The 116,415-nt window shown below is 42.1% G+C and overlaps 2 protein-coding genes across 8 annotated transcripts; both read left to right on the top strand.

The window, feature by feature from the left end:
• Window positions 12,889-51,160, top strand: ADGRF2 (adhesion G protein-coupled receptor F2). 6 transcript variants are annotated; one of them, XM_005696384.3, is made up of 10 exons: window positions 12,889-13,101; window positions 22,665-22,766; window positions 26,301-26,343; window positions 27,797-27,948; window positions 29,692-29,922; window positions 31,693-33,054; window positions 39,896-39,937; window positions 41,863-41,922; window positions 46,499-46,575; window positions 47,751-51,160. In XM_005696384.3, exons 2-9 carry the CDS (start codon window positions 22,689-22,691, stop codon window positions 46,544-46,546), a joined length of 2,016 nt encoding a protein of 671 aa, XP_005696441.2. In that variant the 5' UTR covers window positions 12,889-13,101; window positions 22,665-22,688; the 3' UTR covers window positions 46,547-46,575; window positions 47,751-51,160. The 6 variants fall into 6 exon arrangements, with proteins under 6 accessions (XP_005696441.2, XP_005696442.2, XP_005696440.2 ...); XM_005696385.3 differs by lacking the exon at window positions 12,889-13,101 and adding an exon at window positions 20,766-20,816; XM_005696383.3 differs by lacking the exon at window positions 12,889-13,101 and adding an exon at window positions 21,464-22,508.
• Window positions 51,932-81,817, top strand: ADGRF4 (adhesion G protein-coupled receptor F4). 2 transcript variants are annotated; one of them, XM_005696389.3, is made up of 11 exons: window positions 51,932-52,125; window positions 58,554-58,651; window positions 64,074-64,182; window positions 65,406-65,460; window positions 68,270-68,418; window positions 69,388-69,639; window positions 71,116-72,495; window positions 75,122-75,163; window positions 75,566-75,625; window positions 76,795-76,851; window positions 80,987-81,817. In XM_005696389.3, exons 3-10 carry the CDS (start codon window positions 64,096-64,098, stop codon window positions 76,840-76,842), a joined length of 2,073 nt encoding a protein of 690 aa, XP_005696446.2. In that variant the 5' UTR covers window positions 51,932-52,125; window positions 58,554-58,651; window positions 64,074-64,095; the 3' UTR covers window positions 76,843-76,851; window positions 80,987-81,817. The 2 variants fall into 2 exon arrangements, with proteins under 2 accessions (XP_005696446.2, XP_005696445.2); XM_005696388.3 differs by lacking the exon at window positions 58,554-58,651.

Raw genomic sequence — 116,415 nt, 5'->3', positions numbered from 1 at the left:
AATCACTGCAGATGGTGACTGCAGCCATGAAATTAAGACACTTACTCCTTGAAAGGAAAGTTATGACCAATCTGGATAGCATATTCAAAAGCAGAGACATTACTTTGCCAACTAAGGTCCGTCTAGTCAAGGCTATGGTTTTTCCAGTGGTCATGTATGGATGTGAGAGTTGGACTGTGAAGAAAGCTGAGCACCAAAGAACTGATGCTTTTGAACTGTGGTGTTGGAGAAGACTCTTGAGAGTCCCTTGGACTGCAAGGAGATCCAACCAGTCCATTCTACAGGAGATCAGTCTTGGGTGTTCATTGGAAGGACTGAAGCTGAAGCTGAAACTCCAATACTTTGGCCACCTCATGTGAAGAGTTGACTCATTGGAAAAGACCCTGATGCTGGGAGGGATTGGGGGCAGGAGGAGAAGGGGATGACAGAGGATGAAGTGGCTGGATGTCATCACCGACTCGATGAGTTTGAGTAGACTCCAGCGGTTGGTGATGGACAGGGTGGCCTGGCGTGCTGCAATTCATGGGGTTGCATTGAATCGGACACGACTGAGTGACTGAACTGAACTGAGGGGGTTTACCCACCCAGGGATTGAACCTGCGTCTCCTGAATCGGCAAGCGGATTATTTACCGCTGAGCCTCCAGGAAAGCCCTACAGGGCACTCTGGGGAAAAGCAAAGCCTTCCACATGGGCTGGTATCAGCTGGGAAAGCCTCAGGGCTTATTTTGAGCAAGTAAGAACTACCGATTATGATTCTTAATGGAAACAAAGGTCCTAAAGAATGAGAAACACAGCTTTCTGAGGGCTTTGATGGCACAACATTTAGTAAGAACTGTCTTCTTTTTCTTGTAAAATAAAGTTTTGCAAGCAAGCATCTACAGGCAATACAAAGACAAAGGAAAGGTTGCATTTCAGTGTTTTTATTCACTACTGATTATTTCCCCCCCCAATTCCTCCCTCCCCCCGCCCCCCATTCTTGAATGAAGAGATAGGAGTTGAAATTTGGATTCTAATCCGAGCTTGCATTCTCCATCTCAAGGAACTTAAGTAGATGTCATCACATCTTTGGATCCATTTTTTTTAACAAAAAATTAACAACTTGAATTTTAAGAGCTGTTCTAATGTGTATTTGATCTTATCCCTTCCTGTCCTTGGTGCTACGTACATGAACAGATGGTGATTTCTCCTCTTTAGAGGGTTACTGTTGTCTAAGCTTGGAGAAGACTTCCAGTCAATAGTGTCCACCTGCAAGGTCACCAACTCTTTAAAGCAGGGAAGTAGGTGTGTCTAGAGGTTTCCAGCTGAGACCAAAACCCACGGAACCCCAGCAGAACAACAGCATCACACTGAATAAGAGTGCTGGGGTCTGCATCTGTAAGTGAAATGAATTGGAGTGACCAGTAAATATTAAGCCACACGTGAAGAAAGAAATATTCACATATGGAGGTACGGGGAAGTCATTCTGGCTCAGCCATGATTTGACTTGAATTTTATGTTAAGTAGAACAGCCTGTCACACGGCCTGTCAGATATGCATCGTACATCAACTTTAACCAGTCAAGAAGAGAACACACTGAGAAATCAAAATGGACTAACTGGTTCAGGCAAAATGGAGCCGCATGGCCATTGTGCATATGATTTCAGACACATTCCTGCATCACTGAGAACTTAAATTTTCTGAACTGTATCAGACTCAAGGACACCACCAGCCGTTTTCAAAACAATGTCCGCTAGCAGCTGTCAGTTGCAAACCTGTGGTCTCAAGGTGAAGTGAAAGTGAAAGCCGCTCAGTTGTGTCGGACTCTTTACAACCCCATGGACTATACAGTCCATGGAATTCTCCAGGCTAGAATACTGGAGTGGGTAGCCGTTCCCTTCTCTGGAGGATCTTCTCAATCCAGGGATCGAACCTAGGTCTCCTGCATTGCAGGTGGATTCTTTACCAGCTGAACCACCAGGGAAGCCTCATGGTTCTCAAGGTCTTTTCTTGTAACTATGCAACCATTCTGGACACCAACAACCCTTACTTAACAAGCACCTAGCTGGCTCCCATCATAATTCTTGACAAACTATTTATATAACTTTGAGGGTTTTTTGCCTATGCATACCTCCTATCCCCATCGCCACCTTTTTTGGAACACAATTCAAGTGGGACACAATTCAAGTGTTTCTTGAATCTGTGTCTCCTGGACTATAGTCTTCAGTTTGGCTCAAATAAAATTCTTCTCTATTCCTATTATAGATTGTTTATTAGTTATTTTCGTCAAAGACAGGAACACAGCTGAAAGGACAGTCCTTCAAAAAAGAAAGCAGGGAAGTGGCTTGAGGTAAATAGATGAATACAATGAAAAGGAAACACTTTGCCCCTGGGAGACATTCAACATCACAGTCTCTTCCGGCAACGAGACTCTTAGGGTTAGCCAGCTGGCTAATTCTGGGATAGAGAATAACACTGGAAGAGCACTACAAGGTCGCCTGCCGACCAAATTTGAGCCTAAAAGCCTATTTAATGATTAAGATCGGAAATGAGAATATTGACTACTTAAATAATGGAGTTGAGGAAAGATGAGGGGTGGGCAAAGAAGAGGGCTTGTAAGTGAAAAGTGGGAGGGTGGGTATTAGAAATTTACAAGTAAGATTTTGTGATGGCTGAGAATTCAGTGTATTTTCCTGTGTTAAACAATACTGGAAAGGAGCATTCTTTCCTGTCCCAGTGTGAAATAACTCAGAAAATACGGAAAAATAGATTGAGACCTTGCTCTCCAGGAAATGTTAATTCCTGGAAGATAAGCTCTGGACTATGTAAAAGAGCTTATTATCAACAGTAACTCCTTGCTCTTTGAGACTTGCTGAAGACCTTGGTCTTAAACACCTAGCCAAGCCATCAGACACAAACTCTGCCCAACCCACCAGTTCCCCAGTGTTTTGAAAGACCTAACAACCCTTTACATATTCTCCCCTGACTCCTTCTTTTGAAACTTATGAAGGCCATCACGGTGGTATACTCTTACTATGTATAAAAGGTGTAATGGACTTAGAGTTGCTTGACCAATGGATTTTTCTAGTGGTGTTTTGAGCAGTTGTCAAAAGTGAAATGATGCTCTAAGCTATGAAACAAAAGTGTTATTGTAACATGTCAGAAATGAGGCCACTTTTCCATACCAATTTACCTTTACATTTTGTTCAGTTCAGTTCAGTTCAGCTCAGTTGCTCAGTCGTGTCCGACTCTTTGCAACCCCATGAATCGCAGCACGCCAGGCCTTCCTATCCATCACCATCTCCCAGAGTTCACTCAGACTGACGTCCACTGAGTCCTTGATGCCATCCAGCCATCTCATCCTTGGTCATCCCTTTCTCCTCCTGCCCCCAATCCCTCCCAGCATGAGTCTTTTCCAATGAGTCAACTCTTCCCATGAGGTGGCCAAAGTACTGGAGCTTCAGCTTTAGCATCATTCCTTCCAAAGAAATCCCAGGGCTGATCTCCTTCAGAATGGACTGGCTGGATCTCCTTGAAGTCCAAGGGACTCCCAACAGTCTTCTCCAACACCACAGTTCAAAAGCATCAGTTCTTCTGCACTCAGCCTTCTTCACAGTCCAAATCTCACATCCATACATGACCACTGGAAAAACCGTAGCCTTGACTAGACGGACCTTAGTCAGCAAAGTAATGTCTCTGCTTTTCAATATACTATCTAGGTTGGTCATCACTTTTCTTCCAAGGAGTAAGCGTCTTTTAATTTCGTGGCTGCAGTCACCATCTGCAGTGATTTTGGAGCCCCAAAAAATAAAGTCAGACTGTTTCCATTGTATCCCCATCTATTTCCCATGAAGTGATGGGACCAGATGCCATGATCTTCATTTTCTGAATGTTGAGCTTTAAGCCAACTTTTTCGCTCTCCTCTTTCACTTTCATCAAGAGGCTTTTTAGTTCCTCTTCACTTTCTGCCATAAGGGTGGTGTCATCTGCATATCTGAGGTTATTGATATTTCTCCCGGCAATCTTGATTCCAGCTTGTGTTTCTTCCAGTCCAGAGTTTCTCATGATGTACTCTGCATGCAAGTTAAATAAGCAGGGTGACAATATGCAGCCTTGATGTACTCCTTTTCCTATTTGGAACCAGTCTGCTGTTCCATGTCCACATCTAACTGTTGCTTCTTGACCTGCCTACAGATTTCTGAAGAGGCAGGTCAGGTGGTCTGGTATTCACATCTCTTTCAGAATTTCCCACACTTTATTGTGATCCACACAGTCAAAGGCTTTGGCATAGTCAATAAAGCAGAAATAGATGTTTTTCTGGAACTCTCTTGCTTTTTCCATCATCCAGCAGATGTTGGCAATTTGATCTCTGGCCCCTCTGCCTTTTCTAAAACCAGCTTGAACATCAGGGAGTTCACGGTTCAGGTATTACTGAAGCCTGGCTTGGAGAATTTTGAGCATTACTTTACTAGCATGTGAGATGAGTGCAATTGTGCAGTAGTTTGAGCATTCTTTGGCATTGCTTTTCTTTGGGACTGGAATGAAAACTGACATTTTCCAGTCCTGTGGCCACTGCTGAGTTTTCCAAATCTGCTGGCATATTGAGTGCAGCACTTTCACAGCATCATCTTTCAGGATTTGAAATAGCTCAACTGGAATTCCATCACCTCCACTAGCTTTGTTCGTAGTAATGCTTTCTAGGGTCCACTTGACTTCACATTCCAAGATGTCTGGCTCTAGATTAGTGATCACATCATCATGATTATCTGGGTCGTGAAGATCTTTTTTGTACAGTTCTTCCTTGTATTCTTGCCACCTCTTCTTAATATCTTCTGCTTCTGTTAGGTCCATACCATTTCTGTCCTTTATCGAGCCCATCTTTGCATGAAATGTTCCCTTGGTATCTCTAATTTTCTTAAAGAGATCTCTAGTCCTTCCCATTCTGTTTTGTTCCTCTATTTCTTTGCATTGATCGATGAAGAAGGCTTTCTTATCTCTTCTTGCTATTCTTTGGAACTCTGTGTTCAGATGGGAATATCTTTCCTTTTCTCCTTTGCTTTTCGCCTCTTTTCTTTTCACAGCTATTTGTAAGGCCTCCCCAGACAGCCATTTTGCTTTTTTGCATTTCTTTTCCATGGGGATGGTCTTGATCCCTGTCTCCTGTACAATGTCACAAACCTCATTCCATAGTTCATCAGGCACTCTATCTATCAGATCTAGTCCCTTAAATCTATTTCTCACTTCCACTGTATAATCATAAGGGATTTGATTTAGGTCATACCTGAATGGTCTAGCAGTTTTCCCTATTTTCTTCAATTTGAGTCTGAATCTGGTAATAAAGAGTTCATGATCTGAGCCACAGTCACCTCCTGGTCTTGTTTTTGTTGACTGTATAGAGCTTCTCCATCTTTGGCTGCAAAGAACATAATCAATCTGATTTCGGTGTTGACCATCTGGTGATGTCCATGTGTAGAGTCTTCTCTTGTGTTGTTGGAAGAGGGTGTTTGCTATGACCAGTGCATTTTCTTGGCAAAACTCTATTAGTCTTTGCCCTGCTTCATTCTGCATTCCAAGGCCAAATTTGCCTGTTACTCCAGGTGTTTTCTGACTTCCTACTTTTGCATTCCAGTCCCCTATAATGAAAAGGATATCTTTTTTGAGTGTTAGTTTTAAAAGGTCTTGTAGGTTTTCATAAACATGTTCAACTTCAGTTTCTTCAGCATTACTGTTTGGGGCATAGACTTGGGTAACTGTGATATTGAATGGTTTGCCTTGGAGACGAACAGAGATCATTCTGTCGTTTTGAGATTGCATCCAAGTTCTGCATTTCAGACTCTTTAGTTGACCATGATGGCTACTCTATTTCTTCTGAGGGATTCCTGCCCGCAGTAATAGATATAATGGTCATCTGAGTTAAATTCACCCATTCCAGTCCATTTTAGTTCACTGATTCCTAGAATGTCGACAGTCACTCTTGCCGTCTCTTGTTTGACCACTTCCAATTTGCCTTGATTCATGGACCTGACAATCCAGGTTCCTATGCAATATTGCTCTTTACAGCATCGGATCTTGCTTCTATCACCAGTCCCATCCACAACTGGGTATTGTTTTTGCTTTGGCTCCATCCCTTCATTCTTTCTGGATTTATTTCTCCGCTGATCTCCAGTAGCATATTGGGCACCTAATGACCTGGGGAGTTCCTCTTTCAGTATCCTATCATTTTGCCTTTTCCTCCTGTTCATGGGGTTCTCAAGGCAAGAATACTGAAGTGGTTTGCCATTCCCTTCTCCAGTGGACCGCATTCTGTCAGACCTCTCCACCATGACCCACCTGTTTTGGGTTGCCCTGCAGCGCAGGCATGGCTTGGTTTCATTGAGTTAGACAAGGCTGTGGTCCTAGTGTGATTAGATTGACTAGTTTTCTGTGAGTATGGTTTCAGTGTGTCTGCCCTCTGATGCCCTATTGCAGCACCTACCATCTTACTTGAGTTTCTCTTACCTTGGGCGTGGGGTATCTCCTTACCACCGCCATTCCTGACCTTCAACGTGGGAGAGCTCCTCTAGGCCCTCCTGTGCCTGCTCAGCCACCGCTCCTCGGGTTGCTCCTCCCGGCCGCAGGCCCTGGCCTCGGGCTTGGGGTGGCTCCTCAGGGTCACCACCCCTGGCCTCGGGCGCGAGGTGGCTTCTCTCTGCTGCCCCTGACCTCGGACGCGGGGTGTCTCCTCCCAGCCGCTACTGACCTCGGACGCGGGGTGGCTCCTTCCGGCCGTTCCTGTGCCATCGCAGCCTGGCACTCTCGGCCGCTGTCCCTGACTTCGGACGTGGGGTAGCTCTCGGCCGCGCTTAGTGCGCCAGCCCGCTGCCGCCGCCTGCGCTTCAGATTTCTATCTTTCTAAGAATCTTGGATCTAGTAATGCTTAAGTTCTTTTCATTTTGAAAAATTAAAAAATCTCAGAAGCTTTACTTCAAGTGTCAGTCCTGTGGCAACTCTTATCCCCCTTCCCTCTTCCCTCTCCTTCCACCCCCCAAAGGGAGAAGAAAGTTACCAGGGATTGATATGAATGCGAAGCCCTGTACTTTCAAGGATGGTTGCAGTAACTGTGGCTATCAAATGTATTCAAAACCAAACACTTACTGTGTGTGCCCAGCTCTTGTTTTCCTGAGGAGGAGGGAAAGACAGACAACTTCCAAATAAATAAATATGTAGATAATTATGCGACTTCCTAGGTGACGCAGGTAAAGAATCCGCCTGCCAATCGAGAAGATGCAAGAGATGTGAGTTCAATCCCTGGGTGGGGAAGATCCCCTGGAGTAGCAAATGGCTACCCAGACTGGTATTCATGCCTGGAAAATTCCACGGACAGAGGAGCCTGGCAGGCTACAGTCTATGGGGTCACTAAGAACCTGATAGGACTGAGCACACAGTAGGCATGCATGCAGATGATTGCACACTGGAACACATGAACCAAGAGAAAGAAGAAAGGTGCAACAATGTAAGACTAAAGGGTTGGTGGGTGGAAGCACGAAGGGACTTGTTTGGAGACAATGGTCAAAGAAATGAATAACTGAATCACTTTGCTGTGCACCAGAATCTAACACAATATTATGCCAACTATACTCAAATGAAAGAAAATAAAATAAAGATTAGCTACAAAACAAAAATAATGGTGTTTCATTGGACTTAAAAATGTGTGGCTTATTTTCAAATATTTTTTGATTGATTTCTAAACAATTCTACAGTGATAAGAGAACAGACCCTGTATGATTTCAATACCTTTAGATCATGAAGGTTTTGCACCTTGTTTTATGGCCCTGGATATTTTCCAGTGTCTCCTAGTTTACAGTCTATGGGAACGTGAAAATAATTTGTACCCTACTGTTGTGTGAAGGTTGTGTAAATCTTAATTATGTTGAATTGGTTTATGATACTGTTCGGGTCGACTATTTCCTTCTACTTTTCTGATATTCATTCTATTGGTTTTTGAGAGTTTGATATTGAAACTCCAACTAAAAATCTTCATTTATTTGCTTAAAAAGGGGTAAAATATAGTAGAACTATGTAAATCTGTTCTGTGTTTTCCAAGTCTCTTGTAAATGCATTAACATACTTTCAAAATTTAAAAAGTAAAAAAAAAGAGGAAAAAAAAAATGATGTTTCTATCAAGGGAGAAGTGGTCCCCTGAGTTGAGAGCTACCAAGAGAGCAAGTGGGAGAAGGCAATGGCACCCCACTCCAGTACTCTTGCCTGGAAACTCCCATGGATGGAGGAGCCTGGTGGGCTGCAGTCCATGGGGTCATGGAGAGTCAGACAGGACTGAGTGACTTCACTTTCACTTTTCACTTTCATGCATTGGAGAAGGAAATGGCAACCCACTCCAGTGTTCTTGCCTGGAGAATCCCAGGGATGGAGGAGCCTGGTAGGCTGCTGTCTATGGGGTTGCACAGAGTCGGACACGACTGAAGCGACTTAGCAGCAGCAGCAGCAGCGAGAGAGCAAGCGAGAAGAGAGCAGAGAGTTAGCACGCAGGTCTCGAAGGTGGAGAGCAAGCACTGGTGGCCCGTGTACAGCTGGCTGCAGAGGCCTGAAGGAGCAAACAGGACTGAAAGAGAACTGAGTACGAGGAAGGAGACACAGCTAGCTGTGGAAAGTTCACAGGAGAAACTTGGCTAAGAAGGAAGTGGTGGGGCGGAGTGAGTAGCAGAATGGGAAACTAGTTTTTGGTTTTTTAGGAAAGAAGAAACTTGTTATATGTGAAGGTTAATGGGATGATCCATCACAGAGGGAGAGCTTGATGAGGCAGGAAATAGGAAATCTAACAGAATGTCACCCTGGAGAAGAGCTGAAGAGACAGGACAGAGCTCCTGGGAAGAGACAAGTGTTGACAGGAAGACAGGGGCTTCTTCTAACAAGACAGGAGGCAAGGAAGAGCAGCTGGGGGGTGTGCGATGGTGGGTTTGAGGGTTTGCAAGTGAGAGGTGGATGGAGTCTCATCTCCTGGTTTTACTTTCTCTGTAAAATGTGAGATGAGGTTGGTAATGTGAGGACTGGCGGGGGAAATTACCTCCATGGTTTGAAGAGAACGAATATATATCATTAAGTTTCAGGAGGAATCATAGAAAAATTGATCAACCTCTGGAGGGGCTGTGGAATTCTGTGTACATTACTCTAAAGTTATAAATACATTTTGTATTTTACCAACTCTAAGATGCACTTCTGAAATTGAAATACCCTCTGGTATTTTTCCATGGTTTCCTGGCACTGATTTAGAGTTTAGTTACCTGTATTATTTCTGAGCTGTCCATAAAGTCACCGCATCTTTCAATCAATAGCATCTTAGAGTCACTGAAATATGGTAATTCCATTTCTGCCAGGTTCAGCTGCTTGCATGCAGGTGTTCAGGGTTTCAAAGACAAGACAATAGTTGTCAGTCACAAAGAGACCTATTTGAGTCCACTCGGGGAATAATATAATTGCAATGTGATTGTAAGCACTGCCTTCTGAGGGGATCAGCTCTTGATTACTGGAAGTACTTCATCAGAAGTTTGGTCTATGAGTCCAATCTCAAGGATTTTATGCCAGGTTAAGACTCTCATAAAATTCTCTTGTAAGCGAAACTGTCCTGAGATGACAGTTCAGAATTCCTTCACCAAGGTGTCCAATATGAGATTCTCAGGAGCTGTGTCCTAAATGGAGGCATGGTTATTGAAGGAAGGTCCTAGAGTGCATATTCTCCATCCATCAGATATTTATTAATTACCTACTGTATGCCAAGCAGTCTATTAGTTTGGGGGTGGGGGGATAAAAATAATTAAATCTAGGTCTCTGATCTAACGGAGCTCACAATCTGCCATGAGAGATAGTTAAGTATCAAAGAGTTGTCACCAGAGGTATTTATTCATCCAATCACTTGAGTAACACATTTATTGAGCTCCTACAAGACACCAGCTACTGTTCTATGTGCTGAAAATACAGCAGTGATAAAACTGGACAGACTCCTGCCTCCATGGTGTTTACTTTCTAGTGGGGGAAGAAAACCAACCAATATTTCGATAAGCATGATAATTTGCATTGATGATATGTATGAAGACAATACATGGAATATCATAGACAATGACTGGGGTGCTGCTTTGGGGAGGGTACTAGAGTATCAGTCAAGCTACTCTGACAACATATAGTAGAAAATCTTATGATCATATCAATCCTGGGAGCACTAATTATTTATTGGAAATGTCCAGAAGTTATCAATCCCAGGGTGGGTTCAGTAAGTTAGTGGTATCATTAAGGACCAAGGCTTTTTCAATTTTTCTATTTCCCCATCTTCAATATATTGACATTTTCCTTTCAGTTGCAAGATGACTTCTATAGCTGCAGATGTTACATCCTCTTGCAGCTGCCAAAGCCAGAAGGGAGAAAAGGGTAGATGAAGAGGGGCAAGATAAATTCCCCCCCTAGTGTAGCTCTCTCATTTTATCAGGAGAAATCCTTCCTAGAAGTTCCCTTATCCCCCAGCAGACTTCCCACTAAACCTCACTGAATACAAATGGCATCCATCTACATCTAATTCAGTGATCAGTAAGAGGACTTGTACCGTCACCTGTTGGTTCAAAATAATGATGAGTCATCAAGTCTAGATTTTTGGCAAGAAAGAAGACAGAATGACCTTGGCTAGGTAAATAATGGCTACCAAATCAGAGGATGCCTCTCTGAAATGGCATTTGAGCCAAAACCTAAATGAAGAAGTGGTGCCAATCTTGTGTACCACATATCTTGGTGGTGCAGAGGGGGACCTGGGCCAGGTTCGTTGGTGGTGGATGGTCTAAAAGCTGAGTAGACACTTGAGGATAAGAATGAGTCACCAGGTGAAGCTCTGGGTGGAGATGGGTGGAGGCCTTTCAGGTGGCAGGAGAGACCAATGGAAAGGAAGAGGAATGTGACACAGTTTGTAAGCAAGAGCGGAACGAACAAGACAGGCTAGGTCGCAACCCTGGTGAAGATGACTTCAGATGGGAAGATTCCAATCCGAACATTACAAAAGCCATGATAAGGTAATTATATGCAAAAGGAGGGCACTCAGTTTCACTTTAAGCTGTGGAGACTTCCTCAAGAAAGAGACAGTGGGTTTGGCATTTTGGAGACTTGGAACAACATGATGAAAAGCTTCAACCAGTGTGCCATGTATGAGTCAGGGAGAAACTGGTGATGAGATTCAAGCCATGCTGGAGAGCTCTGCTTTATTTAGTTTAGGCCAAGACTTGCCTTTTCCAAAGTTGAGAGTCCCTGGTAAAAATAGCTGAACTGGTTTTCTCCTGTGGGCAGTATGAGGTTGGGCTTGGATGATCCCCAAGAACACCTCTATCTTTCATAGTCTATGTCTCTAGTAGATGCTCAAGAAAAGTTAACCCAGCATATGAACTATGAGCTTCAGTTTCTCCTGTTGCCACAACTTTGCCATCACTATAAACTGGAGGTGCCCTTCCAGGCCTGCAGGCTGCATCAAGCGACCCTGGACCAGTCTTCATCAACCCATCCTTGCTTTGGTCTTATGCATTTTCTACATTTATGTTTCTCTTATTGATTGATTGATTAAGGGTGCTGGGTCTTAGTTGCTGTGCTTAGTTGCTTTCTCTAGTTGCGGCGAGCAGGTGCTACTCCCTAACTGCGGTGCACAGGCTTCTCATTGCAGTGGCTTCTCTTGTCGTGGAGCACAGCTCTAGGGCACTCAGGCTCAGTAGCTGTGGCACACAGCATTAGTTGCTCCAAGGTATGTGGGATCTAGTTCCCCAACTAGGAATCGAACCTGTATCCCCTGTATTGGCAAGTGGATTCTTAGCCACTGGATGACCAGGGAAGTCTCACATCTATGTTTCTGTTTTTTCCCCAACAAGACGGTGAGCTCTGAGAGGTCAGCAGTGAAATTTACATAATTTACATATCCACTAATATAGGGGACACTCGGGTGTATGGTACATATACAATGAAAATACTGAATTTTCCCATCTGCTGGTGGAACTTCAGTGGGTTTTGGCCCCAAAGAGGATTCTCAGACTTCTTTCCCTAGAAGATCCAGAGCAAAAGAAGATCCAGGAAGCAAAATTAGGATGAGGGATCTCTGGGATTAAAAATGAGTGCCTTTTTCTGTGTTACAAGAACCCTTTAATACAGATTTTGAAAAAAGCCACATCTTAGATAAATGTGAGTGTGGTTTTTGAACATGGACTTGGGAGAGCTAGAAAGTCCATAAATGCTAAAAAATATTGAAAAAGATTTGTGAGGGTTTCAAAGTTAGAAAGATGTATAACTATCTATGTCATCTTCCAAGAGCCTTGGTCCTTGTATCTATCAGTAGAGGCTAAGTTATGCTGAAGTAACAAATAGCCCACAAATTTTAGCAACTAGAAATAATTGTCAACTTTTACTCATGCCCATCACAGGTCAGCAGGCCCCATACTTGTTACTCAGGATGGAGTGGCTACCATTTTAAATTGCTGGTCCCCATGGCAGAACAACTTGTATGACCCCATCCAACTACAAGGAGGTTGGGAATGGCAGTGCCACCTTGTACCTGAACTAGGGACATCCAGAGACAATTAGTGAACCATACAACCATAATCTTTGTGACCAGAAAGCCAACCCAAGACAGAGTTCCAAGCACAGACATTTGTGTTTCCTGTATCCCATTTTCAGGCTTAGGCAGATGCATGAGGATGTTAGTAGCTGTGGCCTAATACTACAAATCTTGTGCCATCTCTATAGTCCCGGATCATTTGCCAGAAAGAGAAGCCTTGGCCTTTTGTGAGAGTCTGTGTGTGTTCACCTAGTGTGTGACTCATCCATTTTCCTCCACGCTGCCCCTCCCACAGCAAGGGCTACTCCCAAGCAGGACTTGCCTGTCGGGCTGCAGGGCATATGGGGCTGGCTGCCTGTCAGGCAGAGCCCAGCCTGACTGTGTCAGCCAGGGGAGCCACAATTCAGGGCTAAATTGACTGCTCAGAGATATAGGAGCCCAGCTTGCTGGTTTGCTGTGAGATATGGCAAAGGGAAGTCTTTGACACCTGCGTCTCCAGCTGCCGGGAGTAGGTCGAATTTGCCAGTGACAAATTCGCCCGTGTCGTTGGCTAGCCACAGTGAGTAGCCCCATGACTTCTCAGTCCAAGACCTTCCTTTGGAGAATTTCAGAGATGAGCAACCTATGAGGCTGTGTAGTGTGGACTTTCATTATTAATGTATACAGGGAGTTAGTCTTAAAAAGGAATTTGGTAACCTAGGGGCACTTGGCATAATTCAATAAGAGCACTAATCTGGTAGGAAAATATTTTTGTTTTAATGTATTACTCTCCACTTCTCTGATCCCATGCAAATAGAGTCCAGGAAACTAGAAACTTGAAAGAAAGTTTTCTTTGATGACTTGACAGTGATTAAGTACAGATACAGAAGCTAATTAACTTTTTTAAAATCATGATTTTCCCCCATCACACTTTGTAATGTTTTGTCTATAATTTTGGCTTATTATCAAGTCATCACCAGCCTTAAAGTCTCCTTGAATACAGAGAAATCCTTTTACACCCTTACACACAAAAATCCTGCACTTCTAATGACTAACCTATGGCATTAAGAATTCCTGATCCTAAACACTGTTTTCCTGAGATCAGACTTTCTCAGAAGGAATACAAAGTTTGGGTAGAATTCTCTTGCCTTATGTTCTTTGCATGGCGGGTCGAGGAGAGGTGGTAGACACCCAAACATCTCCATGTCCATTGATTTTCATGTTCCTCCTTAAAATATTGTTGAACTTGGTGCTTAATTTGATTCTTTCCTTTTTCTGAAGGATTCTTTGTATTTGTTGAGTGTGAATTTTGAACGTTTAGTTCTGCTTAAAAACTTTTTCCCTTTGAATTTTGACAAAATGAGTTTTCCCCTCTAAAGTAAACTTGCCGATAAAGAATGAAGCTTGACTAGACCTCACGTTATTTGAGTTTATTAAATTTTCTCCCAGAAAGTTCATTCATATTTTTACAGTTTGGAAAAATCTGCTTATTTGTAGCTTACAGGAATGATTTCAGGTACATTTCTGGGCAAATGTTTAACTTTAAAAACTGTAAAACTGGGACTTCCCTGGTGATCCAGTGGTTAAAACTTTGCCTTCCAATGCAGGGGGTGAAGGTTATCCCTGGTCAGGGAACTAAGATTGCACAGGTCTGAGGCCAAAAAACCAAAACATAAATCAGAAGCAATATTGTAACAAATTCAATAAAGATAAAAAAAAAAAAACCTGCAAAACTTAAAAGACAGCAAAAACTATTTTCTGTCTTTAGAGATATCTTAAGGTCATACAGACCTAAACCCCTTTCCAACAGTATTTGCATGATATCGAGTTACAGCTTCATTGTCTTTTTGCAAAATAAATGATATTTTGTAAACAGAAACCAAGGCTGTCATTCGAATATGAGGTGATCAGGGGACAGCTCCAAGCTTGGTGACCGCCTGATCTTTCTAAAATTGGACGTGGGTGCAGAGGCACAGGGGTTGGGAATAGAAGTGGTTGGCCCAGGTCCAGCCAATAATGGGATGCAGTATCCATAGACAATCATATTTTTAAATATGTCTGAAAAGAATAATAGAACTAACTTAGATTCAGTCTCCTTTTATTATCAGGTTTTGGTGATTCTAAACCACATCAATGATATGATATAATACTTGTCACCTCGGGGACACACCATTCCCCTCCCTCTCCTCCTCCTCCCCACACCTCCCCTTTCAGATGGAGCCTGGTATGTGAAAAGTTTGACTTGATTCACCAACTGGCTACTTTAGTGGTTGCTGCTTCCACAAAACCATAGCCTGTGGTCTAATTATCTTTAATCCCACTCTCTTGGGAATACACAGCTTCTGGTTTTTAAAAGGTCTTTCTCTGATGGCTCCAATGGTATAGGATCTGCCTGCCATGCAGGAGACCCTTGTTCAATTCTTGGGTTGGTAAGAAAAAAGTACATTCCTCTTAATGTAATCTTGATCTTTCAAGTCAATAAACCCGCTGTTGTTGTTGCTAATTTAGGGATGAGGTTATAGAATTTTATTGCCTCTGAATATTATTCCTGACTCTTTTGATAGCAATAAACAAACTCCTACATCATGCTACTTTAAGCCCTGAAGGTGATTTTATGATGATGATACTAAGGTGGCTCATAGAACCCCAGGTATGAAATACAGGATCTTGAGTGTCGCCAGGATGCCATTTTTAATCTTTATCTTTCTTGGTGTATCTACTTCATTTTGTGCTCTTTTTGTTTTATAGTTAGGGGTGTTCTCCATCCCATCACACTAACATCAGCTGGGGAGTTAAAAAAAACCCACACACCCCTAAATGTTAATAATTAGTGCAATCTAAGTGAAGGATATGTAGGTTTTCACTGTACTATTCTTTCAACTTTTCAGTACTAATGAAATTATTCAAAATAAAAAGTTTTGGGGAAAATATTAGTGTTTGAGCCTTACTGTCAGAAATTCTGATTCAGTGGTTCTGGGGTAGGATCCAGATGCTGGCAATTAAAATAAATAAATAAAGCTTCTCTGGGAATCCTAATGTGTAAAGTTGAAAATTACTGGCGTAGGCTGCTGTCTCTTTCAGCTTCTGTAGAAGAGAGTGAGTGTTTTGAAAACAACGACACAATTTGAAAAATAGCTAAAATAGGAAATAATGGCTTTGGCTTATCAACAGATATTCTCAGGTGCATCAGTTGAGGACTCAATTTGCATTTCTGTTGGAGGAATACATTGGACACCTATTATTATTATTACATTATTAATCATTTTGCCTAGATAAACCCTCACCCCACCCACACTTTTCTAGAAACTGCCTACGTCTTCCGTGTTTACTGCACATGGAGCTGAAAGATGGGCCTGGCCACAGCTGATTGGATTAGGGAAAGGCAGCTGACCCAAGCTGGGCAGACCAGTCCCCACCCCAGGAATCTTCAGGAAGGAAAGATTAAGACGATTCACCACTCAAAGATCTTCATTACAGAAGTTTGAGAAGATACATTCCAGCAAGACCTAAGTGAACATAGAGAAAAGGCACAGAGAACAAGAAAGAATGTGTCAGCTAAGGGACCACAGGAGGAGCAGTGTCTCTTTTCTGGAACTCAGAGCTGAACAGGACGGACATATCGTTTCAGGTTTAGGAGTTAGGTGATGCTTGTTTCCATATTGGGTGTTTTTTTTTTTTTTTTTAAACTCCTCACTAATTAAAAAAATAGTTTTATATATCTTTAATTTAATTTTTGGCTGTGCTGGGTCTTCATTGCTGCGAGGGCTACTCTGTTGCAGTGCTCAGGCTTCTCAGTGCTGGTGGTTTCTCTTGTTGAGGGGCGCCAGCTCCAGGGCGAGAGGACGTCAGTAACTGCAGCTCATGGGCTCAGAGGTTGCAGCTCCCCCGGCTCTAGAGCACAGGCTCAATGGCTGTGGCGCACAGGCTGAGCTTCTCTGCAGCATGCGGAATCTTCCCAGGTCAGGGAGCAAGCTCGTGTCTCCTGCATTGGCAGGCGGACTCTTTCCCACTGAACCACCAGGGAAGCCCCTCCATATATATATATATATATATTTTGAGTTTCTGAAGATCTATTTGGAAACATTCTCCTCTTTCTATTTATATTAGAAAATATTCATGATTTCCATATGTGTGAGCTGTGAACAACTATTTTCATATATACACAGTAGAAATAAGAGAATACCAAATGTCAAATAAGATGGAGCTAAAGTTCACAAAGAAGATAACTCATGAGACTGTTGCACCCTATTGACTGACGTTCCCATTACTATTATAAAATTATATATGTATATAGACAAAACACTGTTGCCTCATACTAATATATTATCAAAGCTCTTCATAAACATTTTTAATATTTGTGCAATATTCCCTTATATAGATTTATCAGAATTTACTATGCACTGTATTATAATTTTTTACGTGTGCAGTCGCTCAGTCGTGTCTGACTCTTTGTGACCCCGTGGATGTAGCCTGCTGGGCTCCTTTGTCCATGTAACTTTCCAGGGAAGAATACTGGAGTGGGTTGCTACTTCTTACTCCAGGGGATCTCCCCAACCCAGGGATGGGACCCCGGTCTCTCTCGTCTCCTGCACTGGCAGCTGGATTCTTTACCATGAGCTCCACCTACTGTATATTATCCAAGCATGATCAGCAAACTTACATAATCATGCTTTTTTCTGTACTTCAAGTTACTTCTATATGATGGAGTCCCAGAAGTGCTTCAGTGCCACAATAGTTTGTGTTTACCTAGTTACTTAGACTTCCTTTCCAAATTTTGTGTATGTTTATGATCTCTTGAATTTATCTCAGCTGCCTCTGTCAGAGTAAATTCCCTCTTTGGTTTTGTGGTGACTCATGAGGCCGGCGGTTCTTGGGGTACACTTTTACCAAGTGCCTGCATAGACGCCATCAACCCATGTTCGTGCCTGTTTGCTGTTTACCTTTCAGTGTGAGTCATTCATGACTCACCATGGCCTGAAATCTGCATGCATAAAGAGAAAAACATGCAATTCAAAAGGAGGTTCATGAAGCTTGCCAAGGCTCAGAGGAACCAATGAAATTGATGGAAAGTTTAAAAAACTGGGCATCTGGAGAAAACAGAGGACTGACTTACATAAACATATCAGAGGAGGTAGTTCTGCGGGTATGGTTGGGATCATAGAGTATCCTAGTGCCCAAGAATTTGGCCCATTGACCAGGGTTAGTGCCTTTACTTCATACTATTGGAGAGGTTCAGTCACTCAGTTGTGTCTGACTCTTTTCGACCCCATGGACTGCAGGGCATCCCTATCCATCACCAACTCCTGGAACTTGCTCAAACTCACGTCCATTGAGTTGGAGATGCCATCCAACCATCTCATCCTCTGTCGTCCCCGTTTCCTCCTGCCTTCAATCTTTCCCAGGATCAGGGTCTTTTCCAGTGAGTCAGTTCTTTGTATCAGGTGGCCAAAGTTGGAGAGGTTGCCTCTGGGAAATTCCTGTTAGAATGTACACTTACCTGGGATGATTAAATCACAAGCCATTAATATTCACTTTCGCATTATTGGTAGTCAGCCTATCTGACTGAAGGTAGTTCCTTCTTGGCAGTCAGAAGAATTCCAAATGGCTAAGATTCGAGAAAGCAGGTTATTGGTGTGGCAAAGTTTGCTTCAGAGTAAGGAAGGAGCTTTGTCCAAGGACAGAGATTTTAGACTGGAGTCAAAATGAGATCCTGAACATCTGGGCACAGCATGGAGATGACTCAGGATGAAGACTGAAGGAGTTCTGAGGGCAATTCTACTTAGTTTGTATATTTCTAAAAGATTATTTAAACCTAGATCTCTCTATCTATCATCTGTCTCTGAAATCACTGTTTCTGTCTGTCTCTCTATATCTATGTGTATAATTTTTTTTTTACTGAGAGATAGAGATAGTGATCAGTTCTTTTACATCTCCAATGAGGACAGGGACAGATCGCTGTAGTTTAAAAAGCCCTTAATCAGGAGTCAAATGAATCTGGTTCTTCCAATAACTTGATGTATGACCTTGGAAAAGCCGCCTGCTATCTCGACAATTTCCTCTTTGATAAAAAAGGGGAAATGGTAACTTTTTTGTTTACCGCATAAAATTTTATGAGGTCAAGGTGAAAGTTATGTGTGAAATGTTCTGAAGGAATTAACTCCATACAAAGATCAGCTCTTTCTTATACCAGAAACGATACTGAAAAAAAAATTGCAGATCTGGGTTTAAATCTTAGCTATGCCACTTAGTCGGAGAAGGCAATGGCGACCCACTCCAGTATTCTCGCCTGGAAAATCCCAGGGGCAGAGGAGCCTAGTGGGCTGCCGTCTATGGGGTCGCACAGAGTCGGACACGACTGAAGCGACTTAGCAGCAGCAGCAGCAGCATGCCACTTAGTAACTATGAGGTTAGCCAGGGTCAACTTTTAGCCCCTTAATTAAAAAAAAAAAAATTGTGGCAATCACTCAGTTACTTAGAACTAACCAAAGGCATTACAAGAGTGAATGTAAATATAGTGTCAGACATATAGTAATAGACAGTATCTATTTTACCAATCTCTTGCCTTTCATAGTGTCTACATTTAGGTAGGAGGAGGGGATTGGTCATCCGCTAGGGGTGAGAGTACGATGTCTACAGGATAGACGCTATGGAATCTTCCACCCCTGAGATCATCTGAAATGTGTTCCCACAGTCTGTCTGGGAACTTACATAGTGTTTTGTGGAGCTCACTAGAAGCCTCAGCAATTCACCTCGAAACCTAATTATGCAAGTAGGAGCCGCAGACTCAGCTGACCAGGCTGGTGACTGAAATACTCCTGGGTGTCTGATCTAAATATGTCTGGAGTTTTCTTGACTCTTGTTTGTGTTTGCCATGATTGCTATTCCAATACTTTCTTTTTTTGCTAGTCAAGATTTAAGGGTTAAAGTTGTAGAGTTTTTCCCCCTCAAATCATTCTATAGAACTGCTCTGGTCTCTATCACTTGTGTGTGTGCTGCTGCTGCTAAGTCACTTCATTCGTGTCCGACTCTGTGCGACCCCATAGACGGGAGCCCACTAGGCTCCTCTGTCTCTGGGATTTTCCAGGCACGAATACTGGAGTGGGTTGCCATTTCCTTCTCCAGTGCATGAAAGTGAAAAGCCAGAGTGAAGTCGCTCAGTTGTGCCCGACTCTTAGTGACCCCATGGACTGCAGCCTAGCAGGCTCCTCTATCCATGGGATTTTCCAGGCAAGAGTACTGGAGTGGGGGTGCCATTGCCTTCTCCTGTTTGTGTGAATGTGTTTAAATTAAATAGATGTTTGTTTCCGATGGAGCCATATGCAAAACACATGCCAGGGTGTGTTTTGCAGCACGTGTGCTTTCTTTCTGCCTGTTTAGTCTTTGTCACTCAACCTATGGCTTTGGGGATGGAGGAATTTGACATAAAGATAGGAAGAAATATTTCAGAATTGAATTGCTAACAAATTTAGGAATTGCTTTGCGGAATCTGAAACTTGGGGACACTTCCTTTCATGTCTACTTGCCTTGCTTTGACTTCAAGAGTCCGGAGATCTTCAGGGAGCAAACCCCAGCCAAGTTGCCACCCAGTGGGTGGTGCTTCAAGGGTGCCATTAGACTGCGACTTCCCGAGATCTTGAAGGGACCCGGAAAGTAGTCATTCTTGCTGTCATTGTTTAATTTCTATTTAGGACACCATTGTTTAATTTCTGTTAGGGCATTGCTTGGAGATGGGAAGCTCATCTTATGTTTGTTGAGAAAAGACATAAATGAAATTGTAAGCACTTTTGTCATATTTAGAAAGTGGCCAGCAGAGGATGAGAAAACATTCTACGCTGAAACGTTATCTCTGTAGATCTAGCTATTGTAATCATTCACGTTGCTGAGTTTTTTGTTTTATTTTTTTATTTTGGATAAAGGAAAGGGGAGCCATTTCTTAATAAAAAGCATTCCGGCATGCTTTTGTATTTGGCATGTTTCACTGTGTGAAATTTCAGAGCTGAGGTGATTGCTTCATGAAATTTTTTTTGGTGAGAATCTCAAGAAGTGACTTTTCTCATGTTGTACATTCTGGAGAGATAAACCTTTTCTGAAATAAATGTCTTTAATAATCTTTTTTTGGCTTGAGCTGCATGGAATAAACACTTGTTTAAATTAATTAATTAGTTTAGCGGAGCCAGACCTTAGTTGCAGCACTCAGGACCTTCAGCTGCGGCAGGTGGGATCTAGTTCCCCAACCAGGGATCAAAACTGGGCCTCCTGCATCGCGAGTGTGAGCCTTAGCCACTGGAGCACCAGGTAAGTCCCTGGAATCGACATTTTTAAACATCTGTTTGAGAGGAAAGCATTCCTCTCCAGCTGTTCCTGACTTTCAGAAAGGTGTGGAGCAAACCTGGGAAGGCAGGTCTGGACCATCAGAAAGCTTGACTCTTTGAAAATAGGGAAGAAGGAGGCCGGGTGGGGGGAGCGGGTAGTCAAAGATCGGATTCCTGTTACCGTTTTGCCACTATACTTTTACTTCTAAGTTTTCTGCCTGCACAGAACTAGAGGAAGAGCTCATGACTTTGGCTAACTGTCAACAAATCTGGAAGAAAAAGGATTTTCCTTAAGTCCAGATTAAAATATATCACTTTTAGTAACTCAGACAGGGAAAGACAGATAATAGTATGATATCACTAATATGTGGAATCTAAAAAAAAACTGATACAAATGAACTTGTTTACAAAACAATAGACTCACAGACTTGGAGAACAAATATAGGAGGAAGCAGGAGCGGGGGTGCCTGGGGGAAGGGATATTTAGGGAGTTTGGATTGACATGTACACACTGTTGAATTTAAGATGGATAACCAACAAGGACCTACTGGATAGCACAGGGAACTACTATGTAACAATTTAAATAGGAAAAGAATTTGAAAAAAGAATATATATATACATATGTGTGTGTGTGTTTAACTGACTCATTTTGCTGCACATCTGAAACTAACACAATATTGTAAACCAACTACAGTTCAATTAAAAGAATTCTTTTTAATTAAAGGAGAATAAAATACTACAAGACCTTCGGAAAACTGTTAATGATAGTCTGAAACAGGCACTGCAAAATATTTTAAATAATCATTAGATTTCAGTGAACTTCAGCTAGACAATTATTTCAATGCAGCAAACATGATTTTAAAATGTAATTTGCCTAGTCTTTAAAATAATGGCATTGTTTTTTATAGAATTATGCATGGTTGAGATAAAGACTATTTCTTTTTCACCAAAAAAATGATCAAATAGTTAGTATTAACCATTGCAAAAGCTCCTGGCCTTTGTTGATGACATCCAAGTCTTCTCCTTCCATCTAAAAGCAAAGAAACAGTCAACACCTCTCAAAGAATATCTTACTCAGGGATGAAAAATATTGAAGTTATTAGAATTTATATCTATAAAGCATGGACTCTGATGCAAATTATCAGTTCTTCCAGTCTCCCTTCTCTCCCTCCCACCTTTACTCTTTCTTACGGAATTTTCTATGTCCCCATCATGCATCCAGCACGGTTCCAGATGCTAAGAAATCATTTTAGTTTTGACATCAGTTTTGGCAGAAATAACAATACCAGGGCATGTCTAAGATCAGTTTTGAAGAAGCTGCTACCTACCTATGAAAATACAGCTCCAGAGTTAGGTGGAAGTGAGGGACCATAGGTCAAGCCTGGTGCTTACTCTCCTTTAAAAGCTATTTCTAATCTGAGCTTGCATGTGGAAATGCCAGCTCACCTTCTACCCTAGCCACCCACAGGTTTCTCAGCCCTGCCTAACCCAGAGAGTGTACCATCCTTCCTGCTCCCCAAATATGGGCTGGTATGTCACACCCCAGTAGGCAGATGCCTTTGGAGGGATTCCCATGCTAGGTGTTACATGCAAGACAACAGCAGAACTTGAAGGTTATCACAGCGATTGCCTGCACCTCCCAGGGCCAGCTGGTGTGCACACCTGCGGCATCCTGGTAAGGTCTAGGGAGACCAGGGGCCCCCACCTCTGGAGCAGGGGGACCCAAGCAGACAGCACTAAGGACAGAACCCAGTCTCAGACTGACTGGTTCTGCATGGAACATCGAAATCTTCCAATTGGAGACATTTTGCCTTTTTGTTTGTTCTAATAGCCAGAAAGGCAACTGCCGAAGACGATGACTCAGATGCTTTTGCTCTTGCTGTACGGCTTCGTGTTTCTTTTGGCCACAGAGTCCTGCAGGACGTTATGCCAGGTGAGAAGAGGGAGGTGGGAGGATGAACCGGTGGGGAGACCAAATGGAAACTAGAACCCATGAGTTAGCCAGCCCATTTGAGCTGAAGGGTATGTAGAAGAAGGGGTGAAAGTGAAAGCCGCTCAGTTGTCTCTGACTCTTTGCGACCCCAGGGATTGAACCCAGGTCTCCCACATTGCCGGCGGATTCTTTACCCGCTGAGCCACAAGGGAAGCCCAAGGACACTGGAGTGGGTAGCCTATCTCTTCTCCAGGGGATCTTCCCGACCCAGGAATCGAACTGGGGTCTCCTGCATTGCAGGCGGATTCTTTACCAGTTGAGCCATGAGGGAAGCCTGAAGATGGGGTAGAATACTCCAACCAGAAGAAACTGCAACTGCAGGCCACCAAAACCCATTTTAGCCAATAGCTGCCAGTTATTTTCCCGTCTGCTTTTTCCATAATTTCCTGAGATGCAAAGGGCTTTGAATGAGGTAAGGGTAATCCACTCTTCTTCCCTATCCTTTGATGGTGAATCTTTCAGCGGCTGGTAAACAGGGTACTGCCTCTTCCTTAAAGGCACCTGAGAATGTGGAGGCTGGGAGGAATGTGACCTTGACTGTGTGTGTGTTAGTTAAGTCGTGTCCGACTCTTTGCGACCCCATGGTAGCTTGCTAAGCTCTTCTGTCCATGGAGTTCTCCAGGCAAGAATACTGGAGTGGGTTGTCATTTCCTTCTCCAGGGGATTTTCTTGACCCAGGGATTGAACTCGGGTCTCCTGCGTTGCAGGCAGATTCTTTACCATCTGAACTATAGGGAAGTCTCCAAGCTTGACTGGGAGATGGCTAATGACATTGAGTGAGCTGGACTTAGGAATGGTCCTGGCACCGTGAAACACTGTCCCACCCAAAATGGCATCTCCTTCGAGAAGCCTGATGGTGAACACCACCAATAGGCAGGAAGGAGCAGTGAGCACCTTGGTCAGGTGGCAGCCTGGATGGGAGGGGGTTTGGGGGAGAATGGACACATGTGTATGTATGGCTGAGCCCCTTTGCTATTTACCTGAAACTATGGCAACATGGTTAATCAGTTATAATCCAATATAAACTAAAAAGTTAAATAAAGAATTCTTTCTAGAAGTTTCCAAACAATATTCACCCTGAGTAACGTGCCCCTGGATGGGAAATTTCTCCATGACTCCCCTCCCTCTAATACTGAGTTACAGGCCAGTTTCTGGCAAAGATTAGAGACCCCCTCATAAAGGCCTTTTCTAGGAGGCACGCAACTCCACTGCTCTGTACTATTTCCTCTTCATGTCCTCATCCATACTCTTTCACAAGACAGAACTTGGAGGCTGAGCATGGGAGGCTGGCTTTGTTTTCTTGATTATCAGGGACTCACCTTACCAGAGATGTTCCATCCTTTTCTTCTCAATTTACAAGTTGCTGGGGGCTGAGCTTTTTGGGGGGCACTGTCTGTCTTCCAACCTCTCTCAGGCAATTCTGAGGGTTTAGCGGGTGATGGGTTTACAAGTGTCTTGTTCACAGTATTAGTCTGAGGATTGTTGTTATGTGTGCGCGTGTTAGTCGCTCAGTTGTGTCTGACTCTTTGCGACCCCGTGGACTGTAGCGTGCCAAGCTGCTCTGTCCGTGGATTGTTACTAGCTGAAGCTTAAGCGGCCCAGATCGGATACCACCCCAGAAATGAAGAGATCAGGTGGGTTTGTGTACGTGGACTTTGGCAGATTAACTGGAAGTGAATCAGTTCCTTCACTTAAGAAGACAGTTTCCAGAATATTTGTAAATAGCATACTACTGCCTTCTGCTCTCCTATCTGACTAGCAGGATGTGACCTCACTGGAGTCTGTTTAATGGGCCAAGTGTTATCCAGAATTGTTCATTTTGAAGTGCTTTATTATGGTGCATTGGAGATCATGATCCACTCAAGATGGGCTAAGGGCATCTTGAAATGCTTGCACTTCCATGCATCTATTTATTTATTTATTTGGTTGGCACCGAGTGATGTGTGAGATCTCGGTTCCCTGACCAGAGGTCAAACCTGTGTCCCCCATATTGGAAGCATGGAGTCTTCACCGCTGGACCCTCAGGGCAGTCCCTCCAGTAATAAATTAATAACAATATTTTAATAAATAAACTGCCAAAATTTCCTTCCTACATTTTTTGGCTGCATACTTACATGTCAATAATTTTGCAGTTTTTTTCTATAACAAAAATAGAAAGATGATTCAGTTTACCTCTAAAATTGATGATCAGATTTTTTTTCGTTCTTATGGCTAGTCAAAAAAAAACCAACCTTTCAGCTTCTCAATTCATTGTTAATAATATCATGTAAACATGTAAGAAAGACTGTTTTCAAATTTGCTGCTGCTGCTGCTGCTGCTAAGTCACTTCAGTCGTGTCCGACTCTGTGTGACCCCATAGACAGCAGCCTACCAGGCTCCCCCGTCCCTGGGATTCTCCAGGCAAGAACACTGGAGTGGGTTGCCATTTCCTTTTCCAATGCATGAAAGTGAAAAGGGAAAGTGAAGTCACTCAGTCATGTCCGACCCTCAGTGACTCCATGGACTGCAGCCTTCCACGCTTCTCTGTCCATGGGATTTTCCAGGCAAGAGTACTGGAGTGGGGTGCCATTGCCTTGGGGAAATCAAATTTTTTTCATATGTTAGTTGCAAGATATCTTGAACACTTAGGATTTTCTTGTTCTATGACTAATTGTAAATACTCTGAGAATGAATGCCTCTTATATGTTGATGTCCTCTTTGTAATGCAAGCATGACTGCAAAATTCATAAATATATGCTATTGAATCCAAACTAAACATATACCCAACTCAACTTCTACCCAAAATGGCTATATCCTTCGAGTGCTCTCCAAAATAAGGGAGAATGTAAAGGAGGGGGAGTTGGGAAAAAAAAAAAAAAAAGAACTGAACAGATGATGGCTAAACTATTATGCTTCTGAAAATTTAATGAAACATATGATAATGATGGAGCTTCCGTGGTGCCTCAGTGGTAAATAATCTGCCTGCCATTGAAGGAGACGTGGGTTTGATCCCTGGGTTAGGAAGATCCCCTGGAGAAGGAAATGGCAACCCACTCCAATATGCTTGCCTGGGGAATCCCATGGCCAGAGGAGCCTGGCGGGCTACAGTCCATGGAGTTGTGAAGAGTTGGACATGAATTAGCAGCTAAACAACCACAATGATCACGTGAACATGTTGCTGGACTCTTTCAGCACATAGAAGGGGCCCATGCAAGCAAGGGGTTCTGCAGCTTAACCTTCATTAATTTCCAGTAAGTCCACATCTGCCCAGGGTGTATTTCCTAGATAGAAAGCAGATCATTCTTCCTGGAGTGGAAGGAATTCTCCTGCTGAATAGCCATGGAAAGACATTTGTTCAGGCTGAGGGGAAATGGGACCACGGTGACAAATTCATGGTCTTAGATTTAGTGGCATGCTGGCGTCAGAGCTGATTCAGATGTGGTGAAAGTGAATCACTGGGTGCTTTTGACCTGAATTTTAATTTTCCCTTCCTAGGCTGCCAACAAGAGCAAGGAGCAGGTGTCTACCAGGCCACACGGTACGTTGGCTGCAGTTACTAACAGCTGGGTGTGTTCCTATTCATCTGTTGTAACCCAGAGCTCTTCTCAGCCCTCTGTCTCGTGGCATGGTAGATGGCACACCTCAATGGCGTGTATCTGGACTTTTTTTTTTTACTCTTCTCATCTTAAATTGTACCTTTGACCCCTGCTCCCTTCTTGCTCCATCCTGGTCTGAGAGTTCTTTGCCATAAATCCTTTGGATTGAACTAACTCAAAATAGAGCAGTGGCTATGGCGGGGGGGGTGTCTATGAGACCCCATTGATGATATAACTCCTTGTAAAGTTCTGGAGCTAAGAAATTTATTTTTTTGTATAATACTTTTTAAAAGTTATTATTCTTTTTAAATTGAAGGATAATTACTTTACAGAATTTTGTGGTTTTCTGTCATACATCAACACGAATCAGCCATAGGTACACACATGTCCCCTCCCTTCTGAACCTTCCTCCCATCTCCCTCCCCATCCTACCCTTTTAGATTGTCACAGAGCCCCGGTTTAAGTTCCCTGAGTCATACAGCAAATCCCCACTGGCTGTCTGTTTCACGTATGGTATTGCAAGTTTCCATGTTACCCTCTCCATGCATCTCATCCTCTCCCTCCTCCCCTCCCCCCATGTCCATAGGTTGGTTCTCTATCTCTGTTTCTCCATTGCTGCCCTGAAGATAAATTCATCAGTACCATCTTTTTAGAATCCATATATATGTGTCAGTATATGATATTTATATTTCTCTTTCTGACTTTGTATAATAGGCTCTAGGTTCTCCCACCTCATTAGCACTGACTCAAATGTGTTCCTTTTTATGGCTGTGTAATATTCCATTGTGTATATGTACCATAGCTTCTTTATCCACTCATCTGTTGAGGGATATCTAGGTTGCTTCCATGTTCTAGCTATTGTAAATAGCGCTGCAATGAACATTGGGGAACATGTGTCTTTTTCAGTTTTGGTTTCCTCAGGGTATATGTCTAGAAGTGGGATTGCTGGGTCATTTGTGGTTTTATTCCTAGCTTTTTAAAGGAATTGGAGCTGAGAAATTTCTTAGAGAATATCAGGCATGCTAGCTTCCAAACTGTGTTCTTGGGGAGCTGCAGGCATGAGGCCTGTTTAGGGGGTTCCTATGGGTAAGAGAGGGAGCTAGTGGACTGAACCATGGGCTCTTCTCTCTTACTCACTTCAGCTGGGATGGTATCATTTTTATCTATTTTAAGCCTTAGAGTTCAGGATACTAGTTTGTTGGAAATAATAGGAGGTTGTCACTGAAATAGATGATGACCTCTGATCTATTTCAATCGTCCTGCGCTTTACAAAGAAAAGACACCTGATGTCCATAGGGCTGATGCGCCTTCACTGTGTGGACACCGTGGTAACTGGCCCACGTGGTCCAGAGCCCAGACCTCTCCATGCAATGCTGACACCTTTTCTTTCCTCAGGTGAATGCCATGGCACTTGTGTGGACAATTCCTACTGCAGCCAACCTTGCCCTCCAGACACTCCCGGGGATATGGGGTTTTTATGCAGGCAAAAGAAATGGCGCAAAGTCACTGACACCTGCCGTACTCTCACTGCCTTCAACATCTTCGAGGTAACATCCTTTCTCCCACCTGCAAAGTGGGGCCCCACACTGGCAGCACAGCACAATTCATAATAGTCAGGGCATGGATGCAACCTAAACGACCATCAGCAGTGAGATGGATAAAGAAGTTGTGGTATACATATACAATGGGATATTGTGTGTGTATATATATATATATGTATATTCAGCCATAAAATATATATATATATATTCAGCCATAAAAATGAATGAAATTGGATCATTTGTAGTTATGTGGCTGGACCTAGAATCTGTCATACAGAGTGAAGTAAGCCCAAAAGAGAAAAGCAAATATTGTATATTAAGGTATATATATGGAATCTAAAAAAATGTTACAGATGAACCTATTAGTAGGGCAGGAATAAGAGACGCAGACATAGAGAATGGACTTGTGGCTGTGGCAGGGGAGGGGAGGGTGGAATGAACTGGGAGAGCAGCATTGACATATATGCACTGCATGTAGAAAACAGCCAGCCAGTGGGGAGCTGTTGCGGAGCGCAGGGAGCTCAGCACACTGCTCTGTGATACCTGGAGGGGTGGGATTGGGGTGGGAGGGAAGGAGACTCAAGAGGGTAGGGATATATGTATACATATAGCCGATTCATTTTGTTGTGCAGCAAAAACTAATACAACAATGTAAAGCAATTATACTTCAATTAAAAAAATAAGAAATCAGCAATGCATGTAGCACTCACTGAGGGGCAAGTGGATGTGACGCTGTGTGGTTGGTGTGTTTGTACCTGTCCAATAAATCTATCAGTTCCCATAAAACTATATTTACTAAAATACAGGCCATTTTTGGCAATAAGGAGAAGGTAATGGCACCCCACTCCAATACTCTTGCCTGGAAAATCCCATGGACGGAGGAGCCTGGTAGGCTGCAGTCCATGGGGTCGCTGAGGGTCGGACATGACTGAGTGACTTCACTTTCACTTTTTACTCTCATGTATTGGAGAAGGAAATGGCAACCCACTCCAGTATTCTTGCCTGGAGAATCCCAGGGACGGGAGAGCCTGGTGGGCTGCTGTCTATGCGGTCTCACAGAGTCGGACACGACTGAAGTGACTTAGCAGCAGCAGCAACCTGGTGACTGTCGCCATAACCTGGTGATCCAGTGGTTAAGACTCTGCATTCTTACTGCTGAGAGCCTGGGTTTGATTCCTTGTTATGTAACTAAGATCCCACAAGCCATGCAGCATGCCCTGCCCCCGCTCCCACCCCAAATCAGGTGATTATCCTGGGGCCATAGTTTGCCCTGCTTGCTCTCAAGGGTGAGACTCAAGCTGAATCCATGGGAGATCCTTCTCTATGGATGCTCCAATGGATTCATCCAAATTCAGCTCAGAATTTCTATTTTAAAAATATGCTCATATCTCAGGCTTTGCCCCTCAGGAATAGTAGAAATAAGCTTAGAGGGTACTAGAAATCTACCTACAGAATGAATGTGCAGCATACATACACAGAAGAAGTCAGAAGAGGTGTGCTAAAGACCGCAGCTGCTATTTTGGGCAGGAAGCAGGTGGCTGGCAAGGCAGGGCTTTCCTTTTCTGTTGAAACTCTCTGGTATTGGGCAGGTAATTCACAGCGAGTATGATCTTGAGAACGTAAAATACGAAAACATTATGCAGTATACCATCGTGTAATCAGACTGTCCTAAATTTTAGTAAAACTCTTTTTCTATTTAAAACAAAAGGAACATTAAGAAACTTTTTGTTGTTTTTTGCCGTTTCTTAGGCAGATTTAAATTCGGTTCAAACATTTGGAGGATCAAAAATAAGCGAATATACCAACAAGCCTGAGACTATTACAGATTTGTTAATGGAAAAGTGTCCGCAGGATCTGTCCTGCGTGATTAGGAACATTCAGAAGTCTCCCCGGATTCCGGGAAACATTGCTGTGATTGTGCAACTCTTACACAACATCTCCACTGTGCCAATGACGGATGTTGATGAGGCAAAGATGCAGGTGAGTGGCGGTGAGGAAGTGGTAGAGAATCATCTTGATGGAAAAGGAATGCAGGTGAGCTGGATACTCTGTGAGCTTTTGGGGGTCTGAGAACCGTGTTTTTCCTCTCAGTATCTCCAGTGCTTAGCACAGCAAGTGTTCAATAAATTGTCATTGAAAAGTGAGTGAAGAGCTAATGACTAGAAGAGTGAAAAAGTGAAAACATGCAATCAACAAACATTTAGAGAGACCACTTATGGGGTGTGGATCGAACCCCGGTGTCTATTTGGCTACTGGAAACTGAGAACCATGGTAGATCTGCAGAGAGAAAGACTTTTCTTACTTTCATTTGGAGTCAGAACAGGTTACAAAAAAGGAAAATAACTGAGTGCAAAGAAAACAATCATACATATCTGCCTCAGGAATATAAAATGGAACCGGATCCTTTTTTTTTTTTTTTTTGCTTTGATCTTCAAAGCAGAGGATATTAAAAAGTAAGTTTAGCCTCTAGGATTGATTCCCAGTTTGGTATGTTCCTATACGTGGGGTCCCCTGATGGCTCAGCGGTAAAGAATCCACCTGTCAATGCTGGAGCCACTGGTTCGATCTCTGGGTCAGGAAGATTCCCTGGAGAAGGAAATGGCAACCCACTCCAGCATTCTTGCCTGGGGAAAACCCATGGACAGAGGAGTCTGGCAGGCTACTGTCCATGGGGTCAAAAGAGAGTCGGACATGACTTAGCAACTAAGCAACAACAAATGTTGCTATACAGGGTGCTGCACACAAGTGGGATGCATTAGATGCTAATTATGTAATAGGTGCTCTGACCAGAGTAAACAAATGTTAGTGTCGCTAAGGTATGAAAAAGAATTGATGACCGCAATGGGCGTGGGGGAGGAAGGCATTGCACAAAATGGGAGGAAGGCAATTCCCTTGCAGCACTAACCTCCTCTGGGAGTCTCATTAAGATACTGGTTCTACATAGACATAGAAAATAGACTGGTGCCAAGGGGGAAGGTGGCGACGGAGGGATGGATTGGGAGGTTGGAATTAGCAGATGCAAACTAGTATATAGAGAATGGATAAACAACAAGGTCGTACTGTATAGCACAGGGAACTGTATTCAATATCCTGGGATAAACCATAATGGAAAAGAAATGCAAAAGAATGTGTATTTATATACGTGTGTGTAACTGAGTCTGTTGCTGGACAACAGTACTTAATACAACCCTGTAAATCAACAATACTTCAGTTTTAAAAAAGGATGCTGATTCTGATTGACTAGGTCTGGGGTGGGGCCTGAGATTCTGGATCTCCAGGCAGTTCCAGGGGATGCCTTTGCTGCCAGCTGGAGGATCACTTTTTTATGTATAATGTTAATTATTTATTCATCTATTTATGTATTCTTGGCTGTGCCGGGTCTTTGTTGCCGCTCAGGCTTTGCTCTCGTTGCGGCGAGCAGGGACTACTCTCTAGTTACAGGGCAAGGGCTTCTGACTGCGGTGACTTCTATTGCGGAGCCCGGGCTCTAGAGTGTGTGGGCTTCAGTAGTTGTGGCTCCCGGGCCCTACAGCACAGTCTCAACAGTTGCAGTGCACGGGCTTAATGCTCCATGACACGTGGGATCTTCTTGGTTCAGGGATCCAACCCGTGTCTCCTGCATTGGCAGGTGGATTCTTTACCACTGAGCCACCAGGAACGTCCCAGGACCACACATTTAAAAAGTAAATGTTGATTGTTCTGGCAGATTCAGAGAGTGGCTCAGTACTAATCCCGGTTCTTCATTGACAGAGTTACAGCATCATAGCCAACCACATTCTAAATAGCAAAAGCATCTCAAACTGGACCTTCATCCCCGAAAGAAACAGCAGCTGTGTCCTGCTACATTCAATCAATTCCTTCGCAAGAAAGCTATTTGTCAATAAGCATCCCATTGACATAGCAGATACTTTCATTCACACGGTGGGCACCATCCTCTCTAGAGACAATGCCGGAAAGAATTTCACCTTTTCAATGAGAGTTAACGACACCAGCGACATGGTCACGGGGAAGGTGTTGATCAGTAGAGAGGAACTTCAGGAGGTGCCTTCTCCTTCTCAGGCCGTCAGCATCGCATTTCCAACTCTGGGGGCCATCTTAGAAGCCAGTGTTTTGGAAAGCATCACCGTGAATGGGCTTGTCCTGTCTGTCATTCTGCCCAAGGAGCTTGAAAAAATCTCACTGATTTTTGAAAAGATCAGCAAGTCAGAGGACAGGACGGCACAGTGTGTAGGCTGGCACTCCTTAGAGGGCAGATGGGATCGCAAGGTCTGCCAGATGATTGAGGAGAACTCCCAGCAGGCGGTCTGCAATTGTAGCCCGAGCAAGGCGTTTACCTCTTTCTCGATTCTGATGGCACCCCACGTCTTGCAGAGCCCCATCCTGATTTACATCACGTACATAGGCCTGGGTGTTTCTATTTGCAGCTTGATCCTCTGCTTGTCCATCGAGGCCTTGGTCTGGGGCCAGGTGACGAAGACAGAGATCTCATACTTACGCCACGTGTGCATTGCTAACATTGCGACCACCTTACTGATGGCTGATGTGTGGTTCGTCGTGGCTTCCTTTCTCAGCGGTCCAACGAAGCACCACAGCGCATGCGTGGCAGCAACCTTTTTTGTTCACTTCTTTTACCTTTCTGTGTTTTTCTGGATGCTCGCCAAGGCACTCCTCATCCTCTACGGAATCCTGATAGTCTTCCATACATTGCCCAAGTCCGTCCTGGTGGCAGCTCTCTTTGCAGTGGGCTACGGGGGCCCTTTGCTCATCGCTGCTATCACGGTCGCTGCCACTGAGCCTGGCAACGGTTATCTCCGGCCTGAGGCCTGTTGGCTCAACTGGGACATGACCAAGGCCCTTCTGGCTTTTGTGGTTCCGGCTCTGGCCATAGTGGTTGTCAACCTGGTCACAGTCACACTGGTGATTGTCAAGACCCGGCGAGCGGCCATGGGCAGTTCCATGTTCCAGGAAGTGAGGGCCATCGTGAGGATCAGTAAAAACATTGCCATCCTCACGCCACTGCTGGGACTGACCTGGGGATTCGGCATAGCCACGGTCCTCAATGACGGCTCGCTGGCGTGCCACATCATCTTCTCCCTGCTCAACGCCTTCCAGGTAAGTCCGGGGCCTTCTGACTGAGTCCACAGTGAGAGAATTCAGGAGAAAGTTTTGTGATCAGGAGCTCGTAGCATCGTATTTCTTTATAAAAGACAAAGGATTTGAAATAGCATATTGAGTCAGGAGGGCTTCCCAGGTGGTGCTAGTGGTAAAGAATCTGCCTGCCAGCGCAGGAGCCGCAGGGGATTCAGGTTTGATCCTTGGGTAGGAAGATCCTCTAGAGGAGGAAATGGCAACCCACTCCAGTATGCTTGCCTGGAGAATCCCACGGACAAAAGAACCTGGCGGGTCACAATCCACGCGTGGCAAAGAGTAGGAAATGACTGATTTGACTGAGTGTGTTTGTGGAGGGGAAATTGAGGCAGGAAGTAAGCTTTTGTTCCAGAAAGGCCTGGATTAAAATCTAGACTCTCTGATTTATGAATGTGTAACACTCTCTTGGGATATTTGCTTAACTTTGCCAAGTCATGTTTTCCTCACTTACGAAATAGGTAGAAGAATTCCCGTTTTATAGGACTGTTTAAAAATGAAAGACAGCAGTAAATGGGGGACTCCCCTGGTGGTCCAGGGGCTAAGACTCTGCGCTCCCAGTGCTGAGGGCCAGGTTCGTTCTCTGATCAGGGAACTAGATCCCACTTGCTGTAACCAAAGATTCCTCAAGTCCCAACTGAAAGATCCTGCATACTGCAACTAAGACTTGTTGCAACCCAAATAAATAAATGAAATATTAAAAGCTGAGCTGTTGCTGTTTAGAAACTAAATAATACTACTTCCCCCAAAATCTGGGTATGTAAGTAGAGATATTAAAATGTGCCCACATATTATATTTCTTTCTATTTAAAATTTAAAAATTTTTAAATTTATTTTTACTTTTTTCATAAAATTGTTTTCTTGGAGAATAATTGCTTCACAATGTTGTGTTGGTTTCTGCTGTACAACAATGTGAATCAGCCATGAGTACATATATGTTCCCTCCCTCCTGGATCTCCCTCCCACCCTCCTCACCATTTTAGAATTTCTAGTGACCTTTGGAAACCATCTTATTTTAATGAGGCAAGCTATCCAGAGTGGTATTAAAGACAGTCTCTCTTCTTGTGGATTAAGTGATATTCCCAGTTTTATATATATCTTTACCAAGTTTTCTATGCTTATATACAAATATGTTTTTACATAGCATAGGGGTTAAAAAACAATGTATGTTTTCACTTAAAAATACATCCGAGCATTTTACCAGGTGACTCTGTATGTACCTTTAATGATTCCCTACTTGACTGAAAATGTTTTTTCATTTTTTCAGCTATGGTATATAAAAGAGCCAAAGTTTCTTATATTGAATGTTAAATGTAGGTAGTAACTAACTGAAAAGAGAGCTTTTAGTTTTCTAAAGCCCTCTGAAATATTGCTTTTGTTCCTAATTGTGTACTTATAAGAAAATAAGACTATTTCAAATAAATGTTTTATTTATAATAGAAATTTTAAGTCAAATGTTTTCTCGTTTTGCTCTTTTAGAATTTAAGTGTACATGATTTCATTCCACAGCAAGTGTTTTGATGTCTTGGGGACAACCTTGTGGGATGAGATGGGGAATGTGGGAGGGAGACTCAAGAAGGAGGGGATATACGTGTATTTATGGCTGATTTACCTTGTTGTACAGCAGAAACCAATATAACACTGTAAAGCAATATCCTCCAGTTTTAAAAAAACACAAAAATAGAGCTGTTTCACCTTTTGATTTTTTTTAAATTTGTATGAAAAATATTAATTGCACCATACATTTTTTTGTATCACTCTTCAGTTCAGTTCAGTTCAGTCGCTCAGTCATGTCCGACTCTTTGCGATCCCATGAATCGCAGCACGCCAGGCCTCCCTGTCCATCACCAACTCCCAGAGTTCACTCAGACTCACGTCCATCGAGCCAGTGATACCATCCAGCCATCTCATCCTCTGTCATCCCCTTCTCCTCCTGCCCCCAATCCCTCCCAGCATCAAAGTCTTTTCCAATGAGTCAACTCTTCGCATGAGGTGGCCAAAGTATTGGAGTTTCAGCTTTAGCATCATTCCTTCCAAGGAAATCCCAGGGCTGATCTTCTTCAGAATGGACTGGTTGGATCTCCTTGCAGTCCAAGGGACTCTCAAGAGTCTTCTCCAACACCACAGTTCAAAAGCATCAATTCTTCAGCGCTCAGCCTTCTTCACAGTCCAACTCTCACATCCATACATGACTACTGGAAAAACCATAGCCTTGACTAGACGGACCTTAGTCAGCAAAGTAATGTCTCTGCTTTTCAATATGCTGTCTAGGTTGCTCATCACTTTTCTTCCAAGGAGTAAGCGTCTGTTAATTTTGGTAATTATCAATTGCCTTACCCACATTTATGCAGCTAGTCACTGGTAGAACTGGGTTCAAAATGTAGTGTTCCTAGGGACTTTCCTGGAACTCCAGTGATTCAGACTCCATGCTTCTACTGCTAGGGGCATGGGTTGGGAAACTAAGATCCCATATGGTTTGCAGAAAGACCCTCAAAATAAAAAATATTTTAAAAAATGTAATGTTCCTAAAATTTCTCTTCTGGGTACCCCATGGCCATTCATCCTGAATGCTGAATGAATTCATATTTCACTTTTAAGCATATTTTTTTTTCCCCTTGTCTTCCTTGGGGCCACTTTCTTGTGACTTTTGTTTTAAACCAGGCTGTGAGCATTTATTTTGATACCATGAACTCCTTTACCTATTATTACAGGGTCAACCTGTAATTTCAGCTGTTTCTGCCTTGACTCCTGACAAGGAGGAGGGTGGGGCCATCCAGCTAAATGCCAGGACCCTTGGGACAGTGAGAAACTGAGCGCAGAGTCAGGGTGAAGGTTAGACACTGGGGCAGGCATGAGGCAGTGCTGGGCTGGAACTGGCTTGTACTGGCTCAAGAGTGCTGACTGTTACCTTTCAGGAATTTGGGGAGCTGATTGTAAACATAGACATCCTTACAAATTAAATAAGTTAGATTGAAAACAAAGGTCATACAGCCTCAAAATGCATCACTATACAAACTATACAAAATATAGTTGTATTTATATTTCACCGTACTTTTGAGGTTATTGGCAACTAGTATGTTTGGGTGGTGGGAACACTGTGTAATGATGTGCCCATCTCTTCCTGACTCCATGTTCAGTGATGCCAGCTTGCTGGATTGATTGATGGATTGATATTATTTTCATTTTTTATCTTTTTTTAATTGAAGTATAATTGCTTTACAATATTGTGTTAGTTTCTGCTGTACGAGGAAGTGAATCAGCTGTATGTATACATATATCCCCTCCCTCTTGGGCCTGCCTCCCACCTTCCCTCATCATCCCCCACCCATCGTTACATAGCACTGAGCTGAGCCCCTTGTGCTATACAGCAGCTGTCTATTCCACTAGCTATCTATTTTACACATGGTAGTGTTGCTAGATTTAAATCACCTGTGGTGGAAGTATTTAACCATGGAGAATGGCAAGTGCTACAAAGTAGGCGAGTTGGTTATTGCTGTTTACCAGCAAGTCTGTGGATCAGAGTATCCTGAGGATGCCTAGTGCCGGATGAGAGAAAGGACAGTCATCAGCCCTCACTGATGGAGGAGACAGAATCAACTAAGCAAGAAGAAGCAGGACACGCAGGGATTAAGGAGGAACCGAGATGTGAGGCAGCTGAGGCTGATGGGGCAGATGGAGAAAAGAGACTCCTACACATGCAGGAGGTCAACAGGATGTAGGAGAAAGACCTTCTTAAAGATTTCATGGTTCCTTCTCCACGGATTTTAAAGCTCAAGCTGTGTGTGTGCTAAGTCCAACTCTTTGTGACCCCACGGAAGCATCACCACGGATTTTAAAGCTCAAGCTGTGTGTGGGCTAAGTCCAACTATTTGCGACCCCACGCACTGTGGTCCACCAGGCTCCTCTGTCAGTGGGATTCTCAAGGCAAGAATACTGAGGTGGGTTGCCATTTCCTCCTCCAGGGGATCTTCTCAACCCAGGGATTGAACCTGCATCTCCTGTGGCTCCTGCATTGCAAGCGAATTCTTTACCTCTGAGCCACTGGGGAAGCCCCACCGTTTAGCTAGGGAAGTGTTATTATGTAGTCAAGAGCTACCTTGACTGTTCATTTGTCAATCCATAACTTCTGACCCTTGTCTTCCTTCGTATTTACTGAGAATAACTGGCTGGGTAGGAGGTTTGAGGACCCCCTCTAGCTGTTTTGGTGGGAGAAAAGTAAATGTTTCAGTCCATTTGGGCTGCTATGACAGAAAATACTATAGACTGGGTGGCTTATAAACAACAGGTATTTCTTTCTTATAGTTCTGGAGGCTGGGAAGTCCAAGATGGAGGCACACACAGATAGACTGAGTTATCTGGTGAGAGCCCACTTCCTGGTTTACAGATGGACAGTTTTATTCTCGCCATAACCCTGCCTGGTGAAAGGGGCCAAGAGCTCCCTGGGACCTCTTTTATTTGGACCCTAAATCCCTTTCATGAGATTCTGCCCTCATGACTAATCACCTCTCAAAGGCCCCACCTCCAAATATCTTCACATTCAGCACTAGGATTTGACGTATGAATTTTTGGAGGACACAAATATTCAGTCTACAGCAGTTAAAGCACGTACTTTAAAACCCTGGGAGAACATCTTGAGATTTACCTGCTCAAACCGTGCTTTTTCTAGTAAAGGAAATTCAAAGAAGCTGCTACCAGTGAATTCTTCTCACTCAGAGATAAAACTGTGACTAAAATCTTATCTGAATTTTTTGAAGGATATTTTTTCTAACTTTTCCCAAGGTGGCATGGACCAATGACAAGTGATCCTTGTGGAATGTTTTCCTGTTACATATTTATTGCTATACATGCAGGTTGTATAATAAAGCAATTAAATGCACACATGCACATACAGAAATACACAGAGACATAACTTTATTATTTCTTTTGTGCTGAGCATTATGGTAAATGTTCAGATACAAATATAATTCATCCAAATTCAAGAAATTAAAGATCTTTCAAAGAGAGAGCTTCGTCCTTTAGCCTTCAGGAAACAGGCTAGAACTGTGGTTCCCTGATCTTTTAAAATTTAATTCCTGGGTAAAACTCGTGAAGATTTTGGATTAAAATGTATTCCTAGTACCAAAACCCGACTGGGATGTATTTGGCCCAAGCATCTTTATACAAGTGATACTTTATAACTGAATGGTTCACAAAATCAGTGACATTTTCTTAATAGACACAATGACAGATTTCAGTGGTTGTCTTGTAGGTTAAGAGAAACAATAAAAAGAGTAATGTGATAGAGTCATTCCATGCTTTGGAGCGCTCGACGGACTGGGTGAACAGGGAGGTGTATTTTAGCGTGTCTGGGGGAATAGCTGAGCTGGGCGGCCATACACTGGTCCCTGTGAAGTCCTCTATCCTTCAGCCAGGTTTTTACAGATCATGATTGCAGGGGGTTTTATACTGTTTCTGCTGATGGTCACTTGGTTGTAACCAAGTGTAATGTTTATGGTGCCGTTTGTCTTAAATTATGTACATTAGCAGGCCTCAGCCTGGGTAAGGATCACATTTGATTATGAAATAGGAGCAGCTTAACAAGGATGCCTAAATCGAAGGTCATTATCTTACGTCTCTTGTCTGGTGAGTCAAAACCTGAGTAACCTCATCTCCAAGAGAGATTTTGTCTAATGTATTTTGTTGTTGCCTTTCACATTTTGAAAGTTGAATCTCTGAACTTCCTTAGGTGAAAAATGGGACAAACACATTTCCTTCCTTCTTCCAGAGTGGTTTTGTGCAAAAAAAAAAAAAAAAAAAGTGGAAAACTCAAATGAACTATAATGATAGAACAGCCACTGTGTGACTTTAATGGGATCTATCTTTGTATGAATCATAAGAGATCTTGTTGTTGTTCAATCTCTAAGTCATGTCCAACTCTTTGCAACCCCCTGGACTACAGCACTCCAGGCTCCCCTGTCCTCTTTTATCTCCCGGAGTTTTCTCAAACTCATATTCATTGAGTCGGTGATGCCATTCAACTGTCTTATCCTCTGTCACTCCCTTCTCCTCCTGCCCTCAATCTTTCCAAGCATCAGGGTCTTTTCCAATGAATTGGTTCTTTGCGTCAGATAGCCAAAGTATTGATAGGAGATAAGAGATATGAGAACTAATAAATTCTCTCTATAGTATAATATCTGGAGCACCCATTTCTGAACACCTATTAGTGAACTTAGAAACTCTAGAGTTTTTATGAGTATCCGTGGCCTTAATTTTTCTTCACAAGTTTTATAGCAGTTTTTAGTTGTGGATGGGGGAAGGAGGTTGGAGGTGTTCATAAAAGCTGAACACAGCTGCTTTTGTTATTGTCCGTGGAAGTTTCTTTCATTACTGATTGTTCAAGAACGGTGAGGTGGCCATGTATAGCCTGTCTCCTTGGACTTTCTTGGGCTATTATATTCTGATGAGATGCGCAACTCCTGATAAACATAAAACAGTTTATTTTGCCCAAATAAAAAATCCCTATAGTGTTCTTGCATGCCTCAGGGACCTCAGTCTGCTTAGTTTACTGAAGTATTCTAAGTGTCGAGAGCAGTGGCTGGTGCGTGAAAAATTCGATATCCATATTTGTTGAATGGATCAGTCTAGGTGTTGTGACTTTAAAATGAGTAAGTCGAAGATTTAATGAAATGGTTTTTATTTTTCTATTTAAGGATTTAAGAAAATTATTCTTATTTACCTTCTACCAGAATAAGAACTGATAAGTACTGGTATTTATTATTATCATTTTATTTTGTTTAATGGCTCTTCCTCCCTCTTCCATCTTTCTCAGGGCTTCTTCATCCTGGTGTTTGGAACAATCCTGGATCCGAAGGTACAATAAATTCTTCTAAAAAAAATAGATAAAAAATAAATTCTTCTGCTGTTTTCAGCATTATCAGTATTTGGCCCTGAAATGCTTACTTGTAAATTCCACTTATTGGGAGTCTTTCACCTCAATCATTTGTGCAGACACTTGAACAGGACATCGAGGTCTCAATGATGCAAGTAATACTACCAGCTTTCAAGCTTTTATGGGGCTAAGCTCTTATAGTCATTAGCTCTCACCCTGAAAGCAATCCTGGTTATTCCTATTTTTAGTTCTACAGATGAGGAAATTGAAACTCAGAGTGATGAAGTAGCTTGCTCGCAATTTCTCAGAAACCCACTCTAGCTAGCTAAAGCAGAAAAAGTTATTACATCTCACAATAACATCTTTGGGAAGGTCTCTCTGTGGCTGGGAGGCATGGAGGCTATGCATAAAGAATAGTTTCTGATTCACAGCACGGATGACTCCACATGAGGCTCCCCTGCCCCTTCCCACTTTGCTGGGCACAGAGAGCACAGCTCAGCAGGGCAACATCAGAGAGTGTGTGCTAAGCTAGAGTTCCTGCTACTGCAGCCCCTCCACGCTGCCTGGGGAGGATCACTGATACCTGCATCTTGCATTATCATGTCTGATTGGCTGAGCCCAGGTCACGCGGCTACATCTTAGCTGCAAGAGAGTCAAGTGAGGTCCTGGCTTCTACCTTAAAGAGCAGTGGCCTTAAGGAAATTCTCCAAATACAGATGAGTGTGTGCAGGTGGTATGATGAAAATAAGTGGAAAAAAGGAACAAAACATCATAGTTATTCAGGCTTTTAAGATCACCCTCTTTCTATTTTATTACATTGCCTCTTGGATTGAGAAAAGCAAACCTTCTAAATCACAGATGCAAACACTCACACTGCAGGGCTTATTTTTTATTTTTAAAATTTTATGTTTGTATTTATTGTACCATCAATGCTGTTTTACTCTTAAGTTAATCTGCAAGGTCTGTAAAAGACATTTCACAGAGGTTCTTTTGTTTTCCCATGAGAATACAATACCAACCTAAAAGTAAAAGAGGTAAGGGTTAAGAAATGAGCCCTTTAATCCTGATATTTCTATGGAATAGCTGTGTGCTGCTGGATAGCCCTTAACTCATGAGCCTTAGATTTTTCAAATGGATCATAGACATAATAATGCTTTTCCTGCCTTCTGTGCTACTCCGTCACTTCAGTTGTGTCTGATTTTGTGATCTTATGGACTGCAGTGCACCAGACTCCTCTGTCCTTGGAATTATCCAGGCAAGAATACTGGAGTGAGTTGCTGTGACCTTCTGCAGGGGCTCTTCCTGACCCAGGGATGGAACCCACATCTTCTCACTGCAATTGCATTGCAGGGGCATTCTTTAGCTACTGAGCCACCTGGGATGCCCTGCCTTCTCTGCTGCTGCTGCTGCTGCTAAGTCGCTTCAGTCGTGTTCTACTCTGTGCGACCCCATAGACGGCAGCCCACCAGGCTCCGCCGTCCCTGGGATTCTCCAGGCAAAAACACTGGAGTGGGTTGCCATTTCCTTCTCCAATGCATGAAGGTGAAAAGTGAAAGTGAAGTCACTGAGTCGTGTCCAACTCTCAGCGACCCCATGGACTGCAGCCCGCCAGGCTCCTCCGTCCATGGCTAGATTAGGGTGAAGAACAAATGCAGTTTTGCAAGTGAAACTGCATAAAAAGCACTTAAAGGTTTTATGTAGTTATAGACCATATGATTACTTTTTAAGTGAATCGAATACCACAGCTAATATTTGTAGTCAAAGTATCAACAAGAGCAATATTACTGTTGGTCCCGCCAACAGTACTTGCTGGAAACACACTCTCACCATAGTGTTTGCCGGTCTCAAGCATATGCATTAGTTCCTCATAATCTTCTAATCCTTAATTGCTTTTGTTAACCCCCCAGATAAGAGATGCCTTAAAGGATCGAATAAACTCTGCACAGTGGATCTCCAGGATATCAGAGGTAAAGCCTTCACGTTCATTTTTGCATTTAAAAGTTTGACGAGGTAACAGCCACATTGGAGTTTCTGGCACCTGGAGTGTTGCTCAAAGCATCACCTAACACTTTTGTGGTATGGATTTTTCAGAAGAGCTTTGTGAGTGCCTCTGTGAGCTGTTCAGATTCTAGGTGGAGCACTGGGACCACAGCCACAGAGAGAAAGTAGACTTCAATGCATTAGAGGAGAGTGACAAGGCAGCAGGACCTGGAGGGGCGACCCTCAAACTATGGAGCTGGAGAGCAGGTGATGAAATAGAGAAATGAGAGCAGATGGAAAGTCTTGGGTCCCCATGACAACTCACTCATTCATTGGGACTCTCATCAGTTGAACCATATTCAAGGTGTGACAATTCCAGAAGAACAAATTCTGACCCTACAAAGATTTTCCTAATATCAATAGCTTGATGTTCAGGAGGGCTTGTTTCCATGGTTATTGGAGTTGTAAAAGGTAAGGGACCTGGAGGAGGCGTGGCAACCCTCTCCAGTATTCCTGCCTTAGAAATCCTGTGAACAGAGAAACCTGGTGGGCTACCGTCCATGGGGTCCCAAAGAGTTGGACATGACTTAGAAATGAAACAACAATAGAGCTGATTAACAATATTGTGTTGGTTTCAGGTGGAGAGCAAAGTTAATCAGTTATAGACACCAGTTTCAGTTCAGTCACTCAGTCATGTCTGACTCTTCGTGACCCCATGGAGTGCAGTACGCCAGGCCTCCCTGTCCATCACCAACTCCTGGAGTTTACTCACGCTCAAGCCCATTGAGTCAGTGATGCCATCCAACCACCTCATCCTCTGTTGTCCCCTTCTCCTCCCACCTTTAATCTTTCCCAGCATCAGGGTCTTTACAAATGAGTCAGCTCTTGGCGTCTGGTGGCCAAAGTATTGGAGTTTCAGCTTCAATGTCAGTCCTTCCAATGAAGTCAATTTCCTTTAGGATGGACTGCAGTCCAAGGGACTCTCAAGAGTCTTCTCCAACACCACAGTTCAAAAGAGTCAATTCTTCAGCTCTCAGCTTTCTTTATAGTCCAACTCTCACATCCACACATGACTACTGGAAAAACCGTAGCTTTGACTAGACAGACCTTTGTTGGCAAAATAATGTCTCTGCCTTGTCTAACTCAATGAAACTATGAGCCATGCCGTGTAGGGACACCCAAGACAGATGGGTCATGGTGGAGAGTTCTGACACAATGTGGTCCACTGGAGAAGGGAATGGCAAACCATTTCAGTACTCTTGCCTTGAGAACCCCATGAACAATATGAAAAGTTATAGATATAGATGTATTTATTCTTTTTTCAAATTGTTTCCCTATTTAGGTTATTACAGACTATTGAGCAGAGGTCCCTGTACTATACAGTATGTCCTTGTTGGTTATCTATTTTAAATATAGTAGTGTGTATCTGCAGAGAAGGCAATGGCACCCCACTCCAGTACTCTTGCCTGGAAAATCCCGTGGACGAAGGAGCCTGGTAGGCTGCAGTCCATGGGGTCGCCAAGAGTCGGGCACGACTGAGCCACTTTATTTTCACTTTTCACTTTCATGCATTGGAGAAGGAAATGGCAACCCACTCCAGTGCTCTTGCCTGGAGAATCCCAGGGATGAGGGAGCCTGGTGGGCTGCCATCTATGGGGTCACACAGAGTCGGACACAACTGAAGCGACTTAGCAGCAGTAACAGCAGCAGTGTGTATCTGTCAATTTCAAGCTTCCAATTTATCCCTCCCTCCCACCTTTCCCCTTTGGTAATCATAGTTTATGTTCTATGTCTGGGAGTCTGTTTTGTAAATATGTCCATATGTATCATTTTAAGATTCTGCATATAAGTGATATATGACATTTGTCTTTCTCTGCCTAACTTACTTCATGTAGTATGCTAATCTCCAGGTCCATCCACATTGTTGCAAATACCTTTCGCCTTACTCTTCCTGAAGCTTTGGTCTCCTTCCCAGTCCTTGGTCTGCATACCTGGAAGATGGCTGATACTTTTACATGCTTTCCAGATTGGAAAAAAAAAAAAAGCCAATTTTTTACTGAGAAGAAACATTAATAATTATCTAAAGCAATGATTTTCAATGTTGGCTGGATATCAGAAGTAACTGGGAAGTTTACAAAAAAATGTTGCTCCACCACTGCCATCCCCCGAGGTTTTAATTGGATTGTCTGCACTGTGACTTGGATTTGGGAAGATGCATAAGCTCCCTAGGTGGTTCTAGTGTAGTCAGGGTTGAGACACACTCATCTAAGCCTTCCTGAAGTATCTCAGCAATGTAAATGTTTGCCTCCAGCTAGCCTATCTGATGTATTCCCATCTCTTCCCTGGGGTCTGCCTGGATGCTCTCAGGAGAGAGGTCTGACTCTTCCAATCTCTTTCAGCTTGGTGTCACTCCTTTCCATGTGTCTGGTACTTATCCATTCGGCTACCACAGGGAAGCTCTGCTCTTTGGTGTTACAGAAAATTGTTGTTTCCCCCCCTCCTTCTCTTTGTGTGTTTATATGCAAGGTAAGGCAGGATAATACCCAGAATTTCATTATTAGCTTGTTGATTGTCTGAATCAGTGGTTTTCCAGGCTGGCTGCACCTCAGAAACACCCAGAGAGCTTGTAAACAATACCACTGTCCAGGTTCCACCGAAGAAATCAAACTAGAAAGTCTTAGAGTAGAGCTGAGTCATTATTATTATTTTTAAGCTCCCCAGTGATTCCAGTGTACTCTTAGGGTTGAGAATCACTGGTCTGTTGAACTTCCCTGATGGCCCAGTGGCTAAGACTCCACATTTCCAATGAAAGGGGCCTGCGTTTGATCCCTGGTTAGGGAACTAGATCCCACATGCTGCATTTAAGACCTGGCACAGCTAAATAAAATCATAATAAGTGTTAAAAAAAGAGAATCACTTTTCTGGGTCCTAGGCTAATTTGTTCTTACCTTTTTATGTCCTTCCTTCTCTCTGCCACCAGCTGTAGCCACTGTAAGTTGGTGTTTTAGCCCTACTCAGAGGAAGTACTCTTGCCTGGAATATCCCATGGATGGAGGAGCCGGGTAGGCTACAGTCCATGGGGTCACTAAGAGTCAGACATGACTGAGCGACTTCACGTTCCCTTTTCACTTTCATGCACTGGAGAAGGAGATGGCAACCCACTCTAGTGTTCTTGCCTGGAGAATCCCAGGGACGGGGGAGCCTGGTGGGCTGCCATCTATGGGGTCACACAGAGTCGGACACGACTGAAGTGACTTAGCAGCGGCAGCAGCAGGGGAAGTATGCTATCACCTGTCTCCTCCTCTCCTGTCTGTAGGTCTCTGACTTCTGGGTCACCATATCCTACAGTCCAGATTTAAGTCTTTCTCCTTGGGCTACCTGCCTGGGGAGTGTCAGTCCCAGCTCCCCTAAACTGCAATAATAAACGTACCTGTGTGCATTCATTTTCTATCCTATGTGATGAATTAATCTATGTTCACGTAGTGATAATTCCACCAGCGAGACGATATTTCCAATCCACAACATGTACCTGAAGCACAAGGATAATTTAGACCCAGGTACATTGAAAGGTGGTGATGGTCCTGTTGAGAATGTCAGTAGCTGAGAAGGAGCTGTTTGAAAATAAGGTCATCTGTACCATTTTTTAGATTCCACATACGTGTGTTCATATCTGACATTTGTTTTTCTCTTTCTGACTTACTTCACTCTGTGTGACAGCCTCTAGGGATATAGCTCAGGGAGCTCTCTACTCAGTGCTCTGTGATGAACGAAATGGGAAGGAAATCCAAAAAAGAGGGGATAGATACACGTGCAGTTGCTTCACTGTCCTCTACAGTAGAAGCTAATATAATATTGTAAAGCAATACTCCAATAAAAGTTAATTTAAAAAGTGGAGTTGTTTGAAGACTAGGGATTTCCTGTTTCACTCTCTCCACGCCAGTCAACTGCCTTCTCCCCACCTCCGTCTCAAACTAGAGGCTTCAGGAGAAGCATCCAAGCCAGGAAGGAGGAGAATCTCTCATACTAGCCTATTTGCATGTTGTCAATGGCTCTGAAATAAAAAAGGACAGGGATGAGGTGAAGGCAAGAAATAAACTGCTGTCCATGTGCTTTAACAAAAAAATTGAGATGGAATCAATTTACGATATTATGTTAGTTTCAGGTGTACAACATAGTGATTTAATGTTTTTATAGATTAGACTCCATTTAAAATTATTACAAAATAATGGCTCTATTCCCCCATGCTGTACAGTATATCTTGGCAGCTTATTTATTTTATACCTAGTAGTTTGTGCCTCTTACCCCTCTCCCCACTGGTATCTACTCGTTTGTTCTCTATATCTGTGAGTTGGCTTCTTTTTCTGTTCACCGGTTTATTTTTCTTAGATTCCACATATAAGTGATAACATACAGTGTTTGTCTTTGTCTGACATGTTTCACTGAGCACAATACTGTGCTTAATGAAATAATTCTCCATGTGCTTTGAATAATTGTGATCATATTAATGACTGAATAATTGAACAGACTGCTGGTGACAAGTCCACTATCCTTTGTCTTCCTCAGAACGTCTCTTCTGATTTCTCTCGTCACCCCACCAAAGTGCCACGCTAGTAAGCCAGGCTATACTCCTAACTTGGGAGGTGAGTACACACCACAGGGGACTCCATATACATGGCCTGTATGTGACATTTCTTGGGAAAAAAAAATCTCAATTGGATTCATTCTAATCAGAAATGATGTTTTCTTGATTGCAATGATTCTTCTCAGGCAATCTACTCTCACCTAGCTCTGGTTGGAGATATATTCACACTTCTAATTCTTGGACGTCTGAAATTGTTACTGTCCCTGTAAAACAGTCAGGCTTGTCCTGCAGGAGTGCCTGTAAATCGGCCTGAGTCTTTGAGAGGGGAGTGAGCAGAGGGATCTGTGGTCCCAGCTGCTCTTTCTTCCCCTCCTTTTTATTCCCCATCCCCAGGACATCCTCCATTACATCAACAACATCCCCACACTTCCTACGGTCACCCTCTGTCTTCTCTAGTGTTAAAAGATCAAGGAATTATGATACACACTGTCTCTGGGAGGCCTTGGAGATAATGCAGAAGTTAGTTTTCATTTGCAGGAGGGTCAGAGACAGAGAGAAAGAAAGGGAAGGGAGGCACAGGGGGAGACGGACAGACAGGGACACTTAGTGACATGGGGTGGCAACTCAGAGATGGAAGAGCAATCAGACATGTGCAGTCAGGACTTCCAATCCTCTGTCTCTGTGTCCCTCTAGATCTAGAGACAGAAGACCAGGCAGGGAGATGGAGACATCTACAGCAGGACCCCTACTTTCACAGTGAGACAGAGAGGTACAGAGAGAGGCTGAGGGATGCAGAGAGAGACATAGAGAAATACAGAAACAGAGAGAGCAACACACACACAGACTCACACAGACACATGTACAGTGCCAGAGAAAGAATTATAGAAAGAGCCTTCCTCCCTGATCCCAGTACCTCAGGGCTCTAGTAGCCAGTGTGGCTGAGATCTTCTGCAGCAACCCAGGGCCTTGGTCAAAAGCGAGGTCTTTTCCAAGAGGAAAGGGCATGGTCCAACTTGGAGGCAGACACGTCCTGTAACAGCTTTTGCAGACAAAAGAACAAAGCTGATTCCTGGATTCCCAAGGGACTTAAAGGGAAGCGAATCTTCATTTGCCAAGGGGGCTCTACCCAAAGGGGCTTCTTGTTCAAGAAAGAGTCAATCCGTGACAGTTGTCATGATGCTTTTAGATGTTGCTGCTTGTATGTTAAAGATGTCATTGTCTGTTCTTGACCAGGTCATACATTTCAGGAGTGGCAGAGACCCCGGGAGAAACGTCCTGATTCGTGTCTTCTTGCCTCCGAAGAGTATGAAGGACGCCTCCCTCTTGGTGGTGCTGACAGAGGAGGGCATGAAGAGAGGATGGAAAGTCCCTCTGTCTAAGCTGTTCTGTGTTGCTGACGTTTTCCCCATCCCCTGTCTACATATATATGCCATGTTGGGTATCCAACAGCGGACACCAGAATCCTGGTCTTGCCAGGGTCTCCAGCCTCATGTTGTTGGAATCAGGAAGAGAACTCTGGCTTGTCTTGGCAGTGGTGGCCAGGGATGTCACCCAGCTAGATTCTATAGGTGGCTGAGGGAGGGCCCTCATGCATAGTCACCAACATTGGGCCGACTCTAAGTAGGTCATTGTTCTTTGGACAAAAAGAATTCAAGGGCCAATATGTTCTACTCCTCCACATTTAAATTGATTGCATGGTCAGCCTAGCATGGGCTTAGATACAACTTTTTTGGCCGTGAACCAAGCAAAAAGCGTTGAGCTTTTGAACCAGAAAGGTGTTTAAGTTAAGGAGACTGAAGGCTGGAGTGATAAGTAACAGCTAATAGAGATTTGAGCCAGAGGTAAAAACCCAAGTCTGTTGGTTCCTAGCCCTGGACTTTCTCCTCAAGACTATGGAGCCACCGAGGGTCTCTCTGTCTACTCTGACTATGTAAGAGGTGCTTGCGTGCTAAGTTGCTTCAGTGGTGTCTGACTCTTTGTCACCCTGTGGGATGTAGACCGCCAGGCCTCTCTGTCCATGGGCTTCTCCAGGCAAGAATACTGGAGAGGGTTTCCATGCCCTTCTCCAGGGGATCTTCAAGATCCAGGAATCGAACGCATGTCTCCTGTCTCCTGCATTGGCAGGCGGGTTCTTCACCACTAGCACCACCTGGGAAGCCCATGTAAGATGAACCCCCACCAATAATATGGTGTTTTGAAACCTGGGATGAGAAAGGAGAAATATTATATTTCAAGTAGAGAGCTACTGATTTTCTTACCTTGTATGTAAACCAATTCAACATTCAAATCAGGAGCCACCTGATAATAGAACAGTATTACAAATAAAAATCCTTCTGGAAAAAAAAAAGGTCCTTTTTAAAGCAAGCACACAATGAGATGCAGAAGAAAAAAAAAATAGTGGATAAAGGGCAAGGGGCAATGAGTAGCCCTTAGTTATCTCCCCATGAAGTCAGTACTGGGACTTTCCTGGTGGTCCAGTGGTTAAGAGTCCAAGCTCTTGATGCAGGGGGGCTGAAGTTTGATCCCTGGTCAGAGAACTAGATCCCACATGCTGCAACTAAGAGCCCACATCCTGCAACTGAGACCCTGCCCAGCCAAATAAATAAATAAGTTTTTAAAGTTATATACAAAAGAAGCCAGTATTAATGATGTCACATTACAAATGGAAAAGGGCAACTCACTTTGTGAATCAGGGGTGTCATTTTTTTTGTTTTAAACACAGAAAACTGTAGTAAAACTTTTTTATTCTCTCTCTCTCCTTTTTACTATAGAAAATTTCCTCTAAGTAGGAACGTTTAAGAAAGCAAAAATATAATAATCAGAAGGTAGGAAAATATACCAACCGGGAGAATGAGTCATCTTCTAAGTGGTATTGTTCATCTTGGGACAACAATTGCACCCTTTGCAAATGAAGTCAGAAAGAAGCTTTAATTTGACATTTCCCAGTATCTCTGTAGGGTCTCTTCAAGGGAACAGGATGGAGCAGACACAGTCCTGGTTTTCCCAATGCAGAGATTTCCATATGAAGAAAGGTCACTTACCCCAAATCAACATATTGAAGGAAGGATGCGATGTCATGGAGCTAGATGGTTTTAGGATTTATAATTCTGAAAAAAACTTTAGAAAAGACTGAGTCCAAGTGCCTCCATTTGCAGATGGAAAGTCTGAACACAAGAGAGAGGGAGAGACTGGCCTTTCATCTGTACTGTGTATTTGGCAGCCACATATCACGTGGAAGCACACTCTGCTCCCATGCACTCACTCCCTGAGAGAGGAGGTGTGAAAGACTCTATCTTGGGGTTATTATTCATTAAGAAAGCCTCATGGAGGACTTCCCTGGTGGCCAGTGGTTAAGACTCAGCACTGCCAGTGCAGGGGATGAAGGTCAGACCCCTGGTAGGGAAACTAAGATCCTACTTGCTGCGTGGTGTGACCTAAAGATAAAAAATTATTAAATAAAGGCTCATGGATGCTAACAGAGAAACCCCACTATCATTTGACAATCCCTTGGTGAAGTCCACCCTCCCTCTTGCGGCCCACACTTCAGTCTGTCCCATCCTGAAAGGTGACAAAGAACTGCATGGATCAGGCTAACCGTGGAAGACCCAGGGTGGAGATACGTGGAACACCCTGTTCTCACCTCACCAAGGAAGTGACTTGGTCAGGTGGCTCAGGAGAAGCTGGTGCTAGTGGTGTCTAAGGCAGATTCTTGGGCAGAGCACTTAGTACTTGATACTCGTTGGGACAGTTATTTAAATTCCTGGGACTTTGGTTTTCTCAACCAGAAATTGAGAATAATGGAGCTTACCCTATAGGGCTATTGGAAAGATTAAATGAACAAATGTAGATAAAATACTGAGAACAGTACTTGGCAAATAATAGTTGGCCTTAAAATGTAAGCTGTTTGTATTAGAGTACCTATGAATCCATGTATGTGCAACACACATACAAACAGCAAACAGCCATGACCTTTTGCATGAGTGTGGATGAGACACTCTCATAGGAGTTGGTTCACTGCCATCTACTTTCTTCTCTTTCAAAAAAATTTTTTTGGCCATGAAGCATGTGGGACCTCAGTTCTCTGATCAGGAATTGAACCTGTGCCCCCTGCTTCAGAAATGTGGACCACCAGGGAAGTCTTGGTTCACTGGCATCTAAATGAAAGTGTTGAGCATTGGATTCAGTTTCTTTCATCAGGGTGACCAGCCAGCAAAGTCTACTGAAGGATCTTTTCATTCAGTGTTTACAGAATTGTGTTGCTTGGTATCCTGCCCTGGAAAGAGTATATTTCAGAGACTATACATGTATCCAGGGCTTTCTGTGTCTGAACTGTGCATCACTTTTTGCCTTCCCTGTAAAGTCTTCCCTAATCAGTCCAACCAGAAGTGCTGATTCTCTCCACTGATTTCTTACAATATGTATATCTGGGCCATTCACTGTTGAGTCAGTATTTATTGTGTAGTATTATTTACTCTTAGCCTTCTTGTGTGCATATATTTTCTTTCCCAGATAAGACCATAAGCCTTTGGAGACAGATTTACCCTTGTTACTCGATAAGTCACTTGTTTTGTATGTCCAAAGAGCAGAACGAGGTGCTTTGTACATAGAATGTTTAATAAAGTCCTCTGATTACACAACCAAAAGTTTGATGACACTGATTTTTCAAAATTTCCAAATGACACGGCACTTAACTATTGACCTAAATGGAATGACCTATTTTCACAGGCATTGTCTCCTTGAGCCTCCTGAGTACAACAGACATAGCAAAACTCCTCTCACTTATTTCTTCTTCATGTCCACATCTCCCCTGGTAATAGTCAAATGAAAGTTTGCAACAGTCATATGGAGGAGCCAGGAAGGTAGGTTAATGGGAGGGGCTAGAAGTGGGAAGTGTGGGACCATTTGGGGGTGACAAGGACAATCCAACTGGCCACCCTGCCCCAAGTCAGACCAAGGGAAGTTTCCCACAGGCAAAATTCTCCATCTGAATTCCCCATGGCTGTGCACCAAGGTAGAGCCTCAGTAAGAACTCCTTGGACAAGCCATTAGAAAATAAACCAAAGATATTTTTGGTGTTAAGGCAGGGATTGGATCATGTCCTAGCCAGTGTTTTCCAAGTTAAACGTCAGTACAGGCAAAAATGGGGTCTCCTTTTAACAATTTAACATCAACAACAACAGTGGCAGAATCTTGCATTTACCACCCGCCTGTCTGAGTTCTCATTACCCCAGTAGGTGCAACAGTCTCATGTGATTATCTGAGATAAAGAGGAGGAAAGAAAGGACAAACAACTGACTCATTTTAATGGATTTGTTTCAGACGAGAGGAACCTGTAATTTCTCTTAGGCGTGTTTGACCGACCCACTGAGGAATGAATCACAGACTTACACAAGCCTCGAAACCCAGGGCAGGTTTACAGTTCTCACATCGGCTTCTCACAGAGGCTAGTGAGCATCAGGGCCTCCTCGGCCTCCTTCCAAACATGGAGAAGATAGATCACAGCCGCTGACATCGTGGGGGGAGCCAGGGTGGACACAGTGATGGTGGGGCGCCCTTGGGGGGAGTCCAGCACCGACCCCCTGCTGGGCTGCGGGATTTCCTGGATGCCGTGAGTACACACGCCACACCAGCACCTTTTCCTGCTGAAGACAGGACTGTCGTTAGACATATCCCAGAGTGGGGAAGATGTGTGATTTATGATGGTATTTTCTGGAATGCTTGACTCTGCAGGAAACTTCCCTCTCATTATTTAGAGATTGGCTAACTCAGATCTGGAGTATTTCCTCAGTCTCTTTTACATTGGTTTCTCTTTAAAAAGTCATTTGTCATTTGCTCTAAATTGCTCACTCCTAGGGCTGAAAATGGCAATTAAATCCTCTGTTTTCCAATAGTCTCCCTTGCTTGATAATTGGATGAGAAAACTAGCTTTCAATTCACTTATTTAGGCTGAGTATAAAGCTAGATGTTTTCTTTCTTTCTTCTTCTTCTTCTTTTTTTTTTTTTTTAATGAAGCATGCTTTAGTAGTTTCTTCTTTTAGTGGGACTGACAAAGCTGCCCTTAAAGGGGAAACATTTCCTCCACTGAACTGCTGAAACCTATTTGCAAAGGCATCTCGCCCTCATTTTTTGGCCAATACTATGTCATTTGATGGCATATATTCCTTATACTTTGAGGACAATTCTGGGACCTCTAAAGTGTGCATCTTAAGATGCTATTTTATTTCCTTAAGTGTCAACCCTCCAGGGAACTTTCTTCACGAAGCAGGGAAATTGCCTGTCTTATCAAGTTCTTTAACTTCATGTAAGTATCAAGATAGTTGGTGAGATGCTGGAAGCTTTCCAATTCTGAGATGATGTGATTATTCAGACTTATCAGAATTTGAATCCAGACTGCAATTTTCAGAGAAGATGCTAAACTACAAAGGCCCTGGCTGGACGCCATCTAAAATAACCTAGGATGAGATGTTTCTTCTAGCAAATCTTTCATATCTTTTTCTTCCCTCAAGGCTCTCTATGAATCAACTCATCCATGGCAAGGGAGAATCCGTAAGAGAGACTGAATATATTCTATTATCGAGGCCAAGAAACACACAAGCAACTTGCCATCTGGCTATATAATCAGAGTCTTAATTACACTAGTGGAATAGACAGGAGATTAAGCTAGGGGAGCAACACACACACACACACACACACACACACACACACACACCCCAAAATGTGGGTCACTGAAATCTTAAGTTCCTCACCCTCTAGTTAACCTTTCTGAATGATCCTTCCCACCAGTGGGATTGGCTGAAGGAGTATGTGGTGAGGTGCCATCTGGAAGGTTTAGAAAATGAGTTTTCTGTTCCTCTCACCTTGGGGTGAATTTCAGTGGAGCGCAACGCTTTGGGAAAGTGTCCAGGGAGTTTACAAACATTCTCAGGCAGCTCACCTCTGAGCGTTTTGCATGAAGAGGTTTGAGAGATCATACATTTCCTTGCATTCCTCCCCGCCTGACTGCGCTTACAGTTCCCAGGTTGCACTTCCTATTATTTTCTTGGCGAGTCCTGATGCCAGCCCTCGCTCAGCTTGTTCAGACAGGCAGGGAGCTCCTGAGCCTGTGTGAATCACCTGCTCCAACACCATCTAGCCTCTAGTATCAGAAACAGTTCCAGAACCCACGAAGGCTGACTGTATTTTTGAATTCTAACGCAATCAGAAACTCAGTTCCAGGTTCAAGGAAGATGGGACAGTTAGAAGATGGTGTTTAAACATAGCCAGCATCTTCTAGGTCTGTCCAGGGAAACAGTATTTTGTGATTCCCGACTTTGTGGTGACAGTGTGGAAAGACATTTGCGCTGTCATACTTGTGGCTGCTGCTGCTGCTAAGTTGCTTCAGTCGTGTCCGACTCTGTGCGACCCCATAGACGGCAGCCCACTAGGCTCCCCATCCCTGGGATTCTCCAGGCAAGAACACTGGAATGTTTCATGCATTTCCTTCTCCAATGCATGAAAGTGAAAAGTGAAAATGAAGTCGCTCAGTCGTGCCCGACTCTTAGCGATTCCATGGACTGCAGCCCACCAGGCTCCTCCACCCATGGGATTCTCCAGGCAAGAGTACTGGAGTGGGGTGCCGTACTTGTGGAAGACATCACTAATCTGGCAGCGCATAATTTCCTACTGAAACTAGATGAGACCCCAAAATCTTTTTTACATAAGGCTCCACGTAGTATAGCAAAGAGGAGGTCCATTAGACTGGGTGCATTTCAACTTACATTACCAGGTTCCAAGTTTATCCAGGGGAAGCTTGGCATGCTGCAGTCCATGGGATCTCAAAGAGTCAGACACAACTGAGCGACTGAACTGAACTGAAGTTTATCTAGCATTACAAATATGCTCATCTGTTCCCCTAAGATAGGAAAGATACCTTGTGATTTTATTTTTTAATTAATCATTGAATTAATTTATTTTTATTGGAGCATAATTGCTTTAGCAGGCTTGCACATTGGCTCAACAGGTAAAGAATTTGCTTGCAATGCAGGAGACTCAGGAGCCGAGGGTTCTGCCCCTGGGTCGGGAAGATCCTGTGGGGGGGGAAATGGCAACCTACTCCAGTATTCTTGCCTGGAAAGTCCCAAGAACAGAGGAGTCTGGAGGGATACAGTCCAAAGGGTCGCAAAGAGCCAGGCATGACTGAGCAACTGAACGTTTATAATTGCTTGACCATGTTGTGCTAGTTTCTGCTGTACAATGAATTGAGTCAGCCATCTGCATACATATGTCCCCTCCTTCTGGGACCTCCCTTCCACCTGGGGAGAATGATCTTGTGATTTTAAAACAAAAACATCAGAAGCTGGCCTTATTCACTCCTTTATTCATTTCTCCAACAAATATTTACTGAGGTTATTATACACGTTATGCTCTGCTGGATGCTGGGGACAGAGAAATGTCCTTCTATGTTTACCTCCTAACTAATGATAACCTGAGTTTCCCACAAGGTGCAGTCTACTTTCTCCAGGGTTCTGGGGCTAAAAGCATTAAGCCCAGTGCTGTGCCGACCCCATGTCCCTAGGGCTCAGAGCACAGGCAGTGAATGATGTGCGAGCTGCCTATGGCTGTGAATTCTCCAGCAAGTTAAATCCTGAGATGCAGTCCCCCTCTGGAACTTTTGAGTGCAGCTGTATTTTCCTTTAAGCCTCTGAAGGCTGCAAACACTATATTCTCTCTCTCTCTCTCCCCGAAGTAATCACCTTGTTAGAGCAAGGAGCCTGGCTTCCATTCAGCCACCTAGAATGGCTGCTTATTATTAAGTGAAAAGCAGAAGGAGATGATTCACACCTCTATGAGGATGCACAAAAAGAGAAGGGTTGCGGGAATAAGGAGGAGTAATTGGAAATTTTCTAGTTCCTGAGAAGCTGCCATTCCAGATTGCTTGTTGCTTTTATTTTTTTAATTTTATTTTTTAAAGAGTTTTTTGATGTGAACCATTTTTAAAGTCTTTATTGAATTTGTTACAATTCTGTTTCTGTTTTTCTTTGTTTGGTGTTTTGGCTGAGAGGCATGTGGGATCTTAGATCCCTGGTTAGGGATCAAACCTGCACACCGTGCACTGAAAGGTGAGGTTTTAACCCTGGGCTACTGGGGAAGTCCCCTGATTGTTGCTTTTATCTCTGAAATAAATCTTCTGGATACTTTGGGACAAAGTGTGGCGTTGCCTTTATTGGGTGGCTAGTAAAGAAGCTGGAGGGAGTTTCTTTGTAAATCAGATAGCTATTTATTTGCCTAATTACCACAGATGGCCTCTGGTGAGAGTTCTTTTGCATCTTTCTTTTCCTCTTTTTTATTCTCCGTTTCTGAGGCTCTCTTGCCCTCCCTTGTGGTCATCTCAAACTTCTGACTGCCGTGTATCTGTGCCTGCCTCCCTTCCCTCTCTACTCTGAGCATCATCTCGAGTTTCAGGATAATTCTGGCTTATTTCATGGACTAAAGATGACCCTACACTGCCTCTTTCTTTCAGGATGTGCTAACACCAGGACTATCACCCTCTGCTGGGCTACTTTGCATCACAATTTGAGTGAATTAAAGGAATTAGCGCAGGACTAGCATGGGGTGAAGTAATTCAGTCGTGTCTGATTCTTTGCGACCCCATGGACTGTAGCTTGCCATGCTCCTCCATCCATTGGATTTTCCAAGCAAGAATACTGGAGTGGGTTGCCATTTTCTTCTCCATGGGATCTTCCTGACCCAGGGATTGAATCGGGGTCTCCCTCATTACAGGCAGACCCCTTAACATCTGACCACCAGGGAAGTCCCTGGTGGTAGCATGGGGTAGGGGTCTGACAAAGGCATGGGAAACCCAAATCTGGGGACATTAATGTGTTCCCAAATAGCATACTGTCTTTGGATAGCAGCTTTCAATGCGCCCAAGGCACTTTTGATGATGTAGTAAATTTGGTAAAACCTGGGTGACAGTCTTGTCATTTCAAGAACTCTCGGAACTTTGCTAGATGAAAGTATGTGTGTGCGAGGGGTGGTTGGTGGTGGTGCTGTACGCAGTGTTTCCCAAATGGACTTGACCATGGACCCCCTTGCTCTTCTATGAGACGAGAATGCCTTGGCAAAATCCATTAGACACCAAATCCATTAGACACCAAATTCAGCCTACTGAGAGTAAAGCAGAGAGATTTCCTGAATTTGTAGAACATTTAAGTATATAAAAGTCCTCAATGTTGTTTTTCTTCCATCCTTTTTCTCTTTACCTTTTGATGCCTGGAAAAATTGTTGCCCAGCAGATGGTGGATAATATGCATTGATCCTGTGATAAATATATATGATTGCAGCGCTAGTCTACTACTGGGCTGGAGCTGGCTTGTGCTGCCTCAAGAGAGTTGACTGTTATGTTTTAAGGAATTAAATTATATAAATATACCCCTCAAAAGAATTTTCCATATTGGTTGCATTTCAACTTGAGATTTGGACCATTGAGATGAAACAACGTGAACCCAGAACCTTAAATTAAAAAAAAAATGCTAGAGTTTTCTAATAAGACATGAGTTAGAAATGAGATTCTAGTCCAACCATGTCATTTCAAAGGTAAGGAAACCAAGGCATGGAGCATTTGTGAGATTTGCCCAAAGCCATCCAGCAATTTGTGAGAATTAGAAGTCTCCTAGCTTTGGGCTTTTTCAGTGAAAATCACACTCCCTTGAATTGAAGTGTCTGGGTATTTACAGAGCTTGAGGATGAGTTTTGACCTAGCTATCTATCTTTGTAAGTAAAAACTGAAATTGCCATCACTGTTACATTCACTAGAAAGAAATAATTTACTCAACCAAGTTTCTCAAGAAGAGCTGCTTCCTTAGAAACAAACAAATAAAAAGCTTTATGGACACACACAGCATCAGAATTTATGGTCAGCTAGTACTGAGTCAGACTTTTAGTGCTGCGTACGTGAGAGCTCAGTCATGTCTGACTCTTTGAGACCTCATGGACTATGGCCCACCAGGCTCCTCTGTCCATGGGGTTATACTGACAAGAATATCTGAGTGGGTTACTGGCTCCTACTTCAGGGAATCTTCCTGACACAGGAGTTGGACCCGTCTCCTGCAGCTCCTCCACTGGCACGCAGATTTTCTTTTTGCCACTGAACTGTCTGGAAAGCCCCTCTTATAGTGCCATAGTTCATCAGTTCTAAGATAGGCATTTTTTCCTAACCTTTCAACATTTCTGAAATTGGAATATATCGTACAATCAGTGGCACGTCATAGTTTAATAGGCAAGCTTGTTTTCTTTTCCTTCCTTAGTGGACACGAAAATAATGATGTTGCTTACAATGTTGGGTTCAATGAAACATGATAATTTAATTCAGTGTAGCAATGTCAGTTTGGGTACTTTCTTGTTTCCATCTTTACATGTTTATCTCTAGTCAGGCATGGACATGAACATAAATATAAATATATGTGCATTTGGGTCCATGTCATTTCTCATATTGTCTTCAGTGTTATTTTTTTCCCTTTTAGAAGGCATCATTAAGCCTAACCAATGGATTTAAATTAATGAATCACTGAGGAAAAGATATGAGTATTAAAACCTCAAGGAGAATCTTACTATATGTAGACATTGTGCTAGGCCTTGGAGAGGCATTTTATTTGTACTTCCAGAAATTTTTCAGCTTAGTATTACACAAACTCAAAGTTCTAGTTATCAAGGTTTTGTGTGTGTTAGTCGCTCAGTCATGTCTGATGTTTTGCAACTCCACAGACTAATGTAGCCTGCCTGCCTCTGCTGTCCGTGGGATTCTCCAGGCAAGAGTACTGCAGTGGGTTGCTATTCCCTTCTCCAGGGGATCTTCCCAACCCAGGGATCAAATCCAGGTCTCCTGTGTTATAGGCAGATTCTTCACTGTCTGAGCCAGCAGAGAAGCCACCATCAAGTCTTTACCAATGATTAATCTAAGAAAACGTGTTTCCTCCATTCTTTTCTGTACAATATCAACCTCTGATTATGGATTATGCTGGCAGTGCTTCTTATTATTTTTTAATTCCTCATTCTCAGGGGTCTTAAGCTTTCTCCACTGCTCTGCAGAGCACTCTGGTTTTGGCCTCAGCCAACATCTGAATTCTGATAGGAGGGATTCCATCTAACTCTTTCTGGTAAGAAGAGAAACAACCCAGTTGGAACTAACCTAAAAACATCTACCCATCTGACTCATCCCCATTGTCAAACTGGACAGAAGTAAGAATGCTATGACTTCTCTTGAGTAATATCATTAAACAGTATCTCCCAGCATTTGTAGTAACTGAAGGAAATTTACCATATAATTATCATACCAAGTGGTATGTGGGTTGCACATACCAGACAATGATAACATGAATGATTAAGTAGCAAATTAACCTCAAACTAACCAAGAGTGCTTAGTTCAAAATTTGTGCTCCTTATGTGTATGCTTATGATTTCATATTGCATAAATATTTATGCCAGTAAAATTTTTCTTAGTTTATATGAATACATAAAATGTATCATTTCATAGTCTTCCACAAAGAGCATAATGGTCTACAGAAAATGCTATGGTTATTGGGCTATCTATTCCTCAAACATTTTTTGGAACTATGGCCCTGGAGGCCCTAGCATTGGTTGGGGAATATTTTTGGATTCCATAAATCACATCATGTCACTATGCCAAACCCTTGAATTTCTTCCAGCAAGATTAGCTTTAAGCAGGATTCCTGTAATGAAAATAATGAAGAATAAGAGTGGCCTCTCACATGAAGCCTTAGATAGCAAGCATTACTATTTATAAATGCCTCCCTTTGGCTTGACTTTGATCATTTAATTGTGCATTTCAAACAATGCTCTCCAGGTAGAGGAGAATCGCACTCACCCATCAGTCCTATTCTTTGGTTCTGAATGTAGATATCTTTTCTCCCTGAGAAGTGTACCTGGGGAAGGAGATTGTGATCAGACTGTGAAAAATAGCAAAGAGAAAGGATCAACAAGACCAATTCAGCAGAAGTGAACAATTTTTGACTTGACAAGGAAAATGAATCTTATAGTCTATATTTCTATTTTTCAGATTGCAGGTTACAATCCATTAGAGGTTTGTGAATTCAATTTAGTGGGTAACAACCAATTTCTGAGAGAATGTCAGATAGAATAAAGTGGAATACAAGATAAAAATTGTGACTATATCAGAATGTCTTGCTTCCAGATAGGAAGAATAGTATTTTAACATAAAAGTTTTTTTTTTTTTCTGATAAAGAAGGTTTTATTTTTTTATTTTTATTTTTTTCACTTTATTTTTTTATTGTTTGCTCTTTATTTTTTATTTATTTATTTTTTTTTACTTTACAATACTGTATTGGCTTTGCCATACATTGACATGAATCCGCCATGGGTGTACATGAGTTCTCAATCCTGAAGCCCCCTCCCACCACCCACCCCATATCATCTCTCTGGGTCATCCCAGTGCACCAGCTCCAAGCATCCTGTATCCTGCATCGAACCTAGACTGGTGATTTGTTTCTTACATGATAGTATACATATTTCAATGCCATTCTCCCAAATCATCCCACCTCTCCCTCTCCCACAGAGTCCTCTCCCACAAACTCTGTTCTATACATGTGTCTCTTTTGCTGTCTCGCATACAGGGTTATCATTACCATCTTTCTAAATTCCATATATATGTGTTAGGGCTCAGACGGTAAAGCGTCTGTCTACAATGCCAGACACCCGGGTTCGATCCCTGGGTTGGGAAGATCCCCTGGAGAAGGAAATGGCAGCCCACTCCAGGACTATTGCCTGGAAAATCTCATGGACAGAGGAGCCTGGAAGGCTACAGTTCATGGGGTCACAAAGAGTCGGACACGAATGAGTGACTTCACTTTCACTTTCTTTCACTTTCACATACTGTATTGGTGTTTTTCTTTCTGGCTTACTTCACTCTGTATAATCAGCTCCAGTTTCATCCACCTCATTAGAACTGATTCAAATGTATTCTTTTTAATGGCTGAGTAAGGTCCATCTAGTCAAGACTATGGTTTTTCCTGTGGTCATGTATGGATGTGAGAGTTGGACTGTGAAGAAGACTGAGCACCGAAGAATTGATGCTTTTGAACTGTGGTGTTGGAGAAGACTCTTGAGAGTCCTTTGGACTGCAAGGAGATCCAACCAGTCCATTCTGAAGATCAGCCCTGGGATTTCTTTGGAAGGAATGATGGTAAAGCTGAAACTCCAGTACTTTGGCCACCTCATGCAAAGAGTTGACACACTGGAAAAGACTCTGATGCTGGGAGGGATTGGGGGCAGGAGGAGAAGGGGACGACAGAGGATGAGATGGCTGGATGGCATCACTTACTCGATGGACGTGAGTCTGAGTGAACTCCTGGAGTTGGTGATGGATAGGGAGGCCTGGCATGCTGCAATTCATGGGGTCGCAAAGAGTTGGACATGACTGAGCAACTGAACTGAACTGAACACTCACTTGTGTATATGTACCACAGCTTTCTTATCCATTTGTCTGCTGATGGACATCTAGGTTGCTTCCATGTCCTGGCTATTATAAACAGTGCTGCAATGAACATTGGGGTACACGTGTCTCTTTCAGTTCTGGCTTCCTCAGTGTGTATGCCCAGCAGTGGGATTGCTGGGTCATAAGGCCGTCCTATTTCCAGTTTTTAAAGGAATCTCCACACTGTTCTCCATAGTGGCTGTACTAGTTTGCATTCCCACCAACAGTGTAAGAGGGTTCCCGTTTCTTCACACCCTCTCCAGCATTTATTGCTTGTAGACTTTTGGATTGCAGCCATTCTGACTGCATTCTGACTGGTTTGAAATGGTACCTCATTGTGTTCTTGATTTGCATTTCTCTGATAGTGAGTGATGTTGAGCATCTTTTCATGTGTTTGTTAGCCATCCGTATGTCTTCTTTGGAGAAATGTCTATTTAGTTCTTTGGCCCATTTTTTGAGTGGGTCGTTTATTTTTCTGGAATTGAGCTGCATAAGTTGCTTGTATATTTTTGAGATTAGTTGTTTGTCAGTTGCTTCATTTGCTATTATTTTCTCCCATTCAGAAGGCTGCCTTTCACCTTGCTTATAGCTTCCTTTGTTGTGCAGAAGCTTTTAATTTTAATTAGATCCTATTTTTTTATTTTTGCTTTTATTTCCAGTATTCTGGGAGGTGGATCATAGAGGATCCTGCTATGATTTATGATTTATGTGATTTATGTCAGAGAGTGTTTTGCCTATGTTCTCCTCTAGGAGTTTTATAGTTTCTGGTCTTATGTTTAGATCTTTAATCCATTTTGAGTTTATTTTTGTGTATGGTGTTAGAAAGTGTTGTAGTTTCATTCTTTTACAAGTGGTTGACCAATTTTCCCAGCACCACTTGTTAAAGAGATTGTCTTTAATCCATTGTATATTCTTGCCTCCTTTGTGGAAGATAAGGTGTCCAGGACTGTCTTTAATCCATTGTATATTCTTGCCTCCTTTGTGGAAGATAAGGTGTCCATAAGTGTATGGATTTATCTCTGGGCTTTCTATTTTGTTCCATTGATCTATATTTCTGTCTTTGTGCCAGTACCATACTGTCTTGATGACTGTGGCTTTGTAGTAGAGCCTGAAATCAGGCAGGTTGATTTCTCCAGTTCCATTCTTCTTTCTCAAGATTGCTTCGGCTATTCAAGGTTTTTTATATTTCCATACAAATTGTGAAATTATTTGTTCTAGCTCTGTGAAAAGTACCACTGGTAGCTTGATAGGGATTGCATTGACTCTGTAGATTGCTTTGGGTAATATACTCATTTTCACTATATTAATTCTTCTGATCCATGAACATGATATATTTCTCCATCTATTAATGTCCTCTTTGATTTCTTTCATCAGTGTTTTATAGTTTTCTATATGTAGGTCTTTAGTTTCTTTGGGTAGATATATTCCTAAGTATTTTATTCTTTTCATTGCAATGGTGAATGGAATTATTTCCTTAATTTCTTTTTCTACTTTCTCATTATTAGTGTATAGGAATGCAAGGGATTTCTGTGTGTTGATTTTATATCCTGCAACTTTACTATATTCATTGATTAGCTCTAGTAATTTTCTGGTGGAGTCTTTAGGGTTTTCTATGTAGAGGATCATGTCATCTGCAAACAGTGAGAGTTTTACTTCTTCTTTTCCAATTTGTATTCCTTTTATTTCTTTTTCTGCTCTGATTGCTATGGCCAAAACTTCCAGAACTATGTTGAATAGTAGTGGTGAAAGTGGGCACCCTTGTCTTGTTCCTGACTTTAGGGGAAATGCTTTCAATTTTTCACCATTGAGGATAATGTTTGTTGTGGGTTTGTCATATATAGCTTTTATTATGTTGAGGTACAACATAAAAGTTTTAAAAATATAAAGATTATTTATTTTTAAATGTTTATATAGAGATAGCTTTATACACACATATTTTTGTCAGTACACACTGAGTCACAATGTAAGATCTATTTATTATTGTGTTATGGTAAAAAATTCTTGAAAGCTCAGTTCAGTTCAGTTCAGTCCCTCAGTCATGTCAGACTCTTTGTGACCCCATGGACTGCAGTACACCAGGCTTCCCTGTCCATCATCAACTCCTGGAGCCTGCTCAAATTCATGTCCATCAAATTGGTGATGCCACCCAACTGTCTCATCCTCTGTCGTCTCCTTTGCCTCCTGCCCTCAATCTTTCCCAGCATTGGAGTCTTTTTTAATGAGTCAGTTCTTCACATCAGGTGACCAAAGTATTGGAGTTTCAGCTTCAACATTAGTCCTTCCAATGAATATTCAGGACTGCTTTCCTTTAGGATTGACTGCTTCATCTCCTTGCAGTCCAAGGGACTCTCAAGAATCTTCTCCAACACCACAGTTCAAAAGCATCGTCTTGAAAGCTACAGGAGAATTATATGTAAAACATACAGTTATTTTAAGACAACTCATACTGGTACTTCTGTTACTTCTCTTTGTGAGGATCAGTTAAAAATCTATCCTAAACAATATTGATACTGAAAACTGCCTTCTTGCCTATCCACCAATTGGTTGCGTACATGAAAACTTCTTTCTACCCACACTGTAAGACTGTGAATTCCACAGTTCTATTTCAACACCTATGCAAATCCATTACTGACTTTGCCTGTCATTCTGCCATGTCCCCTTTCACCTGCTCAGACTTGTTCTGCAAGATGATGGTTTAAGTCAAAATATACCTTCCTTCTGTTCATTGGTTAGGAGCTCAAAGACAATTTTAAACTAAAAGACAACTTGGAAGCCTTTTTGTAAGTGCCCGTGGATCGTCATCTTGCCAGAAGGCACAGTGACGTCATGGAAGTCCCTCTTAGTCTTGACTCCAACCAGGAAGGCTTTGATCCAAGATCCATGAGTTTTGCCTGCTTCCTGGTTACAGTTTTCCTCAGGAGCCTAAATAGATCAGAGTGAGTGCATCTCCATTAGAGCATAAGGAAATTTACATTTGCTGTGAACTCAGTGGTTGGTTAGCTGACTAAATATTAGGTTAGTTATGTGGTACTGTCATCTTCAGCTCTATCCACCCTTGTCTATTGCAGGTGAAGATCCTCATGTGTGAAAATGAAGTCCCAGGCAACCACGATTTGCTGTTTAATATTATTTCTGGCCACAGAATATTCTCATAGTAGATTCCATATCCGCACAAAAGTAAGTTTGATCAATTCTTATGTGGTCCCATGAGAAATCAATCAGTTCCTGAGATGATTGATTTATGATAAATAATGTCATTTCAAAGAAATTTTCTAGTGATTATGATGCTATCCTTTCTGATGGCAACTTTCTAAAGAAAAGGACAATGAAAAATTGAGAGGTGGCTGGGGTTTGTGACAGTACAGTATTGTCACAGGGTGCAACAGTCTAGTAGAAAAACCACTTTGCAAGCCATGGAGTATGTAGACAGGCAGCTCTTGAGAGGCAGAAGCACTAACTTGGCAGTCAAGCAATTTAGGTTAAAACCTTAGGTTTGTCTGTTAGCCGTACGAGTTGCTTCACTTCTCTGGGTCTTAATTTCCTTACCTAAAACACGAAGAGTGTGTTTTCCTCTTTTAGATTTTTACAGTCCTTTATAGCTACAGGATGCTTAGTCAGGAAGTTGTGTCTGACCCTTTTGTGACCCCATGGGTTGTAACCCCCCAGGCTCCTCTGTCCATGGGACTTCCAAGGCAAGGATGCTAGAGTGGGTTGCCATTTCCTTCTCCAGGGAATCTTCTCAATGCAGGGATTGAACCCATGTCTTCTGCATTGGCAGGCGGGTTCTTAACCACTGACCCACTGGGGAGACTCGGGTTTGATCCCTGGGTCAAGAAGTTCCCCCTGGAGAAAGAAATGGCAACCCATTCCAGTATTCTTGCCTGGGAGATCCCATGGACAGAGGAGACTGGCAGGTTGCAGTTCATGGAGTTGCAAAGGAGTCAGACACCCTTACCAACTAACAACAGCAACATAGCTACAAAAAGATTCTATTATTGCAACCTAGCACTCATTCCTAGTATCTGCTTTCTTCTTTCTCTGTGTATTGGGTGGACCATATTAGTTCCCTATCATAGCTACAGTTAATACAAGCAAAGAATGATTTAGTGCTCTAATTGTCATCACTGTGCTCTCCATGGGTCCTTAAACTTTCCAACAGATGGACCTAATCCCCTGACTTTCAGAGCCTATGTGACCACACCCAGTTTCTAGCTGTCATTGGGGGCAGCATGTTCTCTGTCAGGGCTCACATCCCTTCAGCAAATTTCTGCAATATCAGGTGCCATTTTCTTCCTAGTCCTGAACACATTTTCTCTTCATATTCACACGGAGTCTCTAAGTTGAGATGAGAGAGAAGAGTCCCACTGTAAAGAAAACCTTTGAGAATTTATGTTTTACAGGATGGAGATAAACTTCAGAGTCCTGAAAGAAAACCCAAGACTGGAAGAATTCAAGGTATGTAGCTGCAGAACAGTCTTCTTCCATTTGAAGACTGGGCAGAATAAAGGAAGGGCATGGATATTGCAGGTCAATCCCCAGACTACAAGTTTTCACACAGAATAACAATCTCAAATAAGTTCTAAATGTTAAACATCATCAATAGATTTTCTTGCAATTATACTATTACCCACAGCATAGTCAGTGAAACAAGTTGGCAGATATTCATACATGTTCTAAAATAGTAGATGAGCTGCTGCTGCTGCTGCTAAGCTGCTTTAGTTGTGTCCGACTCTGTGAGACCCCATAGACGGCAGCCCACCAGGGTGCCCTATCTCTGGGATTCTCCAGGCAAGAACACTGGAGTGGGTTGCCATTGCCTTCTCCAATGCATGAAAATGAAAAGTGAAAGTGAAGTCGCTCAGTTGTGTCCAATTCTTAGCGACCCCATGGACTGCGGCTTACCAGGCTCCTCCGTCCAAGGAATTTTCCAGGCAAGAGTACTGGAGTGGGGTGCCATTACCTTCTCTGAGAATAGTAGATGAGAGTCCCTTTTAAAACTCAAAAGGGAAATCTGAACTAATGAGCTAACAAGAGGCAGAAGAATGAAGAGGACAGGATCATTCATTCCTTCCTTCAAAGATAATTTCAAGGTTCTTAAAAGCATGTAGCACTCTGAGGCTGAGTGATCTATTCAAGTGATGTAATAGGTATCATGTTGGTGAAACTGACAGAGGATAAGATGGTTGGATGGCATCACCAACTCGATCGACATGAGTTTGAGTAAGCTCTGGGAGTTGGTGATGGACAGGGAAGCCTGGTGTGCTGCAGTCCATGGGGCTGCAAAGAGTTGGACATGACTGAGAGATTGAACTGAACTGGCAAGACTGGTTACCCTGGAGAAGTGAGCGACAAACTGTGGAACCATCATGAGAAGTAAGATAGTGAAATCCTGTGGTTCTCACCCACATAGATTACTGGGATCTGCACAGTCATGGCCAAGTATATTTGTAGGGGCAAATACAAATCTATACATATTTGGAGCTTAGAAAGAAAAGAGGAGAGAAATGTAGCTAATGTGCATTGAGCATTTATGACAACACTGATCTAAGTGTGTACAAGATGCTGTCTCATTCAATGTTTGTAAAAAGACTATGGTATTACCTCCAAACTATATGAATGAGGAAATTGAAATGCACTTGGCTTATATAAATTGCAACAATGGATACACTTGGGTAGATGTCAAAGAAAGATGCAAAACAACCTGCTTCTATTCTCCTGTCTGAGTAATTAATATTGGTCATCAATATTCTTTGGCTCACAGCCAATAAGGCACTTCATTTTGTATTTATTTCAATACCTTGATGGTTCTCAGTATCATCTACTTCTTCCTACTGCACTGCTGCTATCTGAAGGCAATTCTTCCTGGGAATACTTCAGCAGCTTCATCAAGTCAATCCACTCTCCTCATGGGCCAAATTAGGCCGCTGCCAGTTTTTTTGAATAAAGTTTTATTGAAACCCAGCCATGCTCACTCATTCACACATTGATTGCTTTTATGCTACTAAGCAGAGCCGAGTATTTGTGACAGAGACCATATGGCCCTCAAAGTTGAAATGTTTACTCTCTGGCTAGCTTTGTTGTATTTAGCAAAAACATAGAATGTCTGGTGAAATTTAAATTTCAGATAAGCCATGAGTAATATTTCATGGGTTATACATAAATGAAAAATTATCCACTGTTTTACTGAACATTTTTAGTCGGTTCTCTTTATTCGTGGATTCTGTGTTTGCATCTTCTCCAAATCAGTGCTCATAGTGCTCTCTGAATTATTAACAGACATGCACAGAATAACATAAAAATGGTCAGCCAAGGTGCATGTCCTCAGTTGAATGAGGTGGCACTTGACCTTCCTGCTATAAACAAATGTTTTTTTGTGGTCTATGTAGTGTCACATGTTTTGTGGGTTTGTTTTTAGTTGGTGATTTTGCTGTTTAAAATCACCCCCAAATATAGTTCCAAAGTGATGTATAGTGTGCCTAAGAAGGTTAGGATGTGCCTTATGGGGAAAATATATGTGCTAGATAAGCTTTGTTAATGTGTTGTCACGAGTTATAGTGCCCTTGGCTGTGAGTTCAATGTCAGTGAATCAAAAGCATATATTAAATACAGTGTCTTTAAGTGGAAACACACAAAACAAGCTTATATAGTGATATATTGATCGGTTGGTGAAAATGTTGTGAGCAGAAGCTTATAGGAACCTAACCTTGTATTTCTCCTAGGATCTGGAGATGGTTACGTATTCACTAATTCAGTGTTTGTGGCAGTGATTTTATAGATTGCAACTGCTGCAAATAATGAGAATTGAGTGTATCTGAAAACAAAATCAATATTTAACTGGCATTTAACCTGTATTTTATCTGGCAGCTCTATTTACCTGGTCCTTTACAGAAAAGCTTACTAACTCCTACTCCATGCATGGTTAATTATCTTTCACAATCTAATCATGTTTCCTGGTGACCCTCATATAAGCACAGAATCCAAGGTCTTTCAGGACTTGACCCTGCCTTTCTCCCCACCCTCATCTCTTGCCACTCTCCCCTCAGACACTCTGAACCAGTCTTTATGAATGACCCTCCTTTCCACATGTTCTTCACTCTGTCCAAATATCAGCTTCACATTCTGCCTGGCAGGTCTTAGTGGTTGGTGGCTGAGAACACAGTTCAATGTCGCCTCCTCTGGGAAGCAACCCCCAAGCCCCAGGAAGGAGTTAGATATCCTCATCAAAGTGTAGAAATGCTAATCAGGCCTCTCTCTCTCTTCTAAGAAAAATGCCACGGACCTTGCAGCGCTTCTAACTGCAGCCAGCCCTGTGCTCAGCACTTTCATGGAGAAATAGGATTTATCTGTAATGGAAACAAGTGGCAGAAATCAACTGAAACATGTACAAGCCTTTCTGTGGAAACACTCTTTATGGTGAAGTATTTGCATATTTGCATCTTATTTGCATATTCTACAAGAAACATTTTAAATGTTTTCTGTTCAGCATGACAATAAGTCTCAGATCTGGACCTGAGAAATTCTACAGAGTGGGTTCAAATTTGTTTCTTATCCTTCCTTCCTCACCCAAACTCTCAACCACGTTATTTCTCCCTCTCAAAATCTTTACTCAAAAAAAGAAAAGAAAAAAAAGATCTGAAATTCATTCAGACAGTGATAAACACTTAGAGATTAAAATTTTAGCTTTAAAAATGGATTTTCATACCTCTTATGCTAATCAGTTAAGCAACTGAATTTGTCTACAGTTAAATTCATTTTGATATCTTTTTCTCATACTTTCAATCACTTGACCAAAGGAAGACAGAGGTGTGTGTCCCAGAAAGAATAAAAACCCAATGAATAAAACAATTCTCAATTAAAATATTTTATGTTGTATCCTTTCAGTTAGCCACTGTTTCCTTCTGCCTCTCCTTCATCCCTGTAGAAGCACATTGATCTCTGCATCTCCTAAAATGTCAAGTGTTTTTAGAATAGGAGTATCAGTGCATTCTCTGTCACTTCAGTTCAGTTCAATTCAGTTCAGTCGCTCACTCATGGCTGACACTTTGTGACCCTAAGGACTGCAGCATGCCAGGCCTCCCTGTCCATCACCAACTCCCGGAGTTTACTCAAACTCATGCTCATTGAACCGGTGATGCCATCCAACAGTCTCATCCTCTGTTGTCCCCTTCTCCTCCTGCCTTCAATCTTTCCTAGCATCAGGGTCTTTTCAAATGAGTCAGCTCTTCACATCAGGTGGCCCAAAGTATTGGAGCTTCAGCTTCAGCATCAGTCCTTCCAATGAATATTCAGGACTGATTTCCTTTAGGATGGGCTGGTTGGATCTCCTTGACATGTTGGGTGCTTAATCATTTTTGAGTGAAATAACCATTTTTTTACAAACAGGACTCAAACAGTGCATCACGCCTCTCTGTGGCAGCACCGTCTATAACTCTGCACATTCTTGACTACCGAACCCCAGAGCCCATCAGGAGTGTAGCTCAAGGCATCCAAAAGAATTGCCCACTGGATTACGCCTGCATAATTAATGCTGTGAAATCATCAGAAGCAACGTCCGGAAATATTGCATTTATAGTGGAGTTACTAAAAAATATTTCTACAGATTTGTCTGATAATGTCACCCGAGAGAAAATGAAGGTAGTCTTTGTTAATTTCATTTAAAAAGCTGACAATTTTTTGTTTCAAAATCTTGCACTTTAATAGTTTCAAAATAGTTTTCACGATAAAAACTACCATAACCAGAATAACAACTCATTTCAGTTTTGGGTATGGAGTCATCCTAGTTTATGGACGTTTTCAAGAAACAGTGAAAGTGAAAGTCACTCAGTCGCATCCAACTCTTTGTGACTCCATAGACTATACAGTCCATGGGATTCTCTAGGCCAGAATACTGGAGTGGGTAGCTTTTCCCTTCTCCAGGGGATCTTCCCAACCCAGGGATTGAACCCAGGTCTCCCACATTGCAGGTGGATTCTTTACCAGCTAAGCCACAAAGGAAGCCCAATAATATTGGAGTGGGTAGCCTATCCCTTCTCCAGCAGATCTTCCCGACCCAGGAATTGAACAGAGGTCCCCAGCATTGCAGGTGGATTCTTTATCAACTGAGCTATCAGGGAAACCCCTTTCAAGAAATAAGAACATTTTTAATACAGGTTTTTGTACAGACTGAATATTTGCAAGGAACTGTCACATAATGATCCTGTGAGGAAGACTTTGACTACTGTAAAGTTTCCCAAATTCTATTTTTGTAAAACGTAATTGTACTGAGAAATGTTAGCAGAGGTTCCATTTCTTAAAAGAGAGATCTGTAGTACAGCAGATACAGGAATTCTGGGGTAAATGAAGCCAAGTAGGTCTTATGGTAGGACTTTCTAGAGCTTTAAATGTGTTAATAAACTTTGGCACTCTTCACAAGGTTCGAGGGGAGGATAGGATATGGGGTGCTGTACTTGCATTTCCAGAGGACTGTTTCCTCCTTAAACAGTCATTACTATCTCATGGAAAACTTGGGTTATACAAACTGAAGTTGGAAATGCTGCTTGGGGCATATAATAAAGCAGGCAACCCTTTTCTATAGTTCATCTCATTTCATTTCATCTTATTTGCTTATTTCATTTTATTTTATCTTATTATTTTTTAGTTTATATTTATTGATTTTTTAAAAAATTGGGATATAGTTGCTTTACAATGCTGTGTTAATTTCTGCTGTATGGCAAAGTGAACCAGCTTCAAGTATATATATATCCCCTCTGTTTTGGATTTCCTTCCTATTTAGGTCACCACAGAACATTAAGCAGAGTTTCTTGTGCTATACAGCAGGTTATCAATATCATCAGTTATCTATTTTATCCATATTAGTGTATATATGTCAACCCTCAATCTTATTTTGTTTATTTCATTTCTTTTTTTATCATATTTTGTTTTTAGCATTTCTAATTTTTTTCCTCTTGCTGAAGTCCTACTAGTATGAGATTCTAATAATCAGTGCATTTGAAGAGAAACATGCCAAATAATATCAAATCATTTGATCTTTAGAAACTTGAGGTTTTAGAAATCGACTTTGTACTGCAGTGTGTGTATCTCCAGTATCGTATCTACTTCTCTCCTCTGCAGAGCTACAGCAAAGTGGCCAACCACATCCTCAACCCCGCGGTCATTCCAAACTGGGCTTTCATTCCAGACAAAAATGTCAGCTCCGATTTGTTGCAGTCAGTGAACTGGTTTGCGAGGCAACTCCACATCCAAAATGAACCTGAGCACATTGTGGATGAACTCTTCATTCAGACAAAAGGGTTCCCCATCAACAACAAGACTTCAGAGAGAAGTCTCAGTTTCTCCATGAACTTGAACAACACAGTGGAGGGCATCCTAGGAATCATAGAAATTCCCAGGCAAGAGCTGTGGAAGCTGCCCCCAAATGCATCCCAAGCTGTTGGCATAGCTTTTCCCACCCTGGGGGCAGTCCTGAAAGAAGCCCACTTGGAAAATGCCCATCTTCCCAGGCTGGTAAATGGACTGGTCCTTTCAGTGATTTTACCAGAAAAATTGGAGCAAATCTTATTCACCTTTGAGAAGATCAACAAATCACAGAATGCCAGGGCCCAGTGTGTTGGCTGGCACTCCAGGAAAAGGAGGTGGGATGAGAATGTCTGTGAAACAACACTGGACACCAAGAACAGAGTGAAATGCCGGTGTAACTACACCAACGTGATGATGTCTTTTTCCATCCTCATGTCCCCCATATCTGTGGACAACAAAGTCCTGGACTACATCACCTGCATTGGGCTCAGCGTCTCCATCCTCAGCTTGATTCTTTGCCTGATGATTGAAGCCACCGTCTGGTCCCGGGTGGTCATGACGGACATATCATATATGCGACATGTATGCATTGTGAATATAGCTGTGTCGCTCTTGACTGCCAATGTGTGGTTCATCTTAGGCTCCAACTTTAACAAAAAGGCCCAGGACTACAACTGGTGTGTTGCAGTGACATTTTTTAGCCACTTTTTCTACCTCTGTCTGTTTTTCTGGATGCTCTTCAAAGCCCTGCTCATCATCTATGGACTGCTGGTGGTTTTCCGGAGGATGATGAGGTCCCGCATGATGGCCATTGGCTTTGCCGTTGGCTATGGGTGCCCGTTAGTCATTGCTGCCACCACTGTGGCTATTACAGTGCCAGGGAAAGGCTACATGAGACGTGGTGCCTGTTGGCTTAACTGGGATGACACCAAAGCCCTTCTAGCCTTTGCCATCCCAGCCTTGGTCATTGTGGCTGTGAATCTTGTTGTGGTTTTGATTGTGGCTGTCAACACTCAGAGGCCCTCTATTGGCAGTTCCAAGTCTCAAGATGTGGCCATAATCCTGAGGATCAGCAAAAATGTCGCCATACTCACCCCACTGTTGGGACTGACCTGGGGTTTTGGAATAGCTACGCTCATAGAAGGCACTTCCTTGATATTCCACATAATCTTTGCCCTGCTCAATGCTTTCCAGGTAAGTTCTGGGAGAGAGACTTATTTTATTGGTACTACTGATACTATTAGCTACTTTTTTATTATCTTATAATTTGGTATTCTGGCTATACAACAAAATATGGCTGCGGTTTAAAAATACAGAACACCACATATTCCTTCCATTTCCTTTCATATCTTATAGACATTTATCTGTGACATCTTTCTGTCTATTGATTGTCGAGTTGGATTTCGATGATCAGGTTGATTGGGCTGGCACCTCCTTTTGTCTTTTCTAAAGTTTCAATGTGAAAAGACATTGACCTTCACTTATGGAAGACTAGTCTTTGGTTAGGGATGTGTGAGGCTACATTTACATATTATGCCTCAAAACAAGCACAATTTTTATCCTTTCTCAAGTAGTCTGGGCAATCTATGAAATAATAGTAATTTTTCACAGCATGCAGAGATGGCCCATGACACTCACTTTGGATGTTAATCAGTCAGGGATTCTCATACTCCTTCCCTGTTATTCTCTGTAAAATAAATGTTATTTGTTATTCACAGATGGATCCCAGCAATGTCACTTTCTCTGGTGCTCAGACTTCTCCTCTGTAAAATAAAGATGGATCTAAAAGGATCTCTAATGTCTTTTCTTGCTTAACATGCTTGCTTTGATAAGATTATCCATCTAAAAGTTGTTCCACTTCATCTTGGCTACTAAGCCACTTTTGGGAAGCTGTCATTAGCTTTCTGCACCCATGAGTAATAGAAAATTTAGGAAGTTTATATATATATATTTAAATATATCTATTTATTTGGCAGCTCTGGGTCTTAGTCGCAGCAAGTAGGATCTAGTTCCCAGACCAGGGATCAAACCCAGACCCCTTGCATTAGTGGTGTGGAGTCTTAGCCACTGGGCCACCTGGGAAATCTCAGGAAGTCTATATTTTTAATATATTTTAAATCAGGAGCTGGCAAACTGTGGCCTGCCTGCTGCCTATGTTTATAAATAGTTTTATTGAAATACACCTTACACATGGGCTTACATACACACCATTTTATTGAAAAAGTTTTATTGAAATACACCTTACACACACACATTTTGCCTATGGTGGCTTTCGTGCTACAGTGGCAAAGGTGAGATAGTTGGAACAGAGGCTGTAAAGCCTAAAACATTTATTTATCTGCTTCTTTTCAGAAAAATATTTTCAAAAAAATTTTGATCAATGCTTTAAATTAAATATAACTGTTTAACAAAGCAACAACGTATTCCATATCACTATTACTCTATTTCAAAACCTAATGTGAAATAATAAAGCCAACTTTAAAGTAATGCCAGCTCAGTACAATTATATATCTTATTCATAATTTCTTAATAACTAAAGAGAACATTTATTTCCTTCTTTCCTCTGTATTGCTTTAAAGAGAAACCTTTTACTTAAGGTTTTCTTTGGGAATGGGGATCAAAAGCTCTTGGACTCACATAAATCTCCCCTGCTCTTGAAGTTATACTCATTACCTCTGATCTCATCCTACTTTGCAATTTAATTAAACCCCAGGAAATTTTGTTCTGCTTTTCTCTTTCGGATCATTTCTCTTTCTATTTTCTTGATGGAAAGACAATTTCTAGACTCCCTTTAGTTACACATGTTCATTTTTCTAAAACAAGTGTTCTCTGTGACTCACAGTTCAGCATTTTCAGTTTTCTGATCAGTGTTTCTTCTCCATGAAACCATTCTTAGAAACCAGGCTTCCCTTCACTCTTGTGGCAGGATTCAGACTTTCCTTGCAAGATTCCTAATTCCCGTGACTTAAAAGGACTGACTGGCAATTATTGTGACTTTGTAGGTGACCAGATAATTTAAACTCCAAGAGACCCTGGTCTTACGGGTTTCTTTAGACTTTTCTCTCCCTCTCTTTCTTTTATGCAGTAACTTCTTTCACCAGGTTTAGAGACTCTGTTACTGTTAAGTCACTTCAGTCGTGTCCAACTCTTTGCGACCCCACAGACGGCAGCCCACCAGGCTCCCCCGTCCCTGGGATTCTCCAGGCAAGAACACTGGAGTGGGTTGCCATTTCCCTCTCCAATGCATGAAAGTGAAAAGTGAAAGAAAAGTCGCTCAGCTGTGCCTGACTCTTAGTGATTCCATGGACTGCAGCCCACCAGGCTCCTTTGTCCATGGGATTTTCCAGGCAAGAGTTCTGGAGTGGGGAGTCATTGCCTTCTCCATTAGAGACTCTAGCTGCCTGTTTCTTGACTTTTCCATTGAAAGTAGACTAGAATACATTTCATTTTCCCATGACACCTTCCCTGATTGTGACTTTGAATGACAAAATTTTATGTGTGTGTTACTATCATCATGAGTAAGAACAACCACCTTAATACCTGGGAAGAAAGTAAACAGATTTAATAAGTTTGAAAACTATCCTATATTTGAAGCCATTCAAGAAATATCAATCACTCTCATGCACACGCATGAAGGTGGTCCTCTTTTTTGGAGGTCCATTCAAAGAAAACACTCATGAGTGCAAGAGAATCGGTAGAAACTGCAGTTTCTAATACATGATACCTATCTTTGAAGGAATCTAGAAGAGTGGTGTTAAAATAACTTCTGGGTTATGGTCTGCAGAACTGTCCCTCATACTTTTGTTGAATTCTGTCACAGGGGTTCTTCATCTTGCTGTTTGGAACCATTATGGACCACAAGGTAACTTGAATTTGTGTCACTCACTGTAAATGTTTTCCATGTGGTTGGGGGGAGCAGGAGGATGAAGCAGCCTTGATCAGAGAGGATAGTGGAGAAGAGCTGAGTTTGTCGGGTGGTTCAAGGCATCAGCTGTGGGGGGTAGTGGAGGGAAAGGGAAGAACTATACTCTCTCTTGTCCTGCTCCTTCTCAAGTCAACTGAGGTTATATTTGAACATAGCCGGTGAAAAAAATAGAAACCATGACCAGAACTTTAATCTTAATCCTAAATCTAGTTATGATTACATCTCAACTTTTATCCAAGTTTCATTATTTTTCAAGCATGGTGCTGAACCATCTGATGCTGCTTCTGCCAGAGTTGCTGGCCTCAAAGTGTCATTTCTTCACTCTCATTGCTTCTTTAGATACGAGATGCTTTGAGGATGAGGATGTCTTCACTGAAGGGGCAGTCGAGGGTAGCAGAGGTAAGCCTTTCCCTTTCAGTCTCAATACTGGAAGGTCGGTGTTCTCAGGAGAGTCATACAGAGACAAATACTATAGCTCAATATTGGGGATTTGTTAGCAAACAAAATCAAGAGGGGATACTTTTATTCATTCATTTCTTTAGTCAACAAATTTGGAGTATCCTGTTAGAGCTTAGGGTCACTGGAACATACCCCTCAAAAAAAGTTTCCAGGGAATTCCCTGATGGCCCCGTAGTTGGGACTCCATGCTTTCACACCTAGGGCCTGGGTTTGAACCCTGGTTGGGGAACTAAGATCTTGCAAGCCCTGCAGCATGCCGAGAAAAGAAAAACAGCAAAGTTTCCATACTGGTTGTATTTCAACTAAATACATTTGGACTATTGAGAGAGAGAGACAATGTGAACGCATAGACCATAGATTCATAAAATGCCAGAGCTGGAAATAAGACATGAGATATTAGACCACCCTTGTCATTTCATAGGTGAGGAAACCAAGGCCCAGAGTACTTATGAGATTTGACCAGAGTGACCCAGCAGTTTGTGAGATTTAGCATTCTTCCTGCCATGGGCTTCTGCAGTGAACCACACTCCCTTGAACTGCAGTGTCCGTGTATTTGAAGATCTTGAAGATGACTTTTGACCTAGTTATCTGTCTCATCAACTACCAACTGAAATTGCCACCATTGTTATATTGATGAGAAAGATGTCATTTACTCAATCAACAGTTTCTAAATAAGAGCTGCTTTTAAAACAAACAAATAAAAAACTCTCTGGAGACATGCAGCATCAGAATTTACAGTCAGCTAGTACTTAGAGTGACTTTTAGCGCCAAAGACCATCAATTCCAAGATAGGCATTTTTTATCCACCTTTGACTATTTCTGAAATTGGCACACATTGGGTAATCAGTGGCATGTCATGACTTAATTGGCAAGTTACTTTTTCATGTTCTTCCTCTGCAGACATAATAAAGTATAATGATGTTGCTTACAATGTGAGATTCAGTGCAATATGACAATTTAATTCAGGGTAGCTGTGTCAACTCTGGTACTTCATGTTTCCATTGTTACATGTTTATCTTCAGTCAGGCATAGACATAAACATAAACCTATGTGCATTCCAGTCAATGCCATTCTTCATTGACATCAGTGTTATTTTTTCCCCTATTTAGAATGCATCGTTAGGCCCCACCTATGGATCTAAATTAATGAATCGTTGAGGAGAAGACGTGAGTATTAAAAAATCAAGGAGAAGCTTCGGGAAGGGAACTGGGGTTATCTTTCAGAGAATGGAAATGTCTTTATTGCCAAGCACATAAATGAAAATACAGACATCTTTAAAACCCAGGTCAGCTCAGTTTACTTGATCACATCTTAAGAATACATATTTTTTTTTTTTTTTTCCTGTCCTCAGTGAGAGGATGCAGTCATCATCTCCATTCTGATACAGGATATATCTTGCTGTTTCAGTTCAGTTCCGTTCAGTCGCTCAGTCGTGTCCGACTCTCTGTGACGCCATGAACTGCAGCACACCAGGCCTCCCTGTCCATCACCAACTGCCAGAGTCCACCCAAACCCATATTCATTGAGTCGGTGATGCCATACATCCATCTCATTCTCTGTTGTCCTCTTCTCCTCCTGCCCTCAATCTTTCCCAGCATCAGGGTCTTTTCAAATGAGTTAGTTCTTCGCATCAGGTGGCCAAAATATTGGAGTTTCAGCTTCAACATCAGTCCTTCCAATGAACACCCAGGACTGATCTCCTTTAGGATGGACTGGTTGGATCTCCTTGCAGTCCAAGGGACTCTGCAGAGTCTTCTCCAACACCATAGTTCAAAAGCATCAATTCTTCGGCTCTCAGCTGTCTTTCTAGTTCAACTCTCACATCCATACATGACTACTGGAAAAACCATAGCCTTGGCTAGACAGACCTTTGTTGACAAAGTAATGTCTCTGCTTTTTAATATGCTGTCTAGATTGGTCATAGCTTTCCTTCCAAGGGGTAAGCATCTTTTAATTTCCTGGCTGCAGTCACCCTCTGCAGTGATTACACACACCTTCATTCCATTTTGCTAGTGAGTATAGACACTTATAGTAGCCCCATTGTTGAGAAAGAAGTCTTAATTGATTGGAATCACAAAGAAACAAGTACATCTCTCCCTTAAGAAGTTGGTGTTCAGAATCATTCCTAAAGGGATGAGGGTGGAGTTGCCTACTCACAGCCTGCCTACTCACAGCTACCCTCTGAGACTTATTTCTACACAGGTGAAATCAGAGGAAAACAAATATTAGTCAGTGGTGCAGGGGAGGATAAGTCTCACAGTGGCAGCCTGCACCCTGAGAGTTAAGAGCAGAATGTGGGCAGGGTGATCGAACTTGCTGTGCTTTTGCCTTGGAGAGGTGTCCTGGCTTTCTGCGTGAATACCGAGGAGTCTCAGATTTTTTTTTTTTTTAACACCACCCAGCAGTAGGCACAACCTCTTTTACATTCCTTTCCTTTCTGAATCATGGCTCGTCTATTGAGCAATGGGGCAAAGGAAGGGGCTGAAACAATCTCAGGGAATGAAAGACTCTCTGAGTTGGAAGAAACTTTAAGGGCCCTCCTGGATTAGAGATTACACAAACCTGCTGTCCTGCTGCTGTGGACATTGGCACATGGTCCCCAGAAGAGGGAAGGGCTCTTTCATATACATTGACTGGCATGTACCAGGTGCTATGAAAACAGAGGGGAAAACACTGGTGTATTACCCTTAGTTAATCACCTTCATGTCTGAATTTTAATTTGAGAACTTTAAAGGGGAGGATTCAGTAGAACTTTGAAGAGCTAACGCCCCCAACTTCTGTCTGTTTCCTAGTCCATAGGGATCTTCCCTGGTGGGACATTGCTTTAGAATTTCTTGATTAGTCAGTAAGGAGAGGTAGTTCAGACGACCATGTGATGTCCCAGGCAAGAATACTGGGGTGGGTTGCCATGTCCATCTTCCTGGACCAGGGATTGAACTCACGTCTCCTGCATTAGCAGCAGATTCTTTACCACTGAGACACCAGGGAAGCCTAATCTTTCCATCAAGGTTCTCATTTGATCTGTTTGGGGAAGCTTCTTAGACCAGCAGTCCCCAATCTTTTGGGCACCAGGGGCTGGTTTAATGGAAGACATTTTTTCTATGGACTGGGGGTGGTGATGGTTTCAGGATGATTCAAGAGCTTTACATTTATTGAGTACTTTATTCTACTGTTACTACATCAGCTCCACCTCAGATCATCAGACATTAGATATCAGAGGTTGAGGACCCCTGTATTAGACTATCTTGGGTGGAGGAGGCTGGGCCACCTGGGGAGACGATCTCTAACCATTCAAGAGAAGAGAGGTGTAGATGAAGTCTCCACTTCAGCTACCTCAGCATATCTGGCCGACTGTATCAATAGTTGGGGACAACCAGTAGAAGACAAGGTCAGGGACTGCACCACTCAGTAGAATCAGAGGTGCTCAATGTTTGGCCAATATCAGGAGGAAATGGAGGAAGGAGGTGGAAACACACCAACAACTTTCCCCAAAGAAACGCTGACCACCTCATTCTTCAGCTTGCAACCTCTATTTCTGAACCTGTGAAGTGGGGGATGGATGAAGATTGCATTCTTTCAGCACATCTTGGGTGGGTGACTCTGGGCCTATTGAATTCTCCCGGTAATTGTAATCTCCCTGCTTTTTACATCTGGACCCAGGAAGAATCGGAAGAGTTCAGAAGCAGCAGCTGGCACCAAGCTGGAGGCAAAACAGGCTCACAGGATAGGATGGGAAGTTCATGACCAGGGATCCTCCCAAGTCTAGAATGGAGGGCTGGCAGCCCTGGGAAGGTCTTTCAGTAGAAGAAAGCAGGTCCCCCATCAGGGGAATGAGAACAGAATTACAGCTCAAGACACAGGCAATTGGGGAGCACAAGGCTGGATCCTGGTCGAGGCTGGGGTTAATCATAATGCAAAGGCAGTTTTTCAGATTTTAAACCAAGACACAAAATCTTGGACGGAAGGGGTCTTGGGTCAGAAAGGGGCCCTCCATTGTTGGAAACACCACATATCCCAGGGACCTCACGTGGGACTGTTATCAGGAACAAGGTCTGGACACGTGTACGGAGAGGTCCGGGGAGTGTGGAAGGACAGCAGCCGTGTGAAAACCGGGCCATTTTCCCCACATCCTAACTGGGGGACCCCGTCCTGGGAAGCAGGGGAGGAAAGGGAAGGGCATTTTTAACACTTGGCCAACGCTGCACAGCGCCCTCTGCTGTTCACATGGAGGGCCTGTCTTTAATAGGACCCAGTGCTGCTGCTGCTAAGTCGCTTCAGTCGTGTCCGACTCTGTGCGACCCCGTAGACGGCGGCCCACCAGGCTGCCCCGTCCCTGGGATTCTCCAGGCAAGAACACTGGAGTGGGTTGCCATTTCCTTCTCCAATGCATGACAGTGAAAAGTGAAAGTGAAGTCACTCAGTCGTGTCCGACTCTTAGCGATCTCATGCACTGCAGCACCAGGCTCCTCTGTCCATGGGATTTTCCAGGCAAGAGTACTGGAGAGGGGTGCCATTGCCTTCTTCAAAAGGACCCGGTAGAGCTTATTAACCTAGTGTGATTTCAGAGTCACTAGGATGGCTCCTCCGTTCTTCTGAAATCTCTTCCACGTATTTGTGGTTAAACTTCACTTAAAAAATCTCTTTATTCCAAGTGAGAAACGAGATGGATAGAACAGATACCCAGAGAGAAGCACCAAGGTTTTCCTAGGAAGTTGCAAATTCAGAGCACTGAGTCATTCTAGAGATCAAGCTTACTTAGCAGAGGGGCGAGAGGGGGCCTTGAAAATTTAGGCTCGCGGGAGTGGCGAGGAGAAGGCACAAGTCACAGAAAAATAAAGCTGGGAGTTTAGCCTTCCTGCTGTGTGACCTTGAAGAAATTGCTCAATGTTTCTGTGTCTCCATTTCCTCATCTGTAAAATGAAGCTAATAATAATAGTAAATACCTCTCAGGTGTAGGGACTCAATGAGCCAACACATTCAAGATTGGTAGACTAATACCTGGTTCAAATTAAGTTATCGGGTTTGGTAGTTTTCTGTTTAGTTGTTGTATCCACCTCTTTTGCGATCCCATGGAATTTAGCCTTCCAGGCTCCTCTGTCCATGGGATTTCCCAGGCAAGAATACTGGAGTGGTCTGCCATTTCATCGCTCAGGGGAATCTTCCTGACCCAGGGATCGAACTTGTGTCTCCTGCCTTGGCAGGCAGAGTTTTTATTTTACCACTGAGCCACCTGGGAGGCAAGTTGTCCGTACATGCCAGCTATTATTCTGACTTAACCAGCATGTCAATCATTTTGCCTAGGTTGCTCCATGCTTCATGGAAGTCCTGGGTCCTGGCTGGAGAGTTGAACTCCTGCAGGAGGCTGGAAGGCAGGCTGGAATGTAAAGGACAGTCATGTTTCTTTGGAAGACTTTCTCTTCTTGCCAGAAATGACGCCTAAACTCTCAGTAAGAAGGTTTGCCGAGGAAGAATTGAGGAGAGCATTTGGTGACTGGGCTTTAAGGACGTGGATTTATGAGCTCTTTCATCTACCCATGACCTGCAAAAGCCTAGCTTGTTGGTCAGCATTGGCAAGATTAAGACTTAATCCCCTTTCACCCCCAAGGACTTGCTCTGCGGTTCCTTGGCTCAACCTCCCATGTCTCTGCATGGATCCTGGCACTTTGGGAGGTCCGGATCTGGATCCAGGTTTAGGGCAGGTTGGGATAGGCATGGGGGCGGGGGGAATGGGGTGGCAGGAAACATACTTTATTTACTTTGGAGACAGTTAAAGCATGCCAGGTTTCCTAAAGATAGGGAACAACAATAATAATAATAAAAAAGAGGACTTTGGGGGGAGTTGCATTGTGCAGGTTGTGGGATCTTAGTTCCCTGACCAGGATTCGAACCTGGGCCCTCAGCAGTGAAACTGTGGAATCCTAACCACAGGACCACCAGGCAATTCTCAAGACGACTTTTCAATGTGCTTGCTATTTTGCTCTGTTTTAGACCTTGAGTAAAATAATTTTGCCCCTGGGAACTTACTTTCTTCATTTGTGAAGCAGAGAAAAAAATTTTTGTGGTTATTATTATTTGTGTGTGCATGTGCGTGTGTGTGTCTGTTTAAACCACTGTATATATGTAAAACGATTTGGGGTGTTGTTTAAGAAATAAAAATGAAAATTTTTATTTTCTTTTTTGTCTCTTTATTTAAAACAATTATATTACAAAACAGAATATACAATATCTCCTGCATAATCTTATGCTTTCAGAAGTGAAATACCCGCCTTCTTTAAAATATTAATATCTTGTTTTCTCACTCCAGCATCCAGGAGTGAAACTTAGGCAGATATATCTTAGACCTGAGTGACTCAGTTTGAAGATTGATTTTCTCCTTGGAATTTTTCTCCTCCTGGTAGTTCTCATCTTTGGACATAACTCAATGCCTCCATTGAGAAATAGACTTCTCACCCTTGTTAGGTGGTTTGGTGATACTTTATCATCTCTTTCCACCTTACCACATCCCATTCATTGCTTAAAGAGGTGTGGCTAAACGTTTGCATTGAAAACAGCAGGCGTGGCTTTCACTTGGTGTTTGGTTTCCCAGCCCAAGTCTTCAAGAGCTAACAGCTGCTCAGGGAGTGGGGAATTGGCTTTCAAAGAGTTACAAGATCTCTGGGAAGCAGTCAGTCAGAAAGCAACAACACTTAAAGAGGCAACAGAGAAGGAAGCATATCCTGCTTTCCCACAATTTCCTCTTCAATCTTCTGCTAAGATTTAAGAGCCCTCAGCACAGGATATGATGAGACAGCAAAGAGAAGCTCTCAGCTGCTAAAACAAATGAAGAATGCTGAAACTCATTCAACAGGAAACAATCAAGTGTAGACAGAAGACATTTTAAGACAGTGGGTAGAACCTTTGTTCAGACACAAGAATGGGCTGTGAAACTCAGGAGGTGAAGACCACAAACACCTCAGCCTTTGGGCCTGGAGAACTGGGGGAGGGGGCAGCATGGATTCAGACTTGGTTCAGTGATGCCCTTTATACATAAGCCGTGTGGGCCAGAAAACAGGATTTGAAGACAGATGTGTGTTTCAATTTTTACCTTACTACCTCCTTCTTCTTTTTAATTGTAGAAGATTTAAATTTGGGATTTTCTTTGTTTTCTTTTGGCTGTGCTGGGTCTTCACTTCTGCAAGGGATTGTCTCTAGCCGCGGTGAGTGGGGGCTACGCTGTTGGTTGCGGCCCACGGGCTTCTCACTGCAGAAGGCTCTAGAGCCCAGGCTCAGCACCCATGGTGCACGGGCTTAGTTGCTTCACAGCACGTGAGGTCTTCCCAGATCAGGGATTGCACGCGTTCCTCCTGCATTGGCAGGTGGATTCTTAACCACTGAGCCACAGGGGGAGTCCATCCTTTCCCCCTTCTAATGAGTGACCTGGGCAGGCTATTTAGTCCCTAGGAGTTTCCTGCTTTGGTCATCTACAAAATGGTCCTATGAAACATGCTTTATCCTATTGTGGGGAGCAAAGAAGAGGATGTCTATGAATGTCGCTGCCCCCATGGGAGATGCCTGAGAAATGTTAGTTCCCTTCTCCATCCTTCCACCTGTCTGGGGATGGGGCATGTGTGCTTTGCTTTTCCTGTGGCAGAGTTTTTGACTCTGCAGCAAGCAGGGTGGAGGTGTGGACTCACTAATAAAGAAGTGAAATTGAGGACCTAGCACTTTCATTACACTCAAGAGCAAGAGCCAGAGGAGGCCTGTCAATGCGCTTCTAGTGGCTTGGCCAGGTCCCCAGATAGGAAAAGGGACAGGGTTTCAGAGCAAGGAATAGAATTTAAAACTGGATCTGGAAGCTGATGCCAGAGAGCAAAGAACTCCACCTGGGTAACAAGAGTTTTCAGAGTAATGACGCATGCAGAAGATAAGTTCCGTTCTTGAACTACTTTAGTCACTTAATCCCACAATCCAATGTACGTTTCATGGAGGACTAGTGGTCAGGGCCCTCTGTCTGGTGAAACTGAGATCGTACAAAGCGTTCCATGGGGGGGAGTGACATTACTGGTAAAAAGATACAGGCAGCCTCTAAAAGCTGGGAAAGGCCAAAAAGAGAGTTCTCTCCTAGAGCTTCTAGAAGGAATCCAGTTCTGTCAATACCTTGCTTTTAAGGCAGCAAGACCCACTTTGGACTTCTGACCAGCAGAACTATAAGATAATATGTTGTATTGTTTTAAGCCAATACACTTGTAGCAATTTGTTACAATAGTGATAGGAAGCTAATAGAGTAGCTGTAACTACATTGTCATAAATAATTCACAGGCAAATTAGTCGCAGTCTTGACAGGGCAAACGATTGACTTGAATAAATTAAACACTTTAGTGCCACCAGGTGGCTGAAATCTTACAGTGAAGGACCTGAAATGTCATCTGCCCATAGCTTTCCCCCACAAAGAGCAGGCATACTATCCCCCAAGCAGGGCAGAGGCTAATTGTGATCAGATGATGAAATAAGTTTGAAATGGTTCATACGGATTACCTAATAATACAGTGGAAAAGGAAACTCAACTTGCACACATTCAGGGATACAGCATTTTATTACATGGACCCGTGATAGAACACAGGCAGCCTGTAAGACCTGCCTACGAACCATTAGCCAGTGACGGTGGTGGCCAGCGACTAGGGGAGCTCTCATTCTATTCAAGCCTTACTTACTCCATCAAATTTATCAGACTGCTGCTCTCCCAATCCTAGTTATGCACAATCAACACTTCTCAACCTTGTATTCAACCTTGTTTAACTAGAAAGCACCCTTAGATCTTTTCTGTAGAGAAAACCTGAAATGCCTGGACATGTATGGCCTATATGAGTGCCTTACTGTCGCTCATAAGGACAATGAAAATTAAAAACTATGCTAAAAACTATTTCCAACCATCAGATCGGCAAAAATGCAAATGTTTGACAGCTCATGCTTTTGGAGAGATTGTGAAGTAGAGATTCTCATGTATTGCTTGTTGCAGTGAAAAGTAGTATGACTTCTATGGAGGGGACTTCAAAATATTTACAAAAGAACACGGGCTTCCCAAGTGGTGCTCATGGCAAAGAACATGCCTGACAGTGCAGGAGGCCCGGGGTCGCTCCTGGGTCAGGAAGATCCCCTGGAGGAAGGCATGGCAACCCACTCTAGTATTCTTGCCTGAGAAATCCATGGACAGCGGAGTCCATGGAGTCACAAAGAGTCCGACACAACTGAAATATTTTAGCAAGCAAAATAATATATACTTTTACAGTAGGGAAACACTTCTAGAAATCTAGTGTGATAACACACCTCCCTGATTATTAGAGACCATATTCATAAAGTCATTCTTTATAAAGTTCCATTTTTATTAGCAGAGATTGGAATCCACCTAAATGTTGATCATTTAAGGACTGGTTCAATGAGTTATAGAGCATCCTCCCTATGGAGGACTGTGCAAGTGCTAACAAAGAACGAGAATGTATGTTGTAAAAAAAGAAGAAAAAACAGCCTAGGTGCAAAGAGTTTGTATATAGTATGGAAACTCAGTATAAGAAAGAAAGAAAATTTTGAATAAATATATATGTATTTTTTGTTAATGATATATGTACACAGGAAGCAGAAAGCAGGAGATAATGGGTAGCAGCAGGCCAGGGTAGGGATGAGAGATGGGCTGGACTTGATAGGCATGAATGTAGCTATGATAACAAGTTGCCACAAATTTAGTGTCTTCAAACAACAGAATTGGTCTTCCCCTGTGGCTCAGTGGTAAAGAATCTGTGTGCCAGTGCAGGAGACGTGGGCTCTATCCCTGATCTGGAAAGAACCCACATGCTCCAGGGCAGCTAAGCCTGTGCGTGGTAACTACTGAGCCTGTGCTCTGGAGCCCAGGGAGCCACAACTACAGAAGCCCGCGTGCCTAGAACCTGTGCTCCAAGACAAGAGAAGCCACAGCAATGAGGAGCCAGAACCTGTGCTCCAAGACAAGAGAAGCCACAGCGATGAGGAGCCAGAACCTGTGCTCCAAGACAAGAGAAGCCACAGCGATGAGGAGCCAGAACCTGTGCTCCAAGACAAGAGAAGCCACAGCGATGAGGAGCCTGAGCACCTCAACTAAAGAGTGGCCACCACTCCCTGCAACTAGAGAAAAGCCCACATGGCAAAAAGATCCCGCATAACCAAAAAGAAATAAAACAGCAACAGCAAAAAAAACCCCCGAATTTTATATAATATAGTACTGGAGGTCAGAGTTCTCAGCTGAATGTCACCACATGAAAAGATGCCCAACATTACTAATCATCAGAGAAATGCAAATCAAAACTACAACGAGGTATAACTTTACACTGGTTAGAATGGCCATTTATCACAAAATCTATATTTTGTTATCTATTATTATCACCGAAAGATAATAAATGCTGAAGAGGGTATGGTGTACTACACTATTGGTGGGAATGTAAACCGGTAGAGCTATTATGGAGAAAAATATGAGGTTTTCTTAAAAAGCTAAAAATAAAGCTATCAGATGATTCCATAATCCCTCTCCTGGGCATATATCTGGAGGAAAACATGATTCAAAAGTATGCATGCCCCCTAATGCCCATTGCAGCACTCTTTACAATAGCCAAGACATGGAAACAACCAAAGTGTGCGGATATATATAGACTTTCCAGGTGGCTCAGTGGTAATTCGGGAGATAAAGATTTGATGCTGGGTTGGGAAGATCCCTGGAGAAGGAAATGGCAACTCATTCCAGTCTTCTTGCCTGGGAAATTTTATGGACAGAGGAGCTTGGTAAGTTACAGTCCATGGGGTCCCAAAAGAGTCAGACTTAGCAATTAAACAACAAATATATATGAGTCTAAAAATATAAATATATATAAAGAAGACTGAGCATTAAAGAAGCGATGCTTTTGAACTGTGGTGCTGGAGAAGACTCTTGAGAGTTCCTTCGATGGCAAAATCAAACCAGTCAATCTTAAAGGAAATCGAGCCTGAATATTCATTGGAAGGACTGATGCTGAAGCTGAAGCTCCAACACTTTGGCCACCTGATACAAAGAGCTGACCATTGGAAACAACCCTGATGCTGGGAAAGATTGAAGGCAGGAGGAGAAGGGGACAACAGAAGATAAGATGGTTGGATGGCATCACCGACTCGATGACATGAGCTTGAGTAAGCTTCGGGAGTCGGTGATAGACAGGGAAGCCTGGTGTGCTGCAGTCCATGGGGTTGCAAAGAGTCGGACACGACTGAGCAACTGAGCTGAACTGAACTGGAGGAGAAAGGGACAACAGAAGATGAAATGGTTGAATGGCATCACTGATTCAGCAGACATGAATTTGCCCAAACTCTGGGAGACTGTGAAGAACACGGAAGCCTGGTGTGCTGCAGTCCATGGGGTCGAAAAGAGTCAGACATGACTGAGCAACTGAACAATAACAATTTTTATAAGTAATCACAAATAGCTAAAAAGTGATAGATTAAGGATTTAAACTGATTTCATAACCCCTATGGCTTATTTATGGAGAAGGAAATGGCAACCCGCTCTAGTACTCCTGCCTGGAAAATTCCATGGATGGAGGAGCCTGGTGGGCTACAGTCCGTGGGGCCGCAAAGAGTCAGACACGACTGAGCGACTTCACTCTCTTTCTTTCTATAGTTCCTTTTGGAGAAGGAAATGGCAACCCACTCCACTGTTCTTGCCTGGAGAATCCCATGGACAGAGGGCCCTGGTGGGCTGCAGTCTATGGGGTTGCAAAGAGTTGGACACAACTAAGCAACTAACGCAGACACATACGGCTTATTTAGTTCATTCTATGATTTTTTTCTCTTTTTTCATTTAGGTACTACCCAGATGAAACCTGTACCACCATCTCTCTGGGTACCAATTATACTGCTGAATCACTCTCAGAAATAGGGACTCATATGAGTGGGTCATCTGGAAATGTTTGTCCTATTTTAAGAACAAATTAAAAGTTGCCACAGTTGGTGGTGTCTGACTCTTTAACTCAGATGAGAGAAAGTATTAATAGGAATCAACTCTGCTTATTTAAGAGGTCGGGTTGGTCTGCGGTATCCATGGGGACGCTTGAAGAGAAGCCGATTACCGTTGAGATGTGTGGAAACGAGATCGATAGTTTGCAGTAGCTGAGGAAGATTACCAGAAGTCAAGGAAGTCTTTGGCAGGGGCTGGGCAGCCCTGTGTCCCGGCCTGTCAAGCACTTGGCAGGCGACTGAGAAAGTCTAATTGTGGCTGACGATGAGTCGCTTTACACTATTGTCACACCTCCAGCCTCTGTGTTCCATTTTAGGAACAGCATAACTTGCCCAGCCAGAAACTGCCTAATTTAAACCCTAACTCTTACCTGTGTGAATCAAAATGACTCAGGAGGTGCAAATAAAATGTTCGTTTTATTTCTCTCATAGGTTGTCTTCTCAGAACTGAGTCCGTAAGGATAGAAGAAACACAGGTACCAGAGAACTGAATTTGGGTGGGAAGAAGAAAAGTCCCACAGGATAATAAATCAGAGCCTACACTGTTTCCCTGACAAGAGGATACAGGGCAGGCAATTTTACAATTTATGATTACGTTTTAATTGTACAAAAAAGAGAGTGCCAATTCTTTAAAAGAAGAGTTGCTGCCTTTTTAATATTCTTAAAGCGTTAATAATAAAAACAGAGAATGTGTGTGTTTATCTATGTGTGTGTGTATGTTTTTTGCTCCTTTCATGTTTATTTAATAATCACGGCCTAGATTCTAAAAAGAAGACTTCAGAACTCACAAAAACTCTGCATATTCGCCTACAAAGTGAGGAACCTGGAGCGCTGAGGAGCTAGACAATTCACAAGATATCACTTATTCCAGCGTACGACAAAGGCTGACGTTTATAACAAAAGCCCTGAATCACCTAGAATTTCATAGCTACCATTTTTTTAAAACCAATGATTTATTTATTTTTGGCTATTATGGATCTTTGGTGTTGCACGGGCCTCTCTCTAGTTGCGGCGACTGGGGGCTATCTCTAGCTGCGGTGCGCGGGCTTCCCACGGCGGCGGCTTCCCCTGCCAAGCACAGGCTGTGGCTATGAGGGCGCCGAAGCCGCGGCACACGGAGCCTAGAGCACAGGCTTGACAGTTGTGGCGCTCGGGCTTAGCTGCTCTGCGGCATGTGGGGTCTTCCCAGATCAGGGATCGAACACGTTTCTCCTGCATTGGAAGGCGGATTCTTTACCACTGAGCCACCAAGAAAGCCCCATAGCTAACATTTCTTATTTTTGTTTAGTCCTTTCAAATTCTGAAGATGCTTTATCATATATTTATCACATTTGACACTCACAAACACCTTGTGTGCAGCCAGAGGATAAAATTTTATTTCCCGTTTATAAGCAAGGATCAGAAATACTAAAAGCTCAAGTGATGTGCCTAACGTCTATTATCTTACAAATCATCCATATTGATTTCAAATCTAATGATGGGTAGAAATATATAATACATGATCCACAAATTTCTACCATAAAAAATTGAAGATCCCTGAAATAATGGGGATATAAAATGAATGGTTTCAATTACTCAGAAACATTACATATGTGAAACGTATCTTTCTCCCCAACTGACTAGGTATCACTATATTTTAAAAATATGTTTCAATTCCTAATGTGCAGATTATTTTTCCTTGATTCCTTTCATTTCATTAGCAGAGTTAGATCTTCCTTTTTTTTTAGTGTAGACATTTATCACTTCAAACTTTTCTCTTTAGAACTACTTTTGCTACAAGATCTGCATTACCTTTTCATTTATTTATTTATTTTTGGTTATATTATCTTCAGTTAAAAAAACTAAGGACATATGTATCAAATCATCTTGTGATACACCTTAAAATTACACAATATTATGGATCGGTTATATCTTAGCAAAGGTGAAAAAAATCTAACCATATCAATACCAAAATGTATAGCAAGTTTCTGGCTTTAAAAAGTGAATAGTCAATTCTATAACATCATTACTGTTGTAATATTAGCCCAGGACAGAAGCCATGATGGGAGGGTGTCCAGGCATCTGCTTCTCTGCAGAAGGCAGTAAGTGGCACCACTGGTGGCTACCAGACTCAATATATATATATTTTGACCTACTTATCTTTAGAAATCATATATCTTTCAAGATTTTTGTACCTTTATACTTCTAGAAGAAATATATGTTAGAAGAAAGATTTTAGTGGACTTCATGTGTCAGGAACAAGAGTGTGTTTTACAAGTCCTTTCCATGGCATTAACTACTGGGAAATTGTAAGTCCATCTAAGTATGTAAATTGTGAAGCATCTCTTTGGAAAACATGACAGAGGTCTTGTAAGGGCAATCAATCCACTCCTATCCCTTCCAAGATTTTTTTCCCTTCAAAGTTCTAAAGACAAAAATTAATAGTTGGCCATGATTTTAGCAAAGATACTTAAAAAAATGAATAATAATCATTATTGTCTTGGACCAGATGAGATTATTGCTTTATATCTTAAGGGTCTGTGACTTGATATGATTATGTATTTTTTTCAGTAAGCTCTTCTTGCTAATATTAATTAATACTATTTATATTAACTTTTGGTATTTTATATGATATGAGAATCTATTATTTTACACTTTGGAAAAAGATCAGCTAGTATGCAGTATATTTGTCTGGAGCACCAAAAGGCGACTTCTGATCTCCCAGATCTGACGGTTTTTAGCCAGGTCACTTCCCAGGTGGTGCTAGCAGTAAAGAATCTGCCTGCTAGTGCAGAAGATGCAAGAGATGTGGGTTCAACCCCTGGATCAGGAAGATCCCCTGGAGAAGGGAATGGCAATCCAGTCTAGTATTCTTGCCTGTAAAATCCCGTGGACAGAAAAGTCTGCTGGCCTACAGTCTACAGCCCATGGGATCGCAGAGTTGGACACGACTGAGTGACTGAGCACAGCCAGGTCACTAACTATAACCATGAAAACCAAAGATTTAAGAGAAGGTTTGATGCCTTTCAATGCATAAGCAGAGGTTGGAGCATCCTTTCCCTTACTTGATACAGTTATCAATACTTTCATATGTTTGGCTTTCTTCAAGGAGCAGTCCATTTTGATTTGTTTGCCTTCATAGCAAGTTTTATGGAAATCCAAGAAGGCAGGAATGAGAGTATTGATGCTTGTTAAATGGATCTGGCGTCCGCTGATTGAGGAATGAAAGACTATTCTAATTGTAGACTCACAAATGCTTCTGAAGAGAGGTTACAAAGTTGGCTTTCAAATTTAGTCAATTTTGAGGTCATAAAGAAAGGCACACCACATTGCAAAAAGATGCCCTTGCTTCTATACTCTGCCTGGAACCACTGAGAAGCTACAGAGGTCTTGGCTGCAGAATGGAGAGCAACTGGTAGAATGGCATACATGTCACTAGCAGAGAGATGTTCAGAATTGCCCTTTAGATCTTTCTATCATGCCAGCCAGCACTGATCATGCCATCTTACAAACAGAAATGCTATTATGTATTATTGATCACTTGCTCGATTGTGCACCCTTCCAGGATAGGAGGCCAGGGCCAGGATATGCTCTTTACAGCTTTCAACTAGATCTCCTACTCTCATGAATTAACAACAACAAAAAAAGAATGAATGAATTCAAAAGGAGGTAAAACTCATTAAGGTAAAAATCAGCATATTCATGAATTTGTAATATACGTATAAATTATGGGTTAAGAAGAGAGAAAATGAAGAATGGTTTATTGAGAAGCAGCATTAACAGGTTATGTTACTGGATTTTGACAATAAAGCATATAAATAACTTTAATATTTATTTGACTTAGGTATTTTGAATTTTTTTCTTCACCAATGATCCTACTATATCACATAAGATTTGAGGTAGCTTGGGAGCAGGAGGAGAAGGGAACGACAGAGGATGAGATGGCTGGATGTCATCACTGACTCAATGGACGTGAATCTGAGTGAACTCTGGGAGTTGGTGATGGACAGGGAGGCCTGGCGTGCTGCGATTCATGGGGTCACAAAGAGTCGGACAGGACTGAGCGACTGAACTGAACTGAAAGGAAAAAGACAGGGCTTCCCAGGTGGCTCAGTGATAAAGAATCAACTTGCCAATGCAGGAGACCCAGGAGATGCAGGTTCAATCCCTGGGTTGGGAAAATCCCCTGGAGGAGGAAATGGCAACCCACTTCAGTATTCTTGCCTGGAGAAACCCATGGACAGAGGAGCCTGGAGAGTACAGTCCATAGGGTCACAAAGAGTCAGACACGACTGAGTGCACACACACACACATACACACACACAAAAGGGAAGAAAACACAAAATAAAGATATAATTTTAAAATAAGGTGAGGAATAATATTTATAAAATAGCGAGGCCAGATAGAGGGAAAGTTAGAAAATTTTAATCTGCAATCTTCATCATCCTGAGCCTACAGGGAGAGAAGAGAAGTGTGCTTTGGTTCTTGCTACCAAGACTCTTCCAGCGTGTTAATGGGAGCCAGGTGATCTGTGGAGGTTTACTGTAACTCACTTCACTCTCCCTAGTAAGCCAATTTAATCTTTGCTCTTTAAATAAATATAGCTCTTGTATGGCTCCTTGCCTATTATCCTTTTTACTTATGATATTGAACTTCCTGATTGCTGCAAGGGCTATTTTTTTTTTTTTTTTTTTTTTTAGCGCCCAATTAAAAGTTTAGGCTACTCCGGAGTTTGTAGAGCACAGTTCTTCTAAATCAGCCAGTTGGTGGACAATATTCACACATTCTTGGTCTCTGTGAAACAAGTACTGAAAGTGCAAATATAAAGGAAAGTGTCAGTTTCTAAAATGGCTTGTTTCCTATCCTATTTCTGCCTCTATTGAACCCAAAGACAACTGAATGGTTCATTTATTTTTTCTTCTGAAAGTAGCTCCTATTTTATTTTCCAAAAAAGAAATAAAAAAAGAAGAAAAAAAGAAAATCTCTTTCAACTCTCTACCAATTGGCCCAGAAATTAAAGAAAATATTTTTTATCTATTTACAAATCACAATAGTTATTTTGTTAATGGATTTCTTGCAAATTAAATCCTGTTATTAGATTCCAGTGGTAAAGATTTCTGGCTTTTTTGAAGGTGAATATTGAATGATCATTTCAGAAGCCCCACCTGTGTGAATTAGAAATTAAGTTGAGCCTTGAGTGCATGCATGCTAGTCGCTTCAGTTATGTCCGACTGGTTGCGACCCTATGGACTGTACCCTGTAGACTGTCTGTGTGATTCTCTAGGCAAGAATACTGGAGTGGGTTACCCTCCCCTCCTCCAGGGGATCTTCCTAACCCAGGGATCGAACCCTGGTCTCCTGCATTACAAACATATTCTTTACTGCTGAGTCAACCAAGCTGAGCCTTTAAAAAAATCTAACTGTAAAGTTCAAGTTATAGTGCTACTCATCATGGTATCATGTCTTTCAATTTTTTACTTTCCTTTTTTTGTAATTCAGAAATACCCTTGTGTAAGATCTCACTTTTCCAAGCTAAAAATAAGCATGTTTAAGAAATATTAAAATATAGCCTTTAACCATTTTACTGAAAATACTATCTAAAATACCCTGTAAGGCCCTTTTGCATAAGATTGATTTTTAAAATGCATGCTGTTTACATGTGTGTAGGTGTGTATGTTGTTTTGAGGTCTATGTTTTTATGCAACATTTATTTCCCACATATAGTTTTTGTTCTTCACGCTTTCCATTTTGATGATCACAATAATATGTACATCTGGGACATTTTTGTTTCCTTAAGTATTATAATAGCCTTGGATATTTTTATTTCTTCTGTTTCTTTTTATTATTATAAATGTACAAGTGTCCTCATAAGCTTTAGAACATACTTTCGATAATTTAAATTGTTTGAAAATTATCGACACTAGCTTTAGGGCTCAGCATGTGATCAATTTCAGTAAATGTTACATGTGCACATGAAAGTGTGTGTTCCACAGTTGTTGAATGCAGTATTCTAAACATGTTAAATAGAATGTTGCTCATTCTTGCTGTTAAAATTGTCTTCTATATCAGCATAGCCCAATAGAAATATAATGCTATTCTCATATGTAATTCTTATTTTAAATTTTCTAGCAGCTGTATTACAAAGTAGAAGAGCAGGTAATATTTATTTTAGTCATATTTTATTTCAATGTGTAATTATCAGGAAATTATTAATGAAATTTTTTTGAATACAGCCCATCTCAATGCAGGTGCTGTATTTGATCCCTATTTAAATTTTATAAAATTTACATTTGAAAAGGTAAACATAGACTCACATATCCAGATTGTTCCAACCAAATTTGAAAGTTTTCAATTCCTGAATCAAGTGCCAAAACATTAATTTATATTATTATTTGATATTTATATTCACATTGACAAAACTGGTTTATCTGTTTTAGAATACTTGATCAAACTTTTGAAGCAAAAGTATATACTTTTCAAAAATAGGTCTGTTCAAGTTTCATAAACCGATTAACTTTTGTGCCAACTCAGTACTGTTGTCACTGATTTTAAAGGCATATTGCTAATGCTTGTTAGTTAACAATGTATTGCAGGCGTATTGTTTGTTAGTGTTTATAGCCAGTCTCTATAACATTGTCGATTATAATAAAAAATCTTCTTTATGTCAATTTATGTTAGCAAAATATGTGGCAGTAAGTATCAAGAAACTTGCAAGTTTTGATGCTAGCATAAGTTGTCTTACCTCTCTAGTCAGGTTGCAATAAGCTCTTTTTTTCCCTTGGAACTTGGAAATTTAGCTCATTTATATGCAGTGTGGTATCAGTTAGGAAACATAAATCAAACTCTCGATTTTTGTCTTTGATTATGGGATATTTGAAAGGCATTTCTTTTGTTTCAAGAACACTTTGAACTGGAGTTAGCATACAATAAATACTCATAAAAATCTTCACAAATTCAACCAATGGACATTCGCAAAGAATACAAGAAAATTAAACTCATTGGTTTTTATTTCTTTCATTAAATCCACAAATTGGTGATGAATTCTGGCATTGGAATATATATAATAACTGTGTCTATGATACTTTTTATAGAGACTATTTCCAAAAAGTGAGGAAAAATATTTTCAATATTTATCACACGTTGGAATGAAGCAGTGAGGAAAGCACGAGCACCTTGTTTATGTTTAATTTAAATAAACATGGATTTTATGCTTATGTTTAATTATAATAAACATAGATTTTGATCTAAAACATCCAGAGCATTGTCTGTTGTGGCAGAAACCAATTTTTCATATCTGGTAGAAATTTTTCTTTGACATGTGGGAAAGATTTGAGAAAACCTGTGTCACCAGCTCAGATTTTTTAAGCTGTGGATTTCCAATGCTTTTTTGATAAATTGGTTAAGTCTTTTGAGACAATGCATACCCAAAATATTCATTGGGCAGAGTCTGTTAAACTGTATGACTCATCTAAAGCTAAAGAGAAGTATTGCATTTCCACGATATTGCCATACAAATCCTTGTTTAACAAATCCTTCGCCTCCTGTTGGATTTATGCATTATCCTCTGGTTTTGGCAGGATGCTGAGCTTACAAAACAATGATTTTAAAAAGAACTTTACATGGGACTTCCCTGGAGGTCCAGTGGTTAAGAATCCATCTTCCAATGAAAGGGATGTGGGTTCCACCCATGGTTGGGGAACTAAGATCCCACATGCCGAGGGGCAACTAAGGCCAAGTACTCTGAAGCCTGCACACCTCAACAACTGAGCCCACACACTCTGGAGCCCCTGAGCTGCAAGGAAAGATCCTGCGTACTGCAACAGAGATCCTGTGTGCCACAAAGACCAACAGAACCACACCCTCCCCCGCCCCGCCCAAATCTTTACAGTTTAGAATAGCAACTAGAAACAAAGAAGGTTCAGTAAGGATATATTATAGTCTTTTTAATAATGTAAATGTCATGATCTGTACATGAGCTGGGAAAGAATTTCCAGACGTGAAGCAGAATAAAAGGAGAATAAAGTTTATTAGAGCAGTGGGGGAAAGGGGGTAGCTGCCAGTAAAGCAAGGAAACTTCCTGATAGCCAAAGAGAGCCGACCCCTCAAATGTGGGTCCTTGGTCTGTTTTTATAGCTAGGGGACAAGGAGCAGGATAGAGGTCTTGCAAGATATTTCCTGATTGGATGAGGTACATATACATTCCCTACACAGGATGGGAGAAGAGTAAGGCAAAAACATTTTTCTCAAATGGGGTAGGAGCAGAGATAGACCATGCTACTCAGGAAGGCTTAAAAATTCTGCAGTGGTTACAACATGGCGGGAAGGGCAATAAGGGTCTGTTTTTCTTCTGCTCCTGCATTTCAAGACCCTTCTTTCTCATCTGGTCTTTGGTCTTTGTGTGTTAATCACATAGTTGTGTCTGACTCTTTGCAGTCCACCAGGTTCCTCTGTCCATGGAATTCTAGAGTGGGTTCCCTTCTCCAAGGGATCTTCTGGACCCAGGGATCAAACCCAGGTCTCCTGCTTTGCAGGCAGATTCTTTACCATACGAGCTACCAAGGAAACTTTCATCCTTGGGGCTCCACAATAGTTATTTTAGTTTCAAAAGAATAAAAAAATGCCAGTAAGATACCAGTAGAGCAGACATAAAAAAGACTCAGGCACTTAATTTAATTGGACTCTCATTAAAATGATAATTTTGACTTGTGATATTGTGATTTATACTAAGAAATAGATATTTGTTTTTTTCCTTCATTTCTGGCATAAAACTCCTAAGACACTTGGAATTTCCTAAGTGATAAGAGCAAGAAAAGTGCCTTTTGCTATGTTAATGATCGATTTGGGGAAAACACCTTAGGATGGGGCTGGTTGCCTGTGGAATCAATCTGTGATTAGATGGTTAGTCCATTCAGTCCCACCCTTCAACCTCTGGGGAGAGCAGATGGGCTAGAGGTTGAATCATTTTCCAGTGGCCAGTGATTCAACTGCACTCATCTCATATGCTAAGAAAGTAATGCTCAAAATTCTCCAAGCTAAGCTTCAACAGTACATGAACTGAGAAATTTCAGATGTTCAAGGTGGATTTATAAAAGGTAGAGAAACCAGAGATCAAATTGCCAACATTCACTGGATCATAGAAAAAGCAAGAGAATTCCAGAAATGCATCTACTTCTGCTTCAGTGACTACACCAAAGCCTTTGACTGTGTGGATCACAACAAACTGTGGAAAATTCTTCAAGAGATGGGAATAACAGACCAGCTGACCTGCCTCCTGAGCAATCTGTATGCAGGTCAAGAAGCAACAGTTAGAACCAGACACGGAACAACTGACTTAAAATTTGTATATTGTCACCCTGCTTGTTTAACTTATATGTAGACTACATCATGTGAAATGCTGGGCTTGATGAAGGACAAGCTGGAAGCAAGGTTCCCAGGAGAAATATCAATAACCTCAGATATGCAGGTGACACCACCCGTATGTCAGAAAGCGAAGAGAAACTGAAGAGTCTCTTGATGAAACTGAGAGAGGAGAGTGAAAAAGCTGGCTTAAAACTCAACATTCAAAAAACAAAGATCATGGCATCTGGTCCCATCACTTCATGGCAAATAGATGGGGTAACAGTGGAAACAGTGACACTTTGTTCTCTTGGGCTCCAAAATCACTGCAGATGGTGACTGTAGCCATGATATTAAAAGACGCTTACTCCTTGGAAGAAAAGCTATGACAAACCTAGATAGCATATTAAAAAGCAGAGATATTACTTTACCAACAAAGGCCTTTATAGTCAAAGCTATGGTTTTTCCAGTAGTCATGCATGGATGTGAGAGTTGGACTATGAAGAAAGCTCAGTGCCGTAGACTTGATGTTTTCAAATTGTGGTATTGGAAAAGACTCTTGAGAGTCCCTTGGCCTGCAAGGAGATCAAACCAGTCAATCTTAAAGGAAATCAGTCCTGAATATTCCTTGGAAGGACTGATGCTGAAGCTGAAGTTCCAGTACTTTGGCCACCTGATGCGAAGAACTGACTCACTGGCAAAGACCCTGATGCTGGGAAAGATTGAAGGCAGGAAGAGAAGCGGACGACAGAAAAGGTGGTTGGATGGCATGAGTTTGAGCAATCTCTGGGAGCTGGTGATGGACAGGGAAGCCTGGCATGCTGCAGTTCATGGGCTCACAGAGTCAGACACAACTGACAGACTGAACTGAACTGAACTAATGATTCAATCAATCATGCCTGTGTAATGAAAGAAAGTGAAAGTGTTAGTTGCTCAGTTGTGTCAGATTCTTTGCAACCCCAGACTCCTCTGTCAATGGAATTCTCCAGGCAAGAATGCTGGAATGGATTGCCATTTTCCCCTCCAGGGGATCTTCCTGACCTAGGAATTGAACCCGGGTCTGCTGCATTGCAGGAAGATTCTTTACTGTGTGACCCACAAGGGGAAGCCCCATGTAATGAACCCTCCATAAAAACCCCCCAACAGGACAGGGTACGGAGAACTTCAGTCTGGTGAACATGTGGAAATTTGGGGAGAGGGGCAAGCTTGCCCTAAGCATCTTTCCCATTTGGCTGTTCCCCAGTTGCATCCTTTTACAATAAATCAGTGATTTAGTAACGAAAATATTTATCTGAGTTCTGAGTGCTGGTCTAGCAAATTAATCCAGCCTGAAAAAAGGGTCATTAGAACTTCCAATTTATAGGCAGTTGGTCACAAGTACAGAATAACCATCTGGACTTGCAGTTGGTATTCTGAGCTAGGGTGGGTCTGGAGCCTCCAGTTTGTAGTCAGTTGATCAGAAACATATAACAACCTGGTCTTGCAACTGGCTGGTGTTTGAAGTGGGGGGTGGAGGATAAATGACCCTGTCCTTCCTTGGCCTGTGGGATCTGAAGCTCTCTTCAGATTGATAGTGTCAGAACTGAGTTGAATTGCAGGACATCCTGTTGCTGCCTGGAAAATTAATTACTTGCTGGTGTGTGTGTGTGTGTGTGTGTGTGTGTGTGTGTGTGTGTGTGTGCATGCACATGCACACTGGAATTGGTCTCAGAACCAAAGGAGACTAAATAGCTTATGTGATCTTAGTAGCCATTGCCTTCTTCAGGGAATCTTCTGGACCCAAGGATTGAATCCAGGTCTCCTGCATTTCAGGCTGATTCTTTACTGCCTAAGCCATCAGGGAAGCCCTTTTAATGCAAAGTTCCCTCTAATCTTTGATAAGTTTATTTAAGAAAAAATAATTATTTGAGGATGAATGAGGACAGTGAAAAGTCAGTCCTTTCCAAGATCATTGCCCACATATATAATAAGGAGCTTCGGATTTTGACCTTTAAATGCAGATTGGTGACGAGAATGAGTACTTTCCAGGAATGTTTCCCCTAGGACATCATGCTCATAGTTATCTCAGGGGGCTAAGGGTTCTAAATTAAAAATGCTGTTGGACAACAAATGCTAACTTTCAATTTTGTACATTTGATGAATCAGAAAAGTGCAATCAGAGTAAAATTCTTTAAAGGACATCTGATCAATCCAGTCTTTAACATTCTTACTCTGACCATGAATTTCTAATATACATATAAGACATAGATGTCAATGATGAAGGTTCAGAGATGGGGTGGAAGGGAAACAAAGACCCTGGTGTTTTTCATAGTGTGAAATGATCAATGACAACGACTATTTACTCAGTATGCTTTTTTGGAATGTTTACTATGAAGCAGACAAGCTGAAGGTATGAGGTATACAGAGATAATGAGCAAAACACAGTCTGTGTATTTAAGAATTATGCAGAGGAAATAGTCAAGGGCACAGGGGATTAACTAAGGCACAATGGGATGTGTGCTATCATAGTCAGTATAATAGTGGTCAATATAGCCAGTGAGCAATTAGTGGCTCTCTGCACTGGAACGTGATGGGTGAGAATGGAATGGTACATACAGTGACGTTAAGCTGATCTTGGAGGCGTGAGGAAAAGTGTTCCAGAAAGCAGAGTAAGAGGCAGAGAAAGATCATCTCTTTGACAAAAGTCACCTTCTAGCTAGACAAAAAGCCATGAGGCTTGTGATACTATTCAGACTTGAAAACAGGTAAGTATGACCTGTCTGGGAATGCAGGAAGCATAAGAGACGTGGATTCGATTCCTGGGTCAAGAAGATCTCCTGGAGAAGGGCATGGTAACCCACTCCAGTATTCTTGCCTGGAGAATCTCATAGACAAAGAAGCCTGGTGGGCGTAGGGTCGCAAAGAGTCAGACATGACGGAAGTGACTTGGCACAGTAAAAGTATGGTTTAAAAGACTTTTAATAAGGCAGTTGCAATCAAAGAGATTTTCTTCCTTGACAAGCTTAGTTGTTCAGTCGTGGTCAACTCTTTGTGACCCTATAGTCTGTAGCCTGCCAGGCTTCTCTGTTGACAGGATTTTCTTGGCAAGAATATTGGAGTGTCTTGCCATTTCCTCCTCCAGGGGATCATCCCGACCCCGGGAGCAAACCCTTATTTCCTTTGTCTCCTGCATTGCAGGTGGATTCTTTACCACTGAGCCAAAATTCTTAACAATTTTGTCATTAGGAAAGACCCTAATGTTAGGAAAGATGAAGGCGAAAAGAGAACAGGGTGGCAGAGGATGAGATGGTTAGGTAGTCTCACTGACTCAGAGGACATGAATTTGAGCAATCTCCAGGAGACAGTGAAGAACAAGATAGCCTGGCTTGCTGCAGTCTATGGGGTTGAAAAGAGTTGGACATGACTTAGCTACTGAACAACAATATTTATCTCCTGGATCCATACATCTATCGATGGACACTGAGTTTACTTCCTTATGTTGGATATCATAAATATACCCACATAGAAGTACATGTATTTTTTCAAATCAGTGCTTTTGTTTTCTTTGGAAAAATACCCAAAAGTGAGTGAGATTGCTGGACTTATTAACCTCCATAGGCATGTGAGTCAATTTCTTCTAATAAATCTTTCCCTCTTCATACACACACACACACATATACACACAGCCCTCTTGATTTTCTTTCTCTGGAGAACCCTGACAAAGACATCATCTAATCTTTGTTCTTCCTTCCTTTTTTACTTGTATGATATCATCTTATTTCCTTTGTTGGCTTATTAGCTACAACTCTTTGTTTTGTGATTTTAGTGGTTGCCTTAGAAATTATTACACACATAACTGATCACAGTCTACCTTTAAAGGATAGGCACTCTGCATATAACATAAGAACCACATGATATTATATTTATTTTTCTTCACTTCTAATCTTTGTAATGTTTTCGTTCACTTTACTTTTATATAAACTATATATCTTATACTACATTTAAATAATAAGAGAAAATTACATATATAAAATTATATTTTTTCTGTTTGTTTCATTTATGAGTTTCTATTGCTTTTTCTTCAAATTCGCCATCTTTTCTGATCTAATACTACCATCCAGAGTATTTTTTTTAAATCTCAGGCTTTGCAGTTTTCATGTTCAGAAGTTTGATTAGGGACATTTTTATACTTTCCATGTCTCTAGTTAAGTTTTGAGTATACATATATAATAGAGTTATAATAATTGTTTTCATGTCTTTGTTAATTCGAACATCTGTGTCAAGTCTGGGTCAGTTTTGATTGGATGACATATGGCTCCATTAGAGATGATATTTTCCTACCTTTCTAAACTCCCTATTCAGTCTCTTCAACTCAGAGTTTGGATTCTTCCTCCCTGAGTTATATCTGGAAGGTATATCGGCCTTTCTCCCAAGGTAGAAAGCTGGGCATTTTTATATAGGTTGACCAGGGAAGAACCACACTGTAAAGAGGTCATTGGAGTAGGATATGAAGGAAGTGAGAGAGTAGATATCTAGAATACCTAGAATGGAACCATCCAGCCAAAGAAAGGAGAAAAGCTCTGAAGAGGGAATAAAGAACATTTAAAAAAACAGTCATCTATAATAAAACTTAAATATTGCACTAGCGTATTTGTTACAGGGCAGGGAGGCTCAAAATAGTAATTGCACATTCCTTAAGATGACTTAGATTGGAGTTTGTTCTCAGCTAAGATGGAAGTAGTCCTTTAAAAGTGTGGAACCGGGGAGCTGGATGCAGGCTACTATTCTGGAAAAAATGCCACTAGCTACATTATTCATAGTAGCTCAGTTGACAAGTCGGATTATTTCAGTTGAGATACATAGGTTTTTTTTTGCTTCCTGTGTGGGAAAAACATTCATTGAGATGGATTTTTTTTTTTATGGTGATTGCTTTCCTGATATAAAAGGAGACATAAATCTGCATTTCCCCTAATGCCCAAGTTTATATGTTAAATCCCAGGGAAGCAGCATTAACTTACAACCATCTGCTTGAGTATTATTGGTGTTAAGCCAAAATGACAGACAAAGAAGATTAAGGACAAATAAGTGGATGAGAAAATCTTCCTTTATCAATATCTGGGGCCCAAGAGCTTATAACTGAACAGTTGCACTAGAGGATCTGAAAAATAGCACCATGACTAATAATCAGAACAATTCAGAAGCAAGAGGGAAGGGATAAATGTCAACTCAAACTTCTACTCTTTATTTTCTTCAAGAGGGAACGGGGGACAGTCAACATGGTCCAGTCTCGCTGTGCAAGACCTCTGCTGTGTCCACCCTGACTCCTTGCCTTTTGGTTTTAGTTCTAACATGGAACAGCTCCCTCTTCATTGATTGATTCACTCAAAAAATAGTTACTGAGTGCCTACTAAATATGCTTCTGATGGTGTGCTTGGTCCTGGGGGCACCCTTGGTCACCAAGAGTCACAGTTCCTGTAGCCATGAATTTTTCTGTCAGGCGGAAGAGACATGCATTAAGAAGGGAGCTCTATGAAAGAGAAGTTCCAGATTACCTGGGAATGTATAACAGAGAACACAGGCTTCCCAGGTGGCTCAGCGGTAAAGAACACTGTCAATATTCATACGGCCAGGGCAGGAGAAGCAAGAGACAAAGTTTTGATCCCTGGAGGAGGAAATGGCAGCCCACTCCAGGATTCTTGCCTGGAGAATCCCATGACAGAAGAGCCTGACAGGTTACAGTCCATAGGGTCACAAAGAGGTGGACACAACTGAAGCAGTCAGTATACACACGCAGACACACACCAGAGAACGCAATTCAGTGGACGAGGTGCTGGATACTGTTGTCCTGGGGGCGGTACTGAGACCTTTTCGGCTGAGACCCAGAGAAGAGTGAGATGTGCACCTCAAAGGTTCTTGTCTTGGGTTGGATATCAGGAGGACCCCTGGCAGAGGCCAAGTGCTGGATCTGATAAATGACAGCTTGTCTTGCATCTGAGGCTTTTCACTACCCCAGTACCTTATCAAGGCACATCTGTTACTGAAAGGTGTTGGATCTGGCTGCTTGCCACTCAAATGTCAATAAACCAGCCAGATTGGTGGAAAGTAAATTTTGCTTTATTTCAGATGCTGGCAACTGGAGCGGAGGGCAGACCTCTGTCCAAAGGCCAACTCCCCCCATTGACAATCAGAGGGGAAGAAATTTATAGACAGAGGGAGAGGGCTACATGCAAAAACAGTATAGTCATCTCTGGCAGACATTTTGAAATTGATCATCAATGGTCAGACCAGCATCATCTTGGTTGTTTTCAGTTCAGTTCAATTCAGTCGCTCAGTCATGTCCGGCTCTTTGTGACCCCATGAATCGCAGCATGCCAGGCCTCCCTGTCCATCACCAACTCCACAGCTAATCTTCAGTTCCAGGGTCGGTTTGTTTCCATTTCTTTGAGGCCAGTTTTTGGAACTGCGGCAGCTTAAGTCACGGCTATAGTCTGGTCATCATGTAATTATTAATGACTTCTTCCACCTGGTGGGGGATTTCAGTATCTATAAGATAGCTCATAGGAAATGGCTCAGAATATTATCTATAGCCCTTGTGAAGGAACTAAAAGTGCTTAACTATGTTTGATGACTACATTATCATCATTTAGTTTCCTTGGAATGTTTCCCTGGACTGTTTCCCTTTGTTTCTGCATGTTCTTATTTCTCTGATTAAACTTATTCTTTGACTAAAGCTTTCCACAGACAAAAGGAGGCAGAGGACATAGATGGAGGACCATAGGGTCCTGCTGTTTCATACTCACTTCCCCTGGCCCACCTCTAAAATAGGGACTTCCCACCACATGACTTTAGACACTTGTAATTTCTATTAATGCTTACCGAATAAGTGCTTATCTCAACAGTAATTAAATACATTTTTGTAGTGATCTTGTGCCTCCATTAAAATGGAAACTCCGTGAAAGAAGGAACAAGCTTTGTTGTTTTACTGTTTTATTCCCAGAACCGATTAGATCTGCATGGTAGAAGAACAGATATTCTTTAATTTCAGAAATAGATAATACCACCCAAATAGTTTTATGGACACTACTATATTGCATAGAAGGTGTCACTCTCTTCTAAACCATTCATGTCTTCCTTCTTGGAATCCAGCATTTGGGACTCTCCTTGGACACTGAACTCTGATTCTCTGTGGTCATTAGTTACCTTTTTATATCAACAATAAGCATAACTAGAGAGCTTCCCAGATGGCACTAGTGGTAAAGAACCTCCCCGCCAATGCAGGAGATGGCAGAGATGCGGGTTCTATCCCTGGGTCAAGAAGATCCCCTGGAGGAGGATATGGCATCCTACTCTAGTATTCTTGCCTAGAGAATCCCAAGGGCAGAGGAGCCTGGCAGGCTGCCGTCCATAGGGTCACAAAGAGTCAGATGTGACTGAAGTGATTTAGCACATATCTAAGTAAAACTAATCCTGGATCTTGGGTCTCTTGAATCCACACAGAGATTTCATTTTGTGGCAAGAATGAATCTACACAAAAGACATGGCCTGGCATTGGTAGAGAATCCACACACAAATTTAAATAGTCAATGTCTTTGTATTGTTTCTCCCCTCCCTCCATTTAAGCCATCCTTTCATTACTTTTCTCATTCCAACATCTATCTTTGGAGAGACATAATGATTTGTAAATTTCAAAAAGTAAATAACTGGGAATTTTCTGGTTGGTCAGCAGATGGGAATCTGTGTATTCACTGCCCAGTGCCCAGGTTTGGTCTCTGGTTGGGGAACTAGGATCCTGCAAGCTGTGCAGTGCAATCAAATTTTAAAAAATAAAATAAATCACATGTCTTCAATAAAGATAGATTGGTCCTTCAGGTCCAGGTTTTGAAAAACAAGGTATCTGACCTTCAGAAGGGGGGTGAGTGGGTGATGGGAAATGAGACATTTTATGGTGAGAACATTTTCAAAAGTGAGATTACAACAGTAGTCAAGAGATGGTAGCAATCAAAGTATCCATCAAAAGTTGAATGGATAAAAAGGATGTGTAAATATGCACAACAGAATATTACTCAGCTGTGAGAAAGAAGGAAATCCTTTCGTGCTAACATGAAGGGACATTGAGGGGCCAGAGGAGACAAGGTGGCGGAGTAGAAGGACGTGCGCTCATCTGCGAGAACTTCAAAATTTCAACTTGCCGCTGAGCAACCACCAACAGGAGAATGTTGGACCCCACCAAAACCAGATATCCCACGTCCAGGGGCAAAGGAGAAGCCCCAGCAAAATGGTAGGAGGGGAGAAATCATGCCTAGAATCAAACCCCATACCCACAGAGAGGCTTGGAGGGCTCAAACAAAACCTTGTGTGCACCAGGAGACCCCACAGAGACTGAGTCAGACCTGCCTTTGAGTGTTTGAGTGTGTCCTGTGGAGGTCCAGGTCAACAGTGGCCTGACTCAGGGGCAGGAGCTCTGGGTGAAGCAGGTCTGTGTGTGGCATAAGACCTCTTGGAGGATGTCGTCGATAACCCCACTATAGAGCTGCCAAAACTTACACAGGACTGGGGAAACAGACCCTTGGAGGACACAAACAAAACCTTGTGTGCACCAGGACCCAGGACAAAGGAGCAGTGATCCCACAAGAGACTGACCCAAACTTGCCTATGAGTGTCCAGGAGTCTCCAACAGCAGTGTGGGTTGGTGGTGGCCTGCTGTAGGGTCCGGGGCACTGAGCACAGCAGTGTGTGCATGGGACCTTCTGTAGGAGGTTGCCATTATCTTCAGTACCTCCACCATAGTGTGGTCTGGGTAAACAGGGAAGGAACACAGCTCAATCCATCAACAGAAAATTGGATTAAAGATTTAGTGAGCATGGCCCTGCCCATCAGAACAAGACCCAGTTTCCCCTACTGTCAGTCTCTCCCATCAGGAAGCTCCCATAAGCCTCTTATCCTTATCCTTCAGAGGGCAGATAGAATGAAAACCACAATCACAGAAAACTAGTTAAACTGATCACATGGACCACAGCCTGAAACTATGAGCCATGCTGTGTAGGGCCACCCAAGACAGGAGGGCCATGGTGGAGAGTTCTGACAAAATGTGATCCACTGGAGAAGGGAATGGTAAACCACTTCAGTATTCTTGCCTTGAGAACCCCATGAACAGTAGAAAAGGCAAAAAGATAGGACACTGAAAAATGAACTCCTCAGGTTGGTAGGTGCCCAATATGCTACTGGAGAAGAGTGGAGAAACAACTCCAGAAAGAATAAAGAGATGGAGCCAAAGCAAAAACACCACCCCATTGTGGATTTGACTGGTGATGGAAGTAGTCTGATGTTATACAGGACAATATTGCATAGGAACCTGGAATGTTAGGTCCATGAATCAAGGTAAATTGGAAGTGGTCAAACAGGAGATGGCAAGAGTGAACACTGACAGTTTAGGAATCAGTGAACTAAAATGAACTGGAATGGGGGATTTTAACTCAGATGACCATTATATCTACCACTGTGGGCAAGAATCCCTTAGAAGAAATGGAGTAGCCCTCATAGCCAATGAAAGAGTCTGAAATACAATTCTTGGGTGCAGTCTCAAAAATGACAGAGTGATCTCTGTTCGTTTTCAAGGCAAACCATTCAATATCACAGTAATCCAAGTCTATGCCCCAACCAGTAATGCTGAAGAAGCTGAAGTTGAACAGTTCTATGAAGACTTACAAGACCTTCTAGAACCAACATCCCAATAAGATGTCTTTTTCATTATAGGGGACTGGAATGCAAAAGTAGGAAGTCAAGAGATACCTGGAGTAACAGGCAAGTTTGGCCTTGGAGTACAAAATGAAGCAGGGCAAAGGCTAACAAAGTTTTGCCAAGAGAATGCACTGATCATAGCAAACATCCTCTTCCAACAACACAAGAGAAGACTTTACACATGGACATCACCAGATGGTCAATATTGAAATCAGATTGATTGTATTCTGTGCAGCCAAAGATGGAGAAGCTCCATACAGTCAGCAGAAACAAGACCGGGAGCTGACTGTGGCTCAGATCATGAACTCCTTATTGCCAAATTCAGACTTAAATTGAAGAAAGTAGGGAAAACCACTAGGCCATTCAGGTATGACCTAAATCAAATCCCTTATGATTATACAGTGGAAGGGACAAACAGATTCAAGGGATTAGATCTGATTGACAGAGTGTCTGAAGAACTATGGATGGAGGTTCATGACATTGTATAGGACACAGTGATCAAGACCATCCCCCAGAAAAAGAAATGCAAAGTGGTTGTCTGAGGAGGCCTTACAAATAGCTGAGAAAAGAAAAGAAGCTAAAGGCAAAGGAGAAAGGAAAGATATATCCATCTGAATGCAGAGTTCCAAAGAATAGCAAGGAGAGATAAAAAAGCCTTCCTCAGTGATCAATGCAAAGAAATAGAGGAAGACAATGGAATGGGAAAGACTAGAGATCTCTTCAAGAAAATTATAGATACCAACGATGGGCACAATAAAGGACAGAAATGGTATGGACCTAACAGAAGCAGAGGATATTAAGAAGAGGTGGCGAGAATACATAGAAGAACTATACAGAAAAGATCTTCATGACCCAGATAATCACGATGGTGTGATCACCCACTTAGAGCCAGACATCCTGGAGTGTGAAGTCAGGCGGGCCTTAGGAAGCATCACTACGAACAAAGATATTAGAGGTGATGGAATTCCAGTTGAGCTATTTCAAATCCTGAAAGATGATGCTGTGAAAGTGCTGCACTCAATATGCCAGCAAATTTGGAAAACTCAGCAGCGGCCACAGGACTGGAAAAGGTCAGTTTTCATTCCAATCCAAAAAAAGGGCAATGCCAAAGAATGCTCAAACTACTGCACAATTGCACTCATGTCACATGCTAGTAAAGTAATGCTCAAAATTCTCTAAGCCAGGCTTCAACAGTACATCAACCATGAAATTCCAGATGTTCAAGCTGGATTTAGAAAAGGCAGAGGAACCAGAGACCAAATTGCCAACATCCATTGGCTCATCAAAAGAGCAAGAGAGTTCCAGAAAAATGTCTACTTCTGCTGCATTGACTATGCCAAAGCCTTTGACTGTGTGGATCACAACAAACTGTGGAAAATTATGAAATAGATGGGAATATCAGACCACCTGACCTGCCTCCTGAGAAATCTGTATGCAGGTCAAGAAGAAACAGTTAGAACTGGACATGGAACAACGGACTGATTCCAAATTGGGAAAGGAGTACGTCAAGGCTGTATATTGTCACCCTGCTTATTTAACTTATATTCAGAGTACATCATGAGAAATGCAGGGCTGGAAGAAGCAGAAGCTGGAATCAAGATTGCCGGGAGAAATATCAATAACCTCAGATAGGCAGATGGCACCACCCTTATGGCAGAAAGTGAAGAAGAACTACAGAGCCTCTTGATGAAAGTGAAACAGGAGAGTAAAGAAGTTGACTTAAAACTGAACATTCAGAAAACTAAGATATGGCATCCAGTCCCATCACTTCATGGCAAATAGGTGGGGAAACAATGGAAACAGTGAGAGGCTTTATTTTGGGGGACTCCAAAATCACTGCAGATTGTGATTGCACCCATGAAATTAAAAGACACTTACTCCTTGGAAGAAAAGCTATGACCAACCTAGACAACATACTGAAAAGCAGAGACATTACTTTATCAGCAAAGGTCTATCTAGTCAAAGTTATGGTTTTTCTAGTAGTCGTGTATGAATGTGAGAATTGGACTATAAAGAAAGCTGAGTGCTGAAGAGCTGATGCTTTTGAACTGTGGTGTTGGAGAAGACTCTTGAAAGTCCCTTGGACTGCAAGGAGACCCAACAAGTCAATTCTAAAGGAAATCAGCCCTGAATATTCATTGGAAGGACTGATGCTGCAGCTGAAACTCCAATACTTTGGCCACCTGATGCAAAGAGCTGACTCATTGGAAGATCCTGATGCTGGAAAAGATTGAAGGCAGAAGGAGAAGGGGACAACAGAGAACGAGATGGTTAGATAGCATTATTGACTCAATGGACATTAGTCTGAGTAAACTCCAGGAGTCGGTGATGGACAGGGAGGCCTGGCGTGCTGCAGTCCATGGGGTCACAAAGAGTCAGACACGACAGAGCGACTGACCTGAACTGAAGGCATTCTGCTTTGTGAAATAAGCCAGAGAGAGACAACTATTGCATGATATCATTATATATGGAATATTAAAGAAATAAAAGGTCAAACTGATAGAAACAGAGAGTAGAAAAGGGATAGCCAAGGCTGGAAGCTGGTGGAAATAGAGAGAGGTTGGTAAAAAGGTAGAAACTTTTAGTGATAAGATGAATAAGATCTGAACCTCTAACATATAACATGGTGACTGTAATTGAAATCTAACATTGTATTATATAATAGAAATTTACTAAGAGAATGTAAGTTAAATGTTCTCACCAAAAAACAAACAAACAAACAAAAAAAACAAAGCAGAGATAAATATATAAAGCAAGGAATGTGTTAATTAACTCAATGGAAGGAAATCCTTTCACAATGTATGTTAAATCACCATGATGTACACTTAAAATATCTTATAATTTTGTGTGTCAGTTATACCTCAATAAGTCTGAAATTTAAAAATGGGATCTCATGATTGAAAAAGCACAATTATTGTGTTGACAGGATAGAATATTTAAAATTGAGATTGTATTGGAAATTCTGGGAACATTTCTCTTTGGGACTGCTCTGAAATAGTCTTATTTTTTAGGAGACTTGCCTGAAATGACTGTGTTTATTGACACATACCCTTTTCTTCCCCTTTATTATACATATAATTTCTCCCCTTTGTCTGTGAAAACATATTTGAAACAGTGTTCTGTGTGGGTTAAATATTTGTTCGTTGATTTAGTCCACAAGTTTTTAATGAGATTCTACTAGGAGCTGAGCAGTATAACTTCGCATGAGCTGCTGAATTTCTCTAAATCTCAGTATTCTTTTTTTAAATTTATTTCTCATTTGTTTTATTTTTTGGCTCTGCTGGGTCTTCACTGCTGTGTGGCCTTTTCTCTAGTTGTGGTGAGCAGGGGCTCCTCTCTAGTTTCGGTGCGAGAGCTTCTCATTGCAGTGGCATCTCTTGTTGCGCAGCACAGGCTTTAGGGCGCGTGGGCTTCAGCAGCTGTGACTCCCAGGCTCTGGAGCACAGCCTCAACAGTTGTCATGCACGGGCTTAGTTGCTCCGAGGCATGTGGGAACTTCATGGACCAGGGATCGAACCAGTGCCTCCTGCATTGGCAGGCAAATTCTCTACCGCTGAGCCATAAGGGAATCCCAAATCTCAGTATTCTTATTGACAGAAAATTATTGTCGTGGAGCTGTAATGGAACAAGGCATGTGGGACACAAGACACAGTTCCAGTTGTGCGAAGAATATCTGATCCACGCTAAGATCCCATAGATGCTTAATACCAGAGAGCAAAAATCCTCGACTTTAATTTTGTAAAACTTTAGAGCTGTAAACTAGGTCAGGACAAAGCGTTAAGGTTTATGCTTTAAAAATTATATGTGAGCTTCTCTTTTTCTATTTTTGTGCTCTCCTTCAGGAAGTTATGTTAGGTAATTGAAGAGAGTGTGCTTTGACTTTTTTAAAAAGCTAAGAAGACAATTAATAAAAAGCTCTAGGATTTTATTCTTGGTCTTAAATAGTAATCTGAGATTTTAAAATCTGGAAATAAAAAAGCAAGCATATGGTGTTTTAAAGTACAGTCAGCAAATAGTGTTATTCTAGTTTCTGATCAATATCTGGGCCCAGTAGCTGCTGCTAGGTTTTTAATCACCAATAAGTTAAGCTTCCAAAAATTACATCTCTTCTCAATAATTCAATAAAATGAGATTATTTTTTCCAAAGATATGATTGGTCCTTTCAGCAGAGGGGTGGAGAGAGCAGGAAAGTCTAGAAAATGAGTACCTTTCACTTGATACTGTTTAAAATCAGCTGAAGGGGAGAGTAACTAGTGTTTTGGAAAGAACCAATAGGAAGACATTGCAAGATCTGAGCAAACCCAGCCCGAGAAGCCCAGGGAAAGACATTTCTTTTTGGCAGGCCCTTAAATTGGTGAGTTTTAACAAGGGGGAAAAAATATGAAGAAACAAAAAATTCTAAGATGTTTGTCGGGAAAATAGGACATTTGAGTTGAATGGTTAGTTAAAGGGAATGATAAGGATGGCCGAGGCTGACACAGAGACTGCGGTTCTTAATTCACTTGTAGGGGACGTCTCTCCTTCCTCTTTGGGGTTGTAAGAACTAGGAGCAAGTTAGAGCCGTTCTGTCTGACTCTTTATGCTGAATGCCACTGTGTAATTGATGAAGCGAACTGGATTTTTTTTTTTCCCTCTTGTTGAGTTTAGGGTGAAATCTATCAACTAATGCTTATCAACTTATGCTTAAAGGCATTGCAGAAACAGAATATTGGGTCAGGCATGCGACAAGGAAGAACAGTAGAACAATGAGAGACTGCAGTAAAATTAGTTTCGGCTCTGTCTGAAGCCCTCCGAGTTTCCTGTCAAAGTAACTGTGTGTCTAGCCAGTTTGTTCCTCCCATTTTTCCTTAACCCTCATGTGGTATGGCTGATTTCTTCTCAAAGGAATATGAATAGATTCATTTGCTGAAGATTCTGCATGTGCTTCATGTTGGCCATTACTATTCCTGAGGGCCACGTTGTCAATAGGAATCTCAGCTACACGATCAGATGTGGAGAGTCGGATGACCTCAGAGCCTGCAGGACGTGAATTTGGAAAGGAAGCAGGGGATTTTGTATCCCTTTTTCAAAGCCATTTTATTTTGCCCAAGGTTCTTTTTATCCTAGAGTTTAAGAGCTGGGGGGAGGAAATAAAATGTTCACTGTGAGGGTATGGACAAAACTATTCCCCACTTGACAAGGGTTTACGGACCTGGTGTCCTGTCATGGTGCCAGTAGGGGTCCTGAGGTTCTAGCGTCCCCTCTGGGGCTTACATTTTCCTGTATGCTCTTGAGACAATGCCTACCTTGATAATCTACAGAGGTCTGGGCTCTTTGATTGCTTCCTTAGGAAGAGATCCTAAGGTAGAGAGGATAGGACTACCCCAGGCAAAGAAAGGGGCAAATGTGCCTCCAGCCAGAGTTGGACAATGTTGTCTGGTACTTGTATTGAGTAGGTGGGGACTCTTGTCCTGAGAATGAGAAGTACTGAGAGCTGGGAATTAAAATAGTCATTCTTACATGAAATTTGTACTGCCTTTTGCCTGGAAAAAGTGGTTTGGAGAGAATGTGGGATAAATTAATTTCAAACTCATTACTTAGAAGTTCAGAAGTGGAGAGATAGTTGAATTGGGAATTATGTGACAGCTGACACACAAAAAGTTAAGACAAATGATTTAAGACAGTATTAAAGCAGACTTCTATGGCTTACAATCTTCCCATTGCCTTAGATTTGTCAATTTGCTTCAAGCTGAACTGCTTGGAATAAATTGACTTGAAGGTTATTATTCTCAACAGACAACTCAGCCCCCTTTTTACATGGCTTAGGAGCTATTGAGTTGAATTGATTGCTCTCTTGCTGGTTTGGTTCTGCAGCAGAAAATATTCTTTGCTTCCTTTTCCCACCTTCACCTCCTCTCTTTTCCTCTATCCCTGTCTTCCTTATGCTTCTTATCTCAAGTGGGTCAAAAAAATGACTATTTTCTTCTCTAGCATCATATTGAACGACGACAGGAAAATCTGAAGGGTGTTATGTGCATTTCTGTTTGACAGCCAACCTCAGCTGATCACTAGTTTTCTTTGTGGCTGTGAATATTTCTCCTGTAGAGAAGGCAAGGATCTCATTAACACTTAACTAACTTATAAAGGTTACCTCTCCAGAGACCTGGATTGGGGTTATTTGAGCTCCCACATTATTATTTTTTTTCCTTGATTGCCACTTTGTTGAAGCTCTTGCAGGGTCCTTCTTTATGCATATAAAAAACAAAAATACCATATCCTTAATACAAGGATGCCAGAATCATCCAAATTGCTTCACTAGGGTACAGATGTGGTTTACAACATATTAGTATGAGTATTATCACTGCCTGATGCACGTCAAGCTTCTGCAGCTGCTGACACAGAAAAAAAAATCGCTATGAAGAGCACGGTTTAAGCTCATTAAATTTGCAGAACACTCAGTGAGCAAGAAGAGACTCAAGAAATGGAGAGAAAATTCCCAAGGTGTCTCCTGGGTCTCAGACCTGTGGCTGACACACATTCAGGCCAGTGCTAGGTACAGATCAGGGGTAGAGATGTGAGTTGCTCCCTGTGTGTGGTGAGATATCAGGGCTATGAGTAGAGTCTTTTGCAGAAAAATCTAACTCAGCTCCAGCGAGGCCCTCCCCCACCGTTTAATGACAAAGTCCCAAGGGAAGGGACTCATGAACTCAGTAGAGGCCTACCATACAGCTTGTAGTTTGTAAATGTTTATATGAATGAATGGGTGTAAATTTTTCACAAATTTCACAAATAATCTGTAACAACTCCTATATTAAAATATAGATAATACATATTACAAAAGTAACATACCCCTGATACATAATTAGAAAATTAATATATCATCAAGTGATCTCAAATAAAAAGTAGAGGAAAAATTCCTCCTAATATCACTATGCGTAGTAACAATACTACCACAATTCATAATAAAAAAATATAACCCCTCGATATATATCTTTCTATTTTTTCTCTGACTTCCCTGGTGGCTCAGATGGTAAAGCGTCTGTCTGTGATGCGGGAGACCCGGGTTCGATCCCTGGGTTGGGAAGATCCCTTGGAGAAGGAAATGGTAATCCACTCCAGTACTACTGCCAGGAAAATCCCATGGACAGAGGAGGCTGGTAGACTACAGCCCATGGGGTTGCAAAAAGTCAGACACGAATTTTCATAAGTCTTTGATAGTTTTTTTCTTCCCCACCAAATATATTGTGAACACTCTCCTATGTCAACCACATGTGTCAACTCCAATTTTTTAGAGAAGAATTTGACAGGAAAGGATAGGGTGGGGGTGATGGCATAAGGCACTGTGGGTCTCCAGTGGGAAAGGCAGAGCCTGAGATTGAAGAGGGCAGCAGAGAGGTGAGAACAAAGCAGGCAAAGAAAATTCCACCCCCACATCTTTAGTAGTGGTCTCCCTGCTTACAATGAGGGGCCCAGGCTGGCTGGTCACTGGGGCTGAGCTATAAGGAAGTTTGATCTCTAGTTTTTGGCCTCTTACTGCAAAACTCCAGCCTAGTGAGGGGCACACATTTCTGGAATCAATGTGTGTGTGTGTGTGTATTTTTTTCATCTATAGGAATTCTTTTAAAAGTTTTTGACAAAATTCGACACTTATTTATGATAAGAACTCTCTAGAAAGTGGGCTAGAGGGAATCTGCTGCTACTGCTGCTGCTGCTAAGTCTCTTCAGTCGTGTCCGACTCTGTGCAACCCCATAGACGGCAGCCCACCAGGCTCCCCCGTCCCTGGGATTCTCCTGGCAAGAACACTGGAGTGGGTTGCCATTTCCTTCTCCAGTGCATGAAAGTGAAAAGTGAAAGTGAAGTTGCTCAGTTGTGTCTGACTCTTCGCGACACCAGGCTCCTCCGTCCATGGGATTTTCCAGGCAAGAGTACTGGAGTAGGGTGCCATTGCCTTTAAAGGCCATATATGGAAAACCCATGGCAAACATTATCCTCAATAATGAAAAACTGAAAGAATTTCCTCTAAGATCAAGGACAAGATGAGTGTGTCCATCTGCTTTCACCACTTTGGTTCAGCATAGTTTTGGAATTGAGGTTAAATTGAATTTAACCACAGACCTTTTGTCTTCTAGGCCTATTGTGGGTAACCTTTGAAGACAGTAGTAAAAATGGGCCAACACCCACTTGACAATGACCTAGATAAGCCTTCCATTGGACTTACAGGATTTTAAAATCTGTGCTTCCTTGCTTACATTATATCAGGCTTCATGAGAAGAAATTTGACCTCTAGAAGTTGAATATTGTCAATTTTTGCTGCTCTTCTTGCTTTGACGTCCTTTCCCTAACTCTTGGGTGCTTCTTTGTTCACTTTCTGGATATTTCATGGCCTTCCGTGTTCTTTCAAGCATCACCACGCGTTACCATGTTTCCATCCTCCTCCTTTGTGCCATAATTGATGTTACCTGTATCTCACTTATTTTCAGCTCCACTGGCTGCTACTGGGTACCACGTAAACCATTTCATAAACTCCTTGACGCTAAAGATTTCATGGATGCTAACAGAGTCACGTCTTATTTTCTCAGATAATACATGTGCATACATGCGTGCTCAGTCATGTCCAACTTTTTGGGATCCCAAGGATTGTAGCCAACAAGACTCCTCTGTCCATGGAGTTTGCCAAGCAAGAATACTGGAGTGGGTTGCCATTTCCTACTCCAGAGGATCTTCCAAACCCAGGGATTGAACCTGTGTCTCTTGAGCCTCCTGCATTGGCAGGTGGATTCTTTACCATTGTGCCATCTGGGAAGCCCCTCAGATGGTATATACTTATAAATAAATGTGAGGTTGATAAAGCCTTCAGGCAAAAAAAAAAGAGCAGCCCAGTAGGGAAGCCCATTTTGGGAAGAACACTTTCAGATCCTAGTATAAGTAGCTATCTACAATGTCCATGCTACCTCCTGCCTTAAACAGTGACAATTTAGCAGGTCAGAGAGAAATTTGTGGCCTAACATTCTTTGAAGATAATTCTAAGACCGGATAAAGTTGGATAGAATTAAATCATCATCCTTGATACTGATTGATAGTGTTTACTTCCTTTTAGTAGGTGACGATTCGCCATTCTCTTTTCCATATCTGCTAAATAGTCATTTGTAAATCCATTCAGTTTAGACAGGAGAATGTGGGTCTGGCTCCATCTCAAGTTACCTCTTAATTTTTATTGTGAAATCATAGAGGTCAATGCTAGTAACTCAAAAAATATTGAAAACTTTTACAGGTGATGAGTGGGGATGTTTTTAGACTTTTCTATAGTAAGTTGTAATGAGAACAGTTTTAAGAAGCATTATTCATGGGCAAAAGACCATTAAGTAGCAAATGTGAGGGTGCCAGAGTTTATTTTATTGCTCAAAGGAATATCTGAATACGAATAATGTGATTAATGACATACAATTTACTCCAAGAGGTTTTTTTTTTTTTTTTAAATCTTTGCATAGAATCATAAATCTAGGGGGGGTTGTCTTGAGCAGTCATTTATTTTATTCTTCACTTTTAGATAGGAGGTTTCTTTTGCAACTCTTGGCATCTTCCCTGAAATATCAGACTTTTCACAGAAGCATTTGCACTGTTATATGGTATTTCTATAGCAAACAGTGGATTTAGAGAATGGATTGGAAGGGGTGGGGGTGGGCACTAATGGAGTTGCTTTCTGCTTTAAGAAACTTGAAACTCAAATCTGCCT

The sequence above is a fragment of the Capra hircus genome, chromosome 23, assembly GCF_001704415.2.
Source record: "Capra hircus breed San Clemente chromosome 23, ASM170441v1, whole genome shotgun sequence".
NCBI lineage: Eukaryota > Metazoa > Chordata > Mammalia > Artiodactyla > Bovidae > Capra > Capra hircus.
Note: the sequence above shows the minus strand (reverse complement) of the source record. Positions and strands in the feature narration are given on the sequence as shown.

Bases quoted from the DNA above. Each gene is read 5' to 3' on its own strand.
- ADGRF2 (XM_005696383.3), top strand. From the start codon at position 22,407: ATGCTAGGTGTTACATGCAAGACAACAGCAGAACTTGAAGGTTATCAC. The intron at 22,509-22,664 runs GTAAGGTCTAGG...TTGTTCTAATAG, and splicing joins TGCACACCTGCGGCATCCTG to CCAGAAAGGCAACTGCCGAA. The intron at 22,767-26,300 runs GTGAGAAGAGGG...TTCCCTTCCTAG, and splicing joins CCTGCAGGACGTTATGCCAG to GCTGCCAACAAGAGCAAGGA.
- ADGRF4 (XM_005696388.3), top strand. From the start codon at position 64,096: ATGAAGTCCCAGGCAACCACGATTTGCTGTTTAATATTATTTCTGGCC. The intron at 64,183-65,405 runs GTAAGTTTGATC...TATGTTTTACAG, and splicing joins GATTCCATATCCGCACAAAA to GATGGAGATAAACTTCAGAG. The intron at 65,461-68,269 runs GTATGTAGCTGC...CTCTCTTCTAAG, and splicing joins CAAGACTGGAAGAATTCAAG to AAAAATGCCACGGACCTTGC.